The sequence below is a fragment of the Anas platyrhynchos genome, chromosome 1 (assembly GCF_047663525.1).
Source record: "Anas platyrhynchos isolate ZD024472 breed Pekin duck chromosome 1, IASCAAS_PekinDuck_T2T, whole genome shotgun sequence".
Lineage (NCBI taxonomy): Eukaryota > Metazoa > Chordata > Aves > Anseriformes > Anatidae > Anas > Anas platyrhynchos.
The window spans coordinates 200,830,043-200,947,594 of NC_092587.1; the positions used below are offsets into that span (position 1 = coordinate 200,830,043).

Below are 117,552 nucleotides of genomic sequence, written 5' to 3' on the forward strand. Positions count from 1 at the left end.
CTGACCCACGTATCTGACTTCAGAGGGGGTAAAGGTATCCAGAGTCACTTTTGCCCTGTGCATTTTGGTTTTCCTATTTCTGGGTCACTCCCTGCTCAACCAGCAGATTTTCAGCCTGCCCAGGTATGCTCTGACATGTGAGATGTCTCTGTCCTTGGTTTCAAGCATGGGAAAAGGATGAAAGAAAGGACTGAGCACAAAATCTGAAAGGCTTCTTGAGCTGTAAGATTCAGCATATGCACAAACATTAATTATGGTAAAATATTTGCATTCTTTCCAGTTATTTTCACATTAGTGATTATGAAGGTATATATCACATGTATAAAACTGTGGTAGAACAGAAATAAATAAGATCTTAAATATGAGTACATAATGAGAAAACATTTTTTTTCCTAATTGAGTAATAGGACCATTAATGTTAATAACAGCATTACTGTAGACATTAATCTGTTAGGGTTTAAAATGTCTCTGTACTAAATCATAAGGGTATTTTAGATTCAGATGCACTCGTCAGACAGCGAATCTTGCAACTACTTGCACTCGTGAGTAGTGCTAATTGTAACAAAGGACCAATGTAAGCATACTAATAGCTATTGCAATATGATATCCAGAAAATAGACTCACTAATATTTGTCATTTGGCATTGTGAGTATAATAAATTCAAGTATTTTAGTTGGTTAATATGCTTACCTGATGCAAGTGCTAAACCTGCATCTAGTTTCTACTGGGCAGGTGCACATTTTTTCCATATTATCATAGGACTGCTGAGGATAAACCTAATTTAAAAAAATAAATTATTACCATATTCCTTATCTGTTAGCTACTGATTTCTGAGAAAGTGGTCAAGAAGAAAAGGAAAACTGGAACCTTTGTAATGCTGTCTGGACTTTGTTCATTATGGGAGAAGAAATATGTCTAATATTTCAATCTCCTGTCCTATTGAATCTAATTGTTCTTACTCAGTGTCTCACTTGTATAAAATATGAGATAAACTAATCTGTTTATCACTACTGGAGGATCATACTTGCAATAACTCTTACGCTGAAAGTCATTTATATGCATAGATGTCTCAGTGTGCCTTCCCAATAACTCCTGGGCTATGGCCAACATATAAATATATATGCTTCCCTTGCTTGTTTTGACTGTCAAAAAAGAAAAATGGCAGCAATGACCATTTAGAAAGAACTTGTTTTCACACATGCTATAAAATTCGTTGTCTGAGGAAAACAATAAAAACATCCTTGCACCCTTTTTTATTTTCAGGGTAAAGGGTGGGATTTTTTTTTGTTTGTTTATTTTTAGCTTTATTAAGTATTTCCTTACTATTAACCCTTTGATTTCTGGCATGCTCCAGACTCTCTGTTTAAGTGGGATCCTAAGCTAACATGGAGATAGGGTTTATACAAAGACCTCAACAGAGCAGAATCAGTCACCTGGAGAAAAATCAGTCATATTTTTCCAAGAAAAAAAAAAAAAAAAAAAAAAAGTTTAAGATACCTATCTGCACAAAGTTTCACTATGAGTCACAGGCTGAGTCCAAGAGGGCTGAGAGAACCGGTCAATGTCACAGCCAGGCCTCTGTCATCTTTGAAAAGTTGTGGAGGCTAAGAGAGCTCCCTGACAACTGTGGAATGACAAATATTGCCCCTATCTTAAAAAAGAGTCCAAGAGGCTGACTCATGGAAAGACAGGCCATTCAGCTTCTCTTTGATGTCTGGGAAACTCATGGAGCAAGTCCACCAGATCAAGTCTTCTTGGAAGCCTTGTCCAGCCAAACGAAGGAGAAGAAGAAGAGTGGGAACAGTCAGCATGGATTGATCTGGGGTAAATCAACCAACCTGATTGCCTTTTAGGATAAAATGGCCTGTGGTTCTGTGGGTCAGGAGGAGCAGTGAATTGAATTTACCTCATTTCTAGCAAGCCTTTCACCACTTTCTCCCACAACAGTCTTATATCCACTGGGAAGACCAGTTCAAACTCAAAGCCAGAGCTATCATTCAGACATAGACAGACTTGAGGAAAGGGCCTACAGGAACCTTACAAAATTCAAAATACATAATAGCAAAGTTCTGCTCCTTGAAGGGTGGGCTGGAGAGCAATTGGTTGGGGAGCAACTTTGCTCAAAGGCCTTGGGGGTTCTAACAGATGACAAGGTGGGCATGAGCCAGACATGTGCCTTGGTAACAAAGAGACCAACAGCCTCTTGGGCTGGACAAGAGAAGAGACATAAGATGCAGGGAAGTGGATATAGTGCCCAGTTTTACACAAAACCATACAAGAAAGCCATTGATAAAGGAAAAAGAACTTCCCATGAGGACAACTGAGCCATAGGACTAGCTGCCCAGAGAGGTTCTGCAGTCATTGCCATTGGATATTTTCAAGTCCTAGCCTAATAAAGCGCTGAGAAACCTGTTTGGTTACCATGCTTTGACCAACAGGCTAAACTGGACACTTCCCAAAGTCCCTCCCAGACGGAATGATTTTGTGATTTGATTGAGACATAGAGAACCTCAAATGATGCACATCAAATAGAGTAATCCACCTGATAAATAAATAAATAAATAAATAAATAAACAAACAAACACATTCATTAATATTATAATCATTTGTCTCGGCCCTTTTTATCCTTTTTTCCCAGAGTACTCTTCCAGTGGGGAGCTGAATAACTCCTGCAACCATCAGCCCACCAACACCATGCCCAAACAAAAGAAAGTGAAGGAAAATCACACACAGCAATGTTGAAGATGTACGCTATGCTTCCAATCACATTTATAAATTCAGAAGTGTGTCTTCTGTGTTTTGTTCTTGCTGATGGATTTAATTTTTTCTCCATTACCACCTTCTCTGCCCCAATTTCCAATCAATCTTTACAACATTAACCATTTAGCCAAGAAAATTTGTTTCACATCTATAGACTTTTCCCAGAGCTAAGGCAAAAATTTAATAGTAAGGCATAAATTTAATAGTAATACAATGGTTGCACATCGATAAATGCAGTATTTACAATTATGTCTAACTCTGAATCTTTATGTATAATAAGCATTTCAATTATTATCCACACAGCAGCTGGAATTTGAACCTTTCCTGTGTGTATATCAGCACATTGATTTAACGGTCTTTAGCAGGGATGCTTACTTCTTATGAGCAATATACACATTTGCAACGGGACAGATACAGCCACAGCTAAAGTTACAGCTGCTAGATGAACCATTTGAACTTCTTGCATTGAAATTCTCAACACAAACTGTATTAGCAATATATACAAGTAGGGGTTTCAGATAATATTTCTTTCTCTCTTTTACTTGCATTTAATCAGCATTCCTTGGGCTGATTTAAATAAGTCACAATGATAAGGCATACAGCTTCATAATGAAAAGAAAAAACTATCTTTTTGTATTGGAAAATAGCATATTATTTTACATTCTTCCCTCCAATGCAGGAAGAAACCTTACAGTCAACGGTTCCAAAGGCTGCTAAGCTGCTCCTGCTGAAAACTGCTGGGTGAACTAATGATGATATCAGCTGATTTTAGAGTTGGTCCTTGAAAACTCCTGATGCAATCTGTACACAGGCTTAAACTATGTTTTACTCCACATTATCTAGCACTGGTGATGGCTACAAGCTGGCCCCTATATTAAATAAGCAGAAACTACAGTGCATGTTGTCGCATAGGACCTGGACACTGTTATGCCATAATTTATCTCATCAAGTATGAGCCTAGGTGAGGTCAAGTTCATTCATTATGCACAGCACCCAATTAATTGTCATCTTGGAGCAGCTACCACCCAATGCAGAGATTCCAGGAACAAGATGATTAGTAGGCACTGGCATATCTTCAGGAAAAAGTAATGGCATGCTCATGTCAACTTGTTAAAATAAGCCAGACTTAAGCTTTTGAAATCACAACTCTCTGCCTTTATTTCATTCACTAGTTTAGAGTAGTACTGTATCAAGTGAGCCAGGGACACTGATCTCATTGCTCTTAGGTGCTGCACAGCTCTGCTGATGGGAGACAACTGACTTTGGACCAAGTGTCCACAATGTTTAGAATACCTTTTTCTTCAAAATAGAGTTTCATAATTTAAATATTATTTACAGAAGGCTGGCATTGTTTTACATTCAATGAAAGCTCTTTAAAATTTTGCACCCTTTGTTCCCTGTGTTACAAGTCAAGTGCCGGGATAATCTAATGATTTCAGGATTTCCTTGCCTTGCTTGCTGACTTTTTGAACATAGAATTATAGGTGCTTAGCTGTTATTAGTGTGGAACAGTCTTCCCTGAATTATACTTCATTAGTAAACACTTCTTGACTTTGTGCCCAAGAGAAACCTCTCTACAGCTGAAAGAACAAAAGGGAGAGGCAGAAACACCAGCATCTCTGTTCCTTCATCTGCCTTCCCTTTTCTCTATTACAGATATAGTTTGCTAAAAAAATTGCTTTGGATATATTTTAAAACGTAAACTCAATGAATAAATGTCCTGTATGGTGGTTTTGAGTTCTTTATGGCAAAAGTCCTCTCCTAACATCTCTTGAGCTAAATTAATTAGCCTGCAGAAAGGACTAGTGGTTTGGTGGTTCAGAAGGCACACCTTAGGCAGGTGCTCCCATTTCTTTCTTTACAGGCAAGCAGGAAGACTTTGATGCCAAATAACAAAACAACTTGGAGGACCCTACCTCACTACTAACAGTCAATGGTGGTTATGAACACTAGGCTGAAGAAAAGTGGTGTGAGTATTGCAGTGTGTATATTAGCAGTGTCTTCTCTCTGCTTCTGTCTTGCACTGGTCCTGGTGAACTCTTTAGAGGTCTTCCACTTCTAAAAGAGACCTGATGATGACTCTACATATCTGGATAAGATAATGCAAGTCATGTGAACCCATGTTAGTAAAGGTACAAAGGTACAGTGACCCTTCTGTCTGTGAAATTAAAATCATAGAATCAGATGACCCCCCCAAGGGACACCACTTGTTACTAGCCTCCACCTGGGTGCAGAGCCATTGACCACAATTCCCTGACTGCGGCCATCCAGCCAATTCTTTATCCACCAAAGAGTCCACCCTGCAAATTCATATCTGTCCAATTTAGAGGTTAGGATGTCACATGAGACTCTGTCAAAGACCTTACAGAAGTACGGGTAGATGACATTAGTCATTTTTCCCTTGTTGACTGATGAACTCGCTCCATCACAGAAAGCTACCAAATAGAAAAAAAAAGTTAGCAAGATTTTAAATGACCCACAAAAATGAAAAAAAGTTAGCAAGTTTTGCATTCTGGTAGTGGGCATCTTTTTCCTGGCTACCATGCCCGAGCAACTTCAGTGCAGGACACCTGCCCTTTCCTTCTGGAGTGTTAATCTTCTTTTTATATCTCACTTCAAATTAGCCAATCCACCTCTTTTTGGACATGCTGGACACAGATAAGCGGCAGCATGTCCTCTTTCAACAAGATCAGTAGAAACCTCTCTGAACTGCACAGTCTAGGAGGACTTTTTATTTCTAAAAGCAAATCAAAAATGATTATATGTGACCAGCGAATGTAATAAAGGAAACTCCATTAACTTTAGACTAATACACTGGCCTCTCTAATTATTCATCAGAAGAGGTGTTGAAAGCATTTTACTCATTTTAAATGCTTTTATTACAGTGTCTGTGTCCATCTGGGATAGGTCTTTCAATGAAGGACAAATATGCTCATGTGTGTGGACATGTCATTAAGGATTTCCTTTTCCAGGCAGAATAATAGTCCACACAAAGTGAGGAAAATAACAAAATGTATTAGAAGACCGGGCTGGCTAATCAGGAACTCATGACTGAGCTCTAATGCAAAACGAATACACACTAGAAATGTATGTAAGGATAGGTTACAAAGGAAGAATATTATCACGCTAGACTAGAGTACATATAAGGAAAAACTTTGCCCATGAGGTAGTCAAATGCTGGGACAGGTTGCCCAGACACACTGTACAATCTTTGTCCTCCAGGGTTTTCAAGATTGAACTGGATAATTGACTGAGCAACCTGGCCTCATAGCCGACAGGGCAGGGGATTCAACAGATCTCCTGATGTTCCTTTCAGTTTCCATTCCCCTGTGATCGTGTGCTAACGTGATCAAATACAGCAACTCCAACATTCCATGTCTATGCCTATGGTATGTGAGTTATCACAGGAGGCTAGAAGGAACACCAGGAGGTCTCTACTTGAACCTCCTGCTCACAGATAGCCCAGCCTCCAGCCTCCTCCTCATCAGGTGTGTGAGATAAATGGCAGCCAAGTCACTGAGGACACCTTTCTTCAGGCCACTGTTTTCAGTATGTGAGGTAGAGCCAGCTGAAATGCAGACTTTGTGACAAGAGCTTGAGCATTTATTTGCAAGTGTGAAACTCCAGTTTATTCTGTAGTTATTACCGTGGTATAACTGGACATCACCTAGTACATTTGAGTCATTAATTCCCTGGGTGTTCAGGAACTCCTGAGCTCATTTGGTGCAGAAATGAGACAATGGACTGGCTTCAAACAACAATCCAGCATAAGACAGTGATTTATTGCCCTCAAACACATCTTCACAACTAAATTCTTGACTAACTCAGTTTCAGAGATTCCTCCTGGTGGCTTCTGCCCATGCCTACACTGATTTCTTTGTTGCAACATACTGATTAACCAAGTAGATATAGAAATACAGGAATTCAACAGAACAGCAGCTTGGGCAGTTTCACCCAATGCTGTTGAAGACATCATTGCAAGCACACTTGCAACTTCTCATTGTGTGAAAAAAACATTCAGACTCTTTAAAGTATCATTTCAGATGTTATTTATTAGAGCTAACACTATAAAGAAAGAGAAAAAAGTACAGATAATCCTACACTACTTCAGATGCTGGGAACCTTAAGTTGCATAGCAATGAGCCTTCCTCAGATTTGCACACTGCGCACCCTGCAGATCCCTTCTGTAGACAAGGTTCCCCAGTTTTGGTTATTCAGACTATTACAGGATTTTCACACAAGGATATAACGCTATTCTTTATTTCTAGTGGGGCATTTACATGAGAAGTTCTCACTGCACTTTTTAATTAAGACAAGGCCACACAGGTGGTGTAATCACTGGGGCTAAGTGAGAACTGCCTGTAGGCTCCCCTGTTACAGAGCTGGCTATGTTACATATCCTGTTATATCCTGTGGCCGAGGGATCTGTGCAGCATAACACATGCAGTACATGCAGCACAGCTTGACTCATGGCCCTCCACACCCAGAAGAAACCCTCCTTTCATATCAGCTTGCTTTAAAAACGAAAGCAAAATCTGGCAATCCTGGCACAGACTTGCTCTTCAATCGTCCCCATCTCTGCAAGTGCTGCTGCATGGACTGCCACATCACGAGAAAAGCACTGTAATGAGGTTGCTGCCAGCGCTCATTCTTCTTTTACAGGTCTCTGTCTCCATTGTACTGGAGCTTTTGCTTTCATGAACATTTTCCTTTTTCTCTTGTGGTGTGGGAAGTTTGTTTAAATGTGTTTGCTCTGGCACACAGAAATGTGTCCCTGTGTAGCTCGTGGAGCCCAATGCAAAACTCTGCTACCAGATGACTTCCTTGTGCAGACTGGCATAAAATGTTTTGGTCAGATAGTTTGTAACAAATCACAAATTCAGACAACTGCTTTGGTGAGTAGTCACACTTATGAAATATCAAGTCTTGTTTCCACTTTTCTTAAATTGAATGTTTGGAATTTTCTCAAACTTTTGAATTTTCAAATGTTAATAAAGTTAATTATCTGTTTCATTTGACACGAAATCTGTTCGCTTTTGCTGTTTTTTCTTACTTTTTTTTTTTTTTTTACTTTCATTCAAGCCCGATTCAGGTCATGAATACAAAAAAAAATCAGCTGTTTGAACAGTTCTTCCCCTCAGGACAATGAGAATAGTTTCCTTCTATAGCAAATCTTGGCCACCGGATTTTCACACTCCAGTTAACGCCTACCAGCGTTAAATGAAAATCGATTTTCTCTTGCTCCACTGCCTTTCCATGTTGCTCTCTTGCATTTGGGCTGCATCATAAAGAAGCTGTTCAAATTTTGCTGCTGTAACTTAGGAAATTATCTTATGATGAAACACTTAGAAGTCTGCCTACAGAGGTGTTCTGATTCAAGCTAGTAACCTGTTTGCCCTTTACTTCTGCAAAGCTATAAGACATATTTGTTCTCTGGATGACATTAATTGAAATAGCATTAGGTCTGTTTGTTAAGTAGAATCTTCCAATGTGGCTGTGCTGATGCCCTGGTTTCAGAGCTTTGTGTTTCAAGATGTCCTGGGTTAGGAAACACTTCGGTCTTTTCTGACAGATTCATGGAGAAACTGCATGCTTCATTAACTATTTAAATCTCTTACCTGTGCCTAACACAGGAGTGGATGAAGAAATGTTTGGCTCTAAACAGTATTGTACAATTCATCACATCCTTTTGAATTGCTCATTGTCTCCTAAAGCTGCCTGCATGCTGCAGACAATTAGACTTATGACCAATCTGCCTATATCACTGATCTGCCTGAGGACCAGGCAGCAGCTGTCATACCCAGCCTCACAAATGTGTTCATAGAAGCAACAAAATCCACACACCTTTCCTAGTGCCCTTAGCGTGCCTAAGGCTTCCTGTAGACAGCAGATGATAAGATCAGTCTCCAAAAAGGAGAAAAGGGAAGAGAAAGAGGAAACTAAAATTATCAGCTCTGTGCTCAAAGCTTTGTCTCATCACCAAGCCAATCCCATGCCAAGATGTCAAGGAAGGAAAATTCATGGATTTACGCCAGTGAAAAGTATTAGGCTCTGCTTACACATCTACTATTGAATACTGCGATTCTAGGACCCGGTGGATAAATTCCCACTGACTCAAAAGGGAAAAGGGTTCTTTGGTTAAGATACTGGGACAGGTTTTAAGAGATTTCAGTTCAAGCCACATAACCACCCTGGCCATGCCTAATGAATACATTCTATGAAACACACTCCTGGGTATCCGTTTTTAGCACATTTTGCGGAAAATAAATAAATAAATAAATAAATAAATACATAAATGCTTAGCTGTACTGTATCTGGCTGGGATGGAGTTAACTTTCCCTGCAGCAGCCCATACAGTGCTGTGCTCTGCACTTGTGGCCAGAACAGCATTGGTATCACACCAGTGTTGTGTCTACTGCTGAGCAGTGCTGACACAACACCGGGACTTCCTCTAACCACTTTCTGTGTTTCTATGGACAAAAGGAATTGTTCAACTTTTCCATCTGTGTATGCTCTCTGTAAACTCTGTAAAATCTTCAATTCCTCTAGGGAGGAATTTGGCAAACAGGAGGGAAATATTCCATCCACTGCCAGCTGGGCACAATTCTGACTTACGACTTACATTTCAAGAGGCACATTAACCTTTTCCTGAGCGATTGTCAGCTGGAACTTCTGTCATGCAAACCAATAGCAACAAAATGCTACCTCTGTATCAGTAACAGAAGAAGGGCTATTTAAAAGTTTATCAGCTGAATCATCCACACACATATCTTTTCACTGTTTTTCAAAAAAAGAATGTGCAAACAACCAAAGGCATTTCAAACGCATTTAAAATAAAATAAAATAATAATAATAAAAAAAAAAAGATTAGCTTTGTTCAAAAATATGTTTAGAGAATAGCAGCCTGAAATCCTTGGAAATCTGGACCCTTTCCTCTCATCCTTGTAAATCTGAGTCATTCACATCAGCATTCAGACTATGCTTCGCTCCAATCTCTTCTCCAAATCATGATCATTTTGTTCAATGACAGAAGCAGCCCACCTCCTCTCCAGATGGGTGATTTATAAGAGTCAACTTGTAACAGTGTTTGTTCTTAATTATTTTTTTCATCATAAACTACATGAGTCTGCAAAGATAGGAATTGTTTAAACTCTCAGATGAAAAAGAGGCACTAGATTATTTAATGCCTTCCTGTATCAAATTTCTCTATTGTATATTTCCTAAATGATTCAATGTCAGGTTATGAGCTGTACTTGTCAGGTTATTTGAGTCTCACCACCAGGAAATTTCTTTCTTATTGAAGTTTCATTTTGCGTTCCTTAATTTAATCTTATTACTGCTTAATTTAATCCTATTACCACTAGCTTGTTGCCTCTAGCCATATCCACACATCAGCACTGAAATGAAGAGTTACTTTAAAACTTGAGAACACACATCATTTCATTACAGCTTTCATTACAGCTCTCAGAGCAGCATGATTTCCAGGTGGAAATCATGTTTGTTCCAGGGATGTTCTTCTCATGCATGGAGGGGATGGCTAGGCTAGTTCGCCTAAGCCAGTTACTTGGTGTTCAACAGTTAGGACTATGTATGCAATTTTCCTGAGCATAGAGGAGAGAATAGACTCAGCACAGAATATCTACGACCATAGCAAAATAAAGCAAAAATTGGTTCTTTGCATTCCTTCTGGATATTTCAAAAATTCCCCATAGAGTTGTTTATTTCTGAGGTGGGATCTTGGGTTAACAGTTTAGATTAAAGCCAAGAAAGAAAAAAGGGGAATCAGAACAGAAATAATGTCTTAGATCAAAACAATCCTTTCTTCAGCTTTATTTCAGTGTTCTGTTTAATTTGTTTCCAACTGCTATTGAAACAGGTTGGCTGCTTTTCAACAGCAAAACTTCAACACATATATTGTGTGTATAGAGAGAAACACACACATAAATATATATTACATATACACTACTAGAACTGTAATAACAAGCATATATGAGCATCATAATGCCAGATTTAAGGTTACCCATGCTCATGTTGTGCTTGTGTTATGACTCAGTTTTAAATAACACGATCACAAGCTATTTTCCCTAAGACCTCTGTTCATTCAGAGCTGAAGTGTCTATCCTTGCTGCTTACGGAAGTGCACTAACAGAATCAAGATGAGCTTGAAGTATCTTCTAGTCTCTTTATTATCCAATACAGAGATAATGGAGAAAGCAAAGACATTAACCTAACCTCATGCCCTGCCAAAATTCCCATGTTGCCTCAAGGTGTGCGAGTACCAGAGCTGCCTGTTCAGAATAAGCTTCCTTAATTTTTAAAATTCAGCCACAAACAGTATTTTCAATTTGGAAAATTTCAGCCCAAATGATTAAACCTTGAGAGAAAAAAGATTTTACACCAAGAAGTGACTAGACCTTGGGATCAGAGCCAGAGGGCTCTGTGCTACTCCCTTCTTTGCCACTGAGCAAGCACAGCACCTCTGAGCAGTGCCACTCCATTCTTTCTGTTTTTCTCTTCATCAGTGGTACAAGCAGGCAGTGTTTCCACTTTGTTCCTGGTAAAAGATCTCACCTGTTGTACAAAGCCATGCTCTTTCCTTCTCAAGATTCTGATTTTACTGTAAAGTAGTCTGAATTCCACCTCAAGCCCTCCTCAAGCCAGCTTCCCTTTGGTATCCCCCTTATTTGATCTTTCTGTTCTTTTGATCTTGAGCACCATTTCTCTCACAGGCTTGGGTTGAAATTGATGAGTTACCAGGGTTAATTCAAGAGTGATTCCTCTGCCAAATCAACTTGGAAGGTTTATGTAAGTTTGAATTAGAATCGCCTACTGTGGTGGGAGAGAGCTTACTTTTGTATGACACCTATAGATACTGAGAAGCATTTCATTTCTGAGGAAGGGAATGCAGGTATCTTAAGGGATTCTGAAACTTACTTTGAGCTCTATCCTTATATTGTCAGCTGGGAATCTCACTCTTCATGAGTGGAAGTGTTCTTCATATCCTTCTGCATACTCAGGTGGTGTTGATGTGAAATTTGTTGTGCACATCTCCCAAAGTAACTGCTTCATATATCTTCATATATTCTGTAAATTGAGACAGTTGTTACTATGCGGTTCATATTTTCAAGCACTTCTTCAGAACTCTGAAACTGTATTTTTTACACTTTAGAGGGAGATTAGATTGCAAACACATCACTCAGCTCCAAGAACAGGAAAGGGCAAATGACCGTACATTTCATTTTCTAAAGCTATGCTTTAATTTGGCCTTGAAAGGGATGCTGAAAGAGTTACAACTTGGTTACTAAAACAATTTATCATTGGCTCCCATTAATCTTATACCTTGCTGGGATAACCCTATTGCCCCTAGTATGCAAAACAGTGGAACAACTTGGTTAGGCAGGTGACTTACATTTTCTGTATCTGTGTTACCTAAAGTCTGTGAAACTGTTGGAAAGGAACATTATAACCTTAAGTTAGGATTGACTGCTGATCAGCAGAACATTGGAACAGTGAACTTTTGCTTCTTTAGTAGGATAATAAAAGCCAAATCTGTAGCATTTGCTTATTCATCTCCTTTTACAATCACTGCAGCTAACCAACCTGGGTGGAGGTCACCAACACAGAAATACTTTGATAGCACTGCTTGAGTGCCCTTGGCCAATAGCAAAAGGCTGTTCATGAATTATAATAAAAGGGAGACCAAATAATGAGAACTTGAATGACATTAGCAGAAATTTGGTTTCATGAGCCTAAGCAATGAATTTCAAGTACCAAAACTTCTGAAATTGACACCAAATGATTCTAATAGTTCTGCAGTAAATCCATGCCTGATTTACAGCCATGCTACTGGGAACCAAATTTACCCAAATGCGTGTGTGTTTGCATCATAAAGTCAGGAAGTCTGTAATTCAGTTAGCTACTGAGTAAGACTGGCTCCTGGGGACTGAAGGTCAGGTGTGGGCTCTCTTATTTTGGTGGATTAGACACTTCGTATTTAATTAACATTTGTGTAAGATGACAGAGCTCTTCAGTGTAAACTGCTGTACCTGGAACAGGGGAGAAATATTGCCTCATTTAACTCTGTTATGTAATTGCACATATGACTCGCTGCAGTCATTTCTGAAGGTCTGTGGCATTTTGCAGTTGGCTGTAGCGTATCTAACCACTATGGCATTGCTGAGAAGATAAATGTCCTTAAAGGCAAATGTAGTTAACAGTACAATAGGTTGCAGGGCAGACGGATGAAATGAGCATCTAGAAATGAGCAGCTGCTACAGTGACACATCTCCCTTGACATGGCCTTGCCAGTCCAGGATGAGTATATCCTCTTTGCATGTTGAGAGAGCTCTAAATGGAAATATTTCCACATCTCCACTTGTCTTGAAGCAAGAAGTGTACCTTTCTGAAATTCATCTGTTGAATTTTTTAAGACCCCAACTGGATTTACATTAACTTGCAAAGAAATACATTCGCTGTGTTTCCAGGTTCATAAATACTTGACCGCTTTGTGAAAAGCTCTTAGTTCCAGTATAATCTATTCAAGCAAGAATATCTGTGAAAACAAAGGTCTGCAAGCTGTTCCCATGATACAGAGCACTATGGCTAGGTGGGTGCTGTTTGTGCCTACACAGAAATGCAGCAATGTCTGTGAGGTCTCAAAACAGTATAAGTGCACTGAGCAATCCAAAGCAAAGTATTTTGGACTCCATCAAAATTTCCTAGCAACGTCAGGAGACATTAAAATATATGTCCCTGGGAAATACCAGAAACCGACAGCCATTTCCATAATGGCTTGTAATTTAGATCATAGTAACTGGCAGCCAAAAGAGTTGATGCACTGGGGTGCATCAAGCATAGCACTGCCAGCCATTCAAGGGAAGGGACTGTCCTGCTGCACCCTGTGCCCCTGTGCCACAGGGTCCTTCCCATGGGGTGCTGACCTTCCTGAACTGATCCTACATGGGCTTCCCACAGGCAGCTGCTCTTCAAGAACTGCTCTAGATATGGGTCCGTACCATGGGGTCCATCCCTCAGGAGCAAACTGCTCCAACCTGGGTCCCCCATGGGCAGCAGCTCCTGCCAGATCACCTGCTCCTGCATGGGCTCCTCTCCACAGGCTGCAGCTCCAGCCCAGAATCTGCTCCTGCCAGGGTTCTCCACAGGCCGCAGCCTCTGTCAGTGCAGGTCCACCTGCTCCATCGTGGTCTTCTCCACAGACTGCAGCGTGGAACCCTGCTCCACTGTGGTACTCCATGGGCTGCAGGGGGACATCCTGCTTCACCACGGTCCTCACCACAGGCCACAGGGGACTTCTGCTCTGGTGCCTGAAGCACCTCTCCCCCTCCTTCTTCACTGACCTTGGCACCTGCAAGGCTGTTTCTCACTCCTCTCTCTCCCCCAGCTGCTGTGTGGTGCAGCATGTTTTTTTGTTTGTTTGTTTGTTATGTTTTTTTGTTTTCCCTTTCTTAAATATGCTCTTACAGAGCAAAAAACAACATTGCTTATTGGCTTGGCTATGGCCAGCAGTGGGGCCCTTATCTAACATGGGGAAACTTCTAGATTCTTCTCACAGAAGCCACTCCTGTGGCACCTGCTACCAAAACCTCGCCACATAAACCCACTACAGGGTTTCTTCCAGCTCAGGATATTCTGTAATTCAGCAGCTCCAGTCCATCTGAGTTCTTCAGGATCTTGCTAGAAAGGTGTACTGGGTCTGATTGGGGTAGGGTTAGCTAGCAGCCCATATGGTGCTATGCTTCAAAGTTGTGGCTGAAACAGTAGAATCATAGAATATCCTAAGTTGGAAGGGACCCATAAGGATCATCAAGTCCAGCTCCTGGCACCACATAGGTCTACCCAAAAAATCATACCATATGACTAAGTGCACAGTCCAAACACTTCTTAAACACCAACAGGCTTGGTGCCATGACTACTTCCATGGGTAGCCTGCTTGAGTGCATGACAACCCTCTCAGTGAAGAACCTGCTCCTGATGTCCAGCCTGACCCTCCTCTGTCCCACCTTGACACCTTTCCTGCATGTTCTATCACTGGTCACACTGGTCACTAAAGAGAATAGATCAGAAAGTGTTGGTACAGTGTTTGTAACACATCGGTGTTTTTGCTGGAACAGGTTGCCCAAAGAGGTTGTGGACTTTCCACCCCTGGAGATCTTCAAAAGTTGTCTGGACATGGTCCTGGGCAACCAGCTGAAAGAGGCCCTTCTTGAGCAGGGGTGTTGGAGCAGATAACCTCCTGATGTCCCTTCCAACCATATCCATTCTGTGATTCTCTCAACCCAGCACTGAAGCTTTCTTTCCTAATTTCTATAATTAGAATTTCTATATTAGAATTTTATTGCCTTCAGCCACATGCAGAATCTACACATCAAGATTTCACAATGGTAAAATGCTCACGTAGGGGCCATCTGGAGCTGTCTCTGATCTGACAAGGGGCAGCTGCTGGGCTCGTCTCACAGAGGCCCTCATGCTTCCAAACCTTGCCACGTAAACCCAATACAGTTTCCAACAAAGTTATTCCAGAAACTGACATGGTGGAAAGTCAATACAGAGTGTCTGTCACTAATACCAACCACAGCATCAGAGCTTATCTGTCTACTGCCCATACTCCATCTAAATGAAATTTGTTAAGATTTATCTGAGCTTCATGTAACTAAATTAATCAGAAGAAGACTGATCTATCCTACCACAGACTCCTTTGCTCCTTTTGGTGAATTTATCCCAAAGTAATCTAATTTGCTGGAAATATGCTTATCTAGTTGTAAAAACAGACTGTGTTCAATACTTAAGAAGGAAGGAAGCTTTCCAGAAAGCTTGGCTTAGTGAATTCCTTTATATGGTGAATATATACTTTATTTTGTTGTTGAACTATTCTCCCACTTCCTGTTCTTTGTATCAATATATTTCTGAATCTTAGTTTCAGGCTTGATGTGACTCTGGGCAGCCTGCTCTGGTGGTTGGCAACCCTGCCCAGAGCAAGGGGATTGAAACTAGATCTCTAAGGTCCTTTCCAACTCAGGCCATTCTATGATTCTATGATTAAGCTCCTAAGACCTGGCCAGTTCAAAACCGAGTGGAATGCACCAGGCTTTCCCTGTGGCTTTTCAGTAAAGACCTTAAGATGCTCTGGAGAGCTGCTAGGTAAGAACATCCTGCCTGAAATTTACCTTTGGCAAATGAAAGTGAAATTCTGTCAGATGTTTGACAGCAAAATGCTGAAGCACATTATCCTGTTCAGTAGCCAGCAGTGGTATAGCCTGCCTATGCAAGAAAAAAGAGAGACAGAGCATGACACTTTGTCCTGAGCTGTGACAGGAACAGACCAACAATGTGGAAGTCTTGTGTTTCGAAAATATATACAATCTTAAGCAGTGCTGACATGATTAGAGAACAAGTGTCTTCTAGACACCAACTGCCTGCTAACCCACTGTAGGCTGCTGGACCTCACCTTTGCCTCCCAAACTGTATCTTGCCCACTGGTTTTGTCTCAGTAGTGCAGTGAGGGAGACATCAGATTCAGTTTTGCTTCTCCTGGCACAGCCTCCAGTAACACTCCTTTCTTAGCATGCAAGATATCAGAGAACAGGTGAACATTGGGATGGGGACAACGGATGAACCCAGGAGAAATACCAGCTTGTAGAGGAGAGAGTTCAGAGAGGATGAGGGACTCTTCCTGCACTCAAGTCATTTGGCCACTTTGTACCATGGAAAATTTCACAGGTTGAGTTCCAGTCAGAGATTTTAGTGTGGGTGAAAGCAACCTTTGCTCAAAGTCCCTATCATGCCTCTTTTACCCAATGCACAGTGGTACCTCAACACTTGGTGGTGGTGCAATACTCCCTTTTTCCAGTTTCAGGACTGAGGAGTCTAGCAGCATCACCTACCACTGCTACCAAAGTTCTCTTTTCCTTGAGTATCCCCATGCTATACTGGTTTACATAGCAGCAGAACCACTATGAAACTACCCACATGACCAGAACAAGCTCCAGAGAAGCAGCTTCCTGGGAAACAGGCTGGGCACCATGTAGAGACAATATTGGGATTGTCTTTTAGCAGAGAACATCCAGACTTCAGCAGAAATGGTGAGACCGGTAACTGACCACAACATGCTTCCAAGAGACTGACAGCAGAAAATGAACTAAAAAGGGATAGATTCTGCCTGAGCTTCCAGAGAAATAAAATGTACATGGGGTCCTACCCATTAGCCATTAACGTACAGCTTACAGTGTATAAACAAGTAGTTTCACACTTTTAACATTTCAAGCTTCTTATTCGCTTATACTTTGTTCCAGTTCCTAGGATTAAATATTATCTTGCTTTGCTGTAGCTGTTTGTACTCTGACACTGGCCACAGATCCCAGAAAAGGTTTGTAACAGCTGAATTCTGTGCTCACTAACATGACCAATATGGAGGTTGGCAAAGCCAAGGCCTCCTCTAGGGGTGGGAGACTCAGAAATATTCAGAGATGAGACAGAGTAGAGGCACAGGGCATTCTGTATTCAACATCTCTGAAACTCCAGCAGCAGTTTAGGTTTCTAAATGCAGTTTAGGGGACACCTAGCTTTGTAAATGTTTGGTCTACCTAAACTTAGGAGAGGAACCTGTTAGCGATTCAGTGGGAAACACAACCGCAGACTGTGACAGATCCTAAAGGAAGCAGGGAGAAGCAAGGACGTATGTGTGCTAGTTGTCTGCAGTGGGACTGGACTTAGGCCAGATGGTCCAAGTCAAGGAAGACAACAGAGAGCTCCCATGAAGCATGCAGGATAATGAAAAATACATACTATGTGAAAAATAGGGGGGACGATTAGACAATATCACCTTGTTTCATTAGTTTCCCCTCTTTCCAACCACCTGATTGGTTTCAACATTTTTATTGGGCTCCACATCTGCTTGCACTCTTTTCGTCTGTTTGAGAGGGGTGCCTCCTCCCCTTTGGCATCTTTGCCAAGTACAGCAGCACAAAGCAATCCCTGCTGCAGGCCCTCATTTGGACAGATACGCAGTATAGAGATATGCTACTCAAATGCATGCAAAAGCCGTAGCATGGGTGGCTAAGAGCACAGAAATAGGTGACCTCCACTGTATTTGTATAAATGACCATAAATAAAACAGAGTAGAAGGGAGATCTGGCCAGCATACACAGCCTCAGCATCAGACCCTGTCTGCTTGTAGGCTGCTGCCCTCCTATGGCAAGCTGGAAGAGCCTCCCTTATCTCCAGAGCAGTTCTCTGCATTACTAAAATGAACTGAGTTTTGCTGCTAGTACCTGCTGTCAGAAATTACAGTTTCAATACACCCAGTTTGCCAGTTCATTATCTGTCTGAAGTAGAAAATCAACACCCTGGGGCACTCAGCTTTTCCTGCAAGGGAACCCTTTGTGGTTGGAAAGGACTGCTTGCTGCTGAAGGAGCAATTGCCATCCATCCTGAGCCTGTGTGTGACATTGTTAGTGCTGAACAATGATGTTCCCACAGGGAGGGCGATGATTCGGAACTCTTCTTCCTTAGTGACAGCTTTTTGTTGCTATTGTTGTTATTTTTTTCCCCTGCTATTGTTGTTATTTTTTCTGCATTTGTTACCATGGCAGGACTGTGAAGTTAAATCTCAGCACAGGTAGCACATGCTTTCTTTTCTTTTAATGCCCTTCCAGTGAGTTCCTTGGCTACGTGCCTTCTTTGTTACCCTGGTTTAGACAACTGTCACTGGTACAAGTACTTCCTCCCCCATGTATCCCATATACACGTTACTTCCATCTTCATTCTCATCCTAGAAGTCCTGTGAATGAAAGTCAGGCTCTGAAAGTGGAAATGCCTCTGAACACGTTAAGATTCTCCAACCAGCTCTTAAAAATGGAATGAAACAAGGCAGGACAAAAGTGCTATGTTAACAGCCCACTGAAAGGACAGGCCCTTTCAACAAATAGAAACAAGCGGTTCATAGAGTCCTAGAATTGTAGAACCATTAAGGTTGGAAAAGACCTCCAAGATGATCAGCTCCAACCATCACCCTACCACCAGTGTCACCCACTAAACCATGTCCCAAAGCACCACATCCAACCTTTCCTTGAACACACCCAGGGACAGTGATTCCACCACCTCCGTGGGCAATACGTTCCAATGCCTGAATACTCTTTCTGAAAAGAAATGTCTCCTCATTTCCAACCTAAACCTCCCCTGGCACAACTTGATGCCAATCCCACTAGTACTATCACTACTTATCTGCAAGAAGAGGCCCGCCCAGCTCACCACACCTTTCTTTCAAGTAGCTGTAGAGGTAAGGTCTCCCTTGAGCCTCCTTGCTTCATCATCCTTATATAGTAAAACAGATGTCTTAAATCAACTGAAATATTTGTACATCTAGTACAAGTTGAAAAGGAAGAAGCTGTTTTTGAAAAAAAAAAAAAAAGAGGCTGTAAAATATGTCTTTTGCTCTGATAGGGAGTAGATTGAAAACAGGTTGTAGTTTGAAAGCCTCGGAGTTCAAAGTTCAAGGGGGTATTTAGACATATGCAGAACCAGGTTTACAGATGATCACCTATGGCAGTGGTTGAAAGCTACAGCAAGTATAAAGTAGAGACAAAGCAGAAACCAAGCTAAATCAGGAGCAGTTCATACCTGAACTATAGTATACTAGCAGAGTGTATTACACTCTGTGTAATACAATCCCTTTTACACATGCATTCATTAAGAATTCTTCTAAGGAGAAGCTAAAGGTTTACAATAGTTAGTTTCAACAGTTTTAACTTTAAAAGTCTTTGTTAAGGCAGTCTCTCAGGTATCAGGCTTAACTGATGCTTTTACCAGCGTATAGTGAGTCCACTCTTTCTCAGCCATGCTTACTGACATCTCAGTAGTCAGGAGCACTTGGAACACACCGTTCCACTCACGTTGCAGCTTCGATTCTCTCCATGTTCGTAGCAGAACACAATCTCCTGCTCGGAACTGATGGATCAGGACTTCCAAGGGTAAGGTCTGAGCTAACAATCCACAGGTCCTGAGAGATGACAAAGAGGATGACAGCACACATATATAGTTCTTAAGAAAAGCATCTTTTGTTTTGATTTGAGGCAATTCATTCCCTGTTTCAAGGTAGAGAAATCCAAATATTGGTTCATATGGTGAAACTACCACATCTTTTCTTGGTGCAGTTTGAATTCAGAGAAGAGCCAAAGGTCAGCATTTTGTTCAGGGGAGCCTTAATCAATTGCTTCTTTACTGTCTGACCTGTTCCACCCATCCAGAAGAAGAAGGATGCCAAGGAGCATGAAATTTCCACTTACTTCCTAAAGTCCACATTAGCCCTTGCAATATTTGTGATGTAAAGTGACTTCCTAGATCAGAGTCAATATTTTCAAAAATTCCATACCTGGGAATTATTTGTTTATGACTTACTTCAGCTGCTGTGTTTCCAGTAGCAGATACTGAAGGGAAAGCACCCCCTCCCCCCTGAAAAATGTTCATCCAAGTCAAAGAAGTATTTAAAACTACCTACTCAAAAGAGTTCTGTAAAACCTCGGGTCCCTTCTAGATTCTTTCTAGGGTCCTCTTTCTAGGGTCCTCAACTGAAGACTTCATTTCTGGAAAAACAAACAAAAAACCTTAAACCTCCTAACCCCTCGACTGGTAAGTGGGGAGGTGGGGGGCATTCACATAACCAATTAGTCCTTATTCCACTGGAATCACTGTTAAGAGGATACACAGTTAGTGTTAGTACTTCTAGTATCAGGGAGGGCAAAATTCTCAATATCTCTTCTACATTATTCTAATTCTTACCACAGCCTACCGTGTGTTCCTTCTCCAGGGACAGTGTCAATTGCAGTCCCTGTCGTCCTTCCTGGAGCAGCTACTCATGCCTCTGGTGCAATATTAGGGTTAGAGGGAGCATAACTTGATACCTCCTGCGGAAAAGGAGTCTTATTGTTTACATGTAAACTTGAAGTGGGTATTTTCATCGGACCTGTGTTGTGGCCAAAGGAGCAAAGTTCCTTTTAATGGCTTTTCAGGCCAGACAATTGGACAATATCTAACCTGTGCTTTTTTATCCTTTTCCCTAGTTTTGGGGTTGTTTTTCCAATTCCCTTCCTTTCTCCCCAAAGGACTAGCTTTACGCACAATTCCGAGGATTGTGCTTCTGAAGATCTCCAAGGATGGAGACGCCACAGCCTCTCTGGGCAACCTGTTCCAGCAAAGACGCCCTTGTGTTACCAACACTGTTTCAGCCACAACTCTGAAGCATAGGACCTGCTTCAGCAGCCAGAGAAGCTGCAGGCTAAACAGCAGCGTGGCACAGCTGTGGCTCTGCTGCTGAAAGCTTGCTCTTAAAGCAAGGAGCAGGGAATCTTCCTGCGGCTGCCCAGGGCTTTCCTCTCACAGCCCCGCCAGTGCCCACCTCAAGCCAACTCTCTGCCAGCTCCACCACCTCCCTGGCACCCGCCTTCTCTGGGAGCACTTCACAGTGCCTAGAGCCACAGGCCTCTGGCTGCCCGGACACGGGAGGAATCCCTGCTCCTGCTCCTGCTCCTGCTCCTGCTCCTGCTCCACCTGGAGCAGCAGAATAAGGATGACTCCCAGCCCGCTGAAGGGCAGCGGAGCGTATAGGAACGGCACCAGGTGAGGCTCAGGGAGCAAGACAGGGACAGCAGCGTGATGGGATGGTGCAGAGAGCACCAGGATGAGGAGAACGGTGCTGGAGTGAGCCGGCCAGCTGGCCCTGAGCCCCTCGGACCTGGACACAGTTGTTCCCAAACCTGGGGTTTCTCCATGAAGAGCCCACCCCAAGGACAGCCAAAGCCCACGTGGCCCTGGCAGTTCTGTGCCCAGAGGCACAAAGAGCAGCGTGGCCTAATTCAACCTGGCTGTGCACAGCCAGGAGCTGCCTCCACCGTCCCTCCATGCGGACAGGCTGCCGGTGCGGTCGTGCCCAGAGAGCGTGCGTCACACTGGCAGCTGCCACACGGAGTCGGGAGCCCCAGGAGGGTTTTGTCGAACATCTTTGGCAGCCCTGGCAGCCTGCGATGAGCAGGCAGCACTCGCAGGAGGAGACAGGTAGGGCATTACCCTGGCAGGCTGAGCCCCGCTCTGCATGGGCAGCTGCCAGGGCGTGCCGGGGGCCGCTGCAGGGCAGCTCACAGCAGCACTTCTAGGGGGTACACTGAGCGGAATGGCAGAAATGGCCCAAGTAACTTGGCCTTTCTCCTTGCCTTCTCTTGCAGATGGAGAAGAAGCCGCAAGACATCAAGACACTGCCTCACCGTGGGGTGAGGCAGGCCGAGAGAATCCAGCTGCCAGCCCTGCCGCCTTTGCCAAGGCAGGCAGCGACTCAGGCAGCAGCACCCAAGCAAGTGCCTGCGGCACAGGCATCATCGCCTGAAAGGGCCACTTGCAAGCTGCCCCCTCTGCAAGCAGCAACCTCTGCTTCTTCAGGGGGAGGAAGGGCAAAGTCATTGGGAACAGAGGCCCGCAGCCAGCAAGAGCTTTTGCCACCTCTTCCCTGCATCTCTGGCAACAGGGACAGGGCAGTGAGGGCAGAGAGGCGGGAACATGGCCCACACAGCCCTGTGGACCCTGACGAGGATGTGGGCAATGCAATACGGTCCTTTGTGTCCACTGTCATAACAAAAGCTCTAGCCTGCAACGAGGGAGCCAGCAGCAAGGCAAGGCTTTCTCCCTCAGGCAGAGGTCCCGGGACCAAAGGCCCCAGAACACCACCTCTCACCACAGCAGCGGCCCAAAACTGGAAGAGTCGGCACTCGTCCAAAAGCAGCCTTGCATCCCCTGCTGAAGAAATGGAAGACCCAGTAAAGGCCTTTGTCTCCACTGCAACAAGAATTGCCCTTGCCTGGAACCAGGGAGCCATGAGGGAGGCAAGGCTTCCTCCCGTGGGCAGACCTCCCATGAGCAAAGGACACAAAACACCACCTCAGCCCGCAAGTGGGCCCCAGAATTTAAAGAAGAGCTGGCACCATGCCCCACACAGCCCTGCAGACTCTTGCACGGCACTGCAGGACACAGCACACTCCCGCGTGTCTGAAGTGCTGCAGAAGACGCAAAAAAGCTGGGAACACGGCCAACGATCAGCAGCACTTGGGGACCTGGCACAAACGGGATGCAAATTGAGAGCAACAAGTTCAGCCGGGGTCCAGACAGACCTGGAGAGGACGTCGATGACTTCTCTGCCAGGGCCTGATTCCCGGGTATGCGCAGGAGCAAGGGCTTCCAGCAGAGACCCTGCAGCAGCTAGCCCAGGCCAGGGTAAGAAGAAAAAACAACAGAAAGAGAAACACGTCAAACCCAGGCAGGGGACAGGCAACGAGGGGAAAAGCCAAGGCCGGGGCAGGAAGGAGAGCAGTCCTGGGGGATGGGATGAAGAGGAGGAGATCGTCATCCTCAACTCCTGGATCAACCCCAGGTTCGCCAGCCTCTTCACAGACCCACAGGACGTTCCCCAGGAAGAGGGCAGCGCAGCCAGCAGTGTGGACAGGGAGGCTGCAGCACAAGAAGCAGAACACCCAGCAAGCGCCTCTCCTGGCTCACTGCAAACCATGGACACTGCCCGATCAGCTGCTCCCCAGGAAGAAATTCCTGGGGAAGAGAGGCACAGCACGCCTCTCACTTCAACAACAGCAGCCCAGAGAAGGCCAGCAAGTCTTCCAGCAGCCCCTGCTCTGGAAGATGAGGGACACAGAGCGCCTCCCCTGACACGTGGGGCTCAACAGTCGAAGCCAGCAGCCTGTGCAAGCCCCAGTGAGCACAGCGCTGCCGTGATGGTGGAGAGCCAGGGACGTGCCCGACATGCCTGCAGTGTCTCTGATGAAGAGCTGGATGAAAGAGTTGACACCATCGTGGCTGCAGTCCTACTCCACTCTGTAGCCATCATCCAGGGAGCCCCAAGCAAGGCAGCAAGTGCTCCCTGGGTCACAGTGCCCAGGGTGCCTCCTCCCACACCAGAGCCTGCAGAATGTACATCCTCGGCCTCTGCCTTGGCCGGAGGCCCTGTGGGGGAGGCCAATGAAGCCCCTCTCGCTGCAGCAGCAGCGCCACAAGAAGAAGGTGGAGAAGGGGCTTCTCCTTTGGCTGCAGAGCCTCTCCGGGAGCCCAGCACAGATCTCCGCCCAGCAGCAGCTGACGAAGCAGGAGCAGCAGCCGGTCCCTTGGTTCCTGGGCACCAGGTAAGCACAGCACGTGCCGTGGGCACCAGGCATCCAGTGAAGCCCCAGGCAGAAGCAGTGCTTTGGGTGTGCGTGCCGGGAGCTGCCTGCTGCTCTGCATTTCCACATGGCCCAGGCACAAGGGCTGACATCCCTTTCCTCAGCTGCCCATGCTCTTCCTCTCCCCATGCAGGTGGCCATCGAGCAGGGAGGCCAAGCGCAGTCCTCCTCCTGCACCAAAGATACGCCAGCGGATGAGCCAGCAACATCCCAGACACAAGCACCATCCCAGGATCTGTTGGCCGGGCCTGTTCAGCGCAGCAAGCAGCAGCAAGCACAAGGTTGGCAGCACCACGCGCAGCGGGGCTGGCTGGTCCTGGGCCACCCCTTCCCGGGGAAAGGCCTTGGAGGGGGGGACAGGCTCGCCCAGCACCCGCTCAGGCCCTAACCTACACCTCTGTGTCCCCCACAGGCATCCATGACCTCGCACAAGCCCCGGCACGCCAGCCACGGCCCTCCCGCATCAGGAGGGCACTTCGCGCGCTGCGCAGGGCTTTCCGCTGCAGCTGCATCGCAGGACAGCGAGAGTAGCCGCGCCCGGCTGTGCCAGTACCAGGAGGATGCTCAGAGCTGGCAGCTGGCCCTCAGGAAGCTTTGCAGCGCCCACGGAAGCATCACTGCGAGGCACAGGACAGCGCCCCAGGAATTCAGATGCCCCACCACATCCTGCCCCCAGCCTCAGCTCAGCTGCGGCTGCTTTCTGCTCTGAATAAAAGCTCAGGCAGACTTTTGCCCCCAGTGCTCCTCTCTGTGCCGTTGATCTCAGGGGAAAGAGTGGTGCAGGCCATGCCAACCTGGCACCCGGGCCCAGTACAGAAGTACAGAATCATAGAATCTACCACTGAACCGTGTCCCTCGGCACCAGATCTGCACGGCTTACGAATGCCTCCAGGGATGGTGACTCAACTACTTCCCTGCGCAGCCTGTTCCAATGCTTCACAACCCTTTCGTTGAAGACTTTTTGCCTAAACCTAAACCTAAATCCACCTAAACCTCCCGCGGCCCCACTTTTTCCTCTTCTCCTACCGCCTGTTGCTTGGGAGATGGGACTGACCCCCACCGCACTACAACCTTCTCTGAGGTCCTTGTACACAGTGATAAGGTCTCCCCCAAGCCTCCTTTCCTCTAGGCTACATAACCCCAGCTCCCTCAGCACTCCTCACACGACTTGCTCCCTGGGCCCTTCGGCTGCTCCTTTCCCCTTCCTTGGACATGCTCCAGGAGCTCCATGTCCTTCCTGCAGTGAGGGCCCCAAAACTGAACAGGGTATTCATGGCGCGACCTCACCAGAGCTGAGTACAGGGGGAGAATCAGGTTCACAAACCACGCGATGCTTACTACTATACCATATATGTACAATTTTATTTGACCAACCTTTATTTTCCCCTCTTCCTTTTTTTTTTTTTAATTATTTTTTTCTTCATCTCTCGTGACTAGAAGGCCCGTGATTTATTTATTTATTTATTTGTTTGTTACTGATTTTTGCCCTGTTTCTCCTGCTTTTCTTAGTTATCCTCCTCATTTTGCGACTGTGGGTCATTCCCCTTACCTGCTTAAAATACTTCACATGGTATGCTACTGCCATGCCCGCACAATCCCTTTTGAAAATGCAAGGTTAGTGGAATTTTCCACTGCAAGAACCTGACGTGCTGTCTGCAGCCTGCAAGCTCTCCTGACTTGCTGTCAGCAGCCTGCAAGCACACAAGGGGAGGAAGTGCTGCAACAGCCGTTGCTCACCAAGCAGCTGCCCAGCAAGGAAAAGACAGTCAGTAGGACATGTGTCAGGACACTTTTCCTGCCGATGCGGCCAAATTCACCTGAGAAAGAAACAGGAAAAGTCTCTTTCTTTCTTATGTGGGACTCCGGGAAGACAGGCAAAGTTCTCCGAGAGCTGAAAAGTGGGCTTCTTTACCTGGAGGAGCTCAAAGCAAAAAACAAGAGCAGCCCCACTTTAATAAGGAAGGAGGCACCCAGCCCAGGTACTAAGACACGCTGAAAAGCAAGAAAGGAGGAGCAGTATTTAAGCATTCCTGGCTCTGGAAATGCAGCGCGGGGCTTCCCCAACAAAGAAGATGGGCCCTTGTGCTTTGGCCACTGCTCATGGGAAGGTGCCAGATGGCGTCACTGCTGAGAGACCTAGAGATGGCCTCAGTGTCTGGGAGCTTCCCAGCTCCCTCCTTTTTGGCCCCTGCAGAAGAGCTGGGCTAGGAAGAGCACAGCCAACACCCTCAGCTCCGGAAAAACCCTCCACGGGGTTCCCAACTAATAGGGAAAGCCTTGAGAACCGGCTCCGGCTACATGCTGGCTTGCCCACTCGGGCCACAGGCAACGCACAAGCGCCAGGCAGTACGCATCCCGTCCTTCTGCTGGAGCTGGGCTCTTCTGTTGTGCATATTGCCAGAGCAGCAAGGGGCCCCTGGCACACCTGCACTTTGCAGGCTACCGCTGGGGCGTTTCTTCTGCTTGAGGAGGCGGGCTGTGGGGTGGCAGCTGCAGGAGGGAGCAGGCTACGAGGGCAGGACGAAGCTGCAAAGCCCACCTTGTTCAGTGCGAACTGCCTGTGCACGTGGTGGGGTATTGCATCCCCAACGTGCCCAGCCCCTGGAAAGCAAATGCCCCAAATCCCCTTTCAGCCGGGCCCTGGGGACGGCAACAAGGCCGCCAATGCCATGCTGCAGGCTGGCACGGCCTGCAGATGCCAGGCTGCCAAGCCCAACGTGCGGCCGCCACGCAGGCGCCAGCTGCCAGAGGCTGCAGGAAGGTTCCAGAAGCAGCGGCAGCAGCCTGCGCAGGGGCAGCCGCAAGTGCAGGAGCCGCTCCTGGGCTCTGGGCTCAGCGGCAGACGCCTGCCCCTGCAGGGGACGAGGCCCACCCAGAGCCTGCCCAGCAGCATGGGCCTTGCCCAGACATCCTGGGGGGAAGCCCTGGCCGCAACAAGTGAGCGGGGGGCATGCAGAAGCCCCTCACAAATGCTGACGAAAAACAGGGCCCTCAAAGTGAGAGGCAACCCTGCAAGACTTGGAGCAAAGAGGCACTGCCTGTCCAGACAGCACGAAGTTTCCTTCAGCACAAAGAAGAAAGGCCTCTTGGCTCTAGATGCCGCCCGACACCACTGGCAGCCGTGCTGGGGACAGCCCAAGGCCTCAGCCAGCTTGTGGCGCGGGGGGCAGGCAGAACTGCCAAATGGCCGCCAGGGCTGTCAGAGGGCGGGGCTGGAGCCACCCTGTCAGGGAGCAGCTTTTCTCTCTCTCTCCCTGCACTCAGGGAGCACTTTCCTGTAGATCCCCTTTCCTGTAGGGCCACAGCTGAGCCGAGCATGCCAGCACTGAGAAGGAAACTCTCTCCTTTCAGTCCCATACAATCCTCGAGAGTGCCCCAGGGGGTGTGCAAGGTGATCCATTTGGGTGTGGGAAGGAAATGCTAGAACTGCCATTCGTTTATTCATGAAATCTCGAAAGGGAATAAGGAAGAAGGAATGCTTCACGAGTGTTTAATATAGAGCTTGTGCCTGGCACCCTCCCTCAGTGTCTCCATGTGTCAGATGGCCACGTCGCACGTGGTCTGTGAGGGACGAGCGTGTGCTCCACAACACGGAGGTTTTCTCCGTGGCACCCTCACTCGGTCACAAGCTTTCAGCATTATGTGACGTAGCAGATTACATGGGCCGGGTTCAGTAGACTTCAGGATGATGTGCTTAAAGGGGATTTGAGGAAATCAGTTCAAAGGATGCCTATAGATTGGGATCTCTAAGGCCAAAGGCAGCAATTCAGCAAGAGGTATTCCACCCAAGTGGAATTGACAGCAACTTGCATCAAGGCTGCCTGATGAGGGACCAAAGTCCCCGAAAGTTTTAGGAGGAGAGAATGAAAACGGTGAGAGCATGTGAGAGAAAGAGAGCTCTTCACTCTCTTGTATGAGTGATGTGACCAAAAAAATCAACTTGTCCTTCAGTTTTGTGCTGTGCAGATTTAAAGTCCCTGGGATAGGCTTTGGCCCTGCTGGCTTTCCTTCCTTTCTCCCAAGTTTCAAACTCTCTCTCTCTCTCTGTTTTTTGGCAATGTGCAGACCCGAGAGTTCATGGAAAAGCCGTTTCCCAAAAAGAGGCTCTTAACTTCAAAGCTCCCTTGGCAGCAGTACCAGCAGGGAAGGAAGACTTGTTGCTAATTCTGGGCTGAGTGAGGAGTGAGGGCAGGTGCTTGATGCCTTTTTTTTTTTTTTTCCCTGGGACCAAAGGGAAGGTTGCAGTGAGCCGTTACCTTGGAAGTTCCACCCTGGAAGGATCAAGAGCTCCCAGCTCTTCCCAGCTCTCCAGGCACAGGCAGGATCTGATGCTGGATCCTAAGGGCACCTGGCTTTCAGCAAGGGAGAATCAGCAGCCTCAGCTAGGAGGCCTTCGTGGCTGTCTTGGGAGGCCACGAGTGGTGCTACTTGAACTGCTTAACAGTCCCACAAAAATTGTGAGGTGGATTATTGAGGGAACAGAGCATCTCTGCTATGAAGAGAGGCTGGGAGAGCTGGGACTGTTTAGCCTGGAGAAGAGAAAGCTCAGGGGGGATCAGTGGATAACTGCATGCCTGCGGGCAGGGTGCAAAGGCAATGGAGCCAGGCTCATTTCAGTGGAGCCCAATGACAGGACAGGAGGCGATGGGCACAGAAGCAAACACAGTGGCTTCCACCTGAACCTAACCTCAGGATCCATTTCTGTAGTGTGTGGGTGAGCGAGTCCTCTCACGGGTTCTCCAGTGAGGCTGTAGAGTCTCCCTCCTCAAGGGGAGACACTTGAAAGCCATCTCCACAGGACATGCTCCTTGGACACTGGTGCTGGGTAGCAATGTTTGAGCAGGGGGTTGGCCAAGCTGACCTCTTCAGGTACCTTCCAACCTCAACCATTCTGTGTTTCTGTGAAATCAGAACACTACAAAGCCCATGCTGGTCCTTCCAGCAGGAAGCAACAGACTTTATTGGGCTAGCAGCTGCTCCCAGCTGCGAGGGGTCCTCGCTGGTTTCCCTGATGCTTTTGTCATCTTTGGCATTGGAAGCACAGGGATTTTCTCACCAACGCTAGGGAGAGAAAAAGAAAGGGTTCAAGTTTCTGTTCCAGTGAGAGCAGCGGAGTGACACTCCCTGCTCCCTTCAGCCCCAGTCCTGTGCAGAGTGCATATGCAGGAGTCCCAAGGCTCTGTGTGGCCTTGCGGGGGCCCCTCGAGTCCCAGCCAGTGACAGGGAATCTACGCAGCGCCAGGCCGAGGCGCTGTGTGAGGCCGGGCTGGAGACCTTTGGCCAAGCAGCTACGGAAGGCCAGGGCAAGGGTTCTCGTGAGCCTGGGGGCCTCATTGCCCAAGGAAGGGGCTGTTGCTAGTGGAATGAAGGCTGTTGCAGGAGAGGTTTACCAAATCAGAAGATCCTCTGCAGAATTTCCAGGGATGTCGACAGCTCTGCTCTTGGTCTTGTCTTTCTGCAGGACCTCTTTTCTCTTCACCAGCTGTTTCCTCACCCGCACACTCCGCACTGAAAGGCAGCTGCAGCAACAGAGAAAATAAACTCTCAGGTGGGCTCTGAAGGTCCCCACCTCTGGCTGCCCAAAAGCAGGGAGCACAGCCTCCTTCCATTGTGGGTGCGTCACTGTCAGCTGCAGGGGAGCTTTAGGACTTTGGGTCGGCAGGGGGACAGCTGGAGGCAGGGCCTCTCCACGGTCATTCCCTCCGTGAAGCAGCCAGGGGATGGAGAGCCAAAGCCCAGAGCTGAGCAACCCACATGCTGGATCCCTCGGGCAGCCTGCTGCAGCTCAGCTTTTCCTGGCCTTTTTGGGTGCTGGCCCACACTTACTTGGCACTCAGTTTGCTCAGAGGAGCTGCCTCAGCCTTCTTCTCCGGCGGGTGAGGGACGAGGACATGCTGCTGTTTCATGTCCACTGGCACCATCTGCAGAGACTTTTTCAGTTCCACAAGTGCCATGGAGGATGCACTCTCTGTCTGAAGCCTCTGCATTTCCATCTGCGTCTTCTGCTACAGGAGAAGAAGAAAGAAGGAACATTTTTAGATGGGGGTGCTAACGTGGGAGCTGTCCCATGGCAGTGGGGCAGTCGTCCCCTCAGGGTTTCCCCAGGCTCAGGGCAGTTTCCCTGCAGCCTGCTTTCTCTCAGAAAGGCAGCATGAAAGGGTCAGCCTCTGAAACTAAGGGCAAGAACACTTTCACTGCAGTGGGCTTTGGAGGAGCCCTCCCCTTCAAAATATAAAACAAGGCTCAGAAAGGGCAGATTTTTCTCTTGGAGAGAAGCTTCCTTGCAGAGCTAAGAGGGGAAGAGTGTTCACATGGCCCCCTGAGAGAAGAGAAAGGTTCTTTCTGGAGTGCTTGAAAGCACTTGGCATACCCAGATACTCTCTCTCCCGTTTGTTTTGCCACGAGCCTTGCACTGTGCCCACATGTTCTGTCTCTCCCATTCTTTCTTCAGCTGCTCCTCAACCAACAATGCCTGCAGAGTTTTCTCATCTTCTTGCCGGTACAGGCAGCGTATTTCCTACAGGAGAGAAGGGCATGCAACGATCAGAGAAACATCAAATCTCCACAAAGGTAACCCGTGAAACAACCCGGCAATGGGCACACAGATCCAGTGGCTACCTGTCCTGCTCTCCGTTGACCTTCACAGGCAGGGGCTTGATTTTGGGGCCAGGCTGCAGCACAGTGCTTGCCCTTCCCCTCTTCTGCCATCTTTGAGTTGCTCTCCTGACTTGCTGTTGGCATTCTGCAAGCACACATGAGGAGGATTTGCTGCTAGAGATTTTGCTCAACAACCAGGTGCCCAGCGAGGAAACAGCAGTTGGTGGGACATGTGTTGGGACCTCTGTAAAGTTCACTAAGTCCCTGAGCCAAGGAATGCCGCTCAATGACTCAAGGACAAGAGCCCAGGGGCTGCCTCCTCCAGTTCCCCCCAAGCCTTACCTGGGTGAAGGCACTTTTTCCCCTGCAGCCTGGCCCAGATATGCCTCCCCTTTCATCTTGGAGAGTCTGGATAGAGAGAGACTCTGGGGTGTGAGCAGCTGGCTCTTAATAGGAGGCATCCCTGTAAGGAGGAAACGAGAAGGCTCGTCAGTGCTGCTCCTTGGTGGCCACACAAAGAGGCAGGGAATGAGCCTCCCTGCTGGATCCGGTGCTACTTGTAAAAGGCAGAGCAAGCTGGGAGATGGGTTGGCCGAGAAGGGAGTCTCCTTGGCCACTGGCATTTCACGGGTGGGGATGGGAGTCATCTGCACAGGACATGCTCCTTGGACACTGGTGCTGGGTTGCCCAGTTTGAGCAGGGGTTTGGCCAAGCTGACGTCTTCAGGTAGCTCCCATCCTAAAACCATTCTGTGTTCTGTGAAATCGGCACACTACGAAGCCCGTGCTGGTCCCTCCAGCAGGAAGTAACAGTCTTTATTGGGCTCGCAACTGCTCAGGTGGGGATGGGAGTCCTGGGACTCCCTGCTGCCACTGTACCCCACATTCTACCTTTGGACACATCTCATCCAGAGTGGGGCTTTCAGTAGACAGGAGCTCCAGGAGGCCAGCGTGGAAGAGGCCTGAGCACTGTCGAATGCTACGGGAAGCTCTGGGCTGCCCTGCCATTCTGGTTCCTACGAAGGCCCAGCAGAGCTACTGCCGCAGGGAACTGGGGTCAGAGGAGGGGCCTCATCCTGTGCAAAGCGCAGCCTTCCAGCTTTGTCTCTGTACCCCTTGCCCTCAGGAGGACATTCAGAAGGGAAGGGCAGAGAGGTCTCCCAGGGGCTGTCACTCCCAAGAGCCCGCTCTCACATTACCTCTTCTGGTAGACTCTCCCTCCACACTTGTGTCTCCCTTCTTCTCCAAAGCAGAACCCTTGGGTGCTTGGAGAGACCCTTCCCCTGCAGCTCTTCCCCGAGGTATGTAGAGCCCAATCCTGGAAGAAAGACCCAGGCAGTGTGACTCCAGGGCACCACATTCTAGGGCTGTAGGGTGCTGGTCCTGGTGCCAGCGTCTGAGAGGGGCTTGCTATGGGCTGGGCAGGGAATAGACATCCTCCCAGCCCTTGGTACACAAAGAGAATGCCCCCAAAACAAGCAAGAATCGGTGTGGAGTGGAGGAGGAACCAGTGCTTGGAGAAGTCTCCCTCCAGCTCCTCCCTGAGCACTGGGCAAGCCCTGGCACTGCTGACCTTCCAGAGAGGAGCTGAAAAGCTGCCAAAACTCTCAGCCGAGGGCTGCAGAAGCAATGCACCCACGTGGAAAAGATGATGACACCTCGAGAAGCTGGATGTGAGACCATGCTTTTTCTCTTCGATGTGGCCAAATCCGTTGTGCTTAACCTCTGCAGGAGAGACAGTCATGGGTGAGACCATGGCCAGGAAGGGATGCCCTTGCCAACGAAGGCATCGCGGCTGCTCAGGCAGAAAGCAGCCCGCAGGCAGAGCTTGCAGGGCTTAGTGTTCACCCCTCCTTTACGAGCAGCACAAGCTGCCCAGCAAGTGCCTGCACCCGGCAAATCACTGCCTGGCTTTGTGCAGGGGCCAGACTCCTGTGCCTCATCAGGAGACGCGTCTGATCCAGAAGGAGAAGTCCCTCCCAACGGCCTCTCGGGGCATTTCCCAGGAGCCCTGGGCTGTGCTGGTGCAGTGAGAAACTTACAGTGAGGTGGCATTTCAACAGCTGGCCGTTGCTATTCAGGTTGTGAACAAAGTCGGAGGAAAAGTGCATTTGGACTCTGCTCTTGCGGAAGACCAGACGGCCGATGTCCTTGAAGATGAAATCAACAGCCTGCTTCTTTGCAAGGGTGTAGGAGAGAAAGAGCAGGGTCTCCTGAATGCAGCGCTGCACGGTGTTGAATGCTACGGGAAGCAGGTTGGCGTGGTCTGCACCACTCTTTCTCCTGAGATCAACGACACAGAGAGGAGCACTGAGAGCAAAACTCTGCCTGAGCTTTTATTCCCAGCAGAAGGCAGCTGCAGATGAGCTGAGGCTGGGGGCAGGGTGTGGTGGGGCATCTGAATTCCTGGGGCACTGTCCTGTTCCTTTCAGTGATGTCAGCGTACAGCTCCGAGCGCCCTCCTGGTGCTGGCAGCTGGGCGCTGCTACTCCCACTCTTCTGCGATGAAGCTGCAGCACAAAGCACTGCGCAGAGCCCGAAGCGCCTGTCTCCTAATGTGGGCGGGCCGTGGCTGGTGTGCCGGGGCTTGTGTGAGGTCATGGATGCCTGTGGGAGACAGAGAGGTGTAGGTTAGGGCCTGAGCGGGTGATGGGCAAGCCCCTGCCTTCCCCCTGCACCAGCACCCAAGGGGAGGGGTGGCCCAGGACCAGCCAGCCCCCCTGCGTTTTCCTAGCCCTTGCTCCTGCTCGCTGCTCTGAACAGGCCCATCCAAAAGTCCCTGGGACGGCTCTTGTTTCTGGGACGTTGCTGGCTTGTCTGCTGGTGTATCTTTGGTGCAGGAAGACTGCGCTTGGCCTCCCTGCTTGGTAAAAACGTCAAAAGAAATTTGAAATTTAACAGGCCGGCAACCAAAGGCCATGCGTTGTTTGTGAAGCATCAGATAGATTGTGAACCTGGATTACATTACTCACTCAGTGGGGAAACAGGGGAGGGTCCTGTCATCAAAAGGTATATAAACTGTGTTTTGGAACTAGTAGGCACGCTCTCCTGCTTGTGGGGCGCCCGCCATTGCAATCGCAAATAAATTACTACTTCATACTCTATTCGGTACCTTTCCAACTGCATCTTTTTCTCAGCTATTAGAGCCTGAAGTTGCTGCTCCTGAGCTTCTCTCTGCTTTGCTATAGACTTCAGCAAGTTTCGTGCACCAATGGCCTTCATCTTCTCGCTTTCCGCAGCCTTGGCCAGCTGGTCCACCAGCTCGATCAGGCCGCCCACCGTCTTCTGGAACTCCGCGATCCTGTCCACGAAGGCCTTGCACTCCTCGCGGAGCTGCGCCGTCTGCTGCGCCACCTCGGGCTGCAGGACACGCAGCTTGTTCAGCTCGTCGAAGTGCAGCCCCGCCGCGCCCAGCGCCGCCTGCGCCATGGCCCCGCCGGGCCCCCCCCGGCCCCTCCCGGCCCCCTCCCGGCCCCGGCTGCCACGGCCGCAGCACGCGGTGGCCGCGGGGAGGAGGCGGCGGTGGCTCACCGGCTTGAGGCGCTCGCATAACCCTGACCTCGCGGCGTGGAGAGAGATCTGAGGTCACAGGTTCGAGACGCAGCATGGGGGTGCAACGTTCCTCCTTTTTAGAAGACTCTCTGCGTTCTAAACGACCTGAATCTCTATACCATTTTTTCAAGCATTCTGCCAGTTTTTGAGGATTTTGCCATTGTTCAGGGGTGAATTTCCAAAACACTGGGGGTGCCAATTGCTCTAGATGCCTGCCCATATCCACCCATACTCCCTGCCACCCACAACTATACTGCCTCCGGGCAGATCTCCGGATGAGCTTCCTAAGTAGTTGTTTAACTTTAAGCAGGATCTGAAGTGCATTCAGGAGGCAGAACAACGAGACTATGGTGGTCTGAGTATCCCAAGAATATTCAATATCTTGGAGAGCTATTGTGACAAGCTCAGGGGATAAGAGGGTGGTGAAGGAGGAAGGCAGAGTGATCCAGGAGGATACAGGGGTGGTGAAGGAGAAAGGGAGAGTAATCAAGTAAGAAAAAATATCTTCCCCTTTCCCCTCCACAGATTGACTCTCTAATGGAGAAAAACAATAGGTATAATTGCTAATAGTTCCCAAGATACTGTTTCCAAAGTACAGAGTCCACAATGTTACTGAGTATAAATACCAAGTTAGAGTCATGACCAGATATCTTATCGTCTCATAAGCCATTGCTATAACACTCAGTACCATAATGATCTGAAACCAGGGCCCGGAGAGGATAAACAACACTACAGAGAGCAAATATGGAAAATAATGTACTATAATACTCAATTTGGAAAACAGGCGCAGCAGAGTTGAGATTAAAACAATCAGCATCATGACAAGTGACTATTAAGCAGGTCTAATCCTTACACCAATTTTAGTTTAACACACTCTGGTCAGATCTGCCGTTATCGCAACCTTTCGAGCCCCACGTTGGGCGCCAAAAAGACTGTTGTGGTTTAACCCGGCCGGCAGCTAAACACCACGCAGCCGTTCGCTCACCCTCCCCCCTCCCTCTCTGGGACGGGGGAGAGAAATGGAAAGTGAAGCCCGTGAGTTGAGATAAAGACAATTTAATAAGACAGGAAAATAATAATAACAAAAATAATAATAACAATAATAATAATAATGATACAATGGTGATAATATAAAAGTAATAATAGTATGTACAAACAAGTGATGCACAATGCAATTGCTCACCACTCGCTGACCGATGCCCAGCCTAACCCTGAGCAGTCCGGCCCCCTTCCCCCGGCTAGCCACCCCTATATATTGTTTAGCATGACGTCAGATGGTATGGAATACCCCTTTGGCTAGTTTGGGTCACCTGTCCTGGGTCTGTCCCCTCCCAGCTCTTACTGCACCCCCAGCCTGCCCATTGGCAGGACAGAGCAAAAGGCTGAGATGTCCTTGGCTTAGTATAAGCACTGCTCTGCAACAATTAAAGCATCGGTGTGTTATCAGCACTCTTCTCATCCTAAGCCAAAACACAGCATTCCACCAGCTACTAGGAAGAAAATTAATTCTAACTGAAACCAGGACATCTATATAAACTGTGTTTTGGAACTAGTAGGCACGCTCTCCTGCTTGTGGGGCGCCCGCCATTGCAATCGCAAATAAATTACTACTTCAGTGAGATCCTCGCCCGAGCCTAAGTTATTGGCTACGGAGTGTTTCTCACATAGGGCAGCTCATCCAGCAGCGTGGGCAGGGAGGCCTGAGTGGCACCATCAACAGCGTCTTGCTGCTCCTCCTCTGACATGCCCGCATTCTTGATGCCTGCCTTTCAGACAGTCGCGGTTGCCTCCAGGGCTCCGCTCACGCCGCCACTGCTCCGCTTTGGGGGGATTTGCTTCCAGGGCCTGAGAAAGCTGGGGATGCAATCTCCCACCACGTGCACAGGCACTTTGCAGCGAACAGGGAACACAGCCAATACCAGCAGCCCTGTTGGCCTGTTGTGGTTTGACTCAGGTGGGCAGCCGAGCTCCACCACAACCGCTCTCTCACTCCCCCTCTCCTCAAAGAGGCAGGGGGAGAAAATACAACACAGAGAACTCGAGGTTTGAGGTGAGAAAGGATTAATTAAAGGGAAAGGGAATGGGGAGGAAAAAAAGAAACAAGAGAAACAATAAGTCAGTGCGGAAGCACAGAGAGAGGGAAAAAAAATATTCTCTACTTCCCATCAACGAGCGATGTTCGGCCACGTCCTGGGAAGCAGGGCCTCAAAACGCATAGTGGTTGTTCAGGAGGAACAGCCCCCTCCCCCAGGAGAGCCCCCCTTTTTATTGCTGAGTGTGACATCAGGTGTTATGGAATATCCCTTTGGTTGGTTTAGGTCAGCTGCCCTGGCAATGTCCCCTCCCCATCGCTTGCCCACCCCCAGCCTGCTGGCTCTTGGGGGCTTGGAAGGAGTCCTGATGCCGTGCCAGCACTACGCAGCAACAGACACAACACTTGAGCGATATCAGTGCTGCTCCAGCTACGAGTGCAGAGCACAGCACTGTGTGGGCTGCTGCAGGGAAAAGCTGACTCCAGCTCAGACAGACCCAACACAAGTACTGTTTCTGAGAAGCTTCTTAGCTCCTCTCGTAGTGCCTGGACTGCGTGCAGAGTGTTATTTTCTAGTTCTCCAGTGAGTGAAATTCCCTGGTTCGGTTTCCTAGAGGATTATCTGGAGTCCTCGTAATTCTGCGTGCGGTCTCAGGGGGGCTTTGGCGTTGTGGGTCTTCAATAATAGGTACATGTGGAATTATTGCCCCCAGGGTGCAAGCTGCCTTCCAGCCAAGGGGCAGCACCTTCCTGCATTTATTGCCGCAGAGCCAGTACTACCCCTTGCCATTCGGGACAGGCCATCCCCTTACAGGATTCTCATGTTGTATCTGCTGTACAACAACTTCTACTGTTACTGTTACAAGTGTTACTCTAGAGTGAGGAGTCACTCCCTTCACAGCAATACTTTGTCTCAAGCAGATCCAATACTTTGTCTCAAGCACATACACTTACACATATACTTCCTTGCTGGTGCAGCTCCTGCTGCCTCGGCTGCAATGTTAGGGTTAGAGGGAGCATAACTTGATTCCTCCTGCGGAAAAGGAGTCTTATTGTTTACCTGTAAACTTGAAGCGGGAATTTTCATCGGACCTGTGTTGTGGCCAAAGGAGCAAAGTTCCTTTTAATGGCTTTTCAGGCCAGACAATTGGACAATATCTAACCTGTGCTTTTTTATCCTTTTCCCTAGTTTTGGGGTTGTTTTTCCAATTCCCTTCCTTTCTCCCCAAAGGACTAGCTTTACGCACAATTCCGAGGATTGTGCTTCTGAAGATCTCCAAGGATGGAGACGCCACAGCCTCTCTGGGCAACCTGTTCCAGCAAAGACGCCCTTGTGTTACCAACACTGTTTCAAAGCATAGGACCTGCTTCAGCAGCCAGAGAAGCTGCGGGCTAAACAGCAGCATGGCACAGCTGTGGCTCTGCTGCTGAAAGCTTCTCCACAGCTTGCTCTTAAAGCAAGGAGCAGGGAATCTTCCTGCGGCTGCCCAGGGCTTTCCTCTCACAGCCCCACCAGAGCCTGCCTCAAGCCACCTCTCTGCCAGCTCCACCGCCTCCCTGGCGCCCGCCTTCTCTGGGAGCACTTCACAGTGCCTAGAGCCACAGGCCTCTGGCTGCCCGGACACGGGAGGAATCCCTGCTCCTGCTCCTGCTCCTGCTCCAGCTGCACTGCCAGGGCTGCCTGATGGGCGTCCAAGCTCGAGTGCAGTCTCTGCTGATATGTGGGCAGTCAGGCAAAAGAGCCAGGAAGCTTACGCGGACGACCGAGCAGAGCATCTCCTGGCAGAGCAGGTAACGAGCACTTGATGGGAGCAGTTAGGGAGCTAAGCTGACTCCCCTGAGAAAGACTGAGCTGGGGCTGAGCCGGGGGCACTGGCTGGAGGGAGACAGAGGTGCCTGCCAATGCAGACCCTGCTGTGGGTGTGTGAGACGGTGTCCCTGGGGTGTCTGCCAGAATATGGGCTTGAGGGCCCCATGGCAACCACCGGAGCATTGTGATGCGTACCCAAAGGCCATTGTGACACGGAGGGGTACCCACGGCAACGGTGTCCCTTATAAAGCCCGAGCCCCGGGCTGCCCACTCACTCTCAGGAGAGCAGCTCTGTCAGGAGGCAGCAGCTCCCCTGGGTGCCCGTTGGAGTTCTTGGTCAGAGGACCTGGAGCATAGCATGGAGCAGCAGAATAAGGATGACTCCCAGCCCGCTGAAGGGCAGCGGAGCGTGCAGGAGCGGCGCCAGGTGAGGCTCAGGGAGCGAGACAGGGACAGCAGCGTGATGGGATGGCACGGAGAGCACCAGGATGAGGAGAACGGTGCTGGAGCGAGCCGGCCAGCTGGCCCTGAGCCCCTCGGACCTGGACACAGTTGTTCCCAAACCTGGGGTTTCTCCATGAAGAGCCCACCCCAAGGACAGCCAAAGCCCACGTGGCCCTGGCAGTTCTGTGCCCAGAGGCACAAAGAGCAGCGTGGCCTAATTCAACCTGGCTGTGCACAGCCAGGAGCTGCCTCCACCGTCCCTCCATGCGGACAGGCTGCCAGTGCGGTCGTGCCCAGAGAGCGTGCGTCACACTGGCAACTGCCACACGGAGTCGGGAGCCCCAGGAGGGGTCGGTCGAACATCGTTGGCAGCCCTGGCAGCCTGCGATGAGCAGGCAGCACTTGCAGGAGGAGACAGGCAGGGCATTACCCTGGCAGGCTGAGCCCCGCTCTGCATGGGCAGCTGCCAGGGCGTGCCGGGGGCTGCTGCAGGGCAGCTCACAGCAGCACTTCTAGGGGGTACACTGAGCGGAATGGCAGAAATGGCCCAAGTAACTTGGCCTTTCTCCTTGCCTTCTCTTGCAGATGGAGAAGAAGCCGCAAGACATCAAGACACTGCCTCACCGTGGGGTGAGGCAGGCCGAGAGAATCCAGCTGCCAGCCCTGCCGCCTTTGCCAAGGCAGGCAGCGACTCAGGCAGCAGCACCCAAGCAAGTGCCTGCGGCACAGGCATCATCGCCTGAAAGGGCCACTTGCAAGCTGCCCCCTCTGCAAGCAGCAACCTCTGCTTCTTCAGGGGGAGGAAGGGCAAAGTCATTGGGAACAGAGGCCCGCAGCCAGCAAGAGCTTTTGCCACCTCTTCCCTGCATCTCTGGCAACAGGGACAGGGCAGTGAGGGCAGAGAGGCGGGAACGTGGCCCACACAGCCCTGTGGACCCTGACGAGGACGTGGGCAATGAAATACGGTCCTTCGTGTCCACTGTCATAACAAAAGCTCTAGCCTGCAATGAGGGAGCCAGCAGCAAGGCAAGGCTTTCTCCCTCAGGCAGAGGTCCCGGGACCAAAGGCCCCAGAACACCACCTCTCACCACAGCAGCGGACCAAAACTGGAGGAGTCGGCACTCATCCAAAAGCAGCCTTGCATCCCCTACCGAAGAAATGGAAGACGCAATAAAGGCCTTTGTCTCCACTGCAATAAGAAATGGCCTTGCCTGGAACCAGGGAGCCATGAGGGAGGCAAGGCTTCCTCCCGTGGGCAGACCTCCCACGAGCAAAGGACACAAAACACCACCTCAGCCCGCAAGTGGGCCCCAGAATTTAAAGAAGAGCTGGCACCATGCCCCACACAGCCCTGCAGACTCTTGCACGGCACTGCGGGACACAGCACACTCCCGCGTGTCTGAAGTGCTGGAGAAGACACAAAAAAACTGGGAACACGGCCAACGATCAGCAGCACTTGGGGACCTGGCACAAACGGGGTGCAAATTGAGAGCAACAAGTTCAGCCGGGGTCCAGACCGACCTGGAGAGGACGTGGACGACTTCTCTGCCAGGGCCTGATTCCCGGGTACGCGCAGGAGCAAGGGCTTCCAGCAGAGACCCTGCAGCAGCTAGCCCAGGCCAGGGTAAGAAGCAAAAACAACAGAGAGAGAAACACGTCAAACCCAGGCAGGGGACAGGAAACGAGGGGACAAGCCAAGGCAAGGGCAGGAAGGAGAGCAGTCCTGGGGGATGGGATGAAGAGGAGGAGATCGTCATCATCAACTCCTGGATCAACCCCAGGTTCGCCAGCCTCTTAACAGACCCACAGGACGTTCCCCAGGAAGAGGGCAGCGCAGCCAGCAGTGTGGACAGGGAGGCAGCAGAAGAAGCAAAACACCCAGCAAGCGCCTCTCCTGGCTCGCTGCAAACCACGGACACTGCCCCATCAGCTGCTCCCCAGGAAGAAATTCCTGGGGAAGAGAGGCACAGCACGCCTCTCACTTCAACAACAGCAGCCCAGAGCAGGCCAGCAAGTCCTCCAGCAGCCCCTGCTCTGGAAGATGAGGGACACAGGACGCCTCCCCTGACACGTGGGGCTCCACAGTCAAAACCATCAGCCTTTCCAAGCCCCAGTGAGCACAGCACTGAGGTGATGGTTGAGAGCCAGGGACGTGCCCGACATGCCTCCAGTGCCTGTGATGAAGAGCTGGATGAAGGAGTCAAGACCGACCTTTCCACAGTCCTACGCTGTGCTGTAGCCATGAGCCAGGGAGCCGTGAGCAAGGCACCAAGTGCTCCCTCGGCCACAGGACCCAGCGTGCCTCCTCCCACAGCAGAGCCTGCAGAATCTACATCCTCAGCATCTGCCTTGGCTGGAGCACTGGGGGACCTGGCACACACGGGAAGCACAGGGAGAGCAACGAGATCAGCCGGGGTCCAGACAGACGTGGAGAGGAGGCGGACCACTGCTCTGCCAGGGCCTGATTCCCGGGTATGCGCAGGAGCAAGGGCTTCCAGCAGAGACCTTGCAGCAGCTAGCCCAGGCCAGGGTAAGAAGAAAATACAACAGAGAGAGAAACACGTCAAACCCAGGCAGGGGACAGGCAACGAGGGGACAAGCCAAGGCCGGGGCAGGAAAGAGAGCAGTCCTGGGGGATGCGATGAAGAGGAGGGGATCGTCATCCTCAACTCCTGGATCAACCCCAGGTTCGCCAGCATCTTCACAGACCCACAGGACGTTCCCCAGGAAGAGGGCAGCGCAGCCAGCAGTGTGGACAGGGAGGCTGCAGCACAAGAAGCAGAACATCCAGCATGTGCCTCTCCTGGCTCGCTGCAAACCACGGACACTGCCCCATCAGCTGCTCCCCTGGAAGAAGGTCCACGGGAAGAGAGGCACAGTACGCCTCTCACAACAGCACTGGCACAGAGCAGGCCAGCAAGTCCTCCAGCAGCCCCTGCTCTGGAAGATGAGGGACACAGAGCACCTCCCCTGACACGTGGGGCTCAACAGTCGAAGCCATCAGCCTGTGCAAGCCCCAGTGAGCACAGCGCTGCCGTGATGGTGGAGAGCCAGGGACGTGCCCGACATGCCTGCAGTGTCTCTGATGAAGAGCTGGATGAAAGAGTTGACACCATCGTGGCTGCAGTCCTACTCCACTCTGTAGCCATCATCCAGGGAGCCCCAAGCAAGGCAGCAAGTGCTCCCTGGGTCACAGTGCCCAGGGTGCCTCCTCCCACACCAGAGCCTGCAGAATGTACATCCTCGGCCTCTGCCTTGGCCGGAGGCCCTGTGGGGGAGGCCAATGAAGCCCCTCTCGCTGCAGCAGCAGCGCCACAAGAAGAAGGCGGAGAAGGGGCTTCTCCTTTGGCTGCAGAGCCTCTCCAGGAGCCCAGCAGAGATTTCCGCCCAGCAGCAGCTGACAAAGCAGGAGCAGCAGCCAGTCCCTTGGTTCCTGGGCACCAGGTAAGCACAGCACGTGCCGTGGGCACCAGGCATCCAGGGCAGCCCCAGGCAGAAGCAGTGCGTGGGATATGCATGCCGGGAGCTGCCTGCCGCTCTGCATTTCCACATGGCCCAGGCACAAGGGCTGACATCCCTTTCCTCAGCTGCCCATGCTGTTCTTCTCCCCATGCAGGTGGCCATCGAGCAGGGAGGCCAAGCGCAGTCCTCCTCCTGCACCAAAGATACGACAGCAGATGAGCCAGCAACATCCCAGACACAAGCACCATCCCAGGATCTGTTGGCCGGCCCTGTTCAGCGCAGCGAGCAGCAGCAAGCACAAGGTTGGCAGCACCACGCGCAGCGGGGCTGGCTGGTCCTGGGCCACCCCTTCCCGGGGAAAGGCCTTGGAGGGGGGGACAGGCTCGCCCAGCACCCGCTCAGGCCCTAACCTACACCTCTGTGTCCCCCACAGGCATCCATGACCTCGCACAAGCCCCGGCACGCCAGCCACGGCCCTCCCGCATCAGGAGGGCACTTCGCGCGCTGCGCAGGGCTTTCCGCTGCAGCTGCATCACAGGACAGCGAGAGTAGCCGCGCCCGGCTGTGCCAGTACCAGGAGGATGCTCAGAGCTGGCAGCTGGCCCTCAGGAAGCTTTGCAGCGCCCACGGAAGCATCACTGCGAGGCAGAGGACAGCGCCCCAGGAATTCAGATGCCCCACCACATCCTGCCCCCAGCCTCAGCTCAGCTGCGGCTGCTTTCTGCTCTGAATAAAACTCAGGCAGACTTTTGCCTCCAGTGCTCCTCTCTGTGCCGTTGATCTCAGGGGAAAGAGTGGTGCAGGCCATGCCAGCCTGGCACCCGGGCCCAGTACAGAAGTACAGAATCATAGAATCTACCACTGAACCGTGTCCCTCGGCACCAGATCTGCACGGCTTACGAATGCCTCCAGGGATGGTGACTCAACTACTTCCCTGGGCAGCCTGTTCCAATGCTTCACAACCCTTTTGTTGAAGACTTTTTGCCTAAACCTAAACCTAAATCCACCTAAACCTCCCGCGGCCCCACTTTTTCCTCTTCTCCTACCGCCTGTTGCTTGGGAGATGGGACTGACCCCCACCGCACTACAACCTTCTCTGAGGTCCTTGTACACAGTGATAAGGTCTCCCCCAAGCCTCCTTTCCTCTAGGCTACATAACCCCAGCTCCCTCAGCACTCCTCACACGACTTGCTCCCTGGGCCCTTCGGCTGCTCCTTTCCCCTTCCTTGGACATGCTCCAGGAGCTCCATGTCCTTCCTGCAGTGAGGGCCCCAAAACTGAACAGGGTATTCATGGCGCGACCTCACCAGAGCTGAGTACAGGGGGAGAATCAGGTTCACAAACCACGCGATGCTTACTACTATACCATATATGTACAATTTTATTTGACCAACCTTTATTTTCCCCTCTTCCTTTTTTTTTTTTTAATTATTTTTTTCTTCATCTCTCGTGACTAGAAGGCCCGTGATTTATTTATTTATTTATTTGTTTGTTACTGATTTTTGCCCTGTTTCTCCTGCTTTTCTTAGTTATCCTCCTCATTTTGCAACTGTGGGACATTCCCCTTATCTGCTTAAAATACTTCACATGGTATGCTACTGCCATGCCCGCACAATCCCTTTTGAAAATGCAAGGTTAGTGGAATTTTCCACTGCAAGAACCTGACGTGCTGTCAGCAGCCTGCAAGCTCTCCTGATGTGCTGTCAGCAGCCTGCAAGCACACAAGGGGAGGAAGTGCTGCAACAGCCGTTGCTCACCAAGCAGCTGCCCAGCAAGGAAAAGACAGTCAGTAGGACATGTGTCAGGACACTTTTCCTGCCGATGCGGCCAAATTCACCTGAGAAAGAAACAGGAAAAGTCTCTTTCTTTCTTATGTGGGACTCCGGGAAGACAGGCAAAGTTCTCCGAGAACTGAAAAGTGGGCTTCTTTACCTGGAGGAGCTCAAAGCAAAAAACAAGAGCAGCCCCACTTTAATAAGGAAGGAGGCACCCAGCCCAGGTACTAAGACACGCTGAAAAGCAAGAAAGGAGGAGCAGTATTTCTGGCACTGGAAATGCAGCGCGGGGCTTCCCCAACAAAGAAGATGGGCCCTTGTGCTTTGGCCACTGCTCATGGGAAGGTGCCAGATGGCGTCACTGCGGAGAGCCCTGGAGATGGCCTCAGTGTCTGGGAGCTTCCCAGCTCCCTCCTTTTTGCCCCCTGCAGAAGAGCTGGGCTAGGAAGAGCACAGCCAACACCCTCAGCTCAGGAAAAACCCTCCACGGGGTTCCCAACTAATAGGGAAAGCCTTGAGAACCGGCTCCGGCTACATGCTGGCTTGCCCACTCGGGCCACAGGCAACGCACAAGCGCCAGGCAGTACGCATCCCGTCCTTCTGCTGGAGCTGGGCTCTTCTGTTGTGCATATTGCCAGAGCAGCAAGGGGCCCCTGGCACACCTGCACTTTGCAGGCTACCGCTGGGGCGTTTCTTCTGCTTGAGGAGGCGGGCTGTGGGGTGGCAGCTGCAGGAGGGAGCAGGCTACGAGGGCAGGACGAAGCTGCAAAGCCCACCTTGTTCAGTGCGAACTGCCTGTGCACGTGGTGGGGTATTGCATCCCCAACGTGCCCAGCCCCTGGAAAGCAAATGCCCCAAATCCCCTTTCAGCCGTGCCCTGGGGACGGCAACAAGGCCGCCAATGCCATGCTGCAGGCTGGCACGGCCTGCAGATGCCAGGCTGCCAAGCCCAACGTGCGGCCGCCACGCAGGCGCCAGCTGCCAGAGGCTTCAGGAAGGTTCCAGAAACAGCGGCAGCAGCCCGCGCAGGGGCAGCCGCAAGTGCAGGAGCCGCTCCTGGGCTCTGGGCTCAGCGGCAGACGCCTGCCCCTGCAGGGAACAAGGCCCACCCAGAGCCTGCCCAGCGGCATGGGCCTTGCCCAGACATCCTGGGGCGAAGCCCTGGCCGCAACAAGTGAGCGGGGGGCATGCAGAAGCCCCTCACAAATGCTGACGAAAAACAGGGCTCACAAAGTGAGAGGCAACCCTGCAAGACTTGGAGCAAAGAGGCACTGCCTCTCCAGACAGCACAAAGTTCCCTTCAGCACAAAGAAAAGGAAAGGCCTCTTGGCTCTAGATGCCGCCCAGCATCGCTGGCAGCCGTGCTGCGGACAGGCCAAGGCCTCAGCCAGCTTGTGGCGCGGGGGGCAGGCAGAACTGCCAAATGGCCGCCAGGGCTGTCAGAGGGTGGGGCTGGAGCCGCCCTGTCAAGGAGCAGCTTTTCTCTCTCTCTCCCTGCACTCAGGGAGTTTCCTTCCTGTAGGGCCACAACTGAGCTGAGCAACCCAGGACTGAGAATAAAATTCTCTCGTTTCTGTCCCATACAAGCCTCGAGTACATCCCACAAAGTGTGTGCGGTGACCCATTTGGGTGTGGGAAGAAAATTCTAGAATTGCCATTTATTTCTTTCTTAAATCATGAAAAGAAATAAGAAAGAAGCAATGTACAGTCTACAGAAGAGCCTGCAGACTGTACATCCTCAGCCTCTGCCTTGGCTGGAGGCCCTGTGGGGGAGGCCAATGAAGCCCCTCTCGCTGCAGCAGCAGCGCCACAAGAAGAAGGTGGAGAAGGGGCTTCTCCTTTGGCTGCAGAGCCTCTCCGGGAGCCCAGCACAGATCTCCGCCCAGCAGCAGCTGACGAAGCAGGAGCAGCAGCCGGTCCCTTGGTTCCTGGGCACCAGGTAAGCACAGCACGTGCCGTGGGCACCAGGCATCCAGTGAAGCCCCAGGCAGAAGCAGTGCTTTGGGTGTGCGTGCCAGGAGCTGCCTGCTGCTCTGCATTTCCACATGGCCCAGGCACAAGGGCTGACATCCCTTTCCTCAGCTGCCCGTGCTCTTCCTCTCCCCATGCAGGTGGCCATCGAGCAGGGAGGCCAAGCGCAGTCCTCCTCCTGCACCAAAGATATGCCAGCCGATGAGCCAGCAACATCCCAGACACAAGCACCATCCCAGGATCTGTTGGCCGGGCCTGTTCAGTGCAGCGAGCAGCAGCAAGCACAAGGTTGGCAGCACCACGCGCAGCGGGGCTGGCTGGTCCTGGGCCACCCCTTCCCGGGGAAAGGCCTTGGAGGGGGGGGACAGGCTCGCCCAGCACCCGCTCAGGCCCTAACCTACACCTCTGTGTCCCCCACAGGCACCCTTGATCTCACACAAGCCCCGGCACGCAAGCCACTGCCCTCCCGCATCAGGAGGGCACTTCGTGCTCTGCGCAGGGCTTTCTGCTGCAGCTGCATCACAGGACAGCGAGAGTAGCCGCGCCCGGCTGTGCCAGTACCAGGAGGGCGCTCGGTGCTGGATGCTGGCATCACTGATAGGAACAGGACAGTGCCCCAGGAATTCAGATGCCCCACCACATCCTACCCCCAGCCTCAGCTCAGCTGTGGCTGCTTTCTGCTCAGAATAAAAGCTCAGGCAGACTTTTTTTACTTTGCAGTAACTTGCATTTTCTTCTCGCTTCTCTTGCAGATGGAGAAGAAGCCGCAAGACATCAAGACACTGCCTCACCGTGGGCAGTGTCTTGATGTCTGTCACCGTGGGGTGAGGCAGGCCGGGAGAATCCAGCTGCCAGCCCTGCCGCCTTTGCCAAGGCAGGCAGCGACTCAGGCAGCAGCACCCAAGCACGTGCCTGCGGCACAGGCTGAAGAGGAAGACGTTGTCATCCTCAACTCCTGGATCAAGCCCAGGTTCCCCAGCCTCTGCGAGGAACCACAATCCTTTCCCCACAAATAGGGCAGCTCATCCAGCAGCGTGGGCAGGGAGGCCTGAGTGGCACCATTAACAGCTGCTTCTCCTCTGACATGTCCGCATTCTTGATGCCTGCCTTTCAGACTGTCGCGGTTGCTTTCAGGGCTCCGCTCCTGACGCCACCGTTCCGGTTTTGGGGGATTTGCTACCAGGGCCTGGGAAAGTTGGGGATGCAGTACCTCTGGGTTAGGTTTTGGGCTCTGGGTTTGCCTTGTTCCCTGCAGGGGCAGGCGTCTGCCCCTGAGCCCACAGCCCAGGAGCGGCTCCTGCACTCGCGGCTGCCCCTGCGCGGGCTGCTGCCGCTGCTTCTGGAACCTTCCTGCAGCCTCTGGCAGCTGGCACCTGCTTGGCAGCCTGGGATCTGTGGGCTGTGCCCGCCCATGGAAATGAAAATTGTTCTAAAGGAAAAGAAATTTGTTAAACAGGTCCTAACCCTCGTGAACCCATGTTGGCTGGGAGAAATGACTGCACTGTCCCCCAGGTGCTCTTCAATAACTTCAAGGATAATCTTCTCCCTAATTTTAGCAGGCACTGACCTGACACTGACAAGCCTGTAATTACCGGGGTCTTCTTTTTGCCCTTCTTGAAAATTGGTACAACTTTTGCCAGCTGCCGTTCTACTGGGACCTCTCCAGATTGCCAAGACCATAGAAAAATAACTGAGAGAGGTCCCGCGATGATGTCAGCCAGCTCTCCAAGCACTCTGGGATGAATCTCATCCGGATGCATGGACTTGTATGGATCCAAATCTTTTAATTTCAACATTTTAAATTGGGGCTTGGCGTTTATTTTCCAAACCCAATTTCCAAGAGGCATCAGCAGAAAAAGAAAGCGTTCGGGCTTTGTGACAGCATAGCCGTGTTTCTTAGTGTATCCAGCAATACAAGAAAATAAAAAGAGGAGATGTTTGGAACAGGAAGAACAAAACACCGCCGGTACTCACATAACACAAGCTGAAATGAGGCAACACTGTAGATGGCTAGAGAACTCTGAGAGTCCAAACTCCTCCAAAAGCTCTACTAGCAAAGATGAAACCTTTGAGAAAAATAAATAAATAAATACAAGGAAGACTTTTTTTTTTTTTTGTATTTTTCCTTCTTATATCCACAATGTAAGACCTTCTGCTATAGCATAGTCCCTGCCATTGCCCTTGAAGACCAAGGTTTGTTTCCTCAGGAAGGCTGAAGTAACCAGCCATAGGAGCCAGCAAAGTCCTGTAACCAGATGCAAGTGTCAGTGGGAGTCCGTGGTTCTAACCAGACTCGAAAAGAATAGCAACTTGGCTGAGCTAGAAGTAGGTGAAGTGCGTGCTCTCAGGAGTCACGTAGCTGCCGCAGTTCCCTCCTGTGTTGCAGTGCCAAGTGGGATTCTATTTCTTGTCAAATTCCTTCCCGATGTGCACAGCAATGCCCTTCTCGATGTGCTTCGCCAAGGTCTGAGTGGCGCAATCAACAGCATCTTGCTGCTCCTCCTCTGACATGCCCGCATTCTTGATGCCTGCCTTTCAGACAGTCGCGGTTGCCTCCAGGGCTCCGCTCGTGACACCACTGCTCCGCTTTGGGGGGATTTGCTTCCAGGGCCTGAGAAAGCTGGGGATGCAATCTCCCACCACGTGCACAGGCACTTTGCAGCGAACAGGGAACACAGCCAATACCAGCAGCCCTGTTGGCCTGTTGTGGTTTGACTCAGGTGGGCAGCCGAGCTCCACCACAACCGCTCTCTCACTCCCCCTCTCCTCAAAGAGGCAGGGGGAGAAAATACAACACAGAGAACTCGAGGTTTGAGGTGAGAAAGGATTAATTAAAGGGAAAGGGAATGGGGAGGAAAAAAAGAAACAAGAGAAACAATAAGTCAGTGCGGAAGCACAGAGAGAGGGAAAAAAAATATTCTCTACTTCCCATCAACGAGCGATGTTCGGCCACGTCCTGGGAAGCAGGGCCTCAAAACGCATAGTGGTTGTTCAGGAGGAACAGCCCCCTCCCCCAGGAGAGCCCCCCTTTTTATTGCTGAGTGTGACATCAGGTGTTATGGAATATCCCTTTGGTTGGTTTAGGTCAGCTGCCCTGGCAATGTCCCCTCCCCATCGCTTGCCCACCCCCAGCCTGCTGGCTCTTGGGGGCTTGGAAGGAGTCCTGATGCCGTGCCAGCACTACGCAGCAACAGACACAACACTTGAGCGATATCAGTGCTGCTCCAGCTACGAGTGCAGAGCACAGCACTGTGTGGGCTGCTGCAGGGAAAAGCTGACTCCAGCTCAGACAGACCCAACACAAGTACTGTTTCTGAGAAGCTTCTTAGCTCCTCTCGTAGTGCCTGGACTGCGTGCAGAGTGTTATTTTCTAGTTCTCCAGTGAGTGAAATTCCCTGGTTCGGTTTCCTAGAGGATTATCTGGAGTCCTCGTAATTCTGCGTGCGGTCTCAGGGGGGCTTTGGCGTTGTGGGTCTTCAATAATAGGTACATGTGGAATTATTGCCCCCAGGGTGCAAGCTGCCTTCCAGCCAAGGGGCAGCACCTTCCTGCATTTATTGCCGCAGAGCCAGTACTACCCCTTGCCATTCGGGACAGGCCATCCCCTTACAGGATTCTCATGTTGTATCTGCTGTACAACAACTTCTACTGTTACTGTTACAAGTGTTACTCTAGAGTGAGGAGTCACTCCCTTCACAGCAATACTTTGTCTCAAGCAGATCCAATACTTTGTCTCAAGCACATACACTTACACATATACTTCCTTGCTGGTGCAGCTCCTGCTGCCTCGGCTGCAATGTTAGGGTTAGAGGGAGCATAACTTGATTCCTCCTGCGGAAAAGGAGTCTTATTGTTTACCTGTAAACTTGAAGCGGGAATTTTCATCGGACCTGTGTTGTGGCCAAAGGAGCAAAGTTCCTTTTAATGGCTTTTCAGGCCAGACAATTGGACAATATCTAACCTGTGCTTTTTTATCCTTTTCCCTAGTTTTGGGGTTGTTTTTCCAATTCCCTTCCTTTCTCCCCAAAGGACTAGCTTTACGCACAATTCCGAGGATTGTGCTTCTGAAGATCTCCAAGGATGGAGACGCCACAGCCTCTCTGGGCAACCTGTTCCAGCAAAGACGCCCTTGTGTTACCAACACTGTTTCAAAGCATAGGACCTGCTTCAGCAGCCAGAGAAGCTGCGGGCTAAACAGCAGCATGGCACAGCTGTGGCTCTGCTGCTGAAAGCTTCTCCACAGCTTGCTCTTAAAGCAAGGAGCAGGGAATCTTCCTGCGGCTGCCCAGGGCTTTCCTCTCACAGCCCCACCAGAGCCTGCCTCAAGCCACCTCTCTGCCAGCTCCACCGCCTCCCTGGCGCCCGCCTTCTCTGGGAGCACTTCACAGTGCCTAGAGCCACAGGCCTCTGGCTGCCCGGACACGGGAGGAATCCCTGCTCCTGCTCCTGCTCCTGCTCCAGCTGCACTGCCAGGGCTGCCTGATGGGCGTCCAAGCTCGAGTGCAGTCTCTGCTGATATGTGGGCAGTCAGGCAAAAGAGCCAGGAAGCTTACGCGGACGACCGAGCAGAGCATCTCCTGGCAGAGCAGGTAACGAGCACTTGATGGGAGCAGTTAGGGAGCTAAGCTGACTCCCCTGAGAAAGACTGAGCTGGGGCTGAGCCGGGGGCACTGGCTGGAGGGAGACAGAGGTGCCTGCCAATGCAGACCCTGCTGTGGGTGTGTGAGACGGTGTCCCTGGGGTGTCTGCCAGAATATGGGCTTGAGGGCCCCATGGCAACCACCGGAGCATTGTGATGCGTACCCAAAGGCCATTGTGACACGGAGGGGTACCCACGGCAACGGTGTCCCTTATAAAGCCCGAGCCCCGGGCTGCCCACTCACTCTCAGGAGAGCAGCTCTGTCAGGAGGCAGCAGCTCCCCTGGGTGCCCGTTGGAGTTCTTGGTCAGAGGACCTGGAGCATAGCATGGAGCAGCAGAATAAGGATGACTCCCAGCCCGCTGAAGGGCAGCGGAGCGTGCAGGAGCGGCGCCAGGTGAGGCTCAGGGAGCGAGACAGGGACAGCAGCGTGATGGGATGGCACGGAGAGCACCAGGATGAGGAGAACGGTGCTGGAGCGAGCCGGCCAGCTGGCCCTGAGCCCCTCGGACCTGGACACAGTTGTTCCCAAACCTGGGGTTTCTCCATGAAGAGCCCACCCCAAGGACAGCCAAAGCCCACGTGGCCCTGGCAGTTCTGTGCCCAGAGGCACAAAGAGCAGCGTGGCCTAATTCAACCTGGCTGTGCACAGCCAGGAGCTGCCTCCACCGTCCCTCCATGCGGACAGGCTGCCAGTGCGGTCGTGCCCAGAGAGCGTGCGTCACACTGGCAACTGCCACACGGAGTCGGGAGCCCCAGGAGGGGTCGGTCGAACATCGTTGGCAGCCCTGGCAGCCTGCGATGAGCAGGCAGCACTTGCAGGAGGAGACAGGCAGGGCATTACCCTGGCAGGCTGAGCCCCGCTCTGCATGGGCAGCTGCCAGGGCGTGCCGGGGGCTGCTGCAGGGCAGCTCACAGCAGCACTTCTAGGGGGTACACTGAGCGGAATGGCAGAAATGGCCCAAGTAACTTGGCCTTTCTCCTTGCCTTCTCTTGCAGATGGAGAAGAAGCCGCAAGACATCAAGACACTGCCTCACCGTGGGGTGAGGCAGGCCGAGAGAATCCAGCTGCCAGCCCTGCCGCCTTTGCCAAGGCAGGCAGCGACTCAGGCAGCAGCACCCAAGCAAGTGCCTGCGGCACAGGCATCATCGCCTGAAAGGGCCACTTGCAAGCTGCCCCCTCTGCAAGCAGCAACCTCTGCTTCTTCAGGGGGAGGAAGGGCAAAGTCATTGGGAACAGAGGCCCGCAGCCAGCAAGAGCTTTTGCCACCTCTTCCCTGCATCTCTGGCAACAGGGACAGGGCAGTGAGGGCAGAGAGGCGGGAACGTGGCCCACACAGCCCTGTGGACCCTGACGAGGACGTGGGCAATGAAATACGGTCCTTCGTGTCCACTGTCATAACAAAAGCTCTAGCCTGCAATGAGGGAGCCAGCAGCAAGGCAAGGCTTTCTCCCTCAGGCAGAGGTCCCGGGACCAAAGGCCCCAGAACACCACCTCTCACCACAGCAGCGGACCAAAACTGGAGGAGTCGGCACTCATCCAAAAGCAGCCTTGCATCCCCTACCGAAGAAATGGAAGACGCAATAAAGGCCTTTGTCTCCACTGCAATAAGAAATGGCCTTGCCTGGAACCAGGGAGCCATGAGGGAGGCAAGGCTTCCTCCCGTGGGCAGACCTCCCACGAGCAAAGGACACAAAACACCACCTCAGCCCGCAAGTGGGCCCCAGAATTTAAAGAAGAGCTGGCACCATGCCCCACACAGCCCTGCAGACTCTTGCACGGCACTGCGGGACACAGCACACTCCCGCGTGTCTGAAGTGCTGGAGAAGACACAAAAAAACTGGGAACACGGCCAACGATCAGCAGCACTTGGGGACCTGGCACAAACGGGGTGCAAATTGAGAGCAACAAGTTCAGCCGGGGTCCAGACCGACCTGGAGAGGACGTGGACGACTTCTCTGCCAGGGCCTGATTCCCGGGTACGCGCAGGAGCAAGGGCTTCCAGCAGAGACCCTGCAGCAGCTAGCCCAGGCCAGGGTAAGAAGCAAAAACAACAGAGAGAGAAACACGTCAAACCCAGGCAGGGGACAGGAAACGAGGGGACAAGCCAAGGCAAGGGCAGGAAGGAGAGCAGTCCTGGGGGATGGGATGAAGAGGAGGAGATCGTCATCATCAACTCCTGGATCAACCCCAGGTTCGCCAGCCTCTTAACAGACCCACAGGACGTTCCCCAGGAAGAGGGCAGCGCAGCCAGCAGTGTGGACAGGGAGGCAGCAGAAGAAGCAAAACACCCAGCAAGCGCCTCTCCTGGCTCGCTGCAAACCACGGACACTGCCCCATCAGCTGCTCCCCAGGAAGAAATTCCTGGGGAAGAGAGGCACAGCACGCCTCTCACTTCAACAACAGCAGCCCAGAGCAGGCCAGCAAGTCCTCCAGCAGCCCCTGCTCTGGAAGATGAGGGACACAGGACGCCTCCCCTGACACGTGGGGCTCCACAGTCAAAACCATCAGCCTTTCCAAGCCCCAGTGAGCACAGCACTGAGGTGATGGTTGAGAGCCAGGGACGTGCCCGACATGCCTCCAGTGCCTGTGATGAAGAGCTGGATGAAGGAGTCAAGACCGACCTTTCCACAGTCCTACGCTGTGCTGTAGCCATGAGCCAGGGAGCCGTGAGCAAGGCACCAAGTGCTCCCTCGGCCACAGGACCCAGCGTGCCTCCTCCCACAGCAGAGCCTGCAGAATCTACATCCTCAGCATCTGCCTTGGCTGGAGCACTGGGGGACCTGGCACACACGGGAAGCACAGGGAGAGCAACGAGATCAGCCGGGGTCCAGACAGACGTGGAGAGGAGGCGGACCACTGCTCTGCCAGGGCCTGATTCCCGGGTATGCGCAGGAGCAAGGGCTTCCAGCAGAGACCTTGCAGCAGCTAGCCCAGGCCAGGGTAAGAAGAAAATACAACAGAGAGAGAAACACGTCAAACCCAGGCAGGGGACAGGCAACGAGGGGACAAGCCAAGGCCGGGGCAGGAAAGAGAGCAGTCCTGGGGGATGGGATGAAGAGGAGGGGATCGTCATCCTCAACTCCTGGATCAACCCCAGGTTCGCCAGCATCTTCACAGACCCACAGGACGTTCCCCAGGAAGAGGGCAGCGCAGCCAGCAGTGTGGACAGGGAGGCTGCAGCACAAGAAGCAGAACATCCAGCATGTGCCTCTCCTGGCTCGCTGCAAACCACGGACACTGCCCCATCAGCTGCTCCCCTGGAAGAAGGTCCACGGGAAGAGAGGCACAGTACGCCTCTCACAACAGCACTGGCACAGAGCAGGCCAGCAAGTCCTCCAGCAGCCCCTGCTCTGGAAGATGAGGGACACAGAACACCTCCCCTGACACGTGGGGCTCAACAGTCGAAGCCATCAGCCTGTGCAAGCCCCAGTGAGCACAGCGCTGCCGTGATGGTGGAGAGCCAGGGACGTGCCCGACATGCCTGCAGTGTCTCTGATGAAGAGCTGGATGAAAGAGTTGACACCATCGTGGCTGCAGTCCTACTCCACTCTGTAGCCATCATCCAGGGAGCCCCAAGCAAGGCAGCAAGTGCTCCCTGGGTCACAGTGCCCAGGGTGCCTCCTCCCACACCAGAGCCTGCAGAATGTACATCCTCGGCCTCTGCCTTGGCCAGAGGCCCTGTGGGGGAGGCCAATGAAGCCCCTCTCGCTGCAGCAGCAGCGCCACAAGAAGAAGGTGGAGAAGGGGCTTCTCCTTTGGCTGCAGAGCCTCTCCAGGAGCCCAGCAGAGATTTCCGCCCAGCAGCAGCTGACAAAGCAGGAGCAGCAGCCAGTCCCTTGGTTCCTGGGCACCAGGTAAGCACAGCACGTGCCGTGGGCACCAGGCATCCAGGGCAGCCCCAGGCAGAAGCAGTGCGTGGGATATGCATGCCGGGAGCTGCCTGCCGCTCTGCATTTCCACATGGCCCAGGCACAAGGGCTGACATCCCTTTCCTCAGCTGCCCATGCTGTTCTTCTCCCCATGCAGGTGGCCATCGAGCAGGGAGGCCAAGCGCAGTCCTCCTCCTGCACCAAAGATACGACAGCAGATGAGCCAGCAACATCCCAGACACAAGCACCATCCCAGGATCTGTTGGCCGGGCCTGTTCAGCGCAGCGAGCAGCAGCAAGCACAAGGTTGGCAGCACCACGCGCAGCGGGGCTGGCTGGTCCTGGGCCACCCCTTCCCGGGGAAAGGCCTTGGAGGGGGGGACAGGCTCGCCCAGCACCCGCTCAGGCCCTAACCTACACCTCTGTGTCCCCCACAGGCATCCATGACCTCGCACAAGCCCCGGCACGCCAGCCACGGCCCTCCCGCATCAGGAGGGCACTTCGCGCGCTGCGCAGGGCTTTCCGCTGCAGCTGCATCACAGGACAGCGAGAGTAGCCGCGCCCGGCTGTGCCAGTACCAGGAGGATGCTCGGAGCTGGCAGCTGGCCCTCAGGAAGCTTTGCAGCGCCCACGGAAGCATCACTGCGAGGCACAGGACAGCGCCCCAGGAATTCAGATGCCCCACCACATCCTGCCCCCAGCCTCAGCTCAGCTGCGGCTGCTTTCTGCTCTGAATAAAACTCAGGCAGACTTTTCCCTCCAGTGCTCCTCTCTGTGCCGTTGATCTCAGGGGAAAGAGTGGTGCAGGCCATGCCAGCCTGGCACCCGGGCCCAGTACAGAAGTACAGAATCATAGAATCTACCACTGAACCGTGTCCCTCGGCACCAGATCTGCACGGCTTACGAATGCCTCCAGGGATGGTGACTCAACTACTTCCCTGGGCAGCCTGTTCCAATGCTTCACAACCCTTTTGTTGAAGACTTTTTGCCTAAACCTAAACCTAAATCCACCTAAACCTCCCGCGGCCCCACTTTTTCCTCTTCTCCTACCGCCTGTTGCTTGGGAGATGGGACTGACCCCCACCGCACTACAACCTTCTCTGAGGTCCTTGTACACAGTGATAAGGTCTCCCCCAAGCCTCCTTTCCTCTAGGCTACATAACCCCAGCTCCCTCAGCACTCCTCACACGACTTGCTCCCTGGGCCCTTCGGCTGCTCCTTTCCCCTTCCTTGGACGTGCTCCAGGAGCTCCATGTCCTTCCTGCAGTGAGGGCCCCAAAACTGAACAGGGTATTCATGGCGCGACCTCACCAGAGCTGAGTACAGGGGGAGAATCAGGTTCACAAACCACGCGATGCTTACTACTATACCATATATGTACAATTTTATTTGACCAACCTTTATTTTCCCCTCTTCCTTTTTTTTTTTTTAATTATTTTTTTCTTCATCTCTCGTGACTAGAAGGCCCGTGATTTATTTATTTATTTATTTGTTTGTTACTGATTTTTGCCCTGTTTCTCCTGCTTTTCTTAGTTATCCTCCTCATTTTGCAACTGTGGGACATTCCCCTTATCTGCTTAAAATACTTCACATGGTATGCTACTGCCATGCCCGCACAATCCCTTTTGAAAATGCAAGGTTAGTGGAATTTTCCACTGCAAGAACCTGACGTGCTGTCAGCAGCCTGCAAGCTCTCCTGATGTGCTGTCAGCAGCCTGCAAGCACACAAGGGGAGGAAGTGCTGCAACAGCCGTTGCTCACCAAGCAGCTGCCCAGCAAGGAAAAGACAGTCAGTAGGACATGTGTCAGGACACTTTTCCTGCCGATGCGGCCAAATTCACCTGAGAAAGAAACAGGAAAAGTCTCTTTCTTTCTTATGTGGGACTCCGGGAAGACAGGCAAAGTTCTCCGAGAGCTGAAAAGTGGGCTTCTTTACCTGGAGGAGCTCAAAGCAAAAAACAAGAGCAGCCCCACTTTAATAAGGAAGGAGGCACCCAGCCCAGGTACTAAGACACGCTGAAAAGCAAGAAAGGAGGAGCAGTATTTCTGGCACTGGAAATGCAGCGCGGGGCTTCCCCAACAAAGAAGATGGGCCCTTGTGCTTTGGCCACTGCTCATGGGAAGGTGCCAGATGGCGTCACTGCGGAGAGCCCTGGAGATGGCCTCAGTGTCTGGGAGCTTCCCAGCTCCCTCCTTTTTGCCCCCTGCAGAAGAGCTGGGCTAGGAAGAGCACAGCCAACACCCTCAGCTCAGGAAAAACCCTCCACGGGGTTCCCAACTAATAGGGAAAGCCTTGAGAACCGGCTCCGGCTACATGCTGGCTTGCCCACTCGGGCCACAGGCAACGCACAAGCGCCAGGCAGTACGCATCCCGTCCTTCTGCTGGAGCTGGGCTCTTCTGTTGTGCATATTGCCAGAGCAGCAAGGGGCCCCTGGCACACCTGCACTTTGCAGGCTACCGCTGGGGCGTTTCTTCTGCTTGAGGAGGCGGGCTGTGGGGTGGCAGCTGCAGGAAGGAGCAGGCTACGAGGGCAGGACGAGGCTGCAAAGCCCACCTTGTTCAGTGCGAACTGCCTGTGCACGTGGTGGGGTATTGCATCCCCAACGTGCCCAGCCCCTGGAAAGCAAATGCCCCAAATCCCCTTTCAGCCGTGCCCTGGGGACGGCAACAAGGCCGCCAATGCCATGCTGCAGGCTGGCACGGCCTGCAGATGCCAGGCTGCCAAGCCCAACGTGCGGCCGCCACGCAGGCGCCAGCTGCCAGAGGCTTCAGGAAGGTTCCAGAAACAGCGGCAGCAGCCCGCGCAGGGGCAGCCGCAAGTGCAGGAGCCGCTCCTGGGCTCTGGGCTCAGCGGCAGACGCCTGCCCCTGCAGGGAACAAGGCCCACCCAGAGCCTGCCCAGCGGCATGGGCCTTGCCCAGACATCCTGGGGCGAAGCCCTGGCCGCAACAAGTGAGCGGGGGGCATGCAGAAGCCCCTCACAAATGCTGACGAAAAACAGGGCTCACAAAGTGAGAGGCAACCCTGCAAGACTTGGAGCAAAGAGGCACTGCCTCTCCAGACAGCACAAAGTTCCCTTCAGCACAAAGAAAAGGAAAGGCCTCTTGGCTCTAGATGCCGCCCAGCATCGCTGGCAGCCGTGCTGCGGACAGGCCAAGGCCTCAGCCAGCTTGTGGCGCGGGGGGCAGGCAGAACTGCCAAATGGCCGCCAGGGCTGTCAGAGGGTGGGGCTGGAGCCGCCCTGTCAAGGAGCAGCTTTTCTCTCTCTCTCCCTGCACTCAGGGAGTTTCCTTCCTGTAGGGCCACAACTGAGCTGAGCAACCCAGGACTGAGAATAAAATTCTCTCGTTTCTGTCCCATACAAGCCTCGAGTACATCCCACAAAGTGTGTGCGGTGACCCATTTGGGTGTGGGAAGAAAATTCTAGAATTGCCATTTATTTCTTTCTTAAATCATGAAAAGAAATAAGAAAGAAGCAATGTACAGTCTACAGAAGAGCCTGCAGACTGTACATCCTCAGCCTCTGCCTTGGCTGGAGGCCCTGTGGGGGAGGCCAATGAAGCCCCTCTCGCTGCAGCAGCAGCGCCACAAGAAGAAGGTGGAGAAGGGGCTTCTCCTTTGGCTGCAGAGCCTCTCCGGGAGCCCAGCACAGATCTCCGCCCAGCAGCAGCTGACGAAGCAGGAGCAGCAGCCGGTCCCTTGGTTCCTGGGCACCAGGTAAGCACAGCACGTGCCGTGGGCACCAGGCATCCAGTGAAGCCCCAGGCAGAAGCAGTGCTTTGGGTGTGCGTGCCAGGAGCTGCCTGCTGCTCTGCATTTCCACATGGCCCAGGCACAAGGGCTGACATCCCTTTCCTCAGCTGCCCGTGCTCTTCCTCTCCCCATGCAGGTGGCCATCGAGCAGGGAGGCCAAGCGCAGTCCTCCTCCTGCACCAAAGATATGCCAGCCGATGAGCCAGCAACATCCCAGACACAAGCACCATCCCAGGATCTGTTGGCCGGGCCTGTTCAGTGCAGCGAGCAGCAGCAAGCACAAGGTTGGCAGCACCACGCGCAGCGGGGCTGGCTGGTCCTGGGCCACCCCTTCCCGGGGAAAGGCCTTGGAGGGGGGGGACAGGCTCGCCCAGCACCCGCTCAGGCCCTAACCTACACCTCTGTGTCCCCCACAGGCACCCTTGATCTCACACAAGCCCCGGCACGCAAGCCACTGCCCTCCCGCATCAGGAGGGCACTTCGTGCTCTGCGCAGGGCTTTCTGCTGCAGCTGCATCACAGGACAGCGAGAGTAGCCGCGCCCGGCTGTGCCAGTACCAGGAGGGCGCTCGGTGCTGGATGCTGGCATCACTGATAGGAACAGGACAGTGCCCCAGGAATTCAGATGCCCCACCACATCCTACCCCCAGCCTCAGCTCAGCTGTGGCTGCTTTCTGCTCAGAATAAAAGCTCAGGCAGACTTTTTTTACTTTGCAGTAACTTGCATTTTCTTCTCGCTTCTCTTGCAGATGGAGAAGAAGCCGCAAGACATCAAGACACTGCCTCACCGTGGGCAGTGTCTTGATGTCTGTCACCGTGGGGTGAGGCAGGCCGGGAGAATCCAGCTGCCAGCCCTGCCGCCTTTGCCAAGGCAGGCAGCGACTCAGGCAGCAGCACCCAAGCACGTGCCTGCGGCACAGGCTGAAGAGGAAGACGTTGTCATCCTCAACTCCTGGATCAAGCCCAGGTTCCCCAGCCTCTGCGAGGAACCACAATCCTTTCCCCACAAATAGGGCAGCTCATCCAGCAGCGTGGGCAGGGAGGCCTGAGTGGCACCATTAACAGCTGCTTCTCCTCTGACATGTCCGCATTCTTGATGCCTGCCTTTCAGACTGTCGCGGTTGCTTTCAGGGCTCCGCTCCTGACGCCACCGTTCCGGTTTTGGGGGATTTGCTACCAGGGCCTGGGAAAGTTGGGGATGCAGTACCTCTGGGTTAGGTTTTGGGCTCTGGGTTTGCCTTGTTCCCTGCAGGGGCAGGCGTCTGCCCCTGAGCCCACAGCCCAGGAGCGGCTCCTGCACTCGCGGCTGCCCCTGCGCGGGCTGCTGCCGCTGCTTCTGGAACCTTCCTGCAGCCTCTGGCAGCTGGCACCTGCTTGGCAGCCTGGGATCTGTGGGCTGTGCCCGCCCATGGAAATGAAAATTGTTCTAAAGGAAAAGAAATTTGTTAAACAGGTCCTAACCCTCGTGAACCCATGTTGGCTGGGAGAAATGACTGCACTGTCCCCCAGGTGCTCTTCAATAACTTCAAGGATAATCTTCTCCCTAATTTTAGCAGGCACTGACCTGACACTGACAAGCCTGTAATTACCGGGGTCTTCTTTTTGCCCTTCTTGAAAATTGGTACAACTTTTGCCAGCTGCCGTTCTACTGGGACCTCTCCAGATTGCCAAGACCATAGAAAAATAACTGAGAGAGGTCCCGCGATGATGTCAGCCAGCTCTCCAAGCACTCTGGGATGAATCTCATCCGGATGCATGGACTTGTATGGATCCAAATCTTTTAATTTCAACATTTTAAATTGGGGCTTGGCGTTTATTTTCCAAACCCAATTTCCAAGAGGCATCAGCAGAAAAAGAAAGCGTTCGGGCTTTGTGACAGCATAGCCGTGTTTCTTAGTGTATCCAGCAATACAAGAAAATAAAAAGAGGAGATGTTTGGAACAGGAAGAACAAAACACCGCCGGTACTCACATAACACAAGCTGAAATGAGGCAACACTGTAGATGGCTAGAGAACTCTGAGAGTCCAAACTCCTCCAAAAGCTCTACTAGCAAAGATGAAACCTTTGAGAAAAATAAATAAATAAATACAAGGAAGACTTTTTTTTTTTTTTGTATTTTTCCTTCTTATATCCACAATGTAAGACCTTCTGCTATAGCATAGTCCCTGCCATTGCCCTTGAAGACCAAGGTTTGTTTCCTCAGGAAGGCTGAAGTAACCAGCCATAGGAGCCAGCAAAGTCCTGTAACCAGATGCAAGTGTCAGTGGGAGTCCGTGGTTCTAACCAGACTCGAAAAGAATAGCAACTTGGCTGAGCTAGAAGTAGGTGAAGTGCGTGCTCTCAGGAGTCACGTAGCTGCCGCAGTTCCCTCCTGTGTTGCAGTGCCAAGTGGGATTCTATTTCTTGTCAAATTCCTTCCCGATGTGCACAGCAATGCCCTTCTCGATGTGCTTCGCCAAGGTCTGAGTGGCGCAATCAACAGCATCTTGCTGCTCCTCCTCTGACATGCCCGCATTCTTGATGCCTGCCTTTCAGACAGTCGCGGTTGCCTCCAGGGCTCCGCTCGTGACACCACTGCTCCGCTTTGGGGGGATTTGCTTCCAGGGCCTGAGAAAGCTGGGGATGCAATCTCCCACCACGTGCACAGGCACTTTGCAGCGAACAGGGAACACAGCCAATACCAGCAGCCCTGTTGGCCTGTTGTGGTTTGACTCAGGTGGGCAGCCGAGCTCCACCACAACCGCTCTCTCACTCCCCCTCTCCTCAAAGAGGCAGGGGGAGAAAATACAACACAGAGAACTCGAGGTTTGAGGTGAGAAAGGATTAATTAAAGGGAAAGGGAATGGGGAGGAAAAAAAGAAACAAGAGAAACAATAAGTCAGTGCGGAAGCACAGAGAGAGGGAAAAAAAATATTCTCTACTTCCCATCAACGAGCGATGTTCGGCCACGTCCTGGGAAGCAGGGCCTCAAAACGCATAGTGGTTGTTCAGGAGGAACAGCCCCCTCCCCCAGGAGAGCCCCCCTTTTTATTGCTGAGTGTGACATCAGGTGTTATGGAATATCCCTTTGGTTGGTTTAGGTCAGCTGCCCTGGCAATGTCCCCTCCCCATCGCTTGCCCACCCCCAGCCTGCTGGCTCTTGGGGGCTTGGAAGGAGTCCTGATGCCGTGCCAGCACTACGCAGCAACAGACACAACACTTGAGCGATATCAGTGCTGCTCCAGCTACGAGTGCAGAGCACAGCACTGTGTGGGCTGCTGCAGGGAAAAGCTGACTCCAGCTCAGACAGACCCAACACAAGTACTGTTTCTGAGAAGCTTCTTAGCTCCTCTCGTAGTGCCTGGACTGCGTGCAGAGTGTTATTTTCTAGTTCTCCAGTGAGTGAAATTCCCTGGTTCGGTTTCCTAGAGGATTATCTGGAGTCCTCGTAATTCTGCGTGCGGTCTCAGGGGGGCTTTGGCGTTGTGGGTCTTCAATAATAGGTACATGTGGAATTATTGCCCCCAGGGTGCAAGCTGCCTTCCAGCCAAGGGGCAGCACCTTCCTGCATTTATTGCCGCAGAGCCAGTACTACCCCTTGCCATTCGGGACAGGCCATCCCCTTACAGGATTCTCATGTTGTATCTGCTGTACAACAACTTCTACTGTTACTGTTACAAGTGTTACTCTAGAGTGAGGAGTCACTCCCTTCACAGCAATACTTTGTCTCAAGCAGATCCAATACTTTGTCTCAAGCACATACACTTACACATATACTTCCTTGCTGGTGCAGCTCCTGCTGCCTCGGCTGCAATGTTAGGGTTAGAGGGAGCATAACTTGATTCCTCCTGCGGAAAAGGAGTCTTATTGTTTACCTGTAAACTTGAAGCGGGAATTTTCATCGGACCTGTGTTGTGGCCAAAGGAGCAAAGTTCCTTTTAATGGCTTTTCAGGCCAGACAATTGGACAATATCTAACCTGTGCTTTTTTATCCTTTTCCCTAGTTTTGGGGTTGTTTTTCCAATTCCCTTCCTTTCTCCCCAAAGGACTAGCTTTACGCACAATTCCGAGGATTGTGCTTCTGAAGATCTCCAAGGATGGAGACGCCACAGCCTCTCTGGGCAACCTGTTCCAGCAAAGACGCCCTTGTGTTACCAACACTGTTTCAAAGCATAGGACCTGCTTCAGCAGCCAGAGAAGCTGCGGGCTAAACAGCAGCATGGCACAGCTGTGGCTCTGCTGCTGAAAGCTTCTCCACAGCTTGCTCTTAAAGCAAGGAGCAGGGAATCTTCCTGCGGCTGCCCAGGGCTTTCCTCTCACAGCCCCACCAGAGCCTGCCTCAAGCCACCTCTCTGCCAGCTCCACCGCCTCCCTGGCGCCCGCCTTCTCTGGGAGCACTTCACAGTGCCTAGAGCCACAGGCCTCTGGCTGCCCGGACACGGGAGGAATCCCTGCTCCTGCTCCTGCTCCTGCTCCAGCTGCACTGCCAGGGCTGCCTGATGGGCGTCCAAGCTCGAGTGCAGTCTCTGCTGATATGTGGGCAGTCAGGCAAAAGAGCCAGGAAGCTTACGCGGACGACCGAGCAGAGCATCTCCTGGCAGAGCAGGTAACGAGCACTTGATGGGAGCAGTTAGGGAGCTAAGCTGACTCCCCTGAGAAAGACTGAGCTGGGGCTGAGCCGGGGGCACTGGCTGGAGGGAGACAGAGGTGCCTGCCAATGCAGACCCTGCTGTGGGTGTGTGAGACGGTGTCCCTGGGGTGTCTGCCAGAATATGGGCTTGAGGGCCCCATGGCAACCACCGGAGCATTGTGATGCGTACCCAAAGGCCATTGTGACACGGAGGGGTACCCACGGCAACGGTGTCCCTTATAAAGCCTGAGCCCCGGGCTGCCCACTCACTCTCAGGAGAGCAGCTCTGTCAGGAGGCAGCAGCTCCCCTGGGTGCCCGTTGGAGTTCTTGGTCAGAGGACCTGGAGCATAGCATGGAGCAGCAGAATAAGGATGACTCCCAGCCCGCTGAAGGGCAGCGGAGCGTGCAGGAGCGGCGCCAGGTGAGGCTCAGGGAGCGAGACAGGGACAGCAGCGTGATGGGATGGCACGGAGAGCACCAGGATGAGGAGAACGGTGCTGGAGCGAGCCGGCCAGCTGGCCCTGAGCCCCTCGGACCTGGACACAGTTGTTCCCAAACCTGGGGTTTCTCCATGAAGAGCCCACCCCAAGGACAGCCAAAGCCCACGTGGCCCTGGCAGTTCTGTGCCCAGAGGCACAAAGAGCAGCGTGGCCTAATTCAACCTGGCTGTGCACAGCCAGGAGCTGCCTCCACCGTCCCTCCATGCGGACAGGCTGCCAGTGCGGTCGTGCCCAGAGAGCGTGCGTCACACTGGCAACTGCCACACGGAGTCGGGAGCCCCAGGAGGGGTCGGTCGAACATCGTTGGCAGCCCTGGCAGCCTGCGATGAGCAGGCAGCACTTGCAGGAGGAGACAGGCAGGGCATTACCCTGGCAGGCTGAGCCCCGCTCTGCATGGGCAGCTGCCAGGGCGTGCCGGGGGCTGCTGCAGGGCAGCTCACAGCAGCACTTCTAGGGGGTACACTGAGCGGAATGGCAGAAATGGCCCAAGTAACTTGGCCTTTCTCCTTGCCTTCTCTTGCAGATGGAGAAGAAGCCGCAAGACATCAAGACACTGCCTCACCGTGGGGTGAGGCAGGCCGAGAGAATCCAGCTGCCAGCCCTGCCGCCTTTGCCAAGGCAGGCAGCGACTCAGGCAGCAGCACCCAAGCAAGTGCCTGCGGCACAGGCATCATCGCCTGAAAGGGCCACTTGCAAGCTGCCCCCTCTGCAAGCAGCAACCTCTGCTTCTTCAGGGGGAGGAAGGGCAAAGTCATTGGGAACAGAGGCCCGCAGCCAGCAAGAGCTTTTGCCACCTCTTCCCTGCATCTCTGGCAACAGGGACAGGGCAGTGAGGGCAGAGAGGCGGGAACGTGGCCCACACAGCCCTGTGGACCCTGACGAGGACGTGGGCAATGAAATACGGTCCTTCGTGTCCACTGTCATAACAAAAGCTCTAGCCTGCAATGAGGGAGCCAGCAGCAAGGCAAGGCTTTCTCCCTCAGGCAGAGGTCCCGGGACCAAAGGCCCCAGAACACCACCTCTCACCACAGCAGCGGACCAAAACTGGAGGAGTCGGCACTCATCCAAAAGCAGCCTTGCATCCCCTACCGAAGAAATGGAAGACGCAATAAAGGCCTTTGTCTCCACTGCAATAAGAAATGGCCTTGCCTGGAACCAGGGAGCCATGAGGGAGGCAAGGCTTCCTCCCGTGGGCAGACCTCCCACGAGCAAAGGACACAAAACACCACCTCAGCCCGCAAGTGGGCCCCAGAATTTAAAGAAGAGCTGGCACCATGCCCCACACAGCCCTGCAGACTCTTGCACGGCACTGCGGGACACAGCACACTCCCGCGTGTCTGAAGTGCTGGAGAAGACACAAAAAAACTGGGAACACGGCCAACGATCAGCAGCACTTGGGGACCTGGCACAAACGGGGTGCAAATTGAGAGCAACAAGTTCAGCCGGGGTCCAGACCGACCTGGAGAGGACGTGGACGACTTCTCTGCCAGGGCCTGATTCCCGGGTACGCGCAGGAGCAAGGGCTTCCAGCAGAGACCCTGCAGCAGCTAGCCCAGGCCAGGGTAAGAAGCAAAAACAACAGAGAGAGAAACACGTCAAACCCAGGCAGGGGACAGGAAACGAGGGGACAAGCCAAGGCAAGGGCAGGAAGGAGAGCAGTCCTGGGGGATGGGATGAAGAGGAGGAGATCGTCATCATCAACTCCTGGATCAACCCCAGGTTCGCCAGCCTCTTAACAGACCCACAGGACGTTCCCCAGGAAGAGGGCAGCGCAGCCAGCAGTGTGGACAGGGAGGCAGCAGAAGAAGCAAAACACCCAGCAAGCGCCTCTCCTGGCTCGCTGCAAACCACGGACACTGCCCCATCAGCTGCTCCCCAGGAAGAAATTCCTGGGGAAGAGAGGCACAGCACGCCTCTCACTTCAACAACAGCAGCCCAGAGCAGGCCAGCAAGTCCTCCAGCAGCCCCTGCTCTGGAAGATGAGGGACACAGGACGCCTCCCCTGACACGTGGGGCTCCACAGTCAAAACCATCAGCCTTTCCAAGCCCCAGTGAGCACAGCACTGAGGTGATGGTTGAGAGCCAGGGACGTGCCCGACATGCCTCCAGTGCCTGTGATGAAGAGCTGGATGAAGGAGTCAAGACCGACCTTTCCACAGTCCTACGCTGTGCTGTAGCCATGAGCCAGGGAGCCGTGAGCAAGGCACCAAGTGCTCCCTCGGCCACAGGACCCAGCGTGCCTCCTCCCACAGCAGAGCCTGCAGAATCTACATCCTCAGCATCTGCCTTGGCTGGAGCACTGGGGGACCTGGCACACACGGGAAGCACAGGGAGAGCAACGAGATCAGCCGGGGTCCAGACAGACGTGGAGAGGAGGCGGACCACTGCTCTGCCAGGGCCTGATTCCCGGGTATGCGCAGGAGCAAGGGCTTCCAGCAGAGACCTTGCAGCAGCTAGCCCAGGCCAGGGTAAGAAGAAAATACAACAGAGAGAGAAACACGTCAAACCCAGGCAGGGGACAGGCAACGAGGGGACAAGCCAAGGCCGGGGCAGGAAAGAGAGCAGTCCTGGGGGATGGGATGAAGAGGAGGGGATCGTCATCCTCAACTCCTGGATCAACCCCAGGTTCGCCAGCATCTTCACAGACCCACAGGACGTTCCCCAGGAAGAGGGCAGCGCAGCCAGCAGTGTGGACAGGGAGGCTGCAGCACAAGAAGCAGAACATCCAGCATGTGCCTCTCCTGGCTCGCTGCAAACCACGGACACTGCCCCATCAGCTGCTCCCCTGGAAGAAGGTCCACGGGAAGAGAGGCACAGTACGCCTCTCACAACAGCACTGGCACAGAGCAGGCCAGCAAGTCCTCCAGCAGCCCCTGCTCTGGAAGATGAGGGACACAGAACACCTCCCCTGACACGTGGGGCTCAACAGTCGAAGCCATCAGCCTGTGCAAGCCCCAGTGAGCACAGCGCTGCCGTGATGGTGGAGAGCCAGGGACGTGCCCGACATGCCTGCAGTGTCTCTGATGAAGAGCTGGATGAAAGAGTTGACACCATCGTGGCTGCAGTCCTACTCCACTCTGTAGCCATCATCCAGGGAGCCCCAAGCAAGGCAGCAAGTGCTCCCTGGGTCACAGTGCCCAGGGTGCCTCCTCCCACACCAGAGCCTGCAGAATGTACATCCTCGGCCTCTGCCTTGGCCAGAGGCCCTGTGGGGGAGGCCAATGAAGCCCCTCTCGCTGCAGCAGCAGCGCCACAAGAAGAAGGTGGAGAAGGGGCTTCTCCTTTGGCTGCAGAGCCTCTCCAGGAGCCCAGCAGAGATTTCCGCCCAGCAGCAGCTGACAAAGCAGGAGCAGCAGCCAGTCCCTTGGTTCCTGGGCACCAGGTAAGCACAGCACGTGCCGTGGGCACCAGGCATCCAGGGCAGCCCCAGGCAGAAGCAGTGCGTGGGATATGCATGCCGGGAGCTGCCTGCCGCTCTGCATTTCCACATGGCCCAGGCACAAGGGCTGACATCCCTTTCCTCAGCTGCCCATGCTGTTCTTCTCCCCATGCAGGTGGCCATCGAGCAGGGAGGCCAAGCGCAGTCCTCCTCCTGCACCAAAGATACGACAGCAGATGAGCCAGCAACATCCCAGACACAAGCACCATCCCAGGATCTGTTGGCCGGGCCTGTTCAGCGCAGCGAGCAGCAGCAAGCACAAGGTTGGCAGCACCACGCGCAGCGGGGCTGGCTGGTCCTGGGCCACCCCTTCCCGGGGAAAGGCCTTGGAGGGGGGGACAGGCTCGCCCAGCACCCGCTCAGGCCCTAACCTACACCTCTGTGTCCCCCACAGGCATCCATGACCTCGCACAAGCCCCGGCACGCCAGCCACGGCCCTCCCGCATCAGGAGGGCACTTCGCGCGCTGCGCAGGGCTTTCCGCTGCAGCTGCATCACAGGACAGCGAGAGTAGCCGCGCCCGGCTGTGCCAGTACCAGGAGGATGCTCGGAGCTGGCAGCTGGCCCTCAGGAAGCTTTGCAGCGCCCACGGAAGCATCACTGCGAGGCACAGGACAGCGCCCCAGGAATTCAGATGCCCCACCACATCCTGCCCCCAGCCTCAGCTCAGCTGCGGCTGCTTTCTGCTCTGAATAAAACTCAGGCAGACTTTTCCCTCCAGTGCTCCTCTCTGTGCCGTTGATCTCAGGGGAAAGAGTGGTGCAGGCCATGCCAGCCTGGCACCCGGGCCCAGTACAGAAGTACAGAATCATAGAATCTACCACTGAACCGTGTCCCTCGGCACCAGATCTGCACGGCTTACGAATGCCTCCAGGGATGGTGACTCAACTACTTCCCTGGGCAGCCTGTTCCAATGCTTCACAACCCTTTTGTTGAAGACTTTTTGCCTAAACCTAAACCTAAATCCACCTAAACCTCCCGCGGCCCCACTTTTTCCTCTTCTCCTACCGCCTGTTGCTTGGGAGATGGGACTGACCCCCACCGCACTACAACCTTCTCTGAGGTCCTTGTACACAGTGATAAGGTCTCCCCCAAGCCTCCTTTCCTCTAGGCTACATAACCCCAGCTCCCTCAGCACTCCTCACACGACTTGCTCCCTGGGCCCTTCGGCTGCTCCTTTCCCCTTCCTTGGACGTGCTCCAGGAGCTCCATGTCCTTCCTGCAGTGAGGGCCCCAAAACTGAACAGGGTATTCATGGCGCGACCTCACCAGAGCTGAGTACAGGGGGAGAATCAGGTTCACAAACCACGCGATGCTTACTACTATACCATATATGTACAATTTTATTTGACCAACCTTTATTTTCCCCTCTTCCTTTTTTTTTTTTTAATTATTTTTTTCTTCATCTCTCGTGACTAGAAGGCCCGTGATTTATTTATTTATTTATTTGTTTGTTACTGATTTTTGCCCTGTTTCTCCTGCTTTTCTTAGTTATCCTCCTCATTTTGCAACTGTGGGACATTCCCCTTATCTGCTTAAAATACTTCACATGGTATGCTACTGCCATGCCCGCACAATCCCTTTTGAAAATGCAAGGTTAGTGGAATTTTCCACTGCAAGAACCTGACGTGCTGTCAGCAGCCTGCAAGCTCTCCTGATGTGCTGTCAGCAGCCTGCAAGCACACAAGGGGAGGAAGTGCTGCAACAGCCGTTGCTCACCAAGCAGCTGCCCAGCAAGGAAAAGACAGTCAGTAGGACATGTGTCAGGACACTTTTCCTGCCGATGCGGCCAAATTCACCTGAGAAAGAAACAGGAAAAGTCTCTTTCTTTCTTATGTGGGACTCCGGGAAGACAGGCAAAGTTCTCCGAGAACTGAAAAGTGGGCTTCTTTACCTGGAGGAGCTCAAAGCAAAAAACAAGAGCAGCCCCACTTTAATAAGGAAGGAGGCACCCAGCCCAGGTACTAAGACACGCTGAAAAGCAAGAAAGGAGGAGCAGTATTTCTGGCACTGGAAATGCAGCGCGGGGCTTCCCCAACAAAGAAGATGGGCCCTTGTGCTTTGGCCACTGCTCATGGGAAGGTGCCAGATGGCGTCACTGCGGAGAGCCCTGGAGATGGCCTCAGTGTCTGGGAGCTTCCCAGCTCCCTCCTTTTTGGCCCCTACAGAAGAGCTGGGCTAGGAAGAGCACAGCCAACACCCTCAGCTCAGGAAAAACCCTCCACGGGGTTCCCAACTAATAGGGAAAGCCTTGAGAACCGGCTCCGGCTACATGCTGGCTTGCCCACTCGGGCCACAGGCAACGCACAAGCGCCAGGCAGTACGCATCCCGTCCTTCTGCTGGAGCTGGGCTCTTCTGTTGTGCATATTGCCAGAGCAGCAAGGGGCCCCTGGCACACCTGCACTTTGCAGGCTACCGCTGGGGCGTTTCTTCTGCTTGAGGAGGCGGGCTGTGGGGTGGCAGCTGCAGGAAGGAGCAGGCTACGAGGGCAGGACGAGGCTGCAAAGCCCACCTTGTTCAGTGCGAACTGCCTGTGCACGTGGTGGGGTATTGCATCCCCAACGTGCCCAGCCCCTGGAAAGCAAATGCCCCAAATCCCCTTTCAGCCGTGCCCTGGGGACGGCAACAAGGCCGCCAATGCCATGCTGCAGGCTGGCACGGCCTGCAGATGCCAGGCTGCCAAGCCCAACGTGCGGCCGCCACGCAGGCGCCAGCTGCCAGAGGCTTCAGGAAGGTTCCAGAAACAGCGGCAGCAGCCCGCGCAGGGGCAGCCGCAAGTGCAGGAGCCGCTCCTGGGCTCTGGGCTCAGCGGCAGACGCCTGCCCCTGCAGGGAACAAGGCCCACCCAGAGCCTGCCCAGCGGCATGGGCCTTGCCCAGACATCCTGGGGGGAAGCCCTGGCCGCAACAAGTGAGCGGGGGGTTCCAGAAGCCCCTCACAAATGCTGACGAAAAACAGGGCTCACAAAGTGAGAGGCAACCCTGCAAGACTTGGAGCAAAGAGGCACTGTCTCTCCAGAGAGCACAAAGTTTCCTTCAGCACAAAGAAAAGGAAAGGCCTCTTGGCTCTAGATGCCGCCCAGCATCGCTGGCAGCCGTGCTGCGGACAGGCCAAGGCCTCAGCCAGCTTGTGGCGCGGGGGACAGGCAGAACTGCCAAATGGTCGCCAGGGCCATTAGAGGACGGGTCAGGAGCTGCCCTGTCGGGGAGCAGCTTTTCTCTCTCTCTGTGCAGTCAGGGAGCACTTTCCTGTAGGGCCACCACCGAGCTAAGCTGGGACCAAAGGCCACCGCTCCCCACCTCTCCCCACAGCAGGGCCCCAGAACTGAAGAAGATTTAGCACCCTGCCAAAAGCAGCCCTGCAGCCCATGCGGTAGAAACGGAAAACCAAGTAAAGGTCTTCGTCCCCAGTGTCATTACCAGTGCCTTAGCCTGCAATGAGGGAGCCACGAGGAAGGCAAGGCTTTCTCCCCATGGCAGAGGTCTGGCAAAGACGATGGCTAAAAGCTGGGAACATGGTGCCTGTGCTCTTGTTCTCCCCATGCAGGTTGCTGCTGAGCAGGGAGGCAAATCCCTCTGCAGAGTCGATTAAGTGCGTACAGCACAGATACTGACATCTGAAAGGTTCACTTGCAAGCTGCCTCCACTGCAAGCAGCAGCCTCTGTATCTTCTGCCAGAGGAAGGGCAAAGGCCTCGGGCACAGAGGCCCAAAGCCACCGAGAGCTTCTGCCGCCTCTTTGGTGCGTCTCTGGTGGGGGGAACAAGACAGTGAGGGCAGAGTGCTGGGAACATGGCCTTCTGGTGGTGGTTGCCAGCGTGGTCATGGCGATGAAGTCCAATAACTCCTCTTCATCACCACTGGTTGACCCCCTGCCTTTGTATGACGCAGCTGCTCCTTGGCTCTTGTCCAAACCACAAGGTCGGTCGCAGCTATTTTTTGAGACCCATTTTTTGTCAGGAAACAACTTCTGTGAAGGGCCTCGCGACTCCTTGTTTCGGTTAATTTGCACAGTAGTAAGCACAGACACTCAGCAATAACTATTTTTAATGCAATTAAGCAAGCTCCTATTCTTCTATCCCTGGCTTCTCTCCTTTCAGGTAGTTGTAGAGAGCAATAAATCTACCCTGAGCCTCCTCTTCTGCAGACTAAACAACCCCAGTTCCCTCACAGGACTTGTGTTTGACCATTCACCAGCTACATAGCCCTTCTCTGGACACGCTCCAGAGCCTCGATATCCTTGTAGTGAGGGGCCCAAAACGGAACACAGTACTCCAGGTGCGGCCTCACCAGAGCAGAGTACCGGGGAATGATCACCTCCCTGGTCCTGCTGGCTACGCTCTTCCTGATTCAAGCCAGGATGCCGTTGCCCTTCGTGGCCACCTGGGCATACTGTCAGCTCATGTTCTGGCAAGCATCAACCAGCACCCCCAGATCCTTTTCGGCTGCATAGCTTTCCGGTCACTCTGCCCCAAGTCTGTAGCATTGCATGCGGTTGTTGTGGCCAACGTGCAGGAATCAGCACTTAGGCATGTTGAACCTCATCCCATTGGCCTCTGCCCATTGACACAACCTGTCCAGGCTCCTCTGCATGGCCTTTCTGCCCTCTGGCAGATCAATGCTTCCCCCCCTGCTGCACTGACCCCCAGCAAATTCTGTCTGAATGTCTTCAATCATTTCTGTAACATGTGGGTGACCGAGCCCTGGCACAAGTTCCCAAGAGAGGCTGTGGATTCTCCCTCGCCAAGGGGAGATACTTGAAAGCCATCTGCACAGGACATGGTCCTTGAACACTGTGCTGGGTGGCCCTGTTTGAGCAGGGGGATGGCCAAGCTGACCTCTTCAGGTACATTGCAACTTCAGCCATGCTCTGTTTCTGTGAAATCAGAACACTACTTAGCTGAAGCTAAGGGCAAGAGCACTTTCACTGCTGTGGGCTTTGGAGGAGCCCCTGTCCTTCACAAAGGAAAACAAGGCTCAGAAAGGGCAGGTTTTTCTCTTTGAGAGAAGTCGCAGCAGAGCACTTGCCCTTCCCCTCTTCTGCAGTCTTTGAGGAGCTCTCCTGCTGTGCTGTCAGCAGCCTGCAAGCACACAAGAGGAGGATTTTCTGCTATTGCTTCTACTCAGCAATCAGGTGCCCAGCAAGGAAAGGGAAGTCGGTGGGACATGTGTCAGGACTCCTGTGGAGTTCACCAAATCCCTGTGTCCAAGGAAAGCTGCTCATTGACTCAAGGACAAGAACCCAGGGGCTGCTTCTTTCAGTTCCCCCCAAGCCTCACCTGGGAGAAGGCTCTTTTTCCCCAGCAGCCTGGCCCAGCTGTGCCTTCCCTGTCGCCCTGGAGAGTCTGGCTGGAGAGGGACTCTGGCGTGTGAGCAGCTGGCTCTTAATAGCAGGAGACATCCCTGTAAGGAGGAAAAGAGAAGGCTCGTCAGTGCTGCTCCTTGGTGGCCACACAAAGAAGCAGGGAATGAGCCTCCCTGCTTCATCCAGTGCTATCTGTAAAAGGCAGAGCAAGCTGGGAGATGGGTTGGCCTAGAAGGGAGTCTCCTATGCCACTGGCATTTCACGGGTGGGGATGGGAGTCATCTGCACAGGACATGCTCCTTGGACACTGGTGCTGGGTGCCCCTGTTTGAGCAGGGGTTGGCCAAGCTGACCTCTTAGGTACCTCCCAACCTCAACCATGCTCTGTTTCTGTAAAATCAGCACACTACAAAGCCCATGCTGGTCCCTCCAGCAGGAAGCAACATTCTTTATTGGGATCACAGCTGCTCACAGCTCACAGCTGTGAGGGGTCTGCGCTGGTTTCCCTGATGCTCATGTCATCTTTGGCATTGGAATCACAGGGATTTTCTCACCAACGCTATTTGACAGGTGGGGATGGGAGTCCTGGGACTCCCTGCTGCCATTGTAGCCCCACATTCTCCCTTTGGGCACATCCAACCCACAGAGGGGCTCTCAGTGGACAGGAGCTCCAGGAGGCCAGTGTGGAAGGGGCCTAAGCTCTATTGAATGCTATGGGAAGCTCCAGGCATCTCCCTTCTTTTCCAAAGCACACCCCTTGGGTGCTTGAAGAGGCCCTTCCCCTGCAGGTCTTCCACGAGGTATGCAGAGCCCAATTCCAGAAGCAAGACCAAAGCAGTGTGACTCCGGGGCACCGCATTCAAGGGCTGTAGAGCGCTGGTCTTGGTGCCAGTGTCTGAGAGGGGCTTGCTGTGGGCTGGTCAGGGAATAGACATCCCCCCAGCCCTTGGTACATGAAGAGAATGGCACCTCTTCCAAAACAAATAAGAATCGGTGTGGAGAGGAGGAGGAGCTTGCTGTCCACGGGCAGAGCTTGCAGGGCTTAGTGTTCACCCCTCCTTACAAGCAGCACAAGCTGCGCAGCGAGTGCCCGCACCTGGTGAATCACTGCCCGGCTTTGTGCAGGGGCAAAACTCCTTTGCCTCATCAGGGGACGAGTCTGACCCAGAAGGAGAAGTCCCTCCCAATGGCGTCTCGGGGGATTTCCCAGGAACTGTAGGCTGTGCTGGTGCAGTGAGAAACTTAGAGTGAGGCAAGATTTCGGCAGCTGGCCGTCACTATTCAGGCTTTGAACAAAGTGTGTGGAGAACTGCATTTGGACTCTGCTCTTGCGGAAGACCAAATGGCCAATGTCCTTGAAGATGAAATCCACATCCTGCTTCTTGGAGAGGGTGTAGGACAGAAAGAGCAGCGTCTCCTGAATGCAGCGCTGCATGGTGTCCCTAGGAATGCTGGTATGCAAGAACAGCCAGGCATAATTCAGGACACCAACTGGAGGTACACCTAAGGGAAAAGAAGCAAGGAGCAAAGGAACTAAGACAGGCCTGCAGAGGAGGGCAGTCCCGTTTGGGTAGCTGCCAGGCCCTCCAGCACTGATGCCCTGCTGATGCGCCAGCTGCCAAAAGGAGAAGTCAACCACCAATGCAGCCATCAGGGTGCCAACAGCATGGAGAGGGACCTTTCCAGGAGCTGCTCTCTGGAGGGACGTACAAGGTGTTGCTGGGATATAGAGGCTTGAGAGGAGCTCAGGCCTTTCTCAGGATCTCCTGGAGGAGATCTCTAACCCTTCCATTGCCTTCACAAGCTGCTGAGCTGAGCTGAGCTGAGCTGAGCATGCAGCCCGAAGTCCCTGCAAGTGGGAGACCTGACATTCATCTGTGTTTGTACCAGTAGTTTCTTTCTCGGAAGGGAGTCCATGAATACTGGCAAAGTTCTCTGAAAGCTGGAAGATGGGCTTTGTGAAATGTGTTCATCTGATTCATGTCAATACGGAACAATGCTAGGGCCGCAAGATAATTATACTAATTATAACTAATTGTAATAAGTAATTAACTAAACAACTAATTATAATAACCCTGCCTTTTCTAGAAGTAGTAATGAATATGTATTAGCCTAGGAGCATAAAAGCCAGCCGCCTGATGTAACTTGTGTGCGTCTTGGTGGAGCAGAGACTCCCGGCACACCCAGTGCTGTTTGCTTACCTCTATTCATTTAATGAATTGTAAACTTTGATTGTGATCCTGTTTGGGACTTAGTCATTTATTACAACTGGGGGCTTGTCCGGGATGGCTTTGGTTCCTGAATTCTGATTTGATCTAGGAGAGGTGCCCCACCATTTGGTGGCTCCTGTTTGAGTCAGGTCGGGACTAACGTCATCTTGAACCTGAATAAAGGTAAGCAAAGATTTTGATTTTTTATGAGTTCCCTTGCCAGCTGCAGCACTATATTTTGCCCGTAATTCTGCTTGCAAAGATCCGAACGAAGACAACAGAGTCGTAAGTATTTAAGGCGTATACCGTTCGGTTGGGTGGGATTTGGTTGCCTGTGTGTGTCAGTGTGACTGAGATGGAACTCAGTTCCGAAGCGAGTGTGGAGGTCTTCTAACCATGGTTCCAGTCTCCTGCGAGGGACTTGGCCGGTGAAGGACCGAAGCGATTCCTATAGGATTCGTGGGTGGGTGATACGTCCTAAATCCCCGGCAAGACACTCTTGCTAAGGTAACCAAGGCCTGTGGGAATTGCCATAGTAAAATTCCTAGATGGGTCAAATAAGATTGAAGACCAGGGACAAGAGGAAAGGGAGCAAATTAACTGACATACCACCAGAAAGTCCATTAGGAATAATGATTAGCAATTGGAACGATAGGGGCCCCAGAAGAGGACAAAGTAAATTAAAAATGGTCCAGTATTTTATGATAGAATGGCCAAAGGAGCCTTTAAGACCATGTGTCTTTTGGCCTGTTTTTGGATCCTTTGAAGACTGGATTTGCCAGGCCTTAAATACACATGTTAATTCAAAGAAGCCTTTTAGCCAGGAAGAAGTGATTATGCAGGATTAAGGATCAGGACTTCAAGTCCTTTTCCAGCCTCAATATTTACACTAAAAGCAGACGAGAAATTTGACGAAGAAACACAGGAAAAAGAAAAAGATGATAAATGGGAGCCATTGGATAACCTACCACCTCCATATCCTAACAATTCACCCCTGGCAGCTCCCCCTGCGGTGGCCGTGGTATCTCCACCAGTACCACCGTTGCCCCTGCCTCCACCACCAACAGCACCAGAATTAGACCAACCTCCATCTGCATGTACGAGAAGCAGGACTGCCGTATCTGAGATATCTTCTCTGTATTCCTTAAGAGAGGTACCCGTCGGAAGCAATCAGGGAGGCATCAGGTTTGTGGCAGTCCCATTAAATACCACAGATGTAAGGAATTTCAAGAAAGAAATGGGGACATAAAAAAATCAGAAAATCTGGAAGACTGGCAAGAGAGAGGAGGATTAGAAGAATTACTTAGGGAAGCACAGCACGTATATTTTAGGAGAGATGAGGAAAAACAAAAAGCAAAAGCCAAGATCTTTGTAGCAGCAGTAAGAGAAAGTCAGAAAAAGACCTTGTCCAGAGAGAGGGAGGAATCTTATATATCAAGAATTAATAATAAAAATTTTAAGGGCATTAAGAGAACCAAAGGAGATAGCAGTGGTACATGTGAAAGGACACCAAAAGAGATTAGATTACCGAACCAGAGGAAATAACCTATCAGATAAAGAAGCCCAGGAAGCAACCTTGAAGACTTGGGTCGCTAAAATTAATATAGTACGGGAGGAAGAAAGGCGAGAGGGAGGAGAAAAGAAGTTTACCCCTGAGGAACAAACGAAACTGAAAAAAACAGGGGCTAAGTTAGAACAAGGAAAATGGACACTGCCAGACAGGCGAGAGATATTGCCAAAAACTTATGCGAGGCAAATATTGGGACATTTGCATGCACAAACTCATTGGGGTACAAAGGCGTTAAGTGATCATTTACTTAAACAATTTTGTTGCATTGGGATTTTTGAAATAGCAAAGCAAATTACACAAGGTTGTTTAACTTGTCAAAAGATAAATAAGAAAATGTTTCGACAAGCAGCCACGGGAGGGAGCAAAACAGCTTATAGGCCTTTCGAGAAAGTACTGGTTGATTTCACTGAATTGCCCAAGGTAGGGAGGATAAAATATCTATTGGTGATAGTCGATCATTTAACACAATAGGTAGAAGCTTATCCCGTAGCACGAGCTACGGCACAAATGGTGGTAAAAAATCTATTAGAACACTTGATACCTAGATATGGGATAATCCAGTACATACCTAGATATGGGATAATCCAGGGGACAAGCCTGAAGGGAGGAGGAAAGGGAGAAGGCAAGACCGGGGCAGGACCCTCCACTGTGGTGTGTATGGTTGTAGTGGGTTTACATGGCAAGGTTTTGGTAGCAGGGAGCCATAGGGGTGGTTTCTGTGAGAAAGATCTAGAAGCCGCCCCATGTTTGGGAAGGGCCCCATTGTTTTCCAGATCTGAGCCAATAAGCGATGTTGTTTTGCGCCTCTGTGAGAGCATATTTAAGACAGGGAAAAGAAACGCTGCGCCACACAGCAGCCGGGAGAGTCAAGGGTGTGAGAAACAGCCTTGCAGGTGCCAAGGTCAGTGTAGAAGGAGGGGGAGTGAGAGAGCGGCTGTGGTGGGGCTCGGCTGCCCACTCGAGTGGAACCACAACAATGGTCTACCGAGGGAAGCAACCCCTATGGGTATTGACTGCCGAGTGAGAGGGCCTCAACCAGACTTCTCCCGCACTAAGGTCAGGTTGTCCTGAGAAAATAACATAAGAACCTTTTTTTAAACCCATATAAAATTGTGATTCTTTTTCCGGGAGCTGGATCACCCTGACAGGCTGAACGGTAACACAAGCCCAAATCGACCCTGAAAGCGGGCCCAACCCCTTGGTTGAAGGTGTTTGCCTGTTATGATACAGCTACGGGGGCAGAAGACAGATCCTGGGGCTATAGGACCCCAATATATATTCTTAATAGAATAATTAGGTTACAAGCTGTAATAGAAATGGTTGTAAATAAAACCGGAGATGCACTTGGATTAATTGCAAAGCAAAATACCAAGATGAGAACTGCTTTGTATCAAAATCGCTTAGCTTTGGATTATTTACTAGCACAAGAAGGAGGAGTCTGTGGAAAATTTAACCTAAGTAATTGCTGTTTAGAGATTGATGATGAAGGTGTTTCTTCCTAGTAGCTGGTAGAATGCTATGTTCTGGCTTAGGATGAGAAGAGTGCTGATAATATGCTGATGTCTTAATTGTTGCAGAGCAGTGCTTACACCAAGGCAAGGAAGTTTCAGCTTCTCACTCTGTCCTGCCAGTGGGCAGGCTGGGGGTGCAGCAAGAGCTGGGAGGAGGGCCGGACTGCTCGGGGTTAGGCTGGGCATCGGTCAGCGGGTGGTGAGCAATTGTATTGTGCATCACTTGTTTCGTACACATTAGTAGTAGCAGTACGATTATCATCATTATTGTCTTTATTATTATTGTTATTTTCCTGTCTTTATCTCAACTCATAGGCTTCACTTTCCTGTTTCTCTCCCCCATCCCAGAGAGGGAGGGGGGAGAGTGAGCAAACAGCTGTGTGGTGTTTAGCTGCCGGACGGGTTAAACCACAACAGAAGGAAAAGCTGTAAATGAACTTGTGAAAGAAATGAAGAAAATTGCACGTGTACCAGTTCAAACTTGGAATGGAATCGATCTAGGAGGATTATGGGGGGGCTTTATGGGCAGTGATTGGTATGCTAAAATAAGGATGGTTGTATTGGGGACATGTGGAGGATTGTTAATAATTCCATGTTTAATACCTTGTATTACCAGACTGATACACTCAGTTATACAAGGAATGCAAATATCTGCAGTACCTGTTGACCCAGAACCAGGGAAAGAGAAAAAACATTCCCTGATGATAATAAAAACAAAGATCCCAAATTGGTATCAATTGGTATCAATTCGTCAAGTATTGACTTGATTGAAAGGGAAAACACGAATCAATACCATGAAAAAGGAGGTGGGGATTATGAAGTGTGTTCATCTGATTCGTGTCAATACAGAACAATGCTAGGGTCGCCATGGATAATATGTTATTTTATTTCTATTTTCCCTTCTTCAAAAGAAATTTTGCATCCAATTTTTCCAGCAAGTCCCTTCCTCATAAGGGCCTTGGCAAATTAGGTAAGTATATTCCAATAATTTTTCCCCAATTTAAATTTCAAGCACTGCTAAAAAACACCTTTTCCTGCTGGCCAGTAGCTCCTATTACATTTACAGACTCAGCACTTTTCCAGAATCAATTTTTGGATTAACACAGAGGAAGAGACTGCTGTAACCAACAAAAACTCCAAGCCTCTTTCTTTGTTCTCTAGCTTTAGTTCAACCAGTGGACCTGCTAGGGTAGATGCCCCAGGTCCCTGTCATTCCTTCTCTGACTGGTGCAAGTTTATCCTACAACCTAGGGCAATCCCCCTTACCACCACCACCCTTTTTTTTTTTCTTCTTTTTTTTTTCTTTTTTTTTTCTTCTTTTTTTTTTTTTTCTTTTCGTCATTGTCCTTCCTTCTTCTTTCTTTCTCTCCTATGCAGCCACTGTTTACTGTGGCTATCGCATCAGATAACTTCTGTCCTTCGCGTCTCCCCTATTCCTAAATACTTTCCACGCTGTGTTCAGTAATCTTTCTGGGTCTCGCAAGTCTTGTCCCTCCAATTTCTGTAATTTCTTTCTGATAACTACTAACATTCCTACATCCTCTTTCCCTGCTCATTCAACTACAAACAGCTCTGTCAAATACTACATGCCACACCTTTAACACCTTCAGTAACCCTTTTAACACTTTTTATCTTGCTCCAGCCTGTACTTTCACCAAAGGCTCAGTCAGGCGCAGGCTAATCCATAAAGTGCCCATTTAGCTCCATATTCAAGCTTATATAGTGGCCACCATTGATTGCAATACTTAATGAGAGTCCTCTTGCTTTCTACGCCCTCAGTTCCGACAATATCCTTCCAATGTGCCAATGTGCACCCAAGGGGGCTTTTTTTAAAGCGACTTTGTTCTGAGTATTACCCAGTTCCTTGATTTCCTATCCTCCTCCCTTTCTCTCTCTCTCTTTTTAATTTTATTTTATTTTATTTTATTTTATTTTATTTTATTTTATTTTATTTTATTTTATTTTATTTTATTTTATTTTATTTTATTTTATTTTATTTTATTTTATTTTATTTTATTTTATTTTATTATTACTATTCCTTATTACTGTCCCTTGTTTCACTTTCCATGCAAAAGTTTTATTGCAGGTTTTTACCGTCTTTTCCCAATCTTCTTCCCAAATGCCCCAGTTCTCTGGGATTAAACTTTTCTTTCTACCTACAAACTTCACTATTTCAGATTCCTGACGGGCCCCATCCCAATCATAACCCCATGGGACATTGGGAAAACACTTGGGACACTCAGCCTTCTGTCTTCTAGACAAACTTTTTTCACTTTTTTCTCAAGATTTACATTTCAGCAAGACCCAAGTTGAGTGCCAATTTTTCTCATGTCCTTTGTTAGTAAACCCACACACACAAAACAAGGAATCACTCCTATGTATACGTCAATATGGGGGTTAAAAAACGTATTGGGGATAGGTTGTTCCCAATCTAAGGCCACTGTCTGTCCACCAGGTGTTAAATACGCTTCTCCTAAATTAATTTGCTCTCCTCCCCTTCTAACCAAGTTCTGCCCCCCTCGTTCAAATATTCCCAGGGCTCGAGCCCGAACCACCAAAGAAGTGACTCTCTCCGTTCTACCACTTTGATGATCAGTCAGCTCCCCCCTTGGGATCGGAACTCTGCACTCGCTTCACAGAGATGCTCTCTCACTCACACAGCACAATCACACAATCACGCATAGAGGCCCCTTACACTTCTCATTCATACTACAAGGATACAACACTTAGAACAGTAACCAAACGTGTTTGTATCATCTCTGGCCGAGTTCCTCAAGGAGTCACTCACTTCACGGCAATACGTTGTCTCAAACACATACAATACTTTGTCTCAAACATATACACTTGCACAAATGTTTTCAACAGGAGATACCCAGACATTTACAAATAAGACATACAGTTCATATCCCTCCAGCAGCTGCAAAATTCACCCAGGTAACCTTGTCACAACTGGGAGAGGCCCGCTTACCCTTCTCCTGCTTCTTCTACAGTCATTAGCAGGTACGTCCTGGCTCCCAATACTAGGACGCAGCGGTGACCTTGGATTTGCTCAGTCTGCTCCCAAGATTGCTAGCGGCCACCCTATCGGTCAGCAAATCCCCTCTGACCATTCTGTCGATCAGCCTGTAGGGTACCCTCCTCCCTTACGGGGACTATGCCGTACGCCAGACATCTCAGCATGGTTTATTGGTGGCCCCGGCAAAGCGCAGGTGACCCCTATGACTTACGGGCCCCCTATGTTAAATATACCACTTGTCTGCAGCTTCAGGAGGTCAGGGATATGGTTTAGTGGGGACTGTTAGTGTTAGGTCAGAGGTTGGACTCGATGATCTTGAGGTCTCTTCCAACCTAGAAATTCTGTGATTCTGTGATTCTATGGTCTGCTCCCACAGGGAGCGGCTGGGAGCGGAGGCTCCTCTGAGGAAAATACCCAGGGCGTGCCTAGGGGCGTCCGCTCCGCGGCCGACCCTGCAGCCAAGCTACTCCTGGCTGGCTTGACAAACTGACTTGCAGAAAACAGACTCCACAACCTGTAAAGTTGTAAAGTAGGTATGTTTATTCGGCACTGTGCACACACGCCAGATGCAAGGGGGATAGCTCCACATCACTTGCACACCAACAGTTACTGGCAGCATGCTTATAGTAGTGGGACAAATACATATTCAATTAATTTCCTGTAAGTCTCTTGTATGTTCATCAGGTCTCCGAAGAATCATTAGTGTAGGTTCCATATGCGTACTGGCCACATCACGCATGGTCTTTGAGGTGTCCTGAGGGACAAGTGTGTGCTCTGCAACACAGAGGGGAGCTTCCCCTGCAACTCCTCCATGAGGTATGTGGAGCCCAATCATGGAAGCAAAACTAAGGCAGTGTGACTCCAGGGCACCGCTTTCAATGCTGTAGAGCGCTGGTCTTGGTGCCAGCATCTGAGAGGGGCTTGCTGTGGGCTGGGAAGGGAAGAGCCATTCCCCCAGCCCATGGTTTTTCCAGGCTGTGGAAAACTGCGCTTGGACTTTGCTCTTGCGGAGGAGCATGTCCTGGTGTCCAAGGACAGGCAGGCATAATTCAGGACACCAGTCGGAGGTAGAACTATAATTGAAGATCTACAAAGCCCCCTTGTGACCACATGCAGAATTAAGCTGACTCCACATAACCCTCCAGCAAAATCCTCTAGGATTTCACAGTTTTGCAAGATGTTTTTTTCCTTTCTTAGGGAATTAGAAAAAGCTTAAATGAGACAACCAGTTTGCAAAAAGATTACTCCAGAATTGAATGGTATTAGATTTATTAATAACCTCACAAAGAGAAGCGTGCACTGTAACTAATGTTAGTTGCTGTGTATATGTAGATCAAATGGGACAAATTTGACTGATCTGCAAAATATTTGGGAAAAACAAAGAAAGAAACAAACCAAACCAAAAAAAAAAAAAAAAAAAAAAAAAAAAAAAAAAAACTCCACCACCACCAACAAAAAAAGATCCTACATAGAGTGGGTCAAAATGACACTTCCTGGGGACTTAGAAACTTTTGAGAGAGGATAACATTGTGGTTACCTGAATGGAATTGGCTCAAACACCTCTTTGTTGGTATTATAATGATAATGGCATTGCGAATCTGTCATCCCCCATGACATCCGACAAAAAATACTGGGCCATAATGATGGAAAAACAGAAGAGTGGAGGATGATGTGAAGAGATGCAGAAACAACAAGAAGAGTAAGAAAAGAACAGGGGGGAATTGTGAGAAACAAAGTGGTGCTTTTTCAGTAGCAGGTGTTTTTGCAGTGGAAAGTTCTACTGACCTTGTGTATTCAAAATTGATTGTTTAGCACAGCAGTGTGGAGCATGTTAAGCAGATAAGGGGGAGGTCCCACTGTCCCAAGATAAGGAGGATAGCTAAGAAAAACAGGATGAGCACTACGAAACGAGTAAAAACAAAAATAACGGATCCTCTAGTCATGAGAGAAGAAGAAAAAAAAAAAAAAAAAAAACAACAAAGAAAAAAAAAAAAGGAGGAATGAAAGGTTGGTCAACGAAAATTGTACATATATGGTATAAAAATGTGTCATGTAGTTTGTGAACCTGTAGCACTCAGCCAATGAGGAAAAAGGGGAGGAATCATGCGCTGAGTACTAGGGAATATAAGGTTATACTAAACTTTAACGTGAGCTCCTGCTTGCAGGATGCCTGCCATTGCAATCACAAATAAAATAGTTTCACAGAAGGTCCTGCCTGAAAAAAACTGTTGAGATTTTTCTCACAGCCCCTTGTTGCTCCGGCAATATGCACAAAAGAAGAGCCCAGCTCCAGCAGAAGGACAGGATCCATACTGGCTGGCGCTTGTGCATTGCCTATAGTCAGATTGGGCAAGCCAGCATGTAGCCAGAGCCGGTTCTCAAGGCTTTCCCTACTAGTTGGGAACCCCGTGGAGGGATTTTAGTGAGCTGAGGGTGTTGGCTGTGCTCTTCCTAGCCCAGCTCTTCTGTAGGGGGCAAAAAGGAGGGTGCTGGGAAACGCCCAGACATCGAGGCCATCTCCAAAGCTCTCCAGAGGGACGCCATCTGGCACCTTCCCATGAGCGGTGGTCAAGGCACAGGGGCCCATCATCTTGCTTGGCCCATCATCATCTTGGTCCGGGCTTTTTCATACAGATGTTTGTCACAGACACTGGCCATGTCCCTGGCTCTCAACCATCACCTCAGTGCTGTGCTCACTGGGGATGGGACAGGCTGAAGGCTTTGACTCTTGCAACACTGGTGTGGGGGGAGGCGCTCTGTACCCCTCATCCTCGCAAACAGGGGCTAATAGAGGACCTGCTGGCCTGCTCTCTGCCAGTGCTGTTATGGTGAGAGGCGTGCCGTGCCTTTCTTCCTCTGGACCTTCCGCCAGGGAAGCAGCTGATGGTTCAGTGTCCATGGACTCCAATGAGCCAAGAGAGGCGCTTGTTCGGTTTTCCGCTTCTTGTGCTGCAGCCTCCCTGTCCATGCTGCTGGATGAGCTGCCCTCTTCCTGGGGAAGGCTTGATTGTTGTGGCAGAGGCTGGGGAACCTGGGGTTGATCAAGGAGTTGAAGATGATGATCTCTTCCTCCTCATCCCATCCCACAGGAACACTTTCTTTCCTTACCCCCGGCTCTGGCTTGTCCCCTCCTCGCCACTCTCCTGCCTGGGTTTGACATTTAGTTGTCTCTGTTGCCCTTGCTTCTCACCCCGGCCTGGGCTGGCAGGTGCAGGGTCTCTGCTGGCAGCCATTGTCCCTGCACGTACCCAGGGATCTGGCCCTGGCAGGGCAGTGGTCCACCTGCTGTCCATGACTGTCTGGATCTCGGCTGTTCTTTGTTGTCTTACTGTGCACCCTGTGTGTGCCAGGTCCCCCAGTGCTGCCGGTTGCTGGCCGTGCTTGCTGCTTTTCAGAGGGATGTGAAGAGGTGCAGAAACAAAAAGAAGAGTAAGAAAAGAAGAGGGAGGGAATTGGGGAATGTGGTCCTGTGTGTTTTTTTCCACAGGCAGTGGCTCTTTGGGAGCTGCTCCAGGTGTGGGTCTGTGCTGCGGGGTCTATTCATGAGGAGGGGATTGGTCTGGCTTGGGACCCCTTGGCACCCTCCCCGGTCACCTGCTCCTGCATGTGCTTCTCTCCACAGGCTGCAGCGTGGAGATCTGCTCTGCCGTGTGTGTTGGGTCTGTCTGAGCTGGAGTCAGCTTTTCCCTGCAGCAGCCCACACAGTGCTGTGCTCTGCACTCGTAGCTGGAGCAGCACTGATATCGCTCAAGTGTTGTGTCTGTTGCTGCGTAGTGCTGGCACGGCATCAGGACTCCTTCCAAGCCCCCAAGAGCCAGCAGGCTGGGGGTGGGCAAGCGATGGGGAGGGGACATTGCCAGGGCAGCTGACCTAAACCAACCAAAGGGATATTCCATAACACCTGATGTCACACTCAGCAATAAAAAGGGGGGCTCTCCTGGGGGAGGGGGCTGTTCCTCCTGAACAACCACTATGCGTTTTGAGGCCCTGCTTCCCAGGACGTGGCCGAACATCGCTCGTTGACGGGAAGTAGAGAATATTTTTTTTCCCTCTCTCTGTGCTTCCACACTGACTTATTGTTTCTTTTGTTTCTGTTTTTCCTCCCCATTCCCTTTCCCTTTAATTAATCCTTTCTCATCTCAAACCTCGAGTTCTCTGTGTTGTATTTTCTCCCCCTGCCTCTTTGAGGAGAGGGGAGTGAGAGAGCGGTTGTGGTGGAGCTTGGCTGCCCACCTGAGTCAAACCACCACACCGTGGTGCTGCAGGCCATGGGCTGCAGGGTGTCAGCCTGCTCCACCACGGGCCTCTCGGCAGCCCTGGGGGAGCTTCGGCTCCGGCACTTGGAGCGCCTCCTCCGCCTCCTTCTGCACTGACCTTGGTGTCTGCAGGGAGGTTTTTCTCACTCCTCACTTTCCCAGCTGCTGTTGTACTGCAGTTTTTTTGTTTTTCCTTTTCTTGGATGTGCTATCAGGGAGGTGCAAGCTGTTTTGCTCATGGCTCTGCTCTGGGCAGCAGTGGGCCCCTTTGGAGCTGGCTGAAACTGGCCCTTATCTGCCACGGAGCAGCTGCTGGATTCTTCTGACAGATGCTACCACTGCAGCCCCCCTGCTACCAGAACCTTGCCACGTAAACCCAATACACTAGGGCAGCTAGGTCATTGCTGGCCTGTAAAGTATCAGGGCTTAAGGTCTTAACTAATGAAACCCTAATTGTGATGGGGGTAGAAGGGACTGGGATACCAGTGCTACTTTTGGAGGACACCAAGCGGAGACTAGGGATAAAATGAGTGCACTGGGCAATTATTGAATGTACCCAAGGCAGGGACTAGCTTGTTGGGAAAGGATTTGGTAATGAAATTGGGCATTTGAATAGTAAATTGTTAGGCTGGAATAAGGGTGTTATTCATAGGGTGCTCTCAGACTCTGAGAGCAAAGATCTGTTCTCCTTCGAGTGGAAGGACCCCAGATGGGGCAGAAGCAACAATACAGGACTGATGGACTGCTTTACCTCAGGGGTTTACAGGGCTACCAAATTTATTTGGGCAAGTTCTAGCACAAATTCTGGAGCAATTCCAGCCTCCGGAACAACCACTATATGTATTGAGGCCCTGCTTCCCAGGATGTGACTGAACATCGCTTAGCAGCTTTTTCTTTTTTCTTTTTCTTTTTCTTTTTCTTTTCTTTTTCTTTTTCTTTTTCTTTTTCTTTTTCTTTTTCTTTTTCTTTTTCTTTTTCTTTTTCTTTTTCTTTTTCTTTTTCTTTTTCTTTTTCTTTTTCTTTTTTTTTTCTTTTTCTTTTTCTTTTTTTCTCTTTCTATTTTCTTTTTCTTTTCTCTTTCTATTTTCTTTTTCTTTTTCTTTTTCTTTTTCTTTTTCTTTTTCTTTTTCTTTTTCTTTTTCTTTTTCTTTTTCTTTTTCTTTTTCTTTTTCTTTTTCTTTTTCTTTTTCTTTTTCTGAAATGGCCTTGATTCTGATTGCTATTCTATTAGCAGCAGCGACTGTGTCTGGATTCTCTAGGTTTCTAAAAACATTGGGTCCTGCTCAGTTTCGGGAAGGAATATGTTTTGAAGTTGAGCTCCCTACACATAATCCTGTGTAAGGAGTGTTTCAGCAATTCGTGCCAACAGAGGGCTTGAAGGGTAGACCTTGAGTCTCTGATATCTGGGGGGGGGTTCAGAATAACTGCTAACTATTGTGACTATTGCTTGGGACACTACACAAGTCTCTGATATCTGGCTAAGAGATTAAGGAGAAGGGGAAAGCTGAAGGATGTCTAAAAAACGAAGCTTGCATGGGAGATACTGCGCAAGTCTGTGACATCTGGCCAAGATGGACAAAGGAGAAGGACAAGGAAAAAGCCTGGGAAGAAGACTACGAGCCTTCAGCACGAGAGACCCCCAGAGGGACCACTGGAGACTGATACGCATGAGCCAGAGGGAGGGTTTGGATTCCAGGAATTAATTATAATAACTCTGCCTTTTCTAGAAGTAGTAATGAATATGTATTAGCCTAGGAGCATAAAAGCCAGCTGCCTGATGTAACATGTGTGTGTGTTGGAGGAGCCCAGACTCCTCGCGCACCCAGCACTGTTTACTTGCCTATTATTGACCCCATAAATAAATCTCATAAAGCTAAACTGACTCGGAATTTATAACACTGTCTACAATATAATGTGTTATCAAACGAGCCTTTTAAACAATGTCGACAGAAACTCCCAGGACAATAGTACTGAGCCTGGGCCTGGGTGTGGACGATTCCATCGTCTATGTCATTGATGAAGGTGTTGAAGAGCACCGGTCCCAAGACCAACCCCTGAGGGACACCGCTTGTGACCGGCCTCCACCCAGACAGAACCGTTGAGCACAACGCTTCGGTTGTAACCAGCCAGCCAATTCTTTGTCCACCTAACTGTCCATCCTTCAAATCCATACCTCTCCAATTTAGAGAGAGGAATGGGGTGAGGGCTTTGCTCAAGTCCAGGTAGATGATATCCATTGCTCTTCGTTTGTCCATGCTCTTCCCAGGCACACAGGTGAGGCTCACCGGCCCGTAGCTCCGCAGGTCTTCCTTGCAGGCCTTTCTCAAAAATGGGAGTCATGTTTTCCAGTCACCAGAACCAGGGACCTCACCTGACAGCCATGATTTTTCAAATATGATGGAGAGCAGCTCGGCAACCACGTCAGCCACCTCTCTATACACATCCCATTTCATTAGGCGGTCCCGGACTTGTTCCACTGTCACAGTGGGATGGAATCTGCTCCTCTCACCCTCTCCTGGAGCTTCAGGGTACTGACAGACATAGGAAACTTGACCACCAGTGAAGACGGAGGCAAAGCACTTATTGAGTACCTCAGCTTTCTCCATGTCTGAGGAGGCCAGCTTTCCCGACTCATTTATCAACGGGGGAACACTCTCCTTGGCCTGACTCCTCCTACCTATGTATCTGTAGAACCCCTTCTTGCTATTTTTCACGTCCCGTGCCGAGTTCAGCTCCATCTGAGCCTTGGCTTTCCTGATCCCATCTCTACACATTCAGATGACATGCCTGTATTCCTGCCAGGCTACTCAACCCTGCTTCTACTTCCTGTACATTTCCCTCCTTTCCCTCAGTTGCAGCTGCAGGTCCTTGCTCAGCCATGCCAGTCACCCGCCTCCTCTGCTCGATTTCTTCTGCTGGGGGATGGAGAGCTCGTGCACTCTCGGAAGCGTGTCCTTAAAGAACCACCAGCTCTGTTCCGTTCCTACACCCTTCAGGAGAGTTTCCCAGGGGATCCCAGCCAGTAATTCCTTAAGCAGCCGGAGGTTTGCTCTCCTGAAGTTCAGGGTCGTGACTCTGTTTTTTGCCAGATCCATAGTCCTCAAGATCACAACTCCACCAGGGCATAGTCGCTACAGCCCAGGCAGCCTCCAGTCTTAACCTCTCTAGTGCTCTCTTCCACGTTGGTGAGCACCAGGTCTAGTAAGGCTTCACCTCGGGTCGGTCCGTCTATTGCCTGGATTGGGAAGTTATCCTCAACAGACTCCAGGAATCTCCTGGATTGTCTGGAACCCACCGTGCTGCTAACCCCAGCAGACCCCCAGCAGATATCCGGGTGGTTGAAATCCCCCATCAGGACAAGAGCTTGCGAGCGCGACAGTTCTTGCAGCTGAAGCAAGAAGGCCTCGTCAACAGACTCCCCCTGATCAGGTGGCCTGTAGCAGACCCCAGCCACTGGATGTCCTTTACTGGACCGATCCTTGATTTTCAGCCACAAGCTCTCAACCTGGTCATGGCGGCTGTTTCTCAGGCAGAACTCTTCACAATCTATCCATTTCCTAACACAGAGGGCAACTCCTCCTCCCCTCCTTCCTCGCCTATCCCTTCTGAACAGTTTGTAGCCATCAACAGCCACACTCCAGTCATGGGAATCATCCCACCAGGTTTCCGTGATGGCAGCTACGTCATAGTTTCCTTCTAGCACGGTGGCCTCCAGCTCCTCCTGTTTGTTACCCATACTGTGTGCATTAGTGTAAATGCACCGCAGCTGGGCCACCTTTTGGGCGGGAGAAGCCCTAGTACCGTCTTGACCATACTCGGGTGTTTCCGTAGTAACTAACCTCTCACCAACCCTTGTGTTCTTCCTGCAAAATGTCATCCTCATCCTTCACCAAGACACAAGACTGCAAGGTTTTGCTAGCATCACATCAGGTTTGAAAGGAACAACTAGTGAGATTAAAAGAGATCAAGAACATCGATGAACGGTTGTCCAAGGCATTGGCTGTCTTCAATCACTTATGTTTGACTAGGGACCAAGAAGACCCTCCTGCAAGTATTCATTTTCAAACAATAAATATAGCAGCACCAAATGTGTTACCACAAATAAGAATGAATTACCGAGATCCTGCTACAGGAACTTGGAAAGGGCCATACCGGTACAGAAATACAAATAACACCTGTGATTACAATGACACTGCTAGGCAGGGTTTAGGGGTTTATGGCACAGAGACAAGGGGTAACAACTGTAGTGTTTGGAACAATTATACAGCTATGGCCTTACCTCCTGATGTTTTTTCTGATTTGCAGGGATAGGGCTTGGCAAGGTATCCCTACAAATGCTATCGGAGGTCCATGTTGCTTAGATAAACTCATTATATTTGCTCCTAGCTTGTCGCAGTTGCATGAGATCACCAGACATAAAAGAGCATTGCTCGCACCGGATTGCAATGATAATGTTGAATTGCTTGGTGTTGCAGCTAGAGAGGCATTGGCAATTTTAGTGCCGAAGTGGCCTCTGCGGCCACACTTAATAACTTAGAAAAATTGTTATGCTGCGCCAAGAAGCAAGCCCATGCCGCGACAGAGATACTTGAGGAGGTGTTACCAGATCAAAACAGTCTGCAACATGTGCTTTTACAGGATCAAGCTGCTATTGACTTCTTGCTTTTGGCTCAAAGGCATGGGTGTGAGGACTTTGATGGAATGTGCTGTTTAAACCTTTTTGATCATAATGAATCAATTCACAAATCCATTATTTTCCTGAAAGAGCACACGAGAAAGATTCAGTATGGTATCAATCCTTTCAATCAATGGTTCACTGATTTGTTTGAAACGATGCATAGGTGGTTACTGAGATTAGTCAAAGAGGGATTAAGGATTCTGTTTGTTGTGGTGTTAATCATCATTACGTGTTGTATTGTAATAAATGTGGTTAAAGGGTTACTTGCAAAACTGTTACATCAGGCTTGGTTTGCTCAAAGAAAAAGAAAAAAAAAAGAAAAAAAAAGGGGGGGGGGTATTGTTGAAGGATTTTTTGAAACAGCAAAAATCCCATGGCTTGCTGCAGCTGAGCAAACCAAGCTACCAGGGCAACTATGAGAAGTTCCCATGACAGTGTTCCCACATCGCCCAATTGAGGAATTTAGAAAAACATTGTTACCAGATCTGGCTTCAAGGACAAGGTCCACCTGACTGCTAATCACAAGGGGCTTGTTTTCTTGCAGGTGGGGTTGTTTTCTTGTAGTTGTTTGTCTGAGTGCTTTTGACCAATAATCTTGTGTGAGACACGATCCGCCCCTGCTAAGTTCACTATAAAAGTTAGGCTATTCGGGCAATAGAATGGAGCATGTTCTGACCATACTGGTGTCTGTTGTGCTTTCGGTCGTGCTTCCTGCGACATGCTAGAACATTCCTCGCCCACGAGAACTGGCATGGTACATTCAGCCTCACAGGAGGAGCGTTGCCAGTTGCTATGTGTATATAACGGTTGGACGTGATGATCTTTGAGGTGCTTTCCAACCTAAACGATTCCATGGTTCTGTAATTCTATGACTGTGAGAGGCCCAGGGCGCCAGGTTGGCATGGCCTGCACCACTCTTTCTCCTGAGATCAACGACACAGAGAGGAGCACTGGGGGCAAAACTCTGCCTGAGCTTTTATTCACAGCAAAATTCTCAGCCGCAGCTGAGCTGAGGCTGGGGGCAGGGTGTGGTGGGGCATCTGAATTCCTGGGGCACTGTCCTGTTCCTATCAGTGATGTCAGCGTACAGCTCCGAGCGCCCTCCTGGTGCTGGCAGCTGGGCGCTGCTACTCCCACTCTTCTTCGATGAAGCTGCAGCACAAAGCACTGCGCAGAGCCCGAAGCGCCTGTCTCCTGATGTGGGCGGGCTGTGGCTGGTGTGCCGGGGCTTGTGTGAGGTCATGGATGCCTGTGGGAGACAGAGAGGTGTAGGTTAGGGCCTGAGCGGGTGATGGGCAAGCCCCTGCCTTCCCCCCACACCACCACCCAAGGGGAGGGGTGGCCCAGGACCAGCCAGTCCCCCTGCGTGTTCCTAGCCCTTGCTCCTGCTCGCTGCTCTGAACAGGCCCATCCAAAAGTCCCTGGGACGGCTCTTGTTTCTGGCACGTTGCTGGCTCGTCTGCTGGTGTATCTTTGGTGCAGGAGGACTGTGCTTGTATATATTGGTCAAGGCTGCGTGTGTTTAAGAACTGTCCTCCTGTCTCTTCTCCAGATGTTTCCTCACCCGCACACTCCGCAGTAAAGGCAGCTGCAGCAACGGAGAAGAAACCTCTCGGGTGGGCTCTGAAGATCGCCACCTCTGCCTGTCCCAAGAGCCCGGAGCACAGCCTCCTTCCAAAACGCAGGAGATCAGAAGATCCTCTGCAGTCTTCCCAGGGATGCCCACAGCTCTTCTCTTGGTCCTGTCACTTGGTCATTCATCTGAGATTTCAGCAGCTGGACGTTGTTACTTAGGCTGTGAACAAAGTCTGTGGAAAATTGCCTTTGGACTCTGCTCTTGCGGAAGACCAGACGGCCAATGTCCTTGAAGATGAAGTCCACACCCTGCTTCTTTGCACGGGTGTAGGAGAGAAAGAGCAGGGTCTCCTGAATGCAGCACTGCATGGTGTCCCTAGGAATGCTGGTGTGCAAGAACAGCCAGGCATAATTCAGGACAGCAGCTGGAGGTACACCTGAGGGAAAAGAAGCAAGGAGCAAAGGAACTAAGACAGGCCTGCAGAGGAGGGCAGTCCCGTTTGGGCAGCGGCTGGACCCTCCAGCACTGGTGCCCTGCTGCTGCTCTGCACCTGCAGCTGCGCCAGCTGCCAAGAGGAGAAGTCAACCACCAACGCAGCCATCAGGGTGCCAACAGCACGGAGAGGGACGTTTCCAGGAGCCGCTACCGGCCAGAAGGTGCTAGGCGTTGCTGGGATGTAGTGGGATACTGCATCCCAAACTTTCACAATCCCTGAAAAGCAAGGGAAAGAGAGGTCATGCTGCAAGCCAGCCTGCTCCTGCAGCACAGCCCTGGTGGCCGTGTGGACTGGTGCCCATGTCCCGAGACCCTCCCTCTCTCTCCCCACAAGAAACTGTGGCTCGAGAGGGCTGTGCGGGTGCTTTTTCTTGAGGCAACTCCTGTCGGGCTCACCATCATCTGGGAGGTGCATGAGAGTTGGGAACATGAGGTGGCTGCTGCACAGGATGGCAGCACTCCTGGCCTCCATCTCTCTCTGTCCCTTCTCCACCCGTAGGAGCGGAGGCTTCCCCTAGCCCAGCAAAATTGTCATGGCCCCTGCAAACACTGTCCCGATGGGCTTCTCGTGCTCCCAGCCAGAAATGGGAAAGAACAGAGGAGACAGCTGCCAGCTCTTCTCTTCCCGTTTCTCACAGCTCATATGCAGCACGGCTGAGGCTGGTTACCACTGTCTTTATTCAGTAATATTTAGCTTCTACATGCCAGCACCTTTCACATTCGTTCCATATGCAAGTCTTCTCACTCAGCCTAAGGAAGGGAAGAGAAAGGAGGAAGGTTCTAGGTTGATGGAGACATACTCACAAATACTTGCCTTTTTCAGCAAGACACCCCAAAACTGAGGTTTCCTTAGACCTGTCCTCATCTCATGAACTCAGCCCCGAACACTGCTGCCATCTCCTGTCAGTTAACCCCAATAGGTTATAAAATGAGCCCCACAGCTGCTCGCTCACTCCCCTGCAGTGGGGTGAGTAAGAGAATCAGATGGGTCAAAGTGAGAAAAGCTGCAGGTTAATGGGACGACATTTTTATAGGTAGAGCAAAAGCTGGACCTGCAAGCACTGCCAGGAGCCAGCTCTCACACTGCCTGCTCTTAGTGTCTTTCTCCATCCTCACTACTACTCCCTTGTTCATTTTCTCTATGTCCCCCGGGCTGTCTGAGGAGCTGTTCATCTCCAACCCCTCCAGATTCTATGTGGTCAGTCAGGGGCCACAGAAGCAAGCATACTCACTTGGGAAAGATAACTATGCTACCAGAGCTCATCTGTGAGAGGGCCAGATGTGGCTGAACGCATCATCCCTCGCCTCTGCAAGAGAAGCAGCCCTGGGTGAGATCCCATCCAGGACAGGATCCCCTTCACAGCAAAATCAGCTAACCTTCAGGCTGCTCAGGCAAAAAAAAAACAAACCTTCCTCCCTTCCTTAGAAACAACAGAAGCTGCTTGGCTAGCATGCACACCCAGGTATAACATTGCCTGACTTTGTGCGTAGGTGAGACTCAACTGCCTCAGACAGGAGATAAGTCACACCCAACACAAGTCCTTCTGGATGGCCTCGGGACTTCCCAAGAACCCTGAGCAGTGTTGAAGCCCTCAGAAACTTACACTGAGACAGGTTTCCAGAGAACCACACAGCCAGTGGCCTTAAAGCTGAAGTCATGATCCTGCTGCTCTGCCATGGTGTGCTGAGGAACGCAGTCGGTGGAAAACTGCATTTGGACTCAGCCCTTGTGGAACACCAGATGGCCAATGTCCTTGAAGACGAAATCAACAGCCTGCTTCTTTCTAAGGGTGCAAGAGAGAAAGAGCAGGGTCTCTTGAATGCGGCGCTGCACCGTGTCCCGAGGAATGCCGGTGTCCAAGAACAGACAGGCATAATTCAGGAAAAGAAAACGGGATACACCTAACGGAAAAGAAGCAAGGAGCAAAGTAACTACACAGGCCTGCACAGGAGGGCAGTCACCTCTGGGCCTCTGCTGGACCCTCCAGCATTGCTACAGAGCTGTCTTGCTGACTGCTTGTCTGGAGGAAGAGAATCTCTGAAAGACAGAGCTCCAAACGCCTGGGGCAGCGCAAAGCAAGAGGACTTTCACTAAGTATTGCAATCAATGGTGGCCACTATATAAGCTAAATGGCCACTTTACGGATCAATCGACTATAACACTATCTTGCAATTAATGTTTTTGAGGAGAGAAGGAAAATGGGATGAGATGTTGTATATTGATATGTTGTGTCAGTATCTTGGAGGGAAAAGGTATGGAATTAAGTTGGCCCCTGACTGAGCTTTTGGTGCTGGCATTAGAAAAGTACAGGCTGGAGAAAGATACAGGAAGTGCTATAAGGGTTGTTGAAGGTGTTAAAGGTGTGGCATGTAGTATTTGACAAAGCTGTTTGAAGTCCAATGAGCGGGGAAAGAGGATGTAGGAATGTTAATAGGTCTGCCTCAGCCCGAGGCTGAGATCTCAAAATCACGGGTGTGAGCCCTCTGGGGCAGAGGGACCCTGATGGGTCCCAGAGAGTTGACATGGAAACAGAAAAGCAGCTAACTCTTAAAACAACCTGAGTTCATGTGTGAGCTCAGATTGCTAATGGGACTGAACTTTCAAAGAGAAAAATAATAATAAAAATAATAAAAAAAAAAACTGGACCTGGCTTCAGAAAACAAACAGAGGCAATTGGTTAGCCTCTTTCCAGGGCAATCAGCCCCTGATTTCGGAAAGAAATTGTCTTAGTTTGCAGGATAAACTTACAACAGTCAGGAATGATGGGGACCTGGGGCATCTACCCTGGCAGGTCCACTGATTGAAATAAAGCTAGGGAATGAAGAAGTGAAGCTTGAATTTTTTGTTGGTTACGGGCGCTTCTTTCTCTGTGTTAATTAGTCCGTAAATGTAATAGGAGCAACTGGCCAACAGGAAAAGGCATTTTTTGCAATGCTTGAAATTTAAAATGGGAAAAAGGATGGGAATTACAAAATGAGAAAAACAGTCAAGTTTGGTTCATGGTACTAGATTTAAAGGATGCCCTTTTCTGCCTGCCCGTGGCAACTGAAAACCAGAAACTCTTTGCCTTTGAGTGGGAAAATAATAATAGAGGATGGAAAACTCAGCTTACTTGGTCAGTGTTACCACAGGGGTTCAAGAATAGCCCCACCATATTCGGGAACTGTGATCTTGAAGCTTGAAAGACCCCTTCGGGAAAAGGGGACATTGTTGCAATGTGCAAATGATAGCTACTGAAGAAGAAAAGGAATGTGTATAATGGACTGTTAGTTCGCTACATTTTTTCGGCACTAATACTGTGAACCCAGCCTCTTTCCTCAGTAACAGAGTTTCCAGATCACCCATTCATGATTGCATCAAGACCATGGACACCGTATCCTCCAGCTGACCAGACTTACAAGAAATACCCCTAGAAGATGTGGAGGATTGGTAGACAGATGGCAGCAGCTTCGTCCGCCAGGGATTTTGCCTCACAGGATATACGGTAACAAACATCAGCCCAAAAGGCTGAAATCAGCACCTTGATAAGAGCTTTTGAGCTGGCAAACATTTGGACAGATTTGAAATATGCCTTTGGCGTGGTGCATGCACACAGGGCAATTTGGAAGGAGAGAGGACTTTCATCTTCTTTTATCTTCCTCAATTAAACATGCAGAAGATGCTGATAGCAGTTACTAGAGAAGAAGGAAAAAGGAGGCCCAGACAGGAACAGCCCCGACTAGGCAAGGAGCAATGCGCCCCGTGTAAGAAATTTGGGCATTGGAAAAAGGAAAGCCAGAACGGAAAAGAAATGGAAAAGGGAACCGGAGAAGGGAGGTGGTGGTCGCACATGCAAAAGACGACTAAAGAGGACTGGGGGAATCTACCCCAGCAGATCTGTTGGTTACAAAAATGAAAATGGGGAAAGAGGGAAAAGAGGTGGAACTTATGGTGGATGCGGGGGCAACATACTCGGTTTTAAAGAAAGCATTAGTATCAGTGGGGAATTATTGCATTGTAGTGAAGGGGGCAACTGGCCAATCTGAAATAGCATATTTCTGCAAGCCATTGAAATGTAAATATGGGAAACAGTGGGGCATTCACAAGTTCCTATGCATGCCCAGCTCCCCGGAGTAACTCCTAGGGAGAGATTTATTGTAAAGATTACAAGCAACCATTTCATTTAAAAATGGGGAGATTATTCTGGAGGTAAATGATCAAAGATACGTGGAAGTGTTGAGTTTGATATTGACAGCTATTGAGACCAAAGAGGAAATTAGTGAGGAAATCCTAAGTCAAGTGTTTTCTTGAGTATGATCTTCTAAGGTAACACGGAAGGCAAAAAATGCACTTAAGCAGTGTCCCTTGAAAAAGGAAGACAGAGAAGGAATTAGCCTGATAATTGATTAACATGCTTAACACCAGAGCTAACTTGGTTTACCGTTTTAGACCTGAAGGATGCCTTGTTTTGCCTCCCTCTCCATGAAGCCTGTCAGAAAATCTTTGCATTTGATTGGAAAAGCCCTAAGAGTGGGCACAAAACACAGCTCACGTGGACGAGGTTACCTCAGGGCTTTAAGAACTCACCCACCTTATTCGGAGAACAACTTGCAAAGGACTTGGAGACCTGGAAAGCCCCATCAGGAGAAGGAAGGCTGTTGCAGTACGTAGATGAGCTCCTTATAGCCACCCAGACAGAGGAAGCATGTGTGGCCTGGATGGTAAGCCTCCTAAACTTTCTGGGACTACAGGGGTACAGGGTATCGAAGAAGAAGGCTCAGGTGGTAAAGCAGAAGGTGACCTACCTGGGTTATGAGGTTAATGCCAGACAACGGACCCTGGGGCATGATTGTAAAGAAGCGATACGTCAAACCCTGAAACCCGAGACTATAAAAGAACTGTGAACCTTTTTGGGAATGACGGGGTGGTGCAGATTGTGGATCTATAATTGCGGATTGCTTGTAAAAGCACTCTATGTGCTCATTGCAAACGGGAACAGGGACCTCCAATGGAGAAAGGAGGCCACACGAGCCTTTGACCAACTGAAGAAGGCTCTCATGTCAGCCCCAGCTCTGGGACTTCCAGATGTGAATAAACCATTTTTCCTCTTCTCCCATGAGAAACAGGGGATTGCCCTGGGAATACTAGCACAGGACCTGGGCCCATAGCGAAGGGCAGTTGCTTATTTTTCGAAGCAGCTGGATGCTGCTGCCAAGGGATGGCTGGGATGCCTCAGAGCCGTTGCAGCAGTGGTGCAAAATATCCAGGAAGCACACAAGTTCACCTTGGGACAGAAAATTACTGTGCTAGTGTCTCACACAGTGTCCACAGTGCTGGAAGTGAAAGGTGGTCACTGGCTTTCCCCACAAAGGTTCCTGAAATCAGCAGAAACCAAGGGGAGCCAGTACACCATGACTGCCTGGAGACCATTGAAGCTACCTACTCCAGCCGTCCAGATCTGAAGGACACTCCTTCTGATGAGGTGGAAATATGGGAGCAGCTACGTCATCAGCGGAAAACAACACGCTGGGTATGCAGTTAACACTTGCAAAGACGTAATAGAAGCTGGACTAAATAATGAGATTATTGGAAGCAGATCAGCTGCCTGAAAAGGTAGCAATCATGCACATTAAGGCACACCAGACGGTGAGCTCAGAATTGGAGGAAGGAAATGATCTGGCGGACAGAGAGGCAAAAGAAGCAGCAGAAGGTGAGGTAGCAACTGAGGGAGCCCTGATTCCAGACAGGCAAATTCCCCTTGAAGGTAAGCTTGTATATAACAAAAAGGATAGAAAATTAATTGAAAGTCAGAAGGGAAAATATAACCAAGAGGGATGGGCTATTACCAAAGAAGGGAAGGGAAGCTAGTCATCGCCTCCAATTTATTGTGGTCACTGGTAAAGAAAGAACACTGGAAAACACATTGGGGAATAGACGCTTTGTATAGCTATCTAATTGGAAAAAATATTGCCAGGAACTAATATGCTACCATCACTCAAATAGCTTAATATTGTGATCTTTGTCTCCAGACTAACCCCCAAAATGCCCCCAAACCAAAACTATGTCAAATTGGAAAAGGCCATGGGCCTGGGCAACAGTGGCAAATTGACTTTTTTTGAACTTCCAAGAAAAGGGGGGTGTCGATATTTACTGGTGTTAACAGATACCTTTTCAGGATGGCCAGAAGCTTTCCCCAGTAGGACTGCCAAAGCCTGAGAGGTAGCTAAGTCTCTTGTAGAGAAAACTTTGAAACCACAGTGGGAAGGACTATACCAGGTGCTCCTTAAAACCTTCACTGCAGTTAAGATCAGGGAACAGAGTGCCTGGATTCACCGTTCTCAAGTGAAGAAAGCTCCAGAACCCCCTGGAAAGTAACGCCAGGTGACGGTGAACTGAAACTAAAGCTCAGTCGAGCAAAATGAGGACATCACGGTCAGGAGTATTTAGTAATATGGTTAGCAGGAATTTAGTTAACAGAATTGTTTTATTTCTATGGCTTATAAGTTGTAACTGTGATTCAAGAAGATGCCTCTATGATACTAGAGAATGGTGAGCGGCCTTGGTCTGAAGCTGTAACAACAGAGGATAAGAGCATTAACGGAAAGTTAGCAGTTGTGGTTATTTGGCGAACAAATGATGACCATTTAGATACATTATAAGAATGGCAAAAATTAGGGCAAGAATGGACACACCAAAGAACCGTAGGGGACGAAATTAAAATAGGGTGCCGAATGATTAATGGAATGACCCACGAGAAAGTAACGGGGATTTTTGTAAAACCCATTTCCAAAAGTGGCCAACAAGAAGGTTGTATCCACCCAGGTAAATCAGATTGGTGGTATAATTTTGTATTTACACAGACTGTAGTAATTAGCTGGTTTTGGCTGTACTTCCTACAACAGTGGGACAAAACTAAAACAGCCCCTACAATCATCCTTATTGGCATTGGGAACTAGCCAATGGCAAATTTCACAGGTGTTACCGAGATGGGAAAAGGCTGAAGACCAAGACCACAAACTAAGAACAGATGCACTTAGTATGGTTCAAGATAATGTATCTTTCGCTCTTAGCTGTATACAAGCACAGTTATGGATGCAGGCAACGGCTGCCTTGATCATTAGGGAAGGAAGTGAAGGCATTTTTCTGGCTGAAGTCCAAAAGGCTGTTTGGGACAATGCCAATGATTTTGAGAAGAAGTTCCAATCTTGGTGGACTCTGGTAAATTTTACCTATGATCCCATTGTTAACATGGCTACTGCCTTTGTGCCTACTATAAGTAATGCCACAGTTTATGTTATCCACCCCATCCTTGCACTAGGATTAAACCATGAGGAGACAGTGCTGTATCCTTCGGAGCATAGAACATGGGCATGGATGGAGAATGGGAAATGGCAGTCTGTAAGTCTAGAATCATGTGTTACCTGGGAACAACAAGGATTTATTTGTGAAAGCAACACAATTGATGCTCAGGATGTATGTCTTGACACGCAACAAGGCGTTTGCCACTTTGAAATTCATCCAAATAGTAGTCAAAAGACTGTGCTTGTATATATTGGTCAAGGCTGCGTGTGCTTTTGTACAAGTAGATAAGGAAGACGTGACTCTCCCTAGCAAAAATCATTCTAACTTTTCTAACTTTGTTAGAATTGTCAGGTGTGATTTTCTATATTTGGCACCAGTGGTATCCCACCAGTTGATCAAGTCTAACAACACAATCTATCACAAGTTATTACCTACACCTGCTGGGGTGAACCTCACGTTAGTGAAGCAACTAGTTAAAACACCAAGACCTGATCAAAATTTTTTTTTAAAAGAAAGCATTCAGGAAAATGGAAAGAAGACTCTAATCACTGTCCATCATGATACAAAGGAAATAAGCAGAGATTTGCAAAGAGTAAAACAAGACAAATCACAACTGGTGGGACACACTCTTAGGATGGTCGCCAACTGCAACTGGGATTTTGAACACATTGTGTCACCCGGTTGTTGTTTTACTGATATTAGTTGGTATAAGTTTAATATTGTCTTTTGTAATACTTTTGGAATTGGAAATGGTTACAATGAATGGCCATACTAGCTTCCTTGACAAAGGTACATGGCAAGGTATTGAGGGGTACATACCGTAGAGACTGGAAAGAAGAATTTTTGTATTAAGTAAAAGAATTTACTAGATTTTCCAGAAAAGGGGGACTGAAACATGGGATTAGAAATTAGAGAGTGATTGATTAAGAATGAATATGTAGGCAACACTCATTGCCTAATATGTGCTACATTTGCGATGTGCCTGTGCTGCGCTTAGCCCTCCAGATAACAGGAGCCCCTGGGACTCCAAGAACCAGATCAAACCAACCTTATGGTTTGGACTGTGACCAAGGGCTCAGAGATAAGGAGCACTGTTCTTAAAAGGACAAGATAAAAAATGTCAAACATGCAAGGCCTCCAGATAACAGGAGCCCCTCAGGCCCGGAGAACTGGACCAAACCAACCTTATGGCCCAGATTATGACCAAGGCCTCAGAGAGCATGCGCAAGGAGACGAGGTGAAAAGTTCAACCCTGATGAAGACATCTCACTTCATCCTCACGACCCTCAGTGCCCACCACCAGAAGGCACCGTGCAAGCGCAGAGGGGAGGAGCTTATGGAAATGACTTCTTGGAACTAATTTTAATACTAAGCGGGGACAGGTTATGAATATGTATAGGCATACTGCGAAACCTCATGCATATGTAAATCTCTACTGCATATAACCAAAGCAAGTTGCCGTGTTAGGGGCGCACGACTTTGGTGGGACTACCCCCCGTGCTGCCCAGTGCTGCATAAACATACCTACTTTACAATCTTACTGATTGTGAGGTCAGCTTTACAAGAGTCAATCTTACCTGTTCTGGTAGACTCTCCCTCCACACTTGCGTCTCCCTTCTTCTCCAAAGCAGAACCCTTGGGTGCTTGGAGAGGCTCTTCTCCCTGCAGCTCTTCCCCGAGGTATGTAGAGCCCAATCCTGGAAGAAAGACCAAGGCAGTGTGACTCCAGAGCACCACATTCTAGGGCTGTAGGGTGCTGGTCTTGGTGCCAGCGTCTGAAAGGGGCTTGCTGTGGGCTGGGCAGGCAATAGACATTCCCCCAGCCCTAGCTACACAAAGAGAATGCCCCCTCGTCCAAAACAAGCAAGAATCGGTGTGGAGTGGAGGAGGAAACAGTGCTTGGAGAAGTCTCCCTCCAGCTCCTCCCTGAGCACTGGGCAAGCCCTGGCACTGCTGACCTTCCGGAGAGGAGCTGAAAAGCTGCCAAAACTCTCAGCCGAGGGCTGCAGAAGCAACGCGCCCACGTGGAAAAGATGAGGACACCCCCAGAAGCTGGATGTGGGACTATGCTTTTTCTCTCCCATGTGGCCAAATCTGTTGTGCCTAGCCTCTGCAGGAGAGACAGTCCTGGCTGAGACCATGGCCAGGAAGGGATGCCCTTTCCAACGGAGGCATTGCGGCTGCTCAGGCAGAAAGCTGCCCACGGGCACAGCTTGCAGGGCTTAGTGTTCACCCCTCCTTACAAGCAGCACAAGCTGCGCAGCGAGTGCCTGCACCTGGTAAATCACTGCCTGGCTTTGTCAGGCGCAAGGCTCCTGTGCCTCATCAGGAGACGCGTCTGACCCAGAAGGACAAGGCCCTCCCAATGCAGCACTGCAATGTGCCCTTGTGTCCAAGGACAGCCAGGCATAATTCAGGAAAACAAATCGAATTACACCTTACGGAAAAGAAGCAAGGAGCAAAGTAACTACACAGGCCTGCAGAGGAGGGCAGTCACATTTGCATAGCTGCTGGGCCCTCCAGCACTGATGCCCTGCTGCTGCTCTGCACCTGCAGCTGTGCCAGATGCCAAGAGGAGAAGCCAACCACCAACGCAGCCATCAGGGTGCCAACAGCATGGAGAGGGACATTTCCGGCAGCTGCTGCCTGCCAGAAGGTGCAAAGCATTGGCAGGTTTTGGCTTCTGAGGTACTCAGGCCTTTCTCTGGACCTCCTGGAGGAGCTGTGGAACCCCTCCACTGCCTTCCCAGCAGCAGCTGAGCATGCAGCCCACATCCTTGCACATTGGAGCCCCGACATTCATCTCTCTTCTTATCTGGAAAAGTTTCTTTCTTGTAAGGGAGCCCGTGAATACTGGGAAAGGTGTCTGAAACATCGAAGATGGGCTTCTTTACATCAAGGAGCTCAAAGCCCACCATGGGGAGCTCCTCTTTAATCATGAAGAAGGCACTGAAGAAGGCACAATAACTGTCAAAATGTCACATCTCCAGAAACATTTCCCTTCTAACAACTCAGGTAGGCGGACCACCGTGGCTACCTAACAGAGGAGGATTTGCGGCGAGAGATTTTGCTCACCTGCTGGGTGCCCAGGCAGGAACCTGCCGTCAGTGGGACATGTGTCAGGCCCATTGTGGAGTTCAACAAGTCCCTGCGTGCAAGGAAAGCTTCTCGATGACTCAAGGGGAAGAGCTCTGGGGCTGCCTTCTATGGCTTTCCCCCAGCCTCATTTGGGAGAAGGCTCTTTTTCCCCAGCAGCCTGGCCCAGCTGTGCCTTCCCTGTCGCCCTGGAGAGTCTGGCTGGAGAGCGACTCTGGGGTGTGAGCAGCCGGCTCTTAATAGCAGGAGGCATCCCTGTAAGGAGGAAAAGAGAAGGCTAGTCAGAGCTGCTCCTTGGTGGCCACAAAATTTCTTCACACAGAGGGTGGTGAGGCACTGGAACAGCTTGCCCAGAGAAGCCGTGGATGCCCCATCCCTGGAGGTCTTCAAGACCTGTTTGGATGAGGCACTGGGCTACTTGCTCTAGTGAATGGCATCCCTGCTCATGGCAGGGGGCGGGAGGGAATAGAAGATCTTTAACATCAATTGCAACCCAAGCCATTCTGTGATTCTCTGGAAAGGTTCAAGATTCCGCTCCAGTGAGGAGAGCTGAGTGACGCTCCCTGCTCCCTTCAGGGAGAAGGGTGCCAGTGAGAGCCCAGCCTGCTGCAGCTCATCTTTCCCATTGCCTTTGTGGGAGCTCGCCCACACTTGCTTGGCATTGATTTCCTCACAGGATCTGCCTCAGTGTTCTCCTCTGGGGGGTGAGGGATGAGGACATGCTGCTGCTTCATAGGCACTGCTGCCATCTGCAGAGACTTCGATTTCAGGTCCACAAGTGCGTTCTGTGGGGTGGCAGCTCTGGGAAAGAGCAGAGGAAGAGGGCAGCATGAGGCTGCAAAGCCCACCTTGTTCAGCGCGAACTGCCTGCGGATGAAGTGGGATACTGCATCCCAAATTCTCCCCGTCCTTGCAAATCAAACCCACAATATCCCCTTCAGCCGTGCCCTGGGGATGGCAACAAGGCCGCCAATGCCACGCTGCGGGCTGGCACGGCCCGCTCATCCCAAGTTTGGTTACCAAGTTTGACATGGTTAAAACAATTGTTTACTACGGGCCTGGTTCTGTTATTTTACGGAATATTTGTTTTCCTGATATTACAATGTTTCAAAGGAATATGTGCTTACAAATAGGTATGGAGAGGGGGCCGAGAATAAGTACGAAGTAAAAGACTTTATTGATTTAGAAGAAAAGGGGGCAATTGAGATGGGGAAGATGTTAAAAAAACTATCTGAACTAGTATCTAGCTACATTACATACATGGTAAAGTACCTTAAGTATTGGGGATGTGGATGAGAACCTAAAAATATCCTAATTATAGGGATGTAGATGAGAAGCAGATGTAAAAAGAAGATATCGTTCAAGGCTAACGGATGAGGGAAGAATGAACATCTCGTTAAGAAAGAAGGAACAACTTGTTGGCAGGAAACAAGGCAAAGATAAGCAAAAAAAGGCCTAAACTATCCAACAGAAGGTCCAAGTCCACAAAGGTAAAGAGAGTTTAACCTCCTCTTCCTCGTTGCCTTCATCCTGAAAGACCCCTGCCCACGACCACCGGGCTACATTGCTGATACATTGCTGCTACTCCCACTCTTCTGGGATGAAGCTGCAGCACAAAGCCCTGCGCAGAGCCCGCAGAGCTCTCCTGATGTGGGCGGGCTGTGGCTGGCGTGCAGGGGCTTGTGCGAGGTCATGGATGCCTGTGGGAGACAGAGAGGTGTAGGTTAGGGCCTGAGCAGGTGATGGGCAAGCCCCTGCCTTCCCCCCGCACCAGCACCCAAGGGGAGGGGTGGCCCAGGACCAGCCAGCCCCCCTGCGTTTTCCTAGCCCTTGCTCCTGCTCGCTGCTCTGAACAGGCCCATCCAAAAGTCCCCAGGACGGCTCTTGTTTCTGGCACGTTGCTGGCTTGTCTGCTGGTGTATCTTTGGTGCAGGAAGACTGCGCTTGGCCTCTCTGCTCGGCAGCAACCTGCATGGGGAGAGCAAGAGCACAGGTAGGTGATGGAAGGGATGTCAGCCCTTGTGCCTGGGGCGTTTGGGAATGGAGAGCAGCAGGCAGCTCCCCAGCACGCACACCCCACGCACTGCTTCTGCCTCGGGCTGCCCTCGGTGCCTGGAGACCACCACACGCGCTGGGCTTACCTGGTGCCCAGGAACCGTAGCCAAGGGAGAAGCCACTGCTCCGGTTTCGTCAACTGCTGTACAGTCAACAGGCTCTGGGATGGGAGGAGGCACCCTGGCCCATGTGGCCAAGGGAGCAGTTGGATCCTTGCTCGTGGCTCCCTGCATGATGGCTACAGAATGGAGTAGCACTGCAGCAACAACAATCTCGGCTGTTTCATCCAGCTCTTCCTCAGAGACACTGGAGGCATGTCGTGCACGTCACTGGCTCTCAACCAGCACCGCAGTGCTGTGCTCACTGGGGCTGGGACATGCTGATGGCTTTGACTCTTGACCTCCAGGTGTCTGGGGAGGCGCTCTGTACCCCTCATCTGCAGCCTCCCTGTCCACGCTGCTGGATGAGCTGCCTTCTTCCTGGGGAAAACCCTGTGGTTCCTGGAAGAGTCAAAGCATTGGTGGGCCCTGGCTTGAGAGGAGCTCAGGCCTTTCTCTGGACCTCCTGGAGGAGCTGTGGAACCCCTCCACTGCCCTCCCAGCAGCAGCTGAGCATGCAGCCCAAAGTCCCCGCGCGTGGGAGCCCAGACAATCATCTCTCTTCTTACCAGGAAAAGTTTCTTTCTTGTAAGGGAGCCCATGAACATTGGCAAAGTGCTCCGAAACCTGGAAGACGGGCTTCTTTGCATCAAGGAGCTTAACGCCTGCCATGGGCTGCTCCTGTTTAACAGCAAAGAAGGTGCCCAGCCCAGGTACTGTGACACCCTGAAAAGCAAGAAATCAGGAACACGGGTCAGGATTTCTGGGGCTTCTCCAAGCAAGAAGATGGGCCCTCATGCCTTGGCCACTGCTCATGAGAAGGTGCCAGGCAGTGTCACTCTGCAGAGCCCTGGAGATGGCCTTGATGTCACGGATTTTCCCAGTTCCCTCCTTTTTTCCCTCTAAAGTGACGCTGGGCTAGTAAGAGCACAGCCAACACCCTCAGCTCAATAAAAATCCCCCAAAGAGTTCCCTCCAACCAGTTCCCAACAAGTAGGGAAAGCCTTGAGTGCCAGCACCAGCGACATGCTGGCCTGCCCACTCTGGCCACGGACAACACACAAGCACCAGGCAGAATGGACCCGTCCTTCTGCTGGAGCTGGGCTCTTCTTTTGTGCATACTGCCAGAGCAGCAAGGGGCAGATCCCAGGCTGCCAAGCCCAACGAGCCGCCGCCAAGCAGGCACCAGAGGCTGCAGGAAGGTTCCAGAAGCAGCGGCAGCAGCCCGCGCAGGGGCAGCTGCGAGTGCAGGAGCTGCTCATGGGCTGTGGGCTCAGCGGCAGACGCCTGCCCCTGCAGGGGACGAGGCCCACCCAGAGCCTGCCCAGCGGCATGGGCCTTGCCCAGACATCCTGGGGGGAAGCCCTGGCCGCAACAAGTGAGCGGGGGGGATGCAGAAGCCCCTCACAAATGCTGACGAAAAACAGGGCCCTCAAAGTGAGAGGCCATGTCACTTACCATGACAGCCCCGGAATGCGGAGAAAAGTGGCACTGCTCGCTCCAGACAGCACAAAGTTTCCTTCAGCACAAAAAAGAAGAAAGGCCTCTTGGCTCTAGATGCCGCCCGACACCACTGGCAGCCGTGCTGGGGACAGCCCAAGGCCTCAGCCAGCTTGTGGCGCGGGGGGCAGGCAGAACTGCCAAATGGCCGCCAGGGCTGTCAGAGGGCGGGGCTGGAGCCGCCCTGTCAGGGAGCAGCTTTTCTCTCTCTCTCCCTGCACTCAGGGAGCACTTTCCTGTAGATCCCCTTTCCTGTAGGGCCACAGCTGAGCCGAGCATGCCAGCACTGAGAAGGAAACTCTCTCCTTTCAGTCCCATACAATCCTCGAGAGTGCCCCAGGGGGTGTGCAAGGTGATCCATTTGGGTGTGGGAAGGAAATGCTAGAACTGCCATTCGTTTATTCATGAAATCTCGAAAGGGAATAAGGAAGAAGGAATGCTTCACGAGTGTTTAATATAGAGCTTGTGCCTGGCACCCTCCCTCAGTGTCTCCATGTGTCAGATGGCCACGTTGCACATGGTCTGTGAGGTGTCCTGAGGGACGAGCGTGTGCTCCACAACACGGAGGTTTTCTCCGTGGCACCCTCACTCGGTCACAAGCTTTCAGCATTATGTGACGTAGCAGATTACATGGGCCGGGTTCAGTAGACTTCAGGATGATGTGCTTAAAAGGGATTTGAGGAAATCAGTTCAAAGGATGCCTATAGATTGGGATCTCTAAGGCCAAAGGCAGCAATTCAGCAAGAGGTATTCCACCCAAGTGGAATTGACAGCAACTTGCATCGAGGCTGCCTGATGAGGGATCAAAGTCCCCGAAAGTTTTAGGAGGAGAGAATGAAAACTGTGAGAGCATGTGAGAGAAAGAGAGCTCTTCACTCTCTTGTATGAGTGATGTGACAAAAAAAAATCAACTTGTCCTTCAGTTTTGTGCTGTGCAGATTTAAAGTCCCTGCTGGCTTTCCTTCCTTCTTTTCTCCCAGGTTTCAAACTCTCTCTCTCTCTCTGCTTTTTGGCCATGTGCAGACCCGAGAGGTCATGGAAAAGCTGTTTTCCAAAAAGAGGCTCTTAACTTCAAAGCTCCCTTGGCAGCAGTACCAGCAGGGAAGGAAGACTTGTTGCTAATTCTGGGCTGAGTGAGGAGTGAGGGCAGGTGCTTGATGCCTTTTTTTTTTTATTTCCTGGGACCAAAGGGAAGGTTGCAGTGAGCCGTTACCTTGGAAGTTCCACCCTGGAAGGATCAAGAGCTCCCAGCTCTTCCCAGCTCTCCAGGCACAGGCAGGATCTGATGCTGGATCCTAAGGGCACCTGTCTTTCAGCAAGGGAGAATCAGCAGCCTCAGCTAGGAGGCCTTCGTGGCTGTCTTGGCAGGCCACGAGTGGTGCTACTTGAACTGCTTAACAGTCCCACAAAAATTGTGAGGTGGATTATTGAGGGAACAGAGCATCTCTCCTATGAAGAGAGGCTGGGAGAGATGGGACTGTTTAGCCTGGAGAAGAGAAAGCTCAGGGGGGGATCAGTGGATAACTGCATGCCTGCGGGCAGGGTGCAAAGGCAATGGAGCCAGGCTCATTTCAGTGGAGCCCAATGACAGGACAGGAGGCGATGGGCGCAGAAGCAAACACAGTGGCTTCCATCTGAACCTCAGGATCCATTTCTGTAGTGTGTGGGTGAGCGAGTCCTCTCACGGGTTCTCCAGTGAGGCTGTAGAGTCTCCCTCCTCAAGGGGAGACACTTGAAAGCCATCTCCACAGGACATGCTCCTTGGACACTGGTGCTGGGTAGCAATGTTTGAGCAGGGGGTTGGCCAAGCTGACCTCTTCAGGTACCTTCCAACCTCAACCATTCTGTGTTTCTGTGAAATCAGAACACTACAAAGCCCGTCTGGTCCTTCCAGCAGGAAGCAAAAGACTTTATTGGGCTCGCAGCTGCTCCCAGCTGCGAGGGGTCCTCGCTGGTTTCCCTGATGCTCGTGTCATCTTTGGCATTGGAAGCACAGGGATTTTCTCACCAACGCTAGGGAGAGAAAAAGAAAGGGTTCAAGTTTCTGTTCCAGTGAGGGCAGCAGAGTGACACTCCCTGCTCCCTTCAGCCCCAGTCCTGTGCAGCGTGCATATGCAGGAGTCCCAAGGCTCTGTGTGGCCTTGTGGGGGCCCCTCGAGTCCCAGCCAGTGACAGGGAATCTACGCAGCGCCAGGCCGAGGCGCTGTGTGAGACCGGGCTGGAGACCTTTGGCCAAGCAGCTACGGAAGGCCAGGGCAAGGGTTCTCGTGAGCCTGGGGGCCTCATTGCCCAAGGAAGGGGCTGTTGCTAGTGGAATGAAGGCTGTTGCAGGAGAGGTTTACCAAATCAGAAGATCCTCTGCAGAATTTCCAGGGATGTCGACAGCTCTGCTCTTGGTCTTGTCTTTCTGCAGGACCTCCCCTCTCCTCTCCAGCTGTTTCCTCACGCGCTCAGTCCGCACTGAAAGGCAGCTGCAGCAACAGAGAAAAAAACTCTCAGGTGGGCTCTGAAGGTCCTCACCTGTCTGCCCAAAAGCAGGGAGCACAGCCTCCTTCCATTGTGGGTGCGTCACTGTCAGCTGCAGGGGAGCTTTAGGACTTTGGGTCTGCAGGGGGACAGCTGGAGGCAGGGCCTCTCCACGGTCATTCTCTCCGCGAGGCAGCCAGGGGATGGAGAGCCAAAGCCCAGAGCTGAGCAACCCGCATGCTGGATCCCTCGGGCAGCCTGCTGCAGCTCAGCTTTTCCTGGCCTTTTTTGGAAGCTGGCCCACACTTACCTGGCACTCGGTTTGCTCAGAGGAGCTGCCTCAGCCTTCTTCTCCGGCGGGTGAGGGATTAGGACATGCTGCTGTTTCATGTCCACTGGCACCATCTGCAGAGACTTTTTCCATTCCACAAGTGCCATGGAGGATGTGCTCTCTGTCTGCAGCCCCTGCATTTCCTTCTGCGTCTTCTGCTACAGGGGAAGCAGAAACAAGGAACGTTTTTAGATGGGGGTGCTAACGTGGGAGCTGTCCCATGGCAGTGGGGCAGTCGTCCCCTCAGGGTTTCCGCAGGCTCAGGGCAGTTTCCCTGCAGCCTGCTTTCTCTCAGAAAGGCAGCATGAAAGGGTAACACCCTCAGCCTCTGAAACTAAGGGCAAGAACACTTTCACTGCAGTGGGCTTTGCAGGAGCCCTTGTCCTTCTCAGAGGAAAACAAGGCTCAGAAAGTGCACGCTTTTCTCTTGGAGAGAAGCTTCCTTGCAGAGCTAAGAGGGGAAGAGTGTGCACATGGCCCCCTGAGAGAAGAGAAAGGTTCCTTCTCGAGTGCTTGAAAGCACTTGTCATACCATGGGCCCGTGTCTCAAGCAGCATTTTTCCTACAGGGCACAAGGGCATGCAGTTATTAAAGAAATGTCAAATCTCCATGATGGCAACCCGTGAAACAACCCGGCAATGGGCACAAAGATGCAGTGGCTACCTGTCCTCCTCTCCGTTGACCCTCACAGGCAGGGGCTTGAGTTTGGGGCCAGGCCACAGCACAGAGCTTGCCCTTCCCCTCTTCTGCCATTCTTGAGGAGCTTTCCTCACGGGTTGTCAGCAGCCTGCAAGCACAGAAGAGGAGGATTTCCTGCTCTAGTTTTTGCTCACCAATCAGGTCCCCAGCAGGGAAAGGGAAGTTGGTGGGGCATGTGTCGGGACCCCTGTGGAATTCACCAAGTCCCCATGTCTAAGGAAAGCCGCTTGATGACTCAAGAAAAGCCGAGGGGCTGCTTCTTTTAGGCTCCCCCCAGCCTCACCTGCGAGAAGGCTCTTTTTCCACTGCAGCCTGGCTCAGCTTTGCCTCCCCTTTCATCTTGGAGAGTCTGGATAGAGAGAGACTCTGGGGTGTGAGCAGCTGGCTCTTAATAGGAGGCATCCCTGTAAGGAGGAAACGAGAAGGCTCGTCAGTGCTGCTCCTTGGTGGCCACACAAAGAGGCAGGGAATGAGCCTCCCTGCTGGATCCGGTGCTACTTGTAAAAGGCAGAGCAAGCTGGGAGATGGGTTGGCCGAGAAGGGAGTCTCCTTGGCCACTGGCATTTCACGGGTGGGGATGGGAGTCATCTGCACAGGACATGCTCCTTGGACACTGGTGCTGGGTTGCCCAGTTTGAGCAGGGGTTTGGCCAAGCTGACGTCTTCAGGTAGCTCCCATCCTAAAACCATTCTGTGTTCTGTGAAATCGGCACACTACGAAGCCCGTGCTGGTCCCTCCAGCAGGAAGTAACAGTCTTTATTGGGCTTGCAACTGCTCAGGTGGGGATGGGAGTCCTGGGACTCCCTGCTGCCACTGTACCCCACATTCTACCTTTGGACACATCTAATCCTGTTGAATGCTATGGGAAGCGCGGGGCTGCCCTGCCATTCTGGTTCCTACGAAGGCCCAGCAGAGCTACTGCCACAGGGAACTGGGGTCAGAGGAGGGGCCTCATCCTGTGCAAAGCGCAGCCTTCCAGCCTCGCCTCTGTACCCCTTGCCCTCAGGAGGACATTCAGAAGGGAAGGGCAGAGAGGTCTCCCAGGGGCTGTCACTCCCAAGAGCCCGCTCTCACATTACCTCTTCTGGTAGACTCTCCCTCCACACTTGCGTCTCCCTTCTTCTCCAAAGCAGAACCCTTGGGTGCTTGGAGAGACCCTTCCCCTGCAGCTCTTCCCCGAGGTATGTAGAGCCCAATCCTGGAAGAAAGACCAAGGCAGTGTGACTACAGGGCACCACATTCTAGGGCTGTAGGGTGCTGGTCTTGGTGCCAGCATCTGAGAGGGGCTTGCTGTGGGCTGGGCAGGGAATAGACATCCTCCCAGCCCTTGGTACACAAAGAGAATGCCCCCAAAACAAGCAAGAATCGGTGTGGAGTGGAGGAGGAACCAGTGCTTGGAAAAGTCCCCCTCCAGCTCCTCCCTGAGCACTGGGCAAGCCCTGGCACTGCTGACCTTCCGGAGAGGAGCTGAAAAGCTGCCAAAACTCTCAGCCAAGGGCTGCAGAAGCAATGCACCCACCTGGGAAAGATGATGACACCTCGAGAAGCTGGATGTGAGACCATGCTTTTTCTCTCCGATGTGGCCAACTCCGTTGTGCTTAAACTCTGCAGGAGAGACAGTCGTGGGTGAGACCATGGACAGGAAGGGATGCCCGTGCCAATGAAGGCATCGCGGCTGCTCAGGCAGAAAGCTGCCCACGGGCAGAGCTTGCAGGGCTTAGTGTTCACCCCTCCTTACAAGCAGCACAAGCTGCCCAGCAAGTGCCTGCACCCGGCAAATCACTGCCTGGCTTTGTGCAGGGGCCAGACTCCTGTGCCTCATCAGGAGACGCGTCTGACCCAGAAGGAGAAGTCCCTCCCAACGGCCTCTCGGGGCATTTCCCAGGAGCCCTGGGCTGTGCTGGTGCAGTGAGAAACTTACAGTGAGGCGGCATTTCAACAGCTGGCCGTTGCTATTCAGGTTGTGAACAAAGTCGGAGGAAAAGTGCATTTGGACTCTGTTCTGGCGGAAGACCAGACGGCCGATGTCCTTGAAGATGAAATCCACAGCCTGCTTCTTTGCAAGGGTGTAGGAGAGAAAGAGCAGGGTCTCCTGAATGCAGCGCTGCACGGTGTCCCGAGGAATGCCGATGTCCAAGGACAACCAGGCATAATTCAGGAAAACAAATGGAGGTATTCCTGAGGGAGAGGAAGCAAGGAGAAAATAACTAAGACAGGCCTGCAGAGGAGGGCAGTCCCAGTTGGGTAGCTTCTGGGCCCTCCAGCACTGCTACAGAGCTGTCTTGCTGACTGCTCGTCTGGAGGAAGAGAATCCCTGAAAGACAGAGCTCCAAGAGCCTGGGGCAGCACAGTCGTGGGGCATCGCTGATGCCATAGAAGCTGATGCCCAGTGTCAGCCTGCACCTGCTGTTGTCCGAACTGCTTAGAGCAGAAGTCAACCACCAACGCAGCCATCAGGGTGCCAACAGGATGGGGAGGGACGTTTCTGGGAGCTGGTGTCTGGAGGGACGTGCAAGGCATTGATGGGCCTTGGCTTGAGAGGAGCTCAGGCCTTTCTCTGGACCTCCTGGAGGAGCTGTGGAACCCCTCCACTGCCCTCCCAGCAGCAGCTGAGCATGCAGCCCAAAGTCCCCGCGCGTGGGAGCCCAGACAATCATCTCTCTTCTTACCAGGAAAAGTTTCTTTCTTGTAAGGGAGCCCATGAACATTGGCAAAGTGCTCCGAAACCTGGAAGACGGGCTTCTTTGCGTCAAGGAGTTTAACGCCTGCCATGGGCCGGTCCTGTTTAACAGCAAAGAAGGTGCCCAGCCCAGGTACTGTGACACCCTGAAAAGCAAGAAATCAGGAACACGGGTCAGTATTTCTGGGGCTTCTCCAAGCAAGAAGATGGGCCCTCATGCCTTGGCCACTGCTCATGAGAAGTTGCCAGGCAGTGTCACTCTGCAGAGCCCTGGAGATGGCCTCAATGTCATGGATTTTCCCAACAAGCAGGGAAAGCCTTGAGTGCCAGCACCAGCGACATGCTGGCCTGCCCACTCTGGCCACGGGCAACACACAAGCACCAGGCAGAATGGACCCCGTCCTTCTGCTGGAGCTGGGCTCTTCTTTTGTGCATATTGCCAGAGCAGCAAGGGGCCCCTGACACCTCTGCAGTTTGCAGGCCACCGCTGGGGTGTTTCTGATGCTTGAGGAGGCGGGCTGTGGGAAAGAGCAGAGTAAGAGGGCAGGATGAGGCTGCCAAGCTCACCTTGTTCAGCGCAAACTGCCTGCGGATGAAGTGGGATACTGCATCCCAAACTTTCACAATCTCTGAAAAGCAAGGGCAAGAGACGTCATACTGCAAGCCAGCTTTCTCGTCCAGCACAGTCCTCGTGGCCAATGGGGCCAGTGTCTATGTCCCCAGACCCTCCCTCTCTCTCCCCACAAGAAACTGCAGCTCAAGTGGGCTGCGCTGCTGCCTGTTCCTCAGGCACCTCCTGTTGGGCTCACCATCGTCCTGGAGGTGCATGAGTGTTGGACACATGAGGCGGCCGTTGCACAGGATGGGAGCACTCCTGGCCTCCATCTCGCTCCGGGCCTCCTCCACTCGTCAGCAGGAATTGTCCCACGCGGGGACGCTGCTTCCCAGTGCCTTTGGCTGCTTTCTGCAAGGCAGCTCCTCAAGATCACAGCGGCAGCACCAGCAGAGCAGCACCAGCCACTGCCTCCTGAAGGCCTCGCAGCCAAGTGAGGGCAGGTCGCGGCGCACAGGGCTTTTGAGCAGGACGTGGTGTGATGTCACAGACGGCCCCGCTGTTGCCTCATCGCGTGTCACAACAGGGGCTGCAGCCTGCCCTGTCAGGGAGCTGCCTCCCCAAGGAGACTGCTGCACCCTGGAGATTCGGGCAGAGCAGTCCGCAGGCTGTGAGGGTCACTGCAGGGTGCTGGCCCCAGGCCTTGCCCCAGGAGCAGGAAAGGAGGCTGCAACTTCTCTTAGCACTGTCCAGGACTTTTCCTTGGGCTGAACCTTCCCACGTCATCCAGCTATAGGTGCAGGGAGCACCGTCCCCTTCCACTTTCTGTGCGTGACCCTCAGCTCTGGTGATTTTTTAGCCAGCAGGGTGACCACTGGAGTTAGAGCCTCTTCGTTTTCATTCCTTCTCTGAAGCAGCCAGTGGGTGGATGGCCAAAGACTGCACTAGAGTGTTGGGGAATACTGTGACTCCAAATGTGTAATAACGCAAGTGCATTTTAAAAGAGGTCAGTCAGAAGTCTGATCACACTGCAAACATTTGGGCAGCATTTCTCTCTCCTCTTCTGCTTTTTCTTCCAAGTGGTTGCAGCTACCCACTATAAATAAAACAAATGAAATAAAGGAAAGTGGTGAGGAAAATGTAATGTTACATAGCCAGGTGTGCATTCTCGTGAAAAATGGGCTCCAGACAGTTCTTTCTATGTTAATGAGGCCAAGTGCCCACACCAGGCTCAGACTCTTTAGGTAGCTTGTTAACTGCCACAGACCACAACGTGGAGTGATGGCACTTGGTGGAGCCTGCAGAACTGGCACACCCAGTATGGTCTTAGCAAAAGCTGTACATACCCGCCTGAGAACTTTTGCAGGACATGCTAGGGGAGTTTTAGGTTGGATCTTAGGAAGAACTCCTTTACCGAAAGGGTTGTTAGACATTGGAACAGGCTGCCCAGGGAAGTGGTGGAGTCCCCATCCCTGGAGGGATGAGGTCCCATCCCTGGGACCCTTCCAATTAGGTGGTAAATTCTTCATCCCTGGAGGGATGAGGTCCCATCCCTGGGACCCTTCCAATTAGGTGGTAAATTCTTCCTTGCCCTCCCATCGCCACATAGCCACCAATACCCTATACCTAATTTGCACCCACTTTCCGAAGATCCATCCACTCCAGACTCCTTATCAGGGTCGTATGCTACTTGGATAGTAATATTACAAGATGACCTTAAATTGGCTAGATTATATCCCCCTACATTTTCCGTTTTTGAACAGTCAGGTTCCCGACCAAAACTAAGCCCCAGATTACGCAAGATCTTTTGTTCGCTGATATCATTGTCCCCCGTACACCGACTTTTAACATTTCCCCATGCTTGTAAAGCAAATTTCGGTCCCTCAGGGAGGGTATAGTCTACCCTTTCCATTCCCCAACATTTAGTGGACCACATCTGATTATTATATAATGCACTAGTCCAACTTCCGGAGGGTATCCCGTATAGTGGGATTTCCATATTGCCCCTCGGAAGTGCAGTGCATATCCAACAGTCTGATAAATTTAAAGACCGGGCCACTCTTTCGGTTACGTTTACATACGAGTTTTCCTTCCATGCTTGAGCTGATACAATAGTTACAAGCAATGTCCAAAGTCTACGCATGTTGCCTTTTCAATTTACACTTACTTGGTCCCGTCGTTTCAAGTGTCCATGGACCTTGTGTTGACTTGTTGATTCTCGTGTGGTGAATCCAAGCAGGTTGTTCTTTAATTTTTACTGCAGTGTATGACGTAAGCAGCACCTGAAAGGGTCCTTCCCATTGGGGTTCCCAAGAGTTTTTTCTGTAAGAGATTTTACATATATACAATCTCCAGGTTGTACATTGTGTATAGGTCTATCCAAACCCCTACTCCGGGTTCCAGCTACATGTTTTCCAATTTTATCTAACTGTTTCCCTAATGCCACCATGTAGGATGTCATAATTTCGTCTCCTGCTTGTGCGGACATCCCCTTCTGCCCCTTCTGCACTCCATAGGGTCGTCCATACAGGTTTTCAAAAGGGCTCAGTCCCTCCTTTGCTCTTGGCCTTGTTCGTATGCGTAAGAGAGCCAAAGGAAGAGAGTGAGGCCAGCCCAGATTAGCCTCCTGTCCCAATTTTACAATCTGTTGTTTGATCAAGTGGTTCATCTTTTCTACCTGGCCACTTGACTGAGGGCGATATGGGGTATGAAGTTGCCAATCTATACCTAGATGGCGGCTGATTTGTTGCACTATTCTTGAAATAAAATGTGGTCCCGTGTCAGAGGATATAGTAGCTGGTACTCCAAAACGTGGTATTATTTCCTGCATTAGTATTCTTACCACTTCCCTAGCCTTGGCTGTTCTGGTAGGAAACGCCTCTGGCCAACCTGAAAACGTGTCAGTTAATACCAACATGTATCGATACCCCCCTTTTCTTGGGAGTTCCGAAAAATCAATCTGCCATTGCTGTCCAGGCCCATTCCCTTTTCCAATTTGGCCTATCTCTAATTTTGGAGTACTTTGGGGATTAGTCTGGAGGCAAAGGTCACACTGCTGAGTCACTTGTCTCACAGTGGTGTATAGATTCCTTGCTACAATTTTTCTGATCAAATGCTTATATAAGGCTTCAGCCCCCCAGTGCCTTTCTATGTTCCTCTCTTACCAAGGGCCATATCATATAAGAGGGAATAATCATTTTCCCTTGGGGGGTAAGAGCCCACCCCTCCTCCTTATAGGAACCTTCTAGATCAGTAATTAATTTCTGATCTTCTTTGGTATATTTGGGCTTACCTTCTAGGGAGATTTGCCCATCAGGGATCAGGGCCCCTTCTGTTTTCACCTCCCTTTTGGCTGCATGTTTTGCCTCTCTGTCCGCCAGCTCATTTCCTTTTTCCAATTCTGAGTTTGCTTTTTGGTGTGCTCTAATGTGCATGACTGCCACTTTCTCAGGGAGTTGAACTGCTTCCAACAACTTCAGGATTTCTTTTGCATGCTTGATATTTTTGCCGTGCGAATTCCATAATCCCCTCTCCTTCCAGATCACTCCGTGTGCATGTACAACCAAAAAGGCATATACAAGGGCTGACATCCCTTCCATCACCTACCTGTGCTCTTGCTCTCCCCATGCAGGTTGCTGCCGAGCAGGGAGGCCAAGCGCAGTCTTCCTGCACCAAAGATACACCAGCAGACAAGCCAGCAACGTGCCAGAAACAAGAGCCGTCCCAGAGACTTCTGGATGGGCCTGTTCAGAGCAGCGAGCAGGAGCAAGGGCTCGGTACGCGCAGGGGGGCTGGCTGGTCCTGGGCCACCCCTCCCCTTGGGTGGTGGTGTGGGGGGAAGGCAGGGGCTTGCCCATCACCTGCTCAGGCCCTAACCTACACCTCTCTGTCTCCCACAGGCATCCATGACCTCACACAAGCCCCGGCACACCAGCCACGGCCCGCCCACATCAGGAGACAGGCGCTTCGGGCTCTGCGCAGTGCTTTGTGCTGCAGCTTCATCGCAGAAGAGTGGGAGTAGCAGCGCCCAGCTGCCAGCAACAGGAGGGCGCTCGGAGCTGTACGCTGACATCACTGAAAGGAACAGGACAGTGCCCCAGGAATTCAGATGCCCCACCACATCCTGCCTCCAGCCTCAGCTCATCTGCAGCTGCCTTCTGCTGACAGCCGTGCTGGGGACAGCCCAAGGCCTCAGCCAGCTTGTGGCGCGGGGGGCAGGCAGAACTGCCAAATGGCCGCCAGGGCTGTCAGAGGGCGGGGCTGGAGCCGCCCTGTCAGGGAGCAGCTTTTCTCTCTCTCTCCCTGCACTCAGGGAGCACTTTCCTGTAGATCCCCTTTCCTGTAGGGCCACAGCTGAGCCGAGCATGCCAGCACTGAGAAGGAAACTCTCTCCTTTCAGTCCCATACAATCCTCGAGAGTGCCCCAGGGGGTGTGCAAGGTGATCCATTTGGGTGTGGGAAGGAAATGCTAGAACTGCCATTCGTTTATTCATGAAATCTCGAAAGGGAATAAGGAAGAAGGAATGCTTCACGAGTGTTTAATATAGAGCTTGTGCCTGGCACCCTCCCTCAGTGTCTCCATGTGTCAGATGGCCACGTTGCACATGGTCTGTGAGGTGTCCTGAGGGACGAGCGTGTGCTCCACAACACGGAGGTTTTCTCCGTGGCACCCTCACTCGGTCACAAGCTTTCAGCATTATGTGACGTAGCAGATTACATGGGCCGGGTTCAGTAGACTTCAGGATGATGTGCTTAAAGGGGATTTGAGGAAATCAGTTCAAAGGATGCCTATAGATTGGGATCTCTAAGGCCAAAGGCAGCAATTCAGCAAGAGGTATTCCACCCAAGTGGAATTGACAGCAACTTGCATCGAGGCTGCCTGATGAGGGATCAAAGTCCCCGAAAGTTTTAGGAGGAGAGAATGAAAACTGTGAGAGCATGTGAGAGAAAGAGAGCTCTTCACTCTCTTGTATGAGTGATGTGACAAAAAAAAATCAACTTGTCCTTCAGTTTTGTGCTGTGCAGATTTAAAGTCCCTGCTGGCTTTCCTTCCTTCTTTTCTCCCAGGTTTCAAACTCTCTCTCTCTCTCTGCTTTTTGGCCATGTGCAGACCCGAGAGGTCATGGAAAAGCTGTTTTCCAAAAAGAGGCTCTTAACTTCAAAGCTCCCTTGGCAGCAGTACCAGCAGGGAAGGAAGACTTGTTGCTAATTCTGGGCTGAGTGAGGAGTGAGGGCAGGTGCTTGATGCCTTTTTTTTTTTATTTCCTGGGACCAAAGGGAAGGTTGCAGTGAGCCGTTACCTTGGAAGTTCCACCCTGGAAGGATCAAGAGCTCCCAGCTCTTCCCAGCTCTCCAGGCACAGGCAGGATCTGATGCTGGATCCTAAGAGCACCTGTCTTTCAGCAAGGGAGAATCAGCAGCCTCAGCTAGGAGGCCTTCGTGGCTGTCTTGGCAGGCCACGAGTGGTGCTACTTGAACTGCTTAACAGTCCCACAAAAATTGTGAGGTGGATTATTGAGGGAACAGAGCATCTCTCCTATGAAGAGAGGCTGGGAGAGATGGGACTGTTTAGCCTGGAGAAGAGAAAGCTCAGGGGGGGATCAGTGGATAACTGCATGCCTGCGGGCAGGGTGCAAAGGCAATGGAGCCAGGCTCATTTCAGTGGAGCCCAATGACAGGACAGGAGGCGATGGGCGCAGAAGCAAACACAGTGGCTTCCATCTGAACCTCAGGATC

General features: G+C 51.3%; 5 protein-coding genes and 3 pseudogenes across 6 annotated transcripts; 3 read left to right on the forward strand and 5 right to left on the reverse strand.

Moving 5' to 3' along the window:
- Positions 1-27,274: 27,274 nt before the first annotated feature.
- Positions 27,275-106,832, reverse strand: LOC119716545 (uncharacterized). Of its 2 annotated transcripts, XM_072032820.1 has the most exons (13): positions 105,046-106,832; positions 104,157-104,313; positions 103,576-103,989; positions 102,941-103,402; positions 102,090-102,235; positions 101,414-101,689; positions 31,783-31,901; positions 30,927-31,047; positions 30,606-30,729; positions 30,358-30,504; positions 29,814-29,992; positions 29,378-29,506; positions 27,275-29,048 (listed from the first exon to the last, which is right to left on the reverse strand). In XM_072032820.1, the coding sequence occupies exons 8-13, from the start codon at positions 31,043-31,045 to the stop codon at positions 28,946-28,948; spliced, it is 801 nt and encodes a 266-aa protein (XP_071888921.1). In that variant the 5' UTR covers positions 31,046-31,047; positions 31,783-31,901; positions 101,414-101,689; positions 102,090-102,235; positions 102,941-103,402; positions 103,576-103,989; positions 104,157-104,313; positions 105,046-106,832; the 3' UTR covers positions 27,275-28,945. The 2 variants fall into 2 exon arrangements, with proteins under 2 accessions (XP_071888921.1, XP_038033396.2); XM_038177468.2 differs by lacking the exons at positions 31,783-31,901; positions 101,414-101,689; positions 102,090-102,235; ... (2 more) ...; positions 104,157-104,313; positions 105,046-106,832 and having other exon boundaries at positions 30,927-31,576.
- LOC119717100 (intraflagellar transport protein 20 homolog pseudogene) lies at positions 33,533-34,075 on the reverse strand (annotated as a pseudogene).
- LOC119716549 (uncharacterized) lies at positions 36,223-42,769 on the forward strand. Its single transcript, XM_072032813.1, has 3 exons — positions 36,223-38,404; positions 39,007-41,865; positions 42,038-42,769. Exons 1-3 carry the CDS (start codon positions 38,336-38,338, stop codon positions 42,290-42,292), a joined length of 3,183 nt encoding a protein of 1,060 aa, XP_071888914.1. The 5' UTR covers positions 36,223-38,335; the 3' UTR covers positions 42,293-42,769.
- Positions 46,194-48,158, reverse strand: LOC113844444 (dynein light chain 1, cytoplasmic-like; annotated as a pseudogene).
- LOC113842007 (uncharacterized) lies at positions 48,292-55,045 on the forward strand. Its single transcript, XM_072032814.1, has 4 exons — positions 48,292-50,664; positions 51,267-54,125; positions 54,298-54,445; positions 54,577-55,045. Exons 1-4 carry the CDS (start codon positions 50,596-50,598, stop codon positions 54,693-54,695), a joined length of 3,195 nt encoding a protein of 1,064 aa, XP_071888915.1. The 5' UTR covers positions 48,292-50,595; the 3' UTR covers positions 54,696-55,045.
- On the reverse strand, positions 58,454-60,418 carry LOC113842010 (dynein light chain 1, cytoplasmic-like; annotated as a pseudogene).
- On the forward strand, positions 62,792-67,305 carry LOC113840915 (uncharacterized). Its single transcript, XM_027447663.3, has 4 exons — positions 62,792-62,924; positions 63,527-66,385; positions 66,558-66,705; positions 66,837-67,305. Exons 1-4 carry the CDS (start codon positions 62,856-62,858, stop codon positions 66,953-66,955), a joined length of 3,195 nt encoding a protein of 1,064 aa, XP_027303464.3. The 5' UTR covers positions 62,792-62,855; the 3' UTR covers positions 66,956-67,305.
- A 135-nt stretch (positions 106,833-106,967) lies between the features above and the next one.
- Positions 106,968-115,435, reverse strand: LOC119717109 (uncharacterized). Its single transcript, XM_072032818.1, has 13 exons — positions 115,109-115,435; positions 113,984-114,138; positions 112,073-112,912; positions 111,831-111,892; positions 111,253-111,409; positions 110,505-110,761; positions 110,103-110,188; positions 109,663-109,781; positions 108,867-108,987; positions 108,548-108,671; positions 107,864-108,042; positions 107,430-107,558; positions 106,968-107,100 (listed from the first exon to the last, which is right to left on the reverse strand). The coding sequence occupies exons 3-13, from the start codon at positions 112,146-112,148 to the stop codon at positions 106,998-107,000; spliced, it is 1,413 nt and encodes a 470-aa protein (XP_071888919.1). The 5' UTR covers positions 112,149-112,912; positions 113,984-114,138; positions 115,109-115,435; the 3' UTR covers positions 106,968-106,997.
- Between the last annotated feature and the right edge of the window lie 2,117 nt (positions 115,436-117,552).

Coding starts and splice junctions, on each gene's coding strand:
- LOC119716549 (XM_072032813.1), top strand. CDS start 38,336: ATGGAGCAGCAGAATAAGGATGACTCCCAGCCCGCTGAAGGGCAGCGG. Junction 38,405..39,006: donor GCGTGCAGGAGCGGCGCCAG/GTGAGGCTCAGG, acceptor CTTCTCTTGCAG/ATGGAGAAGAAGCCGCAAGA. Junction 41,866..42,037: donor CCTTGGTTCCTGGGCACCAG/GTAAGCACAGCA, acceptor CTCCCCATGCAG/GTGGCCATCGAGCAGGGAGG.
- LOC119716545 (XM_038177468.2), bottom strand. CDS start 31,231: ATGACTCCCATCCCCACCCGTGAAATGCCAGTGGCCAAGGAGACTCCC. Junction 30,505..30,605: donor GTCAACGGAGAGCAGGACAG/GTAGCCACTGGA, acceptor TCTCTCCTGTAG/GAAATACGCTGCCTGTACCG. Junction 29,507..29,813: donor CTGAGCAAACTGAGTGCCAA/GTAAGTGTGGGC, acceptor CTGTTGCTGCAG/CTGCCTTTCAGTGCGGAGTG.
- LOC119717109 (XM_072032818.1), bottom strand. CDS start 112,148: ATGGAGGCCAGGAGTGCTCCCATCCTGTGCAACGGCCGCCTCATGTGT. Junction 108,988..109,662: donor GGGAGAGTCTACCAGAAGAG/GTAATGTGAGAG, acceptor TCCTCCTTACAG/GGATGCCTCCTATTAAGAGC. Junction 108,043..108,547: donor GTCAACGGAGAGGAGGACAG/GTAGCCACTGCA, acceptor CTTCCCCTGTAG/CAGAAGACGCAGAAGGAAAT.
- LOC113840915 (XM_027447663.3), top strand. CDS start 62,856: ATGGAGCAGCAGAATAAGGATGACTCCCAGCCCGCTGAAGGGCAGCGG. Junction 66,386..66,557: donor CCTTGGTTCCTGGGCACCAG/GTAAGCACAGCA, acceptor CTCCCCATGCAG/GTGGCCATCGAGCAGGGAGG. Junction 66,706..66,836: donor CGAGCAGCAGCAAGCACAAG/GTTGGCAGCACC, acceptor TGTCCCCCACAG/GCATCCATGACCTCGCACAA.
- LOC113842007 (XM_072032814.1), top strand. CDS start 50,596: ATGGAGCAGCAGAATAAGGATGACTCCCAGCCCGCTGAAGGGCAGCGG. Junction 50,665..51,266: donor GCGTGCAGGAGCGGCGCCAG/GTGAGGCTCAGG, acceptor CTTCTCTTGCAG/ATGGAGAAGAAGCCGCAAGA. Junction 54,126..54,297: donor CCTTGGTTCCTGGGCACCAG/GTAAGCACAGCA, acceptor CTCCCCATGCAG/GTGGCCATCGAGCAGGGAGG.